Here is a 144,179-nt window from a genome sequence, read left to right as displayed (position 1 = left end):
TTTCACAACTCACTCTAGGGGTCACACTCTGGATCTGGTCATTACTGACTCTGCTCCTCTCAGCACTCTACTTGTGTATGATCACGGTGTGTCTGACCACAAGGCCTTCTCCATGGAAATACCACTTCTGTCCCCCCAAATATGTTTTAGAAATCTGAAAAACATAAACCCAGAAACGATGTTACTAGACCTCCAGCATCTCCTTTCTGCAACCTTTTCATCAGCCAATGACTCTGGATTTTTACAATAAAACCCTGAGCACCATTCTGGATCGCCACGCCCCTCAGAACAGTAACCTTCTCTCGTTCAGCCCCTTGGTACACCAATGAGTTACGGAAAACTACTCCCTCCAGGCTGGCTATATTCCATCAGCTCTAAAAAATGCCATAATCAGACCACTTCTCAAGAAACCCACTCTTGCTCCAGAAACCAATTACAGGCCAATTTCTAATCTCCCATTCCTCTCCAAAGTACTGGAAAGAGTAGTTGCTGCCCACCATCAGGACTACCTTAAATAAAACAACCTCTTTGAAAAATTTCAGTCAGGTTTTAGCTCTGCCCACAGTACAGAAACTGCTCTGGTTAGTCACAAATGACTTACTGATGGTAGCTAATGCTAGCTCACCTTCCCTTCTCATCCTCCTTGATTTATCTGCTGCTTATGACACTGTTGATCATGGTATACTCCTCAACCGGTTACATCACGCCATTGGACTCACTGACACTGCCCTGAAGTGGCTGAAATCTTACCTCAAAGACAGAACTGAATACATTTCCTTTGGAAGTGCAAAGTCCCAGACACATACTGTCACCTGCAGGCTTCCTTTTTACTTTACATACTCCCCCTTGGCCATGTTATCAGTCGCTATGGAATCTCATTTCATTGCTACGCTGATGACACACAACTTTACATGAAAACTGACACACACTCCACTGCATCTTCGACATCAGCATCATCATCAACACTCACCCCCCGTCTGGAGGAGATAAAGGTGTGGATGAAACACAACTTTCTCCAGTTGAACAGCTCCAAAACTGAAGCAATTTTAGTTGGCACCCCATACCAGATCTAATCATCCTCCATAACCAGCATTACTTTCTCTGGTCATGACACTCCCCTCTCCTTATCAGTCACCAACCTTAGTGTAAGATTTGACCCTCAACTTGCCTTTGAAGCCCATATTAAACACCTCTGCAAGATCTCTTTTCACCATCTTAGAAATACTGCCAAACTTCGTCCCACAATAACCTCATCTGATGCTGAAAAGTTTTGTTTTGGAAATGTAAAGTGCTTTATAAATAAAATGTATTGTTATTATTATTATTATTATTATTATTGTTATATAAAATGGTGATAAACGCTCCAAGTCTGAGAGGTATTAGCTTTTTAAAGCGTCTTTTAGAGGTGTGGAAATAGACAAACTTAAAGTGACAGCTAGCACACCTCACCTAAACAAGATACACTTTCTGGTTTGATTGTGCCTCGATTCTGGGCTGAATCCACAACTTCAATCATCATAAAACGTATGTTCTGGCAGCATTTACTCTGTGAAATGTGGACCAACATAAAAAGCAAGGACCCTCAAACGCAGAGCTAATTTCCCCATTCTAATATACTGGTGGAGTCCTGTTTGTGAGATGGGAAAGAGCATATTAGGTTCCTCAGGAGTGCCAACATGCATTGCTAGTTCCTTTTTTCCCCTTAACTGCCATGACAGATAATGTGACTAGAAACAAAATGACAGCAGGAACATGTTATCTGTAAGACCTTCTGTAAATCCTCCAATCCAGCTGTGAGCAAATTGACCAAACAAATCATCTTGGCTAAGAAAAAAATACTGCAAACAAAACACAAATAAAAATAATACTAATCCAACACCTACTATTAGCTAATTAACTGGTTTTCATGGACCGTGGTTATCTGTACCTACACACTGCTCCATCAACTCCAAATTCATGATGAATTTTTATTCTTGCTTTTCTCAAAGCATCCATTTCATATTAGATGAAAAAGTAATATTCCAGCAATAAAGCTTGATTTACATCCCCTTAACTGTTCCCCTTCTTCCTTTTTTATTTGATCATTTAGCCAGGATCATATAACTGTATATCAGACACAAATGAAATCAGGTCCCATGCACATTAAGGCCATGTCTTTCTGCAGCTAACATCCCTTCCAACCCAACCACCCAACTCCACAGCAAGCCAAGGGCAGAGTCCCATTCATTTTCAGGCCCATTTCCTCCTATGATTAGGCGATCAATCAATCCCAGCATTCAATCTCATCAGGCAGACGGGATTATCTGCCCATCTTCCCCTCTCCCTCTTTTAACTCACTCCCTCCCACACACACAGCAGCACATTAACATCAGATCAAGTATCACCCAACACAAGCAGTCTACCACATCCTCTGACCACAAACAGACAGCTTCTCATTTTAGCCATCTCTCAGCCATCCATTTCATGTCCTCCACCTAACGTTCACATATACATAAAAAAACAAAAACACATATAACATCAGTACTTATCCTTTGTATGTGTGCTTATATTTCTGACATCCTGCCCTAAGATCAAAACAGAATCGAGTGAGCATTCAAACCAAGCTTGAGATTTGACATTTGCATTGTACCTTTTGTCTCAGTTTTTGGAGAATAAGTGTTACCATTCACAATCCCATTATGATAATAATAAAGCAGTATTTCCTCATTACACAGTTCAATCAAACAAACAATTACATTTTATGAATATCATAATTTTATACAACTGTTTCAATTTCACTGATTAGAAAGAATGTCCGTCAGACCAATGAGGTTATGGTGAATACAAGACTAAATCTTGAAAAAATGGTACATGGTTCATAGACTGAGAAAGGCTAGGGATCAGCACATACTTATCATCTGTGTTATTCTTTAGTGGAGATGATTGCTGTATGATAAAACATCATATTGTGAAAGAGGAAGAAAATGAATTAGTGATGAAACTTAGAGAGACTAAGTGCAAACACAGAAAAATGAAATTACTTTTTAATGCCATCTCTAATTTTTAATATTTATAGTTCTTCCAGATCACCACTTGGTAAAAGGGACTTTTTCCTTAGGGCTAAAAATATTTAATGAATTCTACTTAATGGCAAAAAGCTTTTTGATGTAGAAATGCAAATTTTTGAAACAACACCGATGAAACTGTCATGCTTTCAAGACACACTACCTTTTAGTAACCATGTTCTAGGTTATTAACGTTTCACATATGAAAGGCAGCATTTCTTTCCATGCTTATACCCCTATGAAGGTAGGAAGCAATCCCCCAGAAGCAAAATCAAAGCTGGCCCAGTGGCTAAGTGACAACTCAAAGACAGTGTCACATTGACTTTGAACAACAAACATTTACTTTACCTATATCTTAAATTACTTACATTACAAGACAGACCTATGAAGACAGTACTCATCTCATGGTTAACCTGTAATTTGCAAACTGCCATGGGATGTCATTAATGCCAAGTTGCCTTAGAATGCATTAAGGTTGGGTGATATTCCCTGAAATCAACATTATAACTGACAGTTAAATTTACTTTGGTAACAATTAATCAAACAATATCCTAATAAATAAAATAAAACAGAAAATAAACAAAAATGAATTAAAAAATAAACAGAAAAGTTATATTTACTCACATATTCAGCAGTTACAAAAACTGTGCTGCTTTTGCTATGCAGCCCGTGTAAAAAAGTGTAGGCAAGTCTACAGTCTATCATCTATCTACTATGAGGGGCCATTAGGGACATAAGTCAGAATTACTATTCGCATACACATATTTTTCCTCTCACATACACATATGAAACCAAAAATACTCACATACTATAGTGAAATTCACACAGAGATACAAGTGAAATGCTTTTACATACACACAAACTGAAAAATTATATGCTTACATACACTAATGAAACACTCTCACACACACTACTGAAACGCTCTCATACACACTAGTGAAACACTCTCACACACAATACTGAAACGCTGTCACACACACTACTGAAATGCACTCATACACACTACTGAAACACTCTCACACACAATACTGAAACGCTGTCACACACACTACTGAAACACTCTCATACACACTATTGAAACGCTCACACACACTACTGAAAAGCACTCATACACACTACTGAAATGCTCTCACACACTACTGAAAACGCACTCACACTACTGAAATGCTTTCACACACACGCTATTGAAAGGCTCTCACACACACTACTGAAATGCTCTCATACACAAAATTGAAAAGCTCTCATTTAGTACTGTGATAGCTCTATAAAAACTGTTGTGATCACAGTTACTATTGAAAAAATAATTTCATATGAGAGGATGTCAGTATGTTGTATGAGAGAATTTCAGTAGAAACGGAAGGCATTTCAGTTAAACCAGAAGGTGGAGAAAAAAAACAGCCTCTGTTGTTTGTTAATATCAAAGATGTCTGATGTCAGCGGCATTACTCAGTACCATTGTCGCCAGCAGAGTTTCAGAACTCTTACAAATGCGACAACAATCGGGCAGCAACTAACCGCTGCTAACAGTTGACATGCTGAACATCGCTCTCCACCTCCCGGCAGCATAGCAGCGGGTCACTGCCACCTGCAGCTCCAGTCAGGATAGGAGGCACACCGTGTTAAGTGCAGCAGTACTTTAGCACATGGACATCATCACGAGAAAAAGAAGGTAATTATACATTTTCGGGAGTTTAAATTTATTTATCATATTGCTGTGCCACTTTAGATAATGTTACACTTCAGTATCTGAATATGTGAAAATTGTTGTGGGCAAATGACAGGAAATATATATTGTTACGCAACGGGAGGGTCAGTTCAATAAGTTGTGATCGTTGAGTAACTGAGCTACTACCTTATCATGGTTGAGGGGTTTGCGTGTCCCAGTGACCCCAGGAGCTCAGTTGTCGGGGGCTTTATGGGTCACCCATGGCAAACAGGTCTGGGGGGGTGGGGGGGTGGGGGTGCAGACAAAGGGTAGCTCACAAGACCCCTATGATGATTAAGATAAATGGTTTTCTGTGTCCCTTGTCCGGACGTGGGTCACCGGGCCCCCCCCCAGGAACCTGGCCTGGGGGTGGTGCTCAGTGGCGAGCGCCTGGTGGCCGGGCCTTCGGCCATGGGGCCCGGCCCGAAGAAGAGACATGGGACCCCCCTCCCACAGACTCACCACCAGTGGGAGGGGCCAAAGGGGTCGGGTGTGCTGTGAGTTGGGAGGCAGGCGAAGGCGGGGACCTTGGCAGTCCGACCCTTGGCTACAGAAGCTAGCTCTAGGGACGTGGAATGTCACCTCTCTGGTGGGGAAGGAGCCTGAGCTGGTGCGCAAGGTTGAGAAGTTCCGGCTCACCTCGACACACGGCAAGGGCTCTGGAACCAGTCTTCTCGAGAGGGGTTGGACTCTCTCCCACTCTGGAGTTGCCACTGGTGAGAGGCGCCGGGCAGGGGTGGCAATACTTATTGCCCCCAGGCTTGGTGTCTGTATGTAGTAGTTTACCCCGGTAGACGAGACGGTAGCCTCCCTCCGCCTTCGGGTGGGGGGACGGATCCTAACTATTGTTTGTGCCTATGGTCCAAACAGCACCTCAGAGTATCCACCCTTTTTGGACTCCTTGGAGGGGGTGCTGGAAAGCACTCCCTCTGGGAATTCCTTTGTTCTGCTGGGGGACTTCAACGTTGGCGGCAACAGTGACACCTGGAGGGGTGTGATTGGGAGGAATCCGAGTGGTGTCCATATGTGCACTTGGCACCAGGCTGCAGTTCGATGACTGACTTTGTAGTCGTGTCGTCGGACTTGCGGCTGCATGTCTTGGACACTCAGGTGAAGAGAGGGGCGGAGCTGTCAACTGATCACCACCTGGTGGTGAGTTGGCTCCGATGGTGGGGGAGGATGCTGGTCAGACCTGGCAGACCCAAACGTATTGTGAGGGTCTGCTGCAGAGTCTCCTGTCAGAGAGAGTTTCAACTCCCACCTCCGGGAGAGCTTCGACCGTGTACCGGGGGAGGCGGGGACATTGAGTCCGAGTGGGCCATGTTCTGTGCCTCCATTGTTAAGGCAGCTATCCAGAGCTGTGACCGCAAGATGGTCGGTGCCTGTTGTGGTGGCAATACCCGAACCTGCTGGTGGACATCGGTGGTGAGGAATGCCGTCAAGCTGAAGAAAGAGTCCTATGGGCCTTTTTGGCCTGTGGGACTCCGGAGGCAGCTGGCAGGTACCGGCAGGCCAAGCAGAGTGCAGCTACGGCGGTCGCTGAGGCAAAAACCCGGACATGGGAGGAGTTCGTCGAGGCCATGTTAAACGTCTTCCGGACAACTTCGAAGAGGTTCTGGACCACCATCCAGCGTCTCAGGAGGGGCAAGCAGTGCATCATCAACACTGTGTATGGTGGAGACGGTGCGCTGCTGACCTCGACTCGGGACGTTGTGGATCGGTGGAAGGAATACTTCAAAGACCTCCTCAATCCCACCGACACGCCTTCCGGTAAAGAAGCAGGGCTTGGGAACTCGGGTGTGGGCTCTCCTATCTCTGGGGCTGAGGTCGCCGAGGTGGTCAAAAAGCTCCTCTGTGGCAGGGCCCCAGGGCTGGATGAGATCCGCCCCGAGTTCCTGAAGGCCCTGGATGTTGTGCGGCTGTCATGGTTGACACGACTCTGCAGCATTACATGGACATCAGGGGCAGTGCTTCTGGATTGGCAGACCGGGGTGGCGGTCCCTCTTTTTAAGAAGGGGGACCGGAGGGTGTGTTCCAACTATAGGGGGATCACACTCCTCAGCCTCCCTGGTAAGGTCTATTCGGGGATGCTGGAGAGGAGGGTCCGTTGGATAGTCGAACCTCAGATTCAGGACGAGCAGTGTGGTTTTCGTCCAGGCTGTGGAACTGTGGACCAGCTCTATACCCTCTGCAGGTTCCTTGAGGGTGCATGGGAGTTTGCCCAACCAGTCCACGTGTTTTGTGGACTTGGAGAAGGCCGCCGACCGTGTCCCTCGGGGAGTCCTGTGGGGGGTTCCCCGGGAGTACGGGGTATCGGACCTCCTGATATGGGCTGTCTGTTCCCTGTATGACCGGTGCCAGAGCTTGGTCCACATTCCCGGTAATAAGTCGGACTTGTTTCCAGTGAAGGTCGTTCCTACCCTCACCTATGGTCTTGAGCTTTGGGTACTGACCGAAAGAACAAGATCGCGGGGAACAAGCGGCCGAAATGAGCTTCCTCCGTAGGGTGGCTGGGCTCTCCCTTAGAGATAGGGCGAGAAGCTTGGTCATCCGGGAGGAGCTCAGAGTGGACCCGCTGCTCCTCTGCGTTGAGAGGAGCCAGATGAGGTGGCTCAAGCATCTAGTTAGGATGCCTCCCGGACCCCTCCCTGGTGTTGGGGAGTGTTCATGGCAATAGACTTTATTAATATTATTTTTTCCATATACATTTTTATTCAGTATTCTGCTTGCTGTTATGCTGTTGTAGACAATTGTCAGCTTCAACCTGCCTGCCCATTCCATTCCGTTCTGCCCCACAGAACTGCAGCTGCTTACTTGTGTTGTGTGTTTTTTCCCCCGCAATGTGTGATAGATGTGTCAAAGGTAAGAGAGCACTAAAATTCTCAAATCATTCACCAGCAATCTGTATACAGTTTGATCAAGTCTATGCAAACCACAGAGCCAGCTCTCCTTACAAGCCTGTCCAACCACAAGCCGCCTCCCGAACATGGCACAGCATACAAGATACACATAGCAGTAACAACCCAGTCACACACCAGTGGCAGTCGGTCCAAAAAACATTGAGGCACATTTCACCTTGTTACAGCACACCTGACAGCTGCTTTCATGTCTACAGTCACAGAGTTATTAAGAAGGAAAATATAGCCTGTAGATTTTAAACAGGGTTTATACCCTGTTTTATTCTGAACTGAGAATGTTTCACATGTCAGCCCACATGAGCTTCCCATGTGGGCCCATGTTGAAGGAACCATATGGGGCCCAAGAAATGATACCCAGTTCCACCCCATGCCCACTCTGCCCATTTATATCCCCTATGGGGCCCTTAGAGTTAGAGTTAGACATGGAAAGCCCATGTGGGGCTCATGTTAGGTAACCCATATGGGGCCCACATAACTCGCCTACTTCCCATGTGGGCCCATGTTGAAGGAACCATATGGGGCCCAAGAAATGATACCCAGTTCCATCCCATGCCCACTTTGCCCACTCATATCCCATATGGGGCCCAGACAATTTGCCCAATTCAAGCCCACTTGGTACCCATGCAGCCCCTTTGTAACCCATATGGGGCCCACATGTACATGTTGGCTGGGCATATGTTCTTTCATGTCTGGCTTTTTCTTAAGCATGTGGCCTAACATCGAAAGACACTTCACTGCTTGCATTCTGTTGTTAATCTGCCACCCAACTGTTTGAGTCATCCAGGAAGACCTCCCTGTCCATTATTTCCAGAAAGGCTGTGTCTTCCACAGACATGGCAGGCTTGTCATCATGTGGTGTTTGCTGGAAGACTTCTTCAACAAGGCTATCTATTTCATCAAACAGGTCTTTTGGTTCGTTAGCCTTTGGAAAGTGATGGCGTTGAACTGGTGCATCAGGCTTCTCTTTGATGTGGAGACTGTTAGTGCAAGGGTCAAACAGAGACGTAAGTCTGTTACTCAGCACATGAGTTCAGTAGACATTGGCACAATCAGATTTGTGGGATCTTCCGAGGCGGACCTCTCCTACAATCACCCAGCCCAAGTTGAGACGCTGGGCGTAGGGAGCGTTGTGGGGTCCATTGCATTGATCTCGAACCTTGTGTGCTATGTCTTGGCCAAGCAAGATGAGGATGCTGCCGAGGGGTCTAGAGCTGGGATTCTGTCCACAACCCGCTGGAGGTGTTTGTAATGTCTGGTGATCTCAGGTGTGGGGATTTCCGACATGTCATCTGGGAGCATGTCACATTCAATTAGAGTGGGGAGTGGAATGTGAGTTTTACCATCCAGTCCAGTTTGATGACTCCCGAGCAGGTCTTCAGGGTGTATGCTGCCATGCCCTCTCTAATTCCAAAGAGTTCAAAGAACTCTGTTCTTGCCAGGGAGTTATTGCTCTGCTGATCAAGAACTACATAAGCTTTGACCACTCTCTCTCTCTGGCCTGCTGGATAAACTCTGACGAGGCAGATTTTGGAGCATGATCTTGACCTGACTGTAGTCCCACAGACGCCAGTGCATTTTGATGTGACAGTTTGTGGTGCTCCTTCCTCTTGCTCCCCGCCTTGATCCCTCGTGGTTGCAGAGGTCTCAGTTATCCAAGGAGCCAGCCCTGGATATAGTGCAGTGTCATGACTGTTGCTCTTGCATTCTCTGCACTGAACATTTTTTCTACAGTCTGGCTAGGTGACTGGTTGATGAGCAGCACCTATAGCAAATATTCTTCTCTCTAAGGTAGGCTTTCCTTTCATCCAAAGATTTGCTCCTTAAGCCACGACACTTCCTGGGGGGGGTGTGATTTGTTGTGGAGTGGACATTGCTTGCCCGGGTTGGCCATCATTTTTTCTGCCAGACTGTTATCGCTGTCATCAGAGATTTCTGTCCTTGACGACGCTCAAACCACCTGTGAGTGGAGCAAAGCTTGGATCGTTGAGTGTTTTGGCTTGATCACAAACAAACTTTGCGTTGAAGGAAAAAGGTGGGTATGATGTGAAATATTTTTCCTTGTAATGAGATGCTAGAGAGTCCCAATTGATTTTCTCGATTTGAGATTTTTGGAAAATCATCCACCTTCTTAAGGAGTGCATTTTCTATAGCTTCAGGTGATCCATAACAGTCTTCCAGCCTTTTCCATACCATACTCACACCTGCTGCTGCATCGTGGATGTGGACTGCTCGTATTCTCTTTGCGTGCGCAGATGATTTCGGCCCAAGCCATTTACACAGCAGATCGAGGTCCTCCCTTGATGTCAGGTTTAAGTCCACTGTAGAACTGTGGAAAGATTCTTTCCAGGCCGGTCATCAAACCTCAACAGCCCAGAGCAGATCATTTCACGGCGTATCAAATACTGATCGGTTGTGGCTGATGGATTGGGGTCATTGGTTCTGGGAGTGGCACCATTATGTGACTGAGTAGGTTGGTAGCTACTGCCGATTTGTTTTGTATTGTGTGACTGTGTTATTACTGTATTGGTGTGTATTTGAACTGTGCAGGCGTTCTGCTTTCAGGGGACAGGTCCTGGATGAGGTGTGAGCATGATTGTGAACATGGAGTAGCATCGTCCTCCTGTTTGAATGTTTGCTGAACAGGTAAGTCGTGGTAGCTGAGTTCATAGTTGCTGATCTCACTTGACTCGTCTTTATCTTCCCCCATACTGTTTTCAGCTATCTCACCATTGTCCATTGTTAGCTGGCGCACTGGTGTTGGTTTGGGTTCAAGTAGCTTTGAGTCCTGGTGAGGCTCAGGCCTTGTATTCTCTGTGTACTTACGTTCAACATATTCATTTTTTAGTCTAGCACTTTCTAGCTCTCCAAACTCATTCTCAGCAGCTGCTTCCAGAACATTAGCTTCGGCTTGGGCAGCTGCAGCCGCGCTCTCCAGCCTCAGTGTGTGCAGACTGGCTTCTAGCTCTGCTTTCTTTCTAGCAGCCTCAGCTGCAGCCTTTTGTTGCTGCTCCGCAATGTATGCTTGAGCTTTAATCATGTCCGCTTCTCTTTGTACAAACGACACTTTTGCACGTGCAGCCTCTGCTTTTGCAAGCGCCCTGGCTGCAATGGCATTGGCTGAAGAACACTGACTGGCATGTGATGAGCTGGAACATATTGACCTCATCTCAAAGGTGTCTTCATCATTATCCATGGTGCAGCTTTAATGGCAGGAGAAGATTTCACGAATATCCACTTTTCTGTAGGTCTTTTCACTATTCTGCCCTTGCTAGGACGTAGCTGATTTCTAGCTTAGCAGATAGCTAAACAGGTTCCTCCAATAAACATCCAGGAGTCAGCAGGTAAGTTATTGTAACTCTCTTAGAGGGGCAGCACACCAACTAAAAAATGTTAAGGTAATTATATGTTAAGTTAATCATCTTAAAGCAGTATAGAACAGAGCACTGTTTATTAAAATGTCTATGTTTCTGCTTTTCTAAACCAAGGCTTATTTTAATTCATATTTGCATGCTTTCAAGAACATTTAAATAATTCATGGATGAAACTATGCAGTATCCCAATGTGACCACCATTGAGATGGTGGAGCATCCATATGGTTTTTGCAAGGGCTGACATGCTACATCTTTCACGCAGAACCACTGTCACTCCTTTATGATGTTGCACTGCAATCCTGAAGATATCAGGACATTATCCAGAGGAGCGGTATGTGTGAATGCAAATGTCCAAATCAGTCAGACCAGAAATTAAATGTACTGCACTCCTGAATCTCCAGACATTGTGAAAATGGCACTGGTCACTGAAGGAAAGTCAGGATGTGTTATCATGTGCTATCAATACAAACACAAGTTTCCATTAACATTCCACACACTTACACATCACGACATAAACAAAGAGCAACCCATTAACAAAACTGAGGAAACATCACATTAATAAATTACTGCGACAGTGACATTTTCATGTGAAAATAAAAAACTTGTATCCTATTCATATTTCAATGGAAGCACCATTGTCAAATTTAAAATAACCAATGAAAAGACTCAACTGCCCCGAATAGCTAAATCCAACACAATAAATAGCTTTAATAACAACCCTGGATCCTCTTCAGCCTTTGTTCTATATATGCCATTGATTTTAATTATGTGCTGAGACATGGCAAGCCTGCTTCCTCAAGATGTAATGCTTGTCATTCCTCCTTTACCTGCAACAATTAATTTGAGGTATAACAGTTTATTTTACAAGACCAAGCCACAAAGGTAGAGTAAGTTAATTTACGTCTACTTATGGCCAATTCTGACTGTCTGTATTAGGCTGTCTACACACGATAAGCAGTCTGATCTACACTCACCGCTGGGTTAGACACAGAGTCAGTGCTGAGAGCTAAGCTCAACACTGATATATCAACATTTAATTCATAAACAAGAACTGGTTCACTTATGCTGAAGCAAAGTGAAAGAATGCTTCTTTCTTATTCTCAAATTATATTCATAATATATCTTCTCAAAGACACGTTAATGCATTTCGGTAAGCTGAACACATTAGCACACATTAAATGGTCAGTTGTAAATTGGGCTAAAGCTCAAATAATTTTAAATTTAAGCAGAAACATTTACCTAGTTTTATATTATATATTTGTGTAATATATCAACATTTCATATTAATAACTGAAGGAAAACAACCAAATCTAAAGAAAACACTGTTGAACATAGTATGTATAATAAATTATGGAAAAAATATATTATTTTAATTATTTGGCTGCCGGGTGAAAATATACAGGGGGGCAGTAAAACTTTGATCTACTGGCCCAGTGGGTCAGTGGTAAAAGAAAAAGTTATGTTGAATCCTGGATATAAAATAATAAAGTGTGCAACTTCAAGTTTCATTATTATTGATCTTACTAGAGGGAAACAATAGCTTAAACCTGCCAAAAAAATTGTGCATGATTTTATGTAGACTATTGGCGTGGGGGGGTTCTTTTGCTTTGGTTGGCTGATGATAACTCAGAGTGAGGGTAAAGGGTAGGCTTTATGGATAAAATCAGTTTGGCAACATCATATCCTCTTGCAGAGTAGCCTTGACATGTGGGATGATCTTGATAGAGCTGCTGTCCATTTAATTCATATGGATACTACCAACATTCCTGATATACCTTATCTCAGTGAGGACCAAGTAATATATTTGGGACTGGATTAGAGTGATCCCACTGAGAGGATAGTATTAGCTGATAGACAGGAAGGTGTGCAGACCAACAGAGTTGATGCTACCAATGGCCAATATCAGCTTTAAAAAACACTATAAGATGCCTATGAGTTTAGCAAAAAGGAAGGAATTTTAAGTAGTAAACTTATGAAGTTATGAACACACCATATAACATAATGTCTTGAGCAAACAAACTTAAAACTGCCAAACATGGCGAAAATAAATTAATCACATTTTGCACTAATAGCATCTATAAAATAATATATTTGATATTACACGGCCACTGTGTACATCGCATATTGTGGGGGGTTACTGCAGTGGCTATCATAAAAGTGTGAGCAGCCTTATATTAAATACATGTACAATACATGTATTTCAAAAACGTATTTCAAATACAAAATACTAATACTAGTAATTTGTATTTTATTGAGATTATGAAAATGCCATCGTATTTTGTATCAAAATACTTAAGTGTTGTGTATTTTTGTATTTTCAAAATACTGTAAAATACTTCCTGTGAAACACCGTGATGACATCTATCTCTGTCTGTCTGAGGCACCCTCGCATGGTCAAGCCCCTGTGATACCGCTCTCAGCCACTGGGAATTTTTGGCGCTGTTTCACACTTGCTATGGGCATGCACATTGCACACGCTACGGGCAGGCGTTTATTTTCCGTTGCTGGACTGATTAACAGGCCCCATAGGTGTCGTCTGAATGCAACACTGTTTGAGAAGTTAGTTATGCTTAAAGGCATCACTAGCTAAGGTGGCTAAGGTTACACATACTCATTTGCTCACACAAGGACAGCACAAGGAGTTGAGTTCACAAGCTTTGATAGCAACACTTGAGTTTGCTATTTTTTTTTTTTCATTTTTCATTTTTACAGTTTTTTTCTAGACTTTAAATGTGTCTTTGTTGTCTGATCTATGAAATATTTCTGTGCTATGGTGACTTGACAAGATAATTTCCTACCTCAAACAAGGACATTTAAAACCTCTTGCACATTTCAAATAAGAAATGATTGATAATGTCATTATTATTGGCTTCTAATTGGCTTAACTGATTGGATGGTATTAATGTGACAACCAGATTTTTTTTAAACTTTTTTTGTATTGACATTGATAGAGGTTGTGCACACACCAGTTTCAGGTGTATACAAAATTATTCAATTGTGATGAAACTCACCATAAGTTTGGTAGTGATGGTGTTCAATAACTGAAAAGGTTAGGGTTAGGGTTAGGGTCTTTGAGTTATTGTCACTGATTCATAGTGGGCAATCTATTACACCAAGAGAGTAAATAAGTATACTTAAGGAAGAGTTCCTTGAGTTACCGAACATTTCTCAGGGTAGAGGTTTATATTGGGATGTCTCTAACATGAGGGGTCAGCATATCTATCTACCAATAACTTTTAAGTTCAGGTGGATGCAAGTTTTTTAACCTATACTTGGGTGTAATATAGTCCATAATGTGAAGCTTAAGTATTTCCCATCATTTAGCAATTCTTAACTAAACATGCTTATTCATATTCACTATGCTATAATACCCACTCACAAATTTCCTCAATCTTTGCTTACTTAAGAAAGGAGCTGGTAGGTTGGGAGACAGGTGAAAATTCGGTTTAAATAGAACAATAGTCTCTGAGGAATCTGAAAATCTTGCTAGAAGTGGTCAGTATTGTCAAAGGTTAACTTTGCATTATCTGTAATTTAAAGCAATTTAAACCATGTATGCTTTTCCCCTCATTACTTCTGAAATATATGGCAAATTTTTGACCAATTCTCACCGTGAAAAATAGCCAATTCTGAGGATTGCAATCTTTTAAGGCTTTAAAATATCAGTTACTAGCATTTACAGAAAAAAAGTTGCAAATTTACAAGATTATTAAATACAGAAACATGAATCTATTGGTGTGTTCCAGTTGTAGTGGAAGTCGGAATTTCCAAGTTCCCAGTAAGATTTCCGACTTGGAAAGTTAAACAAACCCCACCAGCCCTGACCTCAAAGTCCAGGTGGTGGCTCCCTGTGCATCGACAGTGTGAAAGTTGTAGTAATATCCTGTTTATTAGCGTTTTTTCCGTGTTTGTGTTTCATTAAATCAGTTGTACACAGAGGACTGTCCAACTTATATCTGAACATGTTGCTATGCTGTTTGAATGAGCAAAATACAGTGACAATGCGTTTTTATCAACTGGTATTGCTTTCAATGGCTAACCTCATAAGCACTGGTTTTCTGACTTCTAACTGGAACAAATCAAACTCAGGTGTGATGTCATTTATGAAGGTATTATTGGTGCAAAAGGGTTGAGCACCTGTAACAGTGGAATTTGTAGTTGTGTACAGTGATTGTGTATGTGTGTCAGTAAATTTGAGGTCACATACTCTGAGTTGTGTACTTGTAGATTTTTTTTCTCTCCACAAATACAACACAACACTTACACATTTACAAATTCTTAATTACAGGTGCACAAATCCCATTTTACAAGTCACAGATTAAAAAACTGACACGCTCACATTTTTGCTCCTATTGTTATAGTACATTTGGTGCAAAACATATTTGTGTACCTGTAACAAAAAATGTGAAGTTGTGGATAAAATTTGTACATGTGCAATAAATATTCAAAGTATGTAAAATAATTTCTCACGAAAATGTTTGTGTTCTTTTAAAAAACAAACACAAATCGACAAGTACAACTGCTCGAATCTTCCACACGAGTCACAGATTCTGTTTCCTTCAACTACAAATCACAAACCACGCCTCCACTGAGATATGTGGTGCAGAACTATCTGTGCATTCAGTCTATGGAGCAAAAGGCGGGTGCTGATCTGAGATCGACTGATCCCACAGCCAATCAGAGAGGAGAGCGGCTTTTGGCCCACAGCCAATCAGAGGAGAGCGGCTTTTGTTTCTATGCGGAGTGAGAATTATTATTTGACGTTTTTCCTGCCGAACATTTTGGCCGTTGATATTTTAATCTGCCGGCATATAGGCTACCGGCTAACGTAATGACATAAATTAAATTGAAATCAATCGTGTTAAACTGTGTCTTACTGTGAAATTTAGCGTTATGTCACTTTTCCTCTGTTTTGATAACCCTCCTTCCGGCCGCGTGCATTTGTTTTCAATGAATATACATATATCTATATGTGTATTGTTGTAGTCTTTTCTGTCATTCATATAATTTATATGCTGTTTTTCTAGTAAAGTAAATTACTCCTATTCTCCTCTGCCTTCTAGGAAAATGACAGATCCTGGTGCTTCACCTCAGGTGTGAGAGTCATGTCATTTAAGCAATGAAACTCATTTAGCATATTTATGTTGTTGCATTTTGTGTTATGAGACATTGACTTACCATAACAAATAGAAATATAGTAGGCTATTGTATTTTAATTTCCGGTATACATCACTCAGTCAAAACCCAAGCTGCTTTTTAATCATGTTTTTTCGACACCCAATGAATTTCTTTCATTGTCATTTGTTTTTTCTTCCTGCCTAGGCAATGTTGCTTGACCAGATCATGAACAGGCTTTATAACCGGCTGTCGGGCTGGCTTGAAAGGTCCCCTCATGATTACGACTTCCTAGAGTTCACCATTTCTCAGGAGCTGGTCATACTCAGCGCGTGTTCTGGTCAGCTCCAGATACCACAGGATTTTTTCCGTTTGTTAACAGAATTGCATGCCCTTGTGGCTGCAAACAATGAACATCATCAAGTTGTTACAGTTTCCCTGGAGAGAGGGCAGAGTGGTCGCCCTAGAATTCTGTTAAGCGAGGAATATGTGTCTGAGCTTCTTAGCATGGGGTTATCAATAACATGTATAGCCCGTCTTCAAGGGGTTTCCAGGTGGACACTCCAGAGACGGATGACAGAGTGGGGTCTCTGTGTCAGGGGTTTATACAGCACGATGTCTGATCAGGAGCTAGACAGGTTGATCAGAGATATCCACACCACCAACCCAAATGCCGGATACCGGATGGTGATGGGACTGCTACGGGCACAAGGGTATCGCGTGCAGTGGTGCCGGATCCGTGCATCTATGCATAGAGTAGACACTTTGGGGGTTGTGACGAGGATGTCGGAGTTGCGTTGTGTAGTGCGTAGGGCATACTGTGTCCCAGGCCCCAGATCCCTGATGCACATAGACACTAACCACAAGCTTATACGGTTAGTTTTTTGTCTAATACAACCCCATTCAAGGGCTTATTGTAAATGTACAAGATAAATGGTTCGATGATCATACTTTTTTTAACCCCCATCTACAATAAGGTTCTTATATTTTCTCAAAATAACAACATTTACCAGACATAACAATAACACATAAATAAATACAAAAATAAATAAACTTTTCCCTCTTTTCTTTACATACAATCTGGAATCCACCTGTCGGGTGAGTATCTAATTATTGTTAATTATTAATTTAATTTTGTATGAAGTTTTATATTAAGTGCTAAATTTATTTCGGTATGATTAAAATGTCTTTGTTTGGTCTTTTACTAATTAGGCTATAATTAAACTATTTATTCCTATTTTTGATCTATTTTGGTCTCTACCCCACAGTCAATCAATCAATCTTTATTTGTATAGCGCCAATCACAACAGAGTTATCTCAAGGCACTTTACACATAGAGCAGGTTGTAAACTGAACTCTTCAGGTTTTAACTTTAAAGAGACCCAACATTCCCACAGGTGGTTCGTTCAATCCTATTCCCTTTCTAATTCAACAAAATAAAATGCTAACAAAATAATAACAATATGGAAAAAAAAAAAAAACTCTATTGATAAAAGAAACAAAACAAGACAAACGTTTCTACTGGTTCAGGGGTTGGCTCGCCACTTCAGCCCTACTGTAATGTTCACTACTGGAACCAGCCGAGCTGAAGAATCTTTGAGGCAGATGATGAGAATGAAGGGGATGACAAGGATGGAGGGGATGACGAGGATGATGAGGGCGAGGAGGATGATGACGAGGATCAGGACAAGGATGAGGACGAGGAGGACGAGGACCTGACCTTAACCACAAAGCCAAAAAATAATAATAATAATCACTACACAGATCAAATACCTTTTTTAAAAAAAAAAATCACTCTTGTTCTACAAATTATCATTTGATTGAAATGTTAATAAACTAAACTAAATTAAACTTGCATTCTTCCTTATCATGTTTTCCCTTCTCTCTCTTTTCTTCCTTTTTCAAACATTAAGACATTAAAAATCACTAACACAATTACAAACAGGTTATTAGCTTAAGATATATACAATATGATAATTATAGTAAAACTAATACACTTTAACATGACTTACAAATTGATTTCAATATACACACAACTCAAAATAGCCACTAATCAGGTATTAATTCACAATTGCTAATGTTAGCATTGTTAGCACCAACGGCTATAAACGGCTACCAATGCTAGCGGTTGCTAATGGCCGCTAACGCTAGTATCGTTAGCACCCACGGCTATTAACAGCCACCAACGGTTGTCACTATTAGCGGTTGTGCTGTTCTCCCTGTGTGTTGTGTGCTTTGAGTACGTTAACACAGTTCAACAGTCAGCCAAACTCAGGTACACTTGAGCCAGGATCAGAGCGCCTTGCTCCCTTTATTTCCTTAGATATAATAGTAATACCACGAGTGAAACTGCAAATGAAAAACAATACAAAACCTTAGCGACACGCTGTAAAGAAAACTAATAAACACTAATAAACAATAATAATATTTAAAGAATAGCTGAAAAACGACACGGCACAAAAGAGCCGTTTACCCTAACAGATACGTTGTTGCTAAGCAACGCTCACTTTACACTTTCTTTCTATGACTTTACATCAGTTCACAAATTACTTTTGACTTAAGTTAGATAACAAACATCACACATTACAACCTATCATCACATATTATACATCACTTCAAATCAACAAACTTACAGCCATTGCCTTCGTGAGCATGACAAATACGACTCAGATTGACCAGCCGTCCTTAACTGCTGGTTGCTACGTTACTGTTACGTTAAAAACCGTTATGTAGCCTTCAAAATAAAACTCCAGAGTGTGTGTCTTATGCAGAATTTCTTACCATTAAATCATATCTAATACATTCATTCTGAGAGCAGAACAGCGGTGGCTAACCGTTGCTCATGCTAACGTTTCTTTTCCTTTTTTCTTCTTCTGCTTTTCAGTGAATATTGCTATATTTACAACAAATCAGTTTAAACTCACGGGGATTTTACGATGGCAAAAAGAGTAGCAGTATTGTGACTGCTCCAGGTTTAGCTCTTCTTTCAATCAACTTCAATTCAAAACACTCTGGGCTTGGCTCAACTGTCTGGGTGTCTGGATCAGCTGCTTTGACAGCTGGGTGACACAGACTATTATAGTCTGTGTCTCTGGTACAGCGGTTATTCACAATGGTTATTTATCTGAATACATTAAAAAAAAATTTTTTTTATTAATTTCATTATTAAAATCAAACCCACATTAATTCAAATTTCTCTAATCAATTTTCTAAGTTACTCAGTTTTCTAAGCGCTCTTCTCTTTTGGTCTCTTGGTCTTTCGCAGAGGCGGGTAGTCGACAGTTAGTTGAGTTAATGGCTTTACAATCCCAGAGTACCCCTGAATGAACCGTTGGTAATATCCTGAGAACCAGGCGGGGAGTTCCGATCCTCTGAAAAGAAGCCAATGCGGAAGTAACTTAGAGCTGCATTCAATCAAAAGGCCACCAGGGGGCGACCGTTTTGTGTTCAAAAAGACTTCCGGCTCTATACAAGTCAATGGAGAATTCACCAACTTCTCACTTGATTTCTAACCTCAGTAAACGTTTTCAAAAAGTGTTTATGGTCTCAATCGCTAGTTTAAAGTCTTCTTCAATACAGTATGATGTTCATTTGTGAAATTTTGGCCTCCCTGATTTTATATTTGACGATAAAGCAGGGTATGCATTGGGGTCGTGATTGACAGGTCGATTGACCAATGTCCTTGAGATCCAGCCCTCGCAACCAATCGCAGCCTCCCCGCTCTGCCGTTGGTCTCGCCCATACGTCCGTCCATGACTCTGCCTCATGCCCATATAAGTAGAATCCGTGTGCTTTTTTCCCCAGCATGCACCCGAAATTTTCAAGATGGCGCTGCCTAGATTCTATACTATTGGCTTCCGAGCAGCAGTCCACAAACCAATGGGTGACGTCACGGATGTTACGTCCATTTCTTATATACAGTCTATGCTGAGAACCCTAAGAAGGACCTCAGTTCCTTCAGGTTCTTCGGGCTAGGCCAGGTCTTTAGAGCACTGATCTTATCAGGATCTGTTTCAACACCATTCCTGGACATGGTATTTCACAGACGTCTGAAAGAACTTGCACTTGTCTACTGACAGCTTCAATCCGTACTCTCTGAGACGATTGAGGACAGCAATCTTTTCTCATGTTCTTCTAGAGTCTCTGAGAATATGATGATGTCATCTAAGAAGACGATGGCCTCTTTCAGGTTCATGTCACCCCATACACTTTTCCATGAGCCTCTGGAATGTACTTGGTGTGGCCTAACTGTTTAACCATATCAGCTGCGGGGATAGGAGATTCTCAAGTATCTTTCTGACTCTGTGTAGATCAGATATGGCTGGGTCTTTAAGCATGAGCTCAACATTAGTTCACCAAGTGTCATAGTCTACTTCACTGTTTGGGTGTGGGCACTTCCCAGAGAAAGATCGTAGTCTAGTAGACAAGTGGACTTGAGGGGAAATGTCTGCATTTCTTACTATGTGCTCGACCACTACTCTCTGTATTTCGGGTGATTTGATGTCATCGACACTGAAGGTGGAAGGGTTCTTGAATGCAGTTGAGATAGGTAGAGTTGCATGCTCAACTCTTGGAGGAAAGTCAAACATTGCAGAAGGTGCTGCTTGGATCAAGTTAGTGTGAGGTGTAGCGGCTGGATGGGCAAAGGACTGTACTGCTGCATTATAATTGATGGCCTGATGAGTTGTTGCAGGCTGGGGCTCTGAGTGAAAGATGTCATGGCTGGCTGTGGCATGTACTTGCCTGATCGCTTTCTGAGTGTAGTCTGTTGTGGGAGTATCACCAGCTGACTCATTTATGGTAGCAGCAGAGGTGGATGCACTGTGCTGTGACAGTACTCCCTTAGAGACAACAAGCTGTAGTGTATGTGCCATACACGGTAAGCTGGTCAAAGCTGCGTCTCTCATGGCCTTTTCCATGTTTTCTGTTGTCCCTTAAAACAGCACGGACTTTCTCTCTTGGGATGCTCCAGGACTCAAACATACGTCCGAAGGCTCCTACTAAAGTGTCGGCTGTGTGTGACCCCGTGAATTCTTGGCAGTGCAGTACGAGGTTGTGTTGCTGAAAGTTGGGGTCAATGAAATGTGCTGTTAAACTTAACATCAACATGGGACATGCACTCGAAGTCCAAATATCAGTTGTAAAACTGATTGATGTGACATTGTCTTTCAAAACTCTGTCGATGTGTGTGTATACGGTCTCGTAAAGTTGTGGGAGACATACACAGTGTTGCCAACTCCTCAGTAAGGAAAGTAGCTATTGGCTGTCCTAAAAGTCGCTAGAAGTCGCTAAATGACGTCATCGTCTAATTTGCATAATCATCATGTGCATGTTATTGTAATGGACGATGTAGGAGAGAGGAATAACGTCTTGGGAGAGACAAAAAGTGAGTTAAAAAACCCTAAATATGTTAAAAACTACAAATGAGCTTTCTTATGTTGATTCTTGGTTTGTTTGTTTTTTAAAATGTAAATACATTTTGATATTTATTTTTAAATGTTAGAATATCAAATTGAATCAAAAGGCTGTTATGCAGGGTGGATGTGGAGTGGTGTGGGTCTCCTCTCTGCTCTGACTGCAGCTGTGTGAGGCTACTGTGAACCTGACCGCCTGTGAGTGCTTTGGGACAGGGGAGGGGCTCAGGGCAGCACCCACTACTCGTTGAGGACAGTAACGATACGTGCTTTCACTTCAAAGTCTCCAATAACACCAGAAAAAGTCGCTAGATTTGTCGCTAGTCGCTTTTGAGGAAAAAAGTCGCTATGAGGGTTTGGAAAGCCGCCAGATTTAGCGAGAAAGTCGCCAAGTTGGCAACACTGGACATTCATCTGTTAGGTATTTACGTCCAGGGAGGGGGGAATAGCGTGGCTGCGGGAACGATATCAACCGTCAGAGGCTGCTCGTCAAGTCCAATGAATTCCATGAGCTTTGTTGTTATAACCCTCCACCTTTTACTGTCCCTGCTGTAAGGCTCCAGACGTCTAAAAATTTCACTTACGGTGAGCTAAGTGACGGGTGTCTTTGGGATTTGTTTTGCCCGGGCTTGTTTCTCATACTCGCCATATTCTGTTGTGTGGCGCAATCTCAAATGTCGGATGAGGTTAGTTGTATTAAATTGTCGTTGTTGGTTACCACCTTTTGGAATTTCGGCGTTGCATGTCTTGCAAACAGCAAGTTTTACATCTTTTTTTCGGAAACTGAAAAAATTCCAGACCGGAGAACTCTGCGCTACGGTTTAGCTTCATCCTCTGCCCAGTGTCAACTCACCGGGAGCTTTACCAGGGGCGCCGCTAGGGATTTTGGGCCCCATGAAAAGAATCTTTACAGGGCCCCCCAACACAGTGGCAACATTTTTTTATGCTATTTTACATACAATTATGCATTTTAATGGTAGTCAGGGAATGGCTTCCCCTTTGAATCACATGGCATTTCTACTTCTTTCTCTCTCATGGCCAATTTCCTTACTATCTTTTCCCTATCCTGATCAGTTAAATCTGCTGGCCAGAAACCAGGGTCATCAGTCAGATGATCTGCTTCAACATCCTCCTCAACATCAGCTCTTTCTGACTCTTTCTGTGTTCAGTCCATCCTTATCTGAATTCCTTACAACATCTTCGTCCTCACTCTCTGTCGCCTGTGTTTCTGCACTCTCACTTTCATCTGTACCCTCTTCCATCTCTTCCTCCTCATTCCTCTCTGACAAACCAGAAGAGGGTCCTGGACCTGGCTCTGTAGAGTGTACATGACATACATTAATTATATAGTATTTCCTATAATATAACTATTTGTAATAGCATAGTCACCAACATGTAAACTTCTCTGATTGGACTGAGAGCAGTCACCCTAGTCTGCTGCACACCACAGATGTTCTCCTCTGTTCTTAATGCACGTCTTCGATTTAATTTTTTAAAAGGGTGTATGCTTTTTAAACCATTCAAATTGTTCAAAATTACTTTCATTTCTTTCATTTTAATTAATCTTTCCCATAACAGATTCACCTTTGTATTGTTTTGAGACTGTATGGGGGCACTGGAGCTGGTTCAGGGGCAGGGGAAGTTGGGGGCTGACAGACAGCTGCTGCTGCTGCTGCTGTTGGACTCGACTCTGTTCAGAATGAGGCATCATTTTGACAGAGGGGAGATCAACTATTATTGAATAAGAACAGCTTGATAAATATTTGACTGGATTGATTATTTCACTAATATAGCAGTAAAATGTAAAAATCCAGAGTTTTCTTGAGCTAACATGGTGAGAAAAGTGAGCTAGCTTATAGACCACAGACAGGGACAAAGTTAATATTCCATAACTTTCCACCACAACTAACAAACCCACCTTTTTTTTAAATACTGGGTGACATATTGTCGACCCTTCAACTCCTTCTCCTCTCTTACTGGGGATTTCCACTGGGTCCGTCAGCGGCGCGGAACGGCTGTGCTACGGTTTAACTCCGTCTTCTGCCCGGCGTCAACTCACACCGGGAGCGTTACAGCAGCGGACCGGAGCATGCTCTGGTAGAGAAAGCTGCCTTTTAAAATGAAGTTGCACTGTTAATACAGTAATTACGGCCGCCCAATCAAACCTGAACGAGTGCCTTTAGTCTACAGTAATTACTGTAGTAGCAGCACAACTAAACGGCCCGATTTTGTTAACTTGCTCAATTTTGGTTGATTTGGTAATTTTTTGATTTTTGTGCTTATCCCATCTGTCAGTAGGCTACGTAGCTAGATTGAGTCTTTATCTGTCTGTTTTATTCATGTTTGTTGCTGAAATACGATCGGGAGGCTGCACGGGTTGTTTTAATTTTGAAAAACGGAAGTTTTATTATGCCGATTCAGTGTCGGACTTCCTGTCTGGTGCAATCTGCTCTGTTGAGCTTGTCGCGAGTTGGAAACGGCTCCGTCAAAAATAGAAATGCTACCTATTGATAGCGCTGCGGCGCGGGAGCCGCTGCTGAGATACTCATTGATTATAGTGTTACCTATCAGCTCCGGTGACCGCGGCGCAGCTGTAACGCGCCGCTGCCGGACTCAGTGGAAATTGGGCTTTAATGTCTTCTTTTCTTTTTTGGCTGCCTGATTTTTGAGGCATACTGCCTTTCTGGTTGATTTGGTACATTTTTTTTAATTTTTGTGCTTATCTCATGTGCCAGTAGGCGACGTAGCTAGATGGTGTCTTTATCTGTCTGTTTTATTCGTGTTTGTTGCTGAAATATGATCGGGAGGCTGCACGGGGTGTTTTAAAAAAATAGAAATGCTACATATTGATAGCGGCGCGGAGAACCGCTGCTGGGAGGTTGCTGACACGCTGCTGAGACGCTCCCGGTGGAGACACTCTCATTGATTATAGTGGTACCAGGCGTGGAGCCAGTGGCTCGTCACAGAGGGGGCGGCGACTTCTAGTGGGCCCTTATATACTATTGGCTGTATCAAGATGCAAGATGAGCCTCTTTTATAAAAAGAACCTACATCAGAGCCTTATCAGAAGGTCTGCCATTAAGTCACGTTTGCTTTTTACACAGAACCCAATGGAAACGGTTTATGCCGCACCTGTGTGTGATTTTACACAGTGAGTCTGCTTTTCGAATTCATTCAGAGGTGAGACAAGTTTGGAACCTTATAAGGATCCAAAAGCTGCTGTGCAGTTAACAGTTCACCTTGGATCTAATCTGCGGTAGGATATCTGGTTGCTGTCCAAAGAGACTGAATAAACTGATTTATCACCAAAAAGAAAAAGAAAAAACTTACTTTGAACCATAAAATATGCAATAAAATCATAGATTAACGAAAGAGACAACAATCATATACTACGTAAAACAAAGTAAATAGCATCCGACAGAAGACACTGTGTAGCAGAGGTTGCGCTAGACCTTTTTCGTTCCTCATTTTGACTGACAGGTCATAAAAATCTGCTTATAATCTATTTTTACCGGTCATTCATTTTAATTTTCGTTTTTAAATGATAATAAAACCATTATTCAATGGCATTTAATTTAATTTGAATTAATATTCAACCCCAACAAGCGGATTTAATCGTGGATTTTCACAGATTGGGTGGATTTGGGGCATTCAAATTTAATTTTTAATTGTAAACAATCATCTATGTAAAACAAAGTAAATAGCATGCGACATTAGACACTGTGCAGTGATAGCCTGTAGTGAAACGGCTGATCAATCAGTAGCGGTAATAAAGGGAAACTTACAGAGACAGAAGGACGGAACAGAAAGAATGTGGCTATGAGGTGTGTTAAGTAAGCACCATGGACAGTATGCTGCAGTGCTATCTGAAACTAAGACACACTGATCAGCAACAAGACACTGGCTAGATGTGGAGGGTTGAGTTGGTCGGAAGAAGTTTCTGAGAGGAACACAAGAGGCCACAACATTCTTTAAAGTCCAATCCGACTTTGGACTTTACTTTTTTTCTTTTTTGGGTCCGTCATCAGTCTGGCGGTGGGCCCCTTTGCAATCGTGGGCCCAGGGCTGCCATACCCTCTGCCCCCCCCACTGGCTCCGCCATTGAGTGGTACCTATCAGCTCCGGTGACCGCGGTGCAGCTGTAACGCGCCGCTGACGGACCCGATGGAAATTGGGCTTGAGAGTGCAAAAAGCAGTTGCAGATAGTTTATATCACACGTAGAAAAACTCGGGTAAAAAAAAACAAAAAACATATATATTTATATGCAATCGGCTTTTCTGATCTGCACTTTGAGAGCCCACAGATCAACCTGTTTAGGGTCCATATCGGCCGATTACGATCGGCTGCTGATCTATCGGAGCATCCCCACTATATCTGCCAGTGGACATGCTAAAGCATTTATTAAATACATGGAGTTCATTTACATATCACAGAGTTCATCTAAAAGTCTTAGAGGTTAGGTGAATAGACAAAATAAAGTGCATTGTCAATGTACTTTCAGTGGCAGTTCTCCCATTAGATGCTGGGCAAGGTGGTTAATTGTCCCAATAGCATGGCAAATATACTATTTGTAGTTCAAATATGAGGAACTACTGTAATAAGGATGTTAATATTAGGGCTGATTGTTGAACTTCAACGTTTGTTTTGAGTCAATTTGTCAATCATATAATTATTGCACAGATTTTTAGTCTTTTACTTATTCTTTGATATTTTCTTATTTAAATATTGATTGTGTTGTATCTTGTATGACTAATTGTGTTATGACTACCTAACACCATTTAAGTGTTTTTGTTGTTGTTTTGGTTGATTTTATAGAAAGAAGTGAATATTGTGGTCATCTTCAATCACTGTCTGTCACTTATTAAGCAGACTGAATAATAATTGAAGTGAAGTGTGAATAATTATGTAGCTTTTAACATGGCCTCTATTCCAACTGAAACCAAAGCACATGTTCTGAAATAGGCTATAAACGTTGTTCTTGCAGAAAGGGGAAAATTATATAATAATAACAACAATAATGACAGTTGTTTGATTTTAAATTTCTTATGTGTCTTGATGTTAAGTAATACTGATGGGTGAAATGAAATCATCAGGTTAGTCAGTGGATTTTTTGGAAAGGATTGCAGTCCTTGGGGCAGGTGTGAATTATCTGGTCAGTGAAAATGGCCATGCAAGGCTCATAATGTGACTATGACTTGGCAACATCTTTGTTACAAACAAAAGATGTCCCTTGGCAGCTCATTATACCATCAGCTCAGGCCATGTTCCCCTTAAGCCTTTAATTAAATTTGAATGATTACAAAACTACAGAACAGTCAACAGCTACAAGACTGCCAGCTAGAACTGCATTATGCCAGCAGGCAGATGACTTATTTTTTTATTTCTTTTTTTTTTACATTCTCACAGCTCCCTGGCATGCTTGTTGGTCTTCACAATGTTGACATTTACTAGTCTTATTGTTTGTGGTCTCTCATTCTTCTGTATTTTTGAGATGGTTTATAAGTCAGATTGCCCAAAATAAAACTTAATTTCATTGTGACATTTATGAGAGCAGAAGTCTTTTGAAAAGTATAATGGTTTGGCAAACATTTTAGATTAATTAAGATGAGCTGTCATTTGGATACAACAGAACAACGCCTGCTTTCATCTCAACATGTTCATTGTATACAATTATGTTGATTTATTAAAGTAAAACTTAACTATGACTCTAATTAGAAGAGAAATCAGTGTGTCAACTCCACTGCCCCAATAAGGAAAGGAATGTCACAAAGCGCAGACTTTATAGATTGCTCTTTTAACTGATTTGCTCCTAATGGATCCTTGCGCTCAAAAATTCAGTAATTGTGTCGGTAGTTAAGAAGATAGACATGCTAAAAGCAAGTAATGTCAAATTATTGTAAAATAATTGTTAAATAATTGTTGATTAACCTTTTTGTGCCCATGACAGCTAGAAATCAACGGGAAACGGTACAAAATGCACACCAGAACGGTGTACTGTATGTCAGTACCGCACATCATATTTGAAGAGGAATCACTGTAATTACAAATTCAGATACGACACACACAAAACACTCATATTTTGGATGAGGGTTGAGAAGTCAGATTTCAGTAAGTCCTTTGAAAATCATATTGGTTTGAAAGGTATAGTCTAGATTAATACATATGGGTCATTCTTAGGATATAATAGAAGCGGGCCTGCTTTCTTTATGCTTTGTTCATTGTAAATAATTATGTTGATTTATTAACATGTAAAAGCTACCTATGAATCACATTAAATGTGTGTCAGTATGTCAACTCCACTACCCCAGCAAGGACTGAAATGCCACAAAGCACAGAGGTAGACATTGTTCTGCTTTGTTCATACCACTAACTTGCTCTTAATGGATCCCACATTTGATTTCTGAGGAGGTTGGACAACATATTGTATGAACCTTTTTCTTTTCAAGCATAACCCAGCCCTTACACTGAAAAGTTTGGCAGTTGTGGCAGTAGTTAACTGAATCAGTATGCTGAAATCAAGTGGTGTCAATGTAACTTTTTAATGGTTGTTTAATCCTCGTGCTTTTGAAAGCTAGAAATTAAAACAGCAGGGCACACAAGAACACTGTGTAGTACATGACAAAGTATATAACTAAATATAATTAATGGGGACAAAACACTGTTTCACGAAGGAAACCAAAGCAGCCAAGATTTGAGGAAATCTACACAGAAAATACTTTTTAAGCCAATGGTCCCACAAAAGTGTAGACGGGCCTCTAAATCACTAGCTACAGAAACCCTTCCCCTGCACTGTGGATAACTAACAGTCTGGTTCATGATCTGACTGTCCTTAACTGCTGGTTTGAGAAGCCCAGGCACATACCTCCCACCTCCTCTATCTCACTACACAACCAACAACACCAGCAGCAGCCTCCTCATCCTCTTCCTGTACACATATAAGGCCTGTAGTACGACACATCAAATCTTTCAGAGACAAAAGACCAGTAAAGCATGAGGCCAAGATGGTGTTCTGTCTGAAACTCAGTGGTGACCCATTAATTCCTGGCACAGACAGCTCTGCACCCCAACATGGAGCTGTGTGAAGTTCCCTCTTGCTATTATATCTGTCCCCAAAACACTGCAAGATAGATATAAATGAATACAGTCTGTCAGTTTGACACTGACAGGTGGAGATGGGCATGGAAACACAAATGAGAACACAAACGATACATACAACCACAAGGTTGAATACCTTTTATGGTGCAGTCACAAATATTACAATAATAAAACAATAATAATGAACATACTCAAAGCTGTAGAGATTATAGCTGACAAGGTAATGGTGAGGGGTCCCACAACACCAACCCCACTTAGCATACTCAATAGTAGCATTGGTCATGGAAATTTTCAGTGATCTAAAACTCCTCAGATAGTAGATGGGACATCGCCCCAATGACAGAAAATTCCCAGCTCATGTATTTTCATTTTATTTAGTGGTTACAATCTGGTTTAGGTTACCCCACCAAGAGCAGGCTACAACTGCAAATCGGGACTATTGAAAAGATCATCACTGCCACCCTGCCCATACACACTCTAGGCCTTGAACGCCTTCTGACCTAAGAAACGAACAGAAAAAATCATAGGGGGCCTCTCACATCCAGGCCACAACTTCACTGAACTTCTCCATCTGGCAGGCACTACAGACCACCATGCACCAAAGCAAGTAGTAATTTCTCACAGGCCATTACACTCATAAACAGTTACTCAGCAATAAACTCTGAACTTAGGTTGTGTTTAAAATCCCTGCTGTTACTATGCAACAACCACAGTGTTCTGTTTGTGCAATAGCTATACTCATGGTCACTTGTTCAAAATGTAAAATAAATTTACTGCTCAAATGTAAATTCACTTTAACATACAATATCAGCTTCATGTTAATTTATCTCACTGTATGTTTGCTTTTGGAACTGCATTTAAGTAAACTGAATAACTGACCAGCCATTAAAATTGATTCTAAATCTGATTTATCTATAGATATTCTATTTATTAGTGAAAGTGTGAATGTCCAAGCCATCAACAGAGCTTTAGGGATCACTAGGAGATAAAACATCAAGGATTTGTGTCATTGATCATGGTGATGAGGAAGTTGTTCAGCAATGAATGAGATGGAAGAATAAAGCAGGGGATTTTCTGAGTCATGCCCACTTACTACAGTAGATGTATGAAATCTAAACTCTAATTTTGTACCCAATTTGTTGCACACAACTCTTTATAGCCATAGCCTGCAACTTCTCTCTGTTGGTGCCCTCTGTTGAAACACTGTTTTCCCACCACTTGCTTTGTTTACATGGTGATCTATTGGTTTGAAAATTTCTCTTCAGTTCACAATACTTTTAGAATATAGTTGTCTCTCATCCACATCCTTTTTGTTGGTGGAGATGGATAGTTGGTGCCAGCAAATATATATGTGCTGTAATTTTTGTAGTGCACACAGTAGTTCAGGTTTAGTGTGTTTGTGGTGTTGCAACTTTGAACTGATAACAGTCAAATCGGGTGGATGAGCAGCAACTACTATGACTACTACTATGAAGAGCAGTGCCAAATAAAAAAACACAACTGAAAACATGGCTCTCTTTAATCCTTGAACAGGAACTCCCAAATTTGCATCAGAGACATTGTGGAAAAAATGATGGCTTTTCTTCATAAGAGGTTAGATGTTTCCTGCCACACAGTCACTGTTTTTAGAGCCAGCATCTAGCCTCCATCAGAGGAACTGCAGCTGAAAAGATCACTGACTCTGCATATCTGTAATTTGTTGTCACTGTGTGACCACTACGCTACAGTCAATCAATGCTGATCTGCTGCACATGTATGGAACATGCTCTCCAAGCGGACTGAGAAACAGTAGTAAAAACAGAACTACTGCTTGTCCATCGTGTCCGCAGCTGTCCATGTACAGTACATGCCCACTTGGAAGTATGTCATGGCTTAAGGCAAACCCACAGTATTTGCTTAAGCTGCTGTATCCTCTATTAGAACTGCCTGATTGTTGGTTGAATACAATTTCTGTAACTTTCTGAAACTGAGAATCTGGACAGGGTTTGAACCTCTTTTGCAAGCTTTTTTAATTCTTCACACAACTATTTCTGTCACTTTTTGTGTATAACTGAGTGAAACACTATGGCTGCCTTCCAGGAGTGATTGACTGAAAATGTGCAGCATTATCCTAAACGAGATTGCGTCTTCCCCTTCTATATGACATTTGGCTTTTCATTCCACCTTTGAGTGTAGCCACATCATTCTCTGCCCTTACACTTTGTGTAGGCTATCACCCCAGCCTGCTCAGTTACCGGGAATCTATGGTTTGTAGGATTATATCTGTGTGTGTCTGAAAGAAGACTTGGGTTATCAATCTGCTTTATATTTGAAAGTAATTAGAATTCTTCATTTCTTTTTGAAGCCCTGCAGAAAAACGCGGGGTGGTGAGGGTGACAGGTTAATTGAGGAATAATACCCTTCAGAATGATGGATTTTGGTGACTTGAGATGTCAGAATCCATTACAGGAAATTTAAATTTGCAATTAAAGTGGGAGGTTGGGTGCAGAATTCTTTTCATTTTAATTCCCCCTTGCCTCCTCCTCTGTTATTATTAATGTTCTGCATTAAATGTCCAGGTCCTCTGTTCTCTGCTTTGGCACTCATGCACCATCCAACACAGTTTGCCAAAATGAGGCTTAATTAATGATCTCATACATACAGTAAATCAAACAGCTTTTTCAGAATGTGGATGCTGGACTAGAGGGACATCTCATGAGGTAATTGATAATATACACCTCATCATGTTAAAAATAACTGAAATAGCTGTTATTGTATGCTGGATGTAGTGTTTAGTACATGATTAAAAAAATCACGTTGAGCATTTTTAGTAATATGATTTTTAGTCTTAGTCAATTCAGACATTGTAATATTTAACTAATGGATTGCATGAGATCATTTTCAAAAGATATGTTTTACTGTTAAAAAACAGAGACTAATGCAATTCTGATAAGCAGGTGACTTATGATGATAAATCTGCCACACTTCATGTGTTTATATAGCTAACATCCATATTTTCAGCTTTAGGTGGTGTTAAAACTTATGTCAGTAAATTACTACTGTGAATCATTTTATCGTCTGCCACAGACTTAATACTGTTGTTTACATGTTCTGTTGCACAACACCTCCACAAATCGTGTTTTCAATTCAAATAGTTCAATGTACTCTTTAAGTTGTCACTCCTCATGTACAAAATTTATTTTAGAAATGGTTGAGGAATCATAATAATATTTGATAATCATGTTTATTTCTTAAAAACATCTTCAATCTTCTGAATATACAGGTTAGCATAAGAAAGTACAATATGCAATAAAATGCCTCTTTCTTTCATCAAATGTATGTTCTCAAATTTTCTTTCTTATCAGTTAAGCCTTTGAAACTTCAATCCCATTTAAATTAGGTTAGATTTAGGGTCCATTGTGGTCAAAACACCTGATGTCTAATGACATCAACTCCTGGCCAAGGCTACAAACACCAGCAAGTTAATCTGTTTAGGTGAGAGACGTGGAAGTATTTTGTATTTTTATACAAATTCTCTGAGCAACCAGTGACCTCCAGGAAAGTCTGAATGGCAATGGAGGAAGTTCAGGGACTCTGAAAAGATGACCTCCAGCAACTGCAGGCACAGCACTCACAAGAGGGCACCAATCAAGCTACAGAAGAAGTCAATTTTCCAATCCCCTCAGAGTTTTGTGAGAGACTCAACTGGATGGACACAATGGTAACAGTGAGGAATGACATATTGACACATAGATGGCTCATGCGAACAACACTGGAATTAAAGTTCCACTGCGAGAAAACCTGCAAGAATGCAAAAGGGTTGAAAATACAACAAGCCAGAAGCAAATGTGGATGAGAAAAGACACAGGTGCAGTGTACAGTGGTCACCCCTGGTGCAACGCAGGAGAACTCCAGGCAGGAACCACCCCAAAGTACTGGAGATCTCTCAGCACTCTCAGATCACAACTTTGACAAAGTGTTAGAAGCAATGCTAGCTGTGACAGTTGAGCAAAATGTCAGCACACTCACAACAATCATACAATCTGGCAAAAATACTTTGGTACAGAGGAAAATTAGGTGAACACCAGGGCTACAAAGCAACCAACCAGAAGAGAAAGCGTGATCCATCACCTGAAGAAAAGATTCAAGTCTCTGAACAAGTAGTTTAACAGAACCTCTGCTGATGAAAGGGAAGGTATTAAGGACTTGACCACTGGAATACAAGAACTCCTCTGCAGACTTAGTAGGGCAGGGAACACTTGAGAACAGAGAAAGGAGAAGGAGAACAGAAAAGCACAGTTCATCAAAGACCCTTTCAGGTTGACCAAAACACTGCTGGTTGAAGCAAAAATTCAGAAGTTAACCATCCTTAAAGAGAACTTGGAGGATATACTGAGAGACTCACAATGACAGTTCCAGGGATCAAGCCCTGGGTGTCAACCCAAAAGTCAACAGAGCAAAATCACCTGGAAAAGAGTTCAATGCCAGTGAACCATCCTGGAGAGAGGTCTAAGAGGTAGTGAAAAGGCCAGAACATGGTCTGCCTCAGGTCTGAGCAGTACACCCAACATGGTATATAAGAAGTGTCCAGAGCTTCTCTAAAGGCTTTGGAAGCTGTTCTGGAGAATGTAGAAGAAGGCCACCATTGCATCCAGTTGGAAAAAGGCAGAAGGCTGATTTGTGCCAAAGGAAAAATAGCCCTTAACCAGCTCAGAGCAATGTCACTCCTAAGTGTAGAGTGCAAGATCTTCTTTTTGGCAGATGGAGGATGATACATACATGACTAAGAATGGGTACATCTATTCAGAAAGGTGGGTTTCCAGGCTTCTCTGGATGCTTGTAACACAAGTGGATTCTCGCTAGATGATACAGAAGCTACAATTCATATCAAACCAGTTCACAATGCAGTGGCAAGAATTATGATGGACTGTACAATCTCCCCCAGCCTATTTATCACAGGAGTCAGTTGTCAGACAGCTATGTCATGTGTGGAAGGAGTGGAAATTGACAAGCACTTTTGTAGGTGGCCAGAAATACCTATAAACATCGCATCAATAGGCCTGTACATAAGGTCCAGCCAGCTACAACTCCCACTATTATCTGTGATGGAGGTTTTCAAAGTGGAAAAGTGCAGGGTCATGTTGACTTTCAGAGACTCCCAGGACAACCAAGTCAGAGACACAGGCACCATAAGATCAAAGCGCAAATGGGCAGTCAGTGCATCAGTGACCCAAGCTGAGAACATGATCAAACTTCAGAAAAATAGAAACAAAGGAGATGTGAACCATTATCCAGGGTGAAGCGAGAATTGAGTAGCAATGGAGATCAAAGACCGTGAAGCCTGCATCCCAAGGAATCTGGACAAAATGGTGCCTCCCCAAAAGGAAAATCACATGGGTGCTCCACCCCTTCTGCATCTCCTTCCTATTGTGTTCAGTGTACAACACACTCCCAACTCCAACAAACCTGCTTAAGTGGAGTGGGCATAAAGGTGGATCTGTAAAGCAAGCTTTGTGGAGATAGGGGCACCATGGCACATATCCTGGCAGAGTGTAAAATGGCGCTCACCCAAGTGAGATATGCAGGAATGACAACGTCATTGTAGCAGGAGACAGAACAAGTGCCCAACCAATGTGAGACTCATACCATCATTCATATTTGTAAGGGAGGGCGAGAAGCCAACAATGTACTGCAAATAACACAATCATAAGAGATGAGGGTGGAAGAAGGCTACAGTTCCCCCCAGGTTGCCCAAACAACCTTGAGGCCAGATGTGGTCTAGAGAGGCTAAAAAGATCATTCTAATCAAACTGACAATCCTGTGGGAAGATGCCTGTGACCGTGCCTTCAAAAGGAAGAAATCAAAATATCAAGACCTGCAGCAAGATTATAGGGAGAACCGATGGCAGGCATGTCTTTTCGTAGTCAAGGTCGGCTGCAGAGAATTCCCTGCACAGTCAGTGTGGAGAATGCTCATAGCCATTGGAATGACAGGAAATGGGAGGAAAATAGTTGCTTGCAGGTTAGGGAGGCAGCAGAAAGAGCCTCTTGCAGGTTATGGAACAAGTGGGAGAGTTAAGCTGGAGGCAAGGAGGAGATGGGCATGGATTTGGCCATCACTGCCGACCTGCCACAAGAGGGTGTTAAGGTTTAGTGTCGAAACACCCAAAGAACATTGGACACTGTTTGAGGACATCACCGCCTGGCGAAGGCTGCAGTCAGCAGACAGTTAATCTGTTTATGTGAGAGAGTGGAAGCATCTTCATATGTATTTTCATGCAAAGAATTTTCAACACCAAGTAGTAAAAAAAATCATGATTATGTGGAATATTACCAAAGATAAAAAGGGGGTTCTTTGGACATACAATTTGCAATTTACATTTCCAACAATTATGCATATATTAAACAGTAAAGTGTGGATTATATGCATTAGTTGCATTTGAAAAATCAATATTTTAAAATGATATTAAAGAATATTCAGTAGACAGTGATGAAAGTTTTGAATATTGCAAATTACAACAGATTACACATTAACAATAATGCATTAACTGATGCAGAGAAGTGTATCTTTGTCCTTTTAACAAACCAGAAAGAAAAAAGACTGATGTACATTATTTGGTAACCAGTGTCAGAATGGAGGCATTGAGTGAATATATTCAGCATCTCTGTTTCCCTGTGAGGACTATCGGCAGCAGCAGCATATTAATGCCACTATCAGCTACTATATCACCAGTCAAAATGACAAATGGCAGACAAGCGCCTCTCAAAAATTCAGGGAGGGTGGAATAGTGCAGGGGTGATAATCAGTGATGGTGTTTTACCCCGTTTGGCAAGAGGATTTGGTGTAACATTTGGGGAGACAGATGGCTGTAGTTAAGGTGAAAAAAGCAATGTTTTGAGTTTGTGTGCTTGCATGTCTACATGACAGTGTTTTAGAGTGGAGAACAAATTATTGTCTTATTGTCCTTTCTCTGCACTCCTCTCTCCCTCTCCCCCAACACCCCCCCTCATCTCCCCCATCATTCGGACAGCTGGAAACAGAATTCATCCGATTCGTTCTGCTGCTTTTCTCTCTCCCAACTGCCCCATTCCCCCCACCATTCCCCAATCCCCCTCACTGTCGTAATAGGATCTGCAGGAATCATTCAAAGGCTAGATATAATTTACTGCTTGCCGTGCACAATACCCCCTCCCACTCTCACCCCCTTTCTCAATCGCACAAGGTGCCCTGCGGATGAACTAATCATACTTGAAATATTATTTCTGCTTCTTATTCCTCCATTTTATGAACAGCTCTTTTTTATGGTGCAATGGATTTAACCCCTGCCTGGTCATACTCACACCAGTCTGTGCAAGAAGAAAGAGGGTGGGTGGTGTGGGTTGGGAGAGAGAGAGAAACCTTTTGTTTTTATATTTCTTTGTTTACATGTCTGCCTTTTATTTGTTTTGATAAATTCATATTTTACCTAAACCTTGATTTCCCCAGGTGATGACTCCATCTTACAAAGAACATAAAGTAGAACATATAGTTGTAACGTAGCCAGGAACCTCACCAAGAGAACCATAAAAACAAATCAACAGGGCTCTTTTACCCATAATCCCCTTTCTCTCTTTAAGCAATCCTCATATTTGGACAAGTAACCCTTCTTCATTCATAATATATACACCACAGTAAATGTTATCATGCATAACAGCTAGGATTAGCATATGAGCTGTGCTGCTCTTTAAAAAGAAATAAAATAATATGGAAAACATAATTTGAAAACTACCATCAAATGTTCTTTTTCCTCCAAAATATTATGATATACCTTATAGCAAGACATTGCTTCTCTTTGAAAAATGCCACAGGCTCTGTTGAGATTAATTGTCTTCATCTGAGTCACTAGGTGATATGGTGTGGTTGAATGCTACAGACAGAGAGAGACAGATCATAGGCCAGTTTGGTGAACAGTGGAAAACTGATAGAGATTTATATGAAATTATATTGATTTGGCACCTCAACGATTGATCTCCTGTGGGAAAAGAGGTCTAGATTGGGATTAATGTTCTCTAAGCCTGTTTGGGACCTGACATCATGAAATAATTACTAACACCTTTTTCCTTCAAGCTTTTCAAGCGATTATGAGGTTAACAGTAATTAAAATAATTACAAAAAAAAAACATAATCAAAAAAGTTTTTCCTTTTTTCATAATATTTAGTACCCATAACATGATTTCCCTTAAGATGACATATCAGAATGTTATTCAGATCAATTATTGCCCACAGTCTCCTCCATAATTGTTTTCAGGGAATTTTCAGTGACAACATGAAACTAGTAAGAACATTTAGAAATGTACTTTTCTATTTTTGCTTGCATGTATGCTGAGCTACGTCTGAGGAAATTGTTTTTTGTCTGTCAGCATAAAACCAAACACTTGAGTAGTCCAATATACATTTTAGCAGATATATTAGTATTAGCTTATATGTTGTCTAAGAAACATTACTGACCAAAAATCAGTAATTTATTAACATCAGGTTAATAATAAATACATTTCAGTTAATATATTGTTACAAATTCTCAAATGTATTGATGTTGGTATTGGCTTCATGAATCCAGTATCCATAAAGCTATTCTGTCTTTGGTACATTTAAGAGTATTTGTGCCACATCAAAGTCTTTTAACAGGTCTTGGGAAGCACTACTGCATATGAAATAATATATCATAAAATGCTTTTTGTAGCTCCAGAGGGGCTGTGCGAGGCCTGATAAACTACCTCAAGTGATGTCACAATTTTGGTTGGGGCTGAAGGTTAGTTTCAAAATAAAAATGATCTGGGGATGTGGAGTTGGAAAGAATTGAAACCACTAGTAGGGCTTTACCAAAATATGACATTTTCCTTGTATTTTCCTTGAATGTACTGGCACCAAATTCCTAATTGTTGTAGTCTAACGTCTTGTAATCCCCACCTGAACAATCCCCCACCCCACCACCACCCTAATAGTAACTTTAAGGCAGCTGTGGAGTTCAAAATGACTCATAAAATGCAGTACTTTGAGATCATGCAAACATGTTGGATGTACTTTCTAATCCAGAAACATCTACAAAGACTTTAAATATTGGTTAATTCCTGCATTGTTTACATCAGCTCTTTTTTTGGCTGTTTTTCTTTTTTGTGCCTTATTTCTACCTTTCAGCACCACCAACTGCCAGCTGTCTAAAGACCTGAAAATTTGCATAACTTCCACAAAGATACTTTCAGCACTATTTCTTTTGCTTCATACTGTATAGGATCATTGATGATGAAACCATCACTGTGGAGTTATTGTAAAATGGCATCCTTCTATGAGTTAATTAATTTGTCTGTCTATTGTGCATTACTTCTCTGCTCTGCTGATCAAATTTAGTCTAAACTTGGGGAAAATAATTTATATTTCCAACACTGTCTCAGGTACCCACAGCATCAACTTTTCCAAGTGTCCAAAACAAAAATATCTGAAAATATAATCTAATTTGGGTTTTACTAGGGTAAAATAGTAATTGGCTGTGAGGTGAGCTGACTTTTTGTTAATGATGATCTTTTCTTAGTAATTAACCTGTCTGATCAAATAGAGACCGTAAATAATTAATCTAACTGTATGTTTTTAGTTGACGACTTGCACAACCTTTTTTTTGTTGTTGTTCAAAGGCTGTCACATTAAGAAAAGTCTGACACCACTTGAAAGGTTTGCTTCGCATTCAATCTGTGTTTTTTTACACTGACACAGTATCTACTCTAAGAACAGACGAAGATAATACATTGTCTGCATTCCTTCATTTGGACAAACTCACACCACAACACAGTAAATCATATATTATTTTTTGATTATGTAAATGGCTCAGCAAATGAAGAGTTGGAGAGAATACAGCATAATAGTGAGTGAAAGAAGAGCTGTAGAAGGTGAAAGGGAAAAGAAAGAAATGAGAGAGGAAAAGAGAAATAGAAAGGGAAAGAGAGAGAGAGGCAGACAGAAGGCAGCTATCAGCTGTTCACTTGTACTTAGGGAGCACATTTACTTTCCATTGATTTCCAATGCTTTAGTCAATTTCCTGTCACTTTCCATTGCAAGTACATGTGATCTCAGTTTAGCTGCTTACAGGAAAAAGGAGAAAGTCCAAAATGGATATTTTAGAGACTCTATAACAACTGCTAGAGGCTCTGTGTTTCTTGTCTGCAAAATCTAATATTACTCTTGGGTAGGTGTATATCAAGAAAACTAGGTATTACACAATGTCCAAATGTTGTATATGCAACAGTATCAAGATAACCAGTGTATAAATGTTACTGTGTAACAAGCAAAATGTTCACAAAAGGAAATTGAATACAGTAAAAGTAAGAACATATTAAAAACCTCTTATAAAGGATCATACCAGATGAAACTCATATATCTCCATGCAAAAACTGATCAGTCAACAGAAGGCTCACTAACAGATGTGGTGTCCAGCAGTTCTCATGAATCACTGAACCCACTGTAGCCTTAACAAGAAACTATTCTACTATTTTTTTTTTTTTACCTTGGTTACCGTCTGTTTTTTTCTCCAGTTGCAGTTCCTTTTACCACTATTTTCTGTGCACATAGCACACAGGTTTGATCTGTATTCCATTTGTTTTTTCAATCTCCCACATATTTTACTGTTATTTTTTAATGCAAATACTCATTCACCTAGTTTTTATTTTAGTCTTTTTTTCCCTGTCATCTGCCTTCAGAGAGCATAGTCAACTGAATATTCAGTTTGAAATAGCACAACTCCAAACAAAGGGCATTTTTTCCCCTAGCACATCTGCTTGCGAGGGAGACAGGGCCCTAACACCTGGAAGTAATAAAAGACCAACACTGAGAGAGAAAATAAGGTAGGATTATTGTTCTGTGTGAGGAAGAGATTATGTTCAGAGAAAAGACATACAGCTACACTTTCACCTCAAACAACGGGACTAGAAAGCAGCCACTGATTAAAACTGAAATGAGGAAAGAGAGAACATCTGAAAATGAAGCACACTTTCATGCTGAGACAACAAGTAGAAAGCTTTATTTTAAATGGAAATAGACTGTGATATTCCAAAGCTGCTGCACTACTATTACTGTCATTATCTTACCGAAGCTAAAAATGATACTTGCAGAGAGAAAACTGCGTAGCATTTTCACAATTTTGATGAGACTCATATTTTGCATTTTCTTTTTTTCAGACCGAGGATGTTATCTTAATTTCTATCAACACTATTATATTAAATACAAACACCTGCCTAACATTTCTCATTTTCCTCTCTAAAAGACAACCAAATTAATCCAAAGTAGAGAAAATTAATGTACAAAACAAATAACAACAGTAACAGTAGATGTGCCTCTCTCCCAGGTATATGACACAGAGTATGTTGGACGATAACATCCAGTACAATCCAAATACTCCACACAAAAACCAATTCAAACTGAGAAAAATGGAGTAAGGGATCCAACACAGTCTCTCCCTTTCTCATTGCTCTCGCTCATGTTGACTGGAATGACATTAGATGCCAGTGCTTGTTTGTGTTGTAATGACAAGTAAGAGGGGACTGCTGTCTCCATGGCAACAGCCAAGGTTCAATACATCATACCTCGTTACAGTAGTCAAGTGGGGACGTTTGGTCAAAAATTAATATATCACAGGAGAGGGAGAGAGAGCGCTGTGGAGAGATTGCCCAGCGTTTGCTATGGGTTGGATAACTATAGCATTTAAATGGTGGCCTTATTAATTTCAAGCTGCAGCAGTGGGCAACAATTTGAAATGGATATTCAGTGACCTTGGCTTGATACGGTGAGAGTGTCATGTCTACATGAGGAAGACAGTGAGAAGGATAAAGAGGCAGACCAAAAGAGAGGGTGTGTGCGTGTATGAATTAGTGTGAGTGAGTGTGTGTTGGGGGTAGGGACAGTTTTGAGGCAGTATGCTGCAGATTAATTGTGTATGATTCACAACTGTATGAACTACAGCACAACAGACACAAAGTCTCAAGCTCCTCTGTATTGTTTTACCTACTCCTGTTAAGTGGTATAAAGGTGTAGATGTATGCATTTCTCATTAGACTTCATGTTTTTTTTGTTTGTTTTTTTTACTTTTTTGTGGCATTTGTTAGAAGGACATACAAAAGCTGAGGCATGGGCCTGTTACAATAGAGAGCACAGAGGCTTGAGGACTGGATGCATGACTCCAGTCACCTCTAAACAAAACTCTAGCATTTTAATCTGCAGACTTTTTATTTTATATTTTGCTGCTCTGACTGGTCAGATGCAGTGACACCTCTTAAGAAATGAATTTAAATGAAATATCAGCCACTTAACTACCAAATAAAATGGTCAAAGGTTCATCTGAAAACCTTTTCACCAAGTAAAATGGGTCAGTCTCTCAGATCCCATTCAACGGGGTTACACCTGACTGAAAAACCTGCATCTGCAGAAAAGAAAAATATTCTGCTTGTAAGGTATTTACACGCACTTTCAGTTTCAAATCATTTGGAGCAGACCTTTGTGACTCGTCTAAAATGATCAGGTACAGTAAACATAATGACTGATTTATACAATATGAAAAGCTACATTCCAAAATGTGACACCACATTTTAGCTCACAAGATAAGCCACCCTGAGTGACAGCCTTTTTAATAGCCATATAGAATAAATCAAATAGGAATCTGCAATATTATCCTATTCTTATGGGTTGACTACCTTTGCATGCTTGTTCATATGGCAGGCACTGTGATTACTCCTTATTCATGTGGGAATAATGAGTAATTTGCTCACTTGACAAAAAGGCCTCAGTAGGACCCTGTTAGATTTAATTATGGGATAATCTCAGGAAGACAATAGTCAGTAATGATAAGAGAGTCATCCCTATTTGTATGTAATCAATGTTTAATATTTATCATTCAACAAGCTCTTATGGAGAAGGTTTTAATGAGGACTTATCTACACTTGAGTCCCTCTCCAACATTTGTATCTCTCACTGCAATTGACATTTATTGACCTCCTGTAGAAGACAGAAGTGGGGCATACTGTTTCTCCCACAGGATTCAAAATAATCTTTGAAATATGTTCTGAAATAAGTGTTCCTCTCAAGGGTTAAATTGTTGATGTTAAATGGTATGTAGGATTGTGCTAGCTGCCTGCTAATTAGATAGTAATTACAGCAGAGCTATGCAAGCCTGTCTGTTCCAATTAGAAACACTTTTGCAGCCAGTCTGCCTGACCTTTCTTATAAAACTTCCTTACTTTAAATTAACAGCTGATACAGGGGGCAAATGCTCAAAAATAGTTCTGAATGGTCAAATTAGTTTGAGTACCTTAAACACACGAGCACACACACACACACACACACACACACACACACACACACACACACACACACAACTCAAGCAAAATATAGGAGAAAGACAGCACAGCAACAGTTTAAATATAGGTGCATCTCTTGGCAGGTGTCCAACTTCACCAACCTCGGTATATATAGTGAAGTAATGACTAAATCTATACTTAACATAAATATTATACAGTATGTATGTGTGTGCATAATATAGACTGCAGGAATTGGACTGTGGCCCAGTCTTGTTTTGAACAGTGGTAGTGTGCCCTCCCTCTCACTGAGAGGAGCTCTCAGACTGACTGAGGAGTGTCTCAGGCATCCACAGCACACCTGGTCTCCATTATCTCTCCATTTCACAGGCTTGCACCCCCTAACAGGGCAGCCTGGGAATGGGCCTGGCTCTTTCATCTTCCCATCATTATAGCAGCCAGCTCAGGGTCAGGGCCCAGTCTGACAGGCATTCCAGCAGCAATACACTACAACTGACTTTGGTTAAGGCTTAAGAAATACAAAAGCGAAGTCAGAGAAATATTAATAAGAACAAGTCTCAAAACAATTATAGTATTAAGAATCCTTTTCAGAGTTGACATTTTCCCCAAAGCTATGTGAAATATGACACTTCACCTCAAAGCTGTGCCTCTCGCCTCCATAACAGCATCACCTTCCCTCACCCAAGCCTCCTTTATGGCAGATGTAATTTGTCCCTCTGAAGCAGACATAGATACACATAATTAAAAACATGCAACAAGAACTACAATACTACAATACAATGCTAATTTTTAACAAACCCTCCAATATGAAAGTAGCGTTTACAAGTGTGTGGTGATACTGTATCATGCTGAGTGTTAGGTTTATTCTGTTGGTTTATCACTCTTAAATCTTGTCTGCTGAGGGACATTTGAAGACAGATCAAGGAGAAGCCAAATTCTTTCCCTTCAGCTTTTTAACTTCTAAAGGGATTTAACAGACCCCTTCAGACAATCTGTGAAACACATTTATGGAGAAAGGATACACCACCTGATGGTTCAGGTCTGACATGGTCCACCCATTATCATTTTGCATATGAGAACAAAATGAGGTGTGATAATTGATCTCTCATGTACTTCAGCTCACGCTTTCACAACACTATCAGCACAGCTTCGTTTCAAGGCAAAAACACTCTCAGGCAGAGTTAACCTGAAGCCTTTTTAATGCATCATCACTTTGAGGTTACAGAAATGACACCATGCATGAGAAGCACTTTGAAGTGAAGTAAAATTATCCCTTATTTCTGCCCCCACAAATGATTTATTAAGGGTTAAAAAATGGGGGAAAGAGGAAAGGAAAAGGGCAGATGAAGGATAGAGAAGGACAAACACATTCCCAGCACATATTCTCTTCATTATGAGTGGGGGGGGGGGCGATCATTCAATTACTGACTGCCGTCCCAGGCTAATATTCCTGCCTGTCAGGGCGCATTCTGGCTCAGTTTTGGTCAGAGTTCTTCTGATGGACCTCATTTCCTGTTAAACAGAACCAGAAGGTGCTGTGAAAATGGCGACACCTGATCCTATGTTCAGGAGACGGGAAATGCTGCGGCAAGGCCCACGGCCTGCCAAGACACCTCCACACCTTCCCCAGCTTGAATCCCAGATGGGTGGGAAGTGGGCAAGGTGGAGTGTAGGCACAGAGGTTTATCGGCACAGTTTATCAACTCACTTAACCAGCTAACTAATATTAGTATTGTGCAGTTTGTTTTTTTCTTGGGCATATAGTGTGATATGAGGTGATGTGATGTTATGTGAAGATGCATCAGTCTGTTCTGAATCAGCTGTAGACTGTAATTCTAAAGAAGTGAAAGGTCTCTTTTTTAATTTTTTCCCTTTCAATTGGTCTTTGATCCTCATTCACCCATTGTTTTATCTGACAGATTAGATTGAATTAGTTCAATCTGTGCTCAAGGCTGTAGGATAATTTGCTTTTGACATTGATAGGGGAAGAAGACAATGTGGCGGCAAAAAGGTATATGTTGGGGAAGAGCTGCAGGTATGTGATGTGGAAAGAAGGTTTCTGTGGCTTCCAGGCTTGTTTGTGAAATTCATGTTCTTCACGGTCATCTACAGTATGTTATTTCACCAAACTGCCTGTCAGGGGTTAACCCTCGATAGTGGCAATGCAAGCTGTTCATGTGCAAAGCAGCCCAGCTTAGCAAGGTCTTTCATTGGCTTAGTCGCAAATCTATCCAGTATGTCCTCAGTATCTGCTGGTGACACACTCCATTTTGTTACTTCAATGCAGTTCAGAACAGTTTACACACAAATATGCATTAAACACTTTCCCAAAGTCTTCAACAGGTTTAATGTTAGTGACAGCGCTTGGCTCAAAATTTATATAGTTTTGCGACTTTGCATCAAATTTTCCCTCAAATTATGCTGATGGACAGTTCGAATATATCACATTTTTGAATGTTTGAGGAACAGGGCTCTTTGGCAGGGGTGACTACCCTCTGTTGGCTAGGATGGAGTCAGGATGCTTTAACCAAAGCAGCGTGGAATTGGATGCTGGGATGTGTGGTTTTTCTTACAGGTTCTGCTCCCCATTTTCTGCCTTTGTGGTGTCAAGGGGTAACGCCAACCTTAAGCCAAACAACTATTAGATAGCTATGTTTTTTATTAAAGACAAATCCTGAGATGACATAGCACAACCACAGCTTTTGTAGTCATTTTGACGCGAATCACCAACATTTGTACCATTTATTCCCTGCGAAGGGTAAAAGCTGATACTCAAGAGCTTTGGAAGCCCCAACAACCCATTATTCCAACAAAGAGAGGGGTTGGACCTCAACATGGTAACACCACCCAGCTAGGGTCAGAGTGAACAGAGTCTGTGATATTCTATCCAGCATAGCTGTGCTCATCTTCTGTGCTACAAAAGAGAACATTATGTGGTATGTCAGGGGCTATTTGGGATATGTAAAAGGTTGAGTGGTCTGAGGAGACAAAATGACTATAGGAAGCTGTCAGCCCCACCACTGACTGAAATGACTGAGTTAGTGGGGTGCATTGAGAATGATAATTAAATATGGGGCCAAAGATTGACAAGGTGGGCCTTCTACCTTTAGGCCAGGGGAGAATGGGTTTGGGAGCTCACATTGCCCAGGGCCTATGTTAGATTCAGGCGCTAACCCAATTTCACACTGTGTGACTCGGCCTGGCCTGTTTCAATGCAGCCTCTGAGTGTGAGTGCCATCTGGTCCAGGCTTGTGAAGGAAATGGCCTTGCTTTTCACACTGATCGGATTAGGCTGTTTTTAATTCATTCGGGATGTGCCCTTGCGTGTTAATTGGCTCAACATGGCCAATGAATCTCGCCTGTTGCTTAAGACAGGATGGCCTCTTCCTTAAACTTTCTGCTCCTCAGATTTGAATTGTTTTCATATATATTCTTACAAAGCAGTAGAAGTTAAACAAAGGTTGTAAGAATTTTCCTCATGTAAAAAATATGCAATTCAGCTATATTTTATGAGCAAAATAGCAGTTCAAAGATCACAGTGCAATGGTATTAGTTTACATATTTTGAAAAAGATGTAACAAAAATGGATGTCTATGTTCCTATTTCCATATAAAAAGTTTCTGGCCTTAAAAAAAGTTAATATTTACGACATACAGTATAATCATTGTTTCAGGCTTTTGTTTTATAATCGGCAAAATCACACAAAAAATGTATCAGAACCATGGACATCTTCTAGAAGGGACACAGAGGCTATTGCTGTCTTATACCAAATATTACAAAGTGAAATACAGAAATATATCTTACCACTTGATGAGAAATCTGAGCCTGTTTCTTCATAACATCTTCATCTGAAATACTGTGGGAATAAATATAGTGGATGTTTTTTCTTATTGCAGTTTAATAAGATTTTAATTATTATTTAAAGGCTACCATCCATTGCAACATGTAAATGTTGATCAAATGTTATTTATGAGACCTCCCCAAAGTCATACTTAAGTTTTCTCCGCTTCCCCTCTTTCTTCCAAGTTTTAATTGTCAGTGCCTCAGATTATATTAGTTGCACAAAGCCACATCTAATTAAGAAGAAGTTCACAGTTGTTGCTTAATATGTATTAATTATTCTAAGACATTTACAATCCCTACCAGCGATCTAAATCTAACGCATGATGTATCTCAGGGCAGATAGGATTTCAGTGACTAAAGGGATCTGACAAGATCACCCTACATATTAATTAAAACAGTGTTAAGACAGTATAATTCTAATAACACACAAAGACGATTTAAAGGTACAATCAGTAATGTTCACTAGCTCTTGGTACAAATTAACCGTAACATATCAGTGGGAACTCAAAAGTGTTGCTGATCAATGCCAGTCCTTCTGTTACCTCAATGTCTGCTGAGAATTCAGTCTTGCTGAACAGGCAGAGCTGGCTCAGCTCTGTTTTCATTGGGAATAGTCCAAACGCCCAGGCCCCCTGAACTATACACTGTGCACTTTGTTTTACCAGAGTGTATATATTAAGTAATATAGCCTACACACCTATGATATGCAGCTGTGGTCTTCTTGCTTAGGCATAATATCAGTTTAGCTAACAGCTGGTAAGCTTGAAATTTGTTCGTGAATTTACCTAAAAAAAAAAAAAGAGAGAGAAAAGAGAGAGAGAGAGTCTGTGTGGAAGCAACTACGCAATTGCTTCTGTTTTAGTCTTAACAAGCAGGTCATTAGCTGTGTCCAAACATCAGTTTTTGGTTTTACTGATCACTGTTTAAACTATGTAGAAGCAGAATAGAAATCAAATATTCAGCAATTGTAATTGTGTCATCACTGAAAATAGACGCTATCTTAAAAAGAAAAAACAATTTCTGATTCTTGTGTAAACATTGTGTGTTTCCTAACAATTAAGTAACATTTTTAAAAATTAGATTAAAAAATATATATATAATATATAACACTTATGATTAAGTATTATAAAAAAAACCTCATTTAAAAATTGACATACCACTACAGAACCACTAAATGTATTTAATTTTCTTTCTGTATTGCTACTAATGTTAACAAATTAGTAACATGGGAAGTAAACCAAATATTTCGGTCTTACATACATATATTAAATGTGAACATATACTTATACATATACAAAATCTAAAAGAAAATACTGATTGTGCCTTAATGTTTTGCCAAAGTAGTAATCCACTGACAGCAAGTGATCAAATCCCACAACACTCAAAAATTGAGTCCAAACCAGTGCAGTTTATGCTCATACTTTTTTAATGTATCACAATGAGCAAGAAACATACTTGATGAAATATTTTCAAAGGAGTATATTCAATTACCATCTACAATCAACTTAACTAGGACAACAAGGTTTTGTGACAAAAGTTTCTTTAAAAGTTTGAAGTTCCATGTGGTTGTATGTATGTTAGTTTCCATGTAATTTGGTACAGTTTGGAAATCTTCATCATATAATTACAGTAACAAAAAAGCTAACAAGACTACAGTATAGAAAAGACATCAAGAACAACATTTTTGGTTTAACTTGCTCTTTTTTGTACATTGCAAGGCTGTTTTTTTTTTTACCCTCGGATGGGCTGCCTGGAGCCACAGAGCCATGCTTATGAGGCTCGAAGGAGGAGTAATTCAAGGAAACAAAAAGAAAATCTAAAAGCATAAAAAAACATTGTGGCACCAGAAGTCACAAAAGGAACAGAGGGCTCCAAGTAACAGTTCATCTTTGAAGTTGGAGCAAATGGTTGTTTGGTTGTTAGTTTGGTTGTTAATTTTGGTTAATACGCTTTTTTAGTGTATAACTGCCTCTTTAAGAATGACAGCTTCAAGAACCCGTCCCCTCTCTCTGTTCATTCCTCTTTTTAGATTATGTAATCAACAGAGAGAGGGGTGAGCCGCCATTTGACTGGAGAGCTTCACTTGTCAACCAGAGACAAGCACAAGGAAATGAAACAGGTAGCAACATGAACTGGGAGAAAATGAAGCAAGCATCTCTGTCCATCCTGTCCTGAAATTTGGAAAATGTCCATCAAAGAGCAGAAGCAGAGGCAGATCTGGAGAAAGAAAGAGACAGACAGAAAGGAGAAAGAGGCAGCTGGAGCCACTTAAGTTCAGTTCTCTCTGTGTCACACATGTCCATTGGTTCCAGAGTCCATTCCCATTACAGAGTTGTCAGTAATCAAATAAGGAGATGGTTTTAAAGCTGTTTCGAGCCGGCCTTCGGCTCCCATGCCCAGTTTTGGTGTGCCCACAGCCTCTCATGTCCTCCTAACAAGATCTCCAAAGCATCCCAGAGTCATTTTTTTCTTTTCAGTCCTTCTTCATCTTAGAAACAAATAAAAGTTGATGCCTTGTTTTAAATATATCTATATCTGTATACAGGTACACGTTCATTTTCACAGTGGGCAAAAGATGACCTCTACAGCAGAACCTTGTCTTTATCTCTCTCTCTTTGTAAATGTCCATTAAAATCAAGTATCCCAATGTAAGTTGGTGGATGCAGAAATCCACAATAGCGTTTTGTGCCACAATAAAATATACACTTATCTGGGGCACAACTTGTATTTTTTTTTTCCTTTTTGTTTCAACTGCATAAAGCTTTGGCCACATTCATATATTCAATCAAAGTAAAAACTGCTCAGTGCTTCGGTATCATCATTTTAATTTCCGATCATTATCTTTGAAATTTGATTTTGTAAATTTTAGTTATTGATAAACCAGCTTTGTGGTTCAGTTCGTTTTGGTGTGTAACACAAAAACAAACAAACAAACAAAAAACAAAAGGCAAACAAGGGAAAAGAAAATGAAATGATGCTGGCTCTAATGACACACACACACACACACACACACACACACACGCACGCACACACACGCACCCACCCACACACACACATACAGCTCACACATAGTCCATGCTGGCTGGCTGAATCTGATGTGGAGACCTAAAATTTGTCTTCCACAAGAGAGCCCAAAAGATTACACTTTGAAAATTAGAGAGAACAGTATCATTTAGACAATGAACAGAAAGAACATTATCACACCATAAAGTGGCCAGGACATATTTTTTGTTTTGTTTCTTAATTTCAGCAATTCAAATTAAAGCTAGTGTTAATTTATGATAAAAGTAATATACAGAAACTAAAATAAAACACAAATACTCATAAGAAAATAACAATAAATGTCTGACATTATCAGAAAATTAAAATAAAGCAAACATATCTGAGAAAAACTGTACAACTTAAGAATTTTCCAACATAAGAAAGTACATTATGGACAGTATTTCAGGGAACTGAACTTTAGAGAAGTAGTAAGCTTGCAGACCAAATCTACTGACTTTCAACAGCATGCTGTAGTATTAACACCAAATCACATTGCTCTGCAAGACGTAGCACTTTAAACACACTTCTAATATTGTGCCTTGTATTCATTAGGGTGAATATACTGGCTATACAATAGTGGCCAAAACATAGTTCTTCACAAATTTAAATATGTCTTGGTTTTGGTTTTAAAAAATAAGAATTTTAGTTAATCAGTGAGGGGGGGTAGGGGTACCTATGCACAACCATTTCCATTGCAATAAGATGAAGTGGGTGACTTCTTTGGACATGAAAGCATCCTAACTATTTGAAACAAAGGGACATCTTCAAAAAACCTCCTACTTTTTCCAGAAATAATGCTTTGGAATGAAGATGTCCCTCTGAACCTGTGATCTATGTGTAGAAGTGACACCCTGCATATGCGTGGGACAAATCACTGGTGGATTTCCCAGGAAGGGGGCAATCGCACCTCAGCTAAACAGCCATCATATCCTTCTGAGACTAGTTGTTTGTTAACTGGCATAAATGTTACTAAACCTATGAGACTCATCAGTACCAGATGTATTATATACATTTTTTGGTAACCACTATTACTTGCTTAACAAGTGAGCAACAACCTTGACTGGATGGAGGGATTTTCAGCAATGTTCCATGCCAGCCCAAAATGACATGTGGAGGTCACTTTGTTCAGTAACCAACGATGCAAAAATGTACACAACAGTTTACAGTCACTTTAAAAATGAGGAAAAAAATTGATTGTGACAATTAAAAGCAATTAAATGAAATAGGATCAGTCCTTGCTTAAGAAAAATCCATTGTGATATTTGGAATGCACTGTTCTTTACAAACGTCATAGATCATTGGCTTTAAACATTGGTCTGTTCAAAAAAAAAAATCGGCAAAATGTCCTTTGGAACATATATTCACAGTCTTCAAAGTTCCGTTTTTGCAACAAGAAAAAAAAAAGGTGTTGCAGAGGCAAGAAATTGGTTTATTGTTTGTTTTAGTTAAAGCTTAGCCAAAAGCAAAATGAGCATGCATCTAGGTACTCTTTTTTTTTCTTTCAAAATTCTACATTAGCAGCAAAACGTATGTCCTCGAAGACCAGACCTTATACATTTTCTTAAAAAAATGGACATTTGAATGTGACAAAAGAGTCAAACAAAGATTAATAACCTCTATCTTACAAACTGCAATGGCTCTGTAACGGTGCTACTCCACAATGCAAGGACAAGGGCCCTTTTTGGTTTTTGGTATTTACGTAAAAAAGCCACCTGTTTGCTTGCAAAGAAGCAAAAACGGCAACTCTGATGCGTACTCCTTTATCTTTTAAAACTTTGTTTTCTTTCCTCTAAAAACAGCAACAAATTCTCAAGTATAAAGAAGCCTCTTTTCTCATTTTTATGCACCAATGGTGAAAGTGTTTAGTCTTTGGATTTTCTTTTTGTCTTAAAGCGTGAGAATTATTATTAGTATTCTTTTTTTCATTTTCACTTATGACAACAAAAATGTCCAAATGAAAATAAAGACTGTAGCCACACTACATGAAGAACAAAAGACCTGCTTTGTAGTGTACATATCTACAAACACAGGAGAGCTGAGAAAAATAAGTGCGAAGAGAGGAACAAGTAGAGCGAGAAATAGGAGTCAGACAGTGATAAGTGCACAAAGGTAACACAAATATTAAATAAAATTAAAATTTCAATATTTCACCCAGGAATTTTTTTCGTTTTGGTTGGTGCGTTACCAACCAAATCACAAAATTTAAATAATTCTAAAAGAGGATCCTGCCTTGTCAGGAGGGGCATCTGGGTGAATGTTTCCCAAGTAGTTGAGAAAAAGAAATAAAGTTTAGATAAATTACCTGTCCATAATCTAGTCTATCGGAATGACCAAGACAACATCAAATGAAGCGTCTTAAAGTTGGACAATACAAAAGCTAAATGTACACAAAGTTTTTTTCAACCTACCATACTGTTTAAATTCATTTCCAATGCAACAATCTACTTAACACCAAAAATGTTCATATCTATTATAAATACAGAAGGTTGTTTTTTTTTAATCAAAACTTTTTTTATCGCCCGTTCTTATGTCTGCAATGCTCTCCTTGTCTGGGTATCATGGAATTGTGATTTCCCCACCTTTAAACAGATTTCTATAATGATAAAATCAGCAAATCATTTGCCCTTTTTGAATGCCCAGAAACAATGCCTTATTAAAATTTCACTCAACTCAAAACTTTCTATATTAAATCAAGTTCTGAAAGAAGAAAAAAAATGCGTATCTCCTGTTGGAAACAAAAGGTGTAAAACATGGATTTCTGTAACAGAAAAACATCAGTGAGCTGTTGACCTGAGAATAAAATAGACATTACATTATTCTTTTACTTTTGCAAGCCATTGGTATCTGAATGCTTAAATAGCAAGAAAATTGATAGACTATTCTCCCATACAGTACATACTGGCTTTTTGTGACTGTGCTATTAAGTAAAAATTATTACAAAACAAAAGGACAGCTTGTTGACTCGTATTTCTTCAAAAGGGTTTTTGGGCCATTTGTCAACTTTGAGGCAGTCCATTGCCATACAGTACAGCGTTCCTCTACCATAACCCAAAACATAACTGCAGCAATCCTTTCTATTCTCATATATAGTATGCATGTATTTCAGTTGAGTAAAACAAAACAAAAACAAAGAAAACACAAACAAAAAGAAAACCAGCATGTTGATATGGGAAAACAATCCACTAACATTTAAATTTTTGGTTACAAGCTTTGGAATTGCAGTTAGTCTTTACACATCTTTTTCTGAAATTGGTTTGTATACTTTTAATGTATTTTTAACATTGCTGCTTTTTATGTTTTTTCCATTTGTGATTTTTTTTTGTCTTTTTTGTGTTTTTTAAATATTGTCCATCACTGAAAGCTCTTTTACAATCTGATGGAGTCTGTTCCTACACTAGCAAGATTACTACAACTACTACTGTCTTTGACAAAGCCAGGCTGCTGCGGCTCCTCTGCCGTCCTGCCCAGCCTGTCTGCTGACTTCTGACTGCTGTCAGAATCAGACTCGTCGGTAAAGACGTCTGTTGGTATCGAGGTCTGAACTCCTGAGGTGCTCAATGAACTTGAGGTAACCGTTGAAGGTGAGGACACTGGTGGAAAAGAGGAGGAAGAAGAGGGGGGACTGGCATTGGGCTTCCCAGCTAAAGCTCTGGAGAAAGGGGCCTGGGGCCAGGGTTTGCCTGCAGCTGTGGTGTTGAGTGGGGTAGTCGAGGAGGAGCACAGGGAAGAGGAGACAGCAGAGGATGGCATGGTGGCTGATGTTGTTGGCGGGGTAGGGGGGCTGCTGATGGGATGAGTGGCAGACTGCGAGGTAGATGCGGTGTTAGGATTGGGGAAGCAGGCTGAAGAGTGAGGTAATAAACTAGTAGCGTGCTCTTTGGCATTTCTGGCTGATCGCTTGATTGTTCTGTGTTTGTGCAATGCCGATTCCAGGTGTTGACTGAGTGCTTTCTCCCCATCCAACGTAGTGTCACAAGCCAGGCAGTCATAGAGACTTCCAGCTCCTGCACCTACGCCACTGGGGACACGCAGCAACATCTCTTGCAGGTTTGCCACAGACTGACCGAAAAAACAGTTAGATTTAAGGTGGGTAATAGCCGCTTCTTCCTTGGTGAAAACTGCTTGACACTTGCGGCATGCCAGTTTATACTGCACCTTGGGGACGATGAATTGGTCTAGATGGTGATCCACAGCTTTGCCATCCATCTCATTCTGCTCAGAGGGTACTTTATTATGAGAGGAGGAGGATGAGGAAGAGGAGGATGTGGGGGGTTCACTATGGGAGTTGCCCTTTTGCTCCTCTTTTTTCACTAGATCTTTGGCAGATTCTTTGCGATCCCCCAAGGATTGAGGGGGAACTGGAGTTTGGCTCGCCTTGGGTTGCTGGATCTGCTGAAGCTGCCGCTGCTGCTGCTGTAGTGCTTCCTGCAAGCTCTGCTGATATTGCTGGTAATGCTGCAGCAGGGACCCTGGAGACAGGCCCATCAGTGCTTGTGACAATGCTGGGTTGTAAGGGAAGAGACTTTCCATACCATACATTGGTTGCAGGTAGCCCCCTTGAAGAGCCCCAGGGATCTGAGGGGTGTAATAAGGGGAAAAGCCAGGCATGAAATAGGGCAGGAACTGGTTAGTGAGGAGAGCTGTGGGGTCTGATGCCAGAGCAGCCTGCAGGGCCTGAAGCTGGGCAGGGTCTACCACATACTCCATTCCAGGTGTGGGCATAGAAGTGGCAGGTACAGCGGTGTCTGGTTTTTCCTTCTTGGCACTGGTAGCAGAAGTGGACGGGGCAGGGGTGCTTCCAGTTGATGATGGGGTTGAGGGCTTCTCTGCCTTTTCCCTGGACTTCTCCTTTTCTCTTAATCTCTCAGCATCACGATCTTTGGGGAGTTCAGGCCGGGAGCCAGACAGGGTGGTTGAGGAAGTGGAGGTGGATGTAGAGGTGGGGCTTGAGTGGGAAACAGATGTGTTGGTCTGGGCTGGGCTGGATGCGGCCAGAGACGATGAGGAGGGAGGTTTGTTGGGTAATCCAGATGTAGGGAGGCTAGGTGAGGGAACACTGGCACCAGGCATGTTCAGGAGGTTTGAAGGTTTCGGAGGAGTTAAAGCTAAAAGAATTTCAAATAGAAACAAACATTAACAAGAGTTAATAGATGGATGTACACGTATTAGTTAAAAAGGTTATTTAACTACAACAACAATCAGCTGTTTCATTATATAGTACACAAACAGAGGTGGTCAATTAAAATTGTTATGTAAAGTCAAAGTGAGCCATTTGTTCACTCTATTGTGGCATTTCTGGGTCTAACAATCAAGTGGTGGAAGTTAAAGTAGGTAATGTGCATAGTGGCATATGTCAGCAATGACCTTTGGCAGACCTGCCAATGTTTTTTCCTGGATTTCTCCTGTATTTTCACCGCCTCTCCTGCCATGCCGGGTTTCATAATTTCCCCCTATAAATCTCCTGTATTTCTCTTTAAGCAGGGCTGTAGTGGAGACTAAACACGCATAAAGACTGTTAACCCACCTCGCAAATTGTGAAATAGAGTTTATGCACATTTTCATCACTTTACAGCTCAGACTAGCTTCCTACTGCAGTTTCTGTTGTAGCTTTGAGGAGCACTAATTTTCTTTTCCATTTCAACATCGTATCCTCATATGAGATACAGAGACAGCTGTTACTGTTAACAAGGAATGACAAACAACAATATGGGACAGTTGGATGACACACATTTTAAAGGATCATATGATGTCAAATAATAATCTGACAAAAAATAACTAAATCAAGCTATCAAAAACTCTTCAGTGAAGCAGAAGTTTTTTTTAAATTGACAGTGAAAATGCTATTTTGAAGTTTAAGGATTAAGGAGAAACAACGAAGCAGCCCAGAGATGTGAACAAATTACACCTGTATCTAGATGAATAGATTAATTGCTGTTCTGGTAAATATTTTTAAAGGTACAATCTGTTTGCAAAATGTCAAAATGCAATTCTTAATAACCCTAACCCTAACCTGCTATAAAAGGACTTTCAATACAGTTATGAACACTACACAGCAACTCTATTAACACAATGTTTTCTTAAGCTGCTAAAAGGTTGCTGACCTCAGTAACTGTACCAAAATGAAATAGGTGAGATGAAAAGTTTAAATATTTAATACTTGGACAACTATTTTCCCATTCATGACAAGAGGCATAATAGAAAACCGTGCATTTTGCAATGAGTGTAGGGTGGACATTAGTGCAACAAAGAACACAACAACCGTCTGTGTGATTATAGCAGGCAGTCAGTAAAGGCACCTGGTGATTCAATCTCTGGGGCTGAGAGAGGAAACCCTTTTCACAATGTAAAACTTATGGTCAGTTGGGGTCCTGGAAAATCTCCTTTATTTTCAAAGTCCACTGTTGACAGGTATGCCATTGGCAACATGACATGTTACACATTCTACAGTATGATTGCCAGTGTAAATTACTACACATGACAGATTGATGAAAGGAGATTATTTTAAGAAGAGTAGAAATATTGTAATCTTGTGCTGTACTGTTATTACTAGGTTTCACAGTTAAAGGGTTAGTTTGGATGTTTTAAGTGGAGTTGTATGAGGTCAGTGTATTGACCTCAAACAACTCCACTTAAAAAATCCAAACTAACCCTTTAACTGTGCACGGTATGCATAGGAATATCGAAACTCTATGGTTAAGAAGATAGGAAAGAGGTGTCTGATAGCAAGGTAAAGTGCTAAACATATTCTAAATACAGCGTACACTTAATCTGATATAGATTTTTTTAGGTGGGGCTTCTTTTAGGTGGTTGAAATACGTTTTGCTGCTGCCCTCATCCACAGCAGTACATTGCTTAGCTTCTGTGCTGGTACTCCTGCCTGCTTCTCCAAACTAGGGATGTGCCGACTGCCATCTACTGAAAGTAATACACTGAGTATGGGTATGTACCTCCTACAACTCAACTTCAAAATATGCAAACTATCCTTTTAAGTAAAATATATTATTACAGTATATTTATTGTAATAAAAGCTGACAATTGCGTGAATTAGTTTAGTCGAAAAGCCATCTGCCACTGCAATTTTAGCTGTATATCAGTGAATAAATACCAAATTATGACATACCTGAATTAGATGAATTAAAGCTGGAAAGAGAGGGGCTGCCAACCCCTGGCAAAAGGACAGGTGGGATGCCTTGCAGATTTGGATAGGCTGACTGGAGATTCAGCGCCTGCATTGCAGGGTTATCAAACATCCCCTGTTGTTGCATGGCCTGCTGCTGTGCCAGTCCTAAAACTTCATTGGCCTTCTTAATGCGGTCCATCTCCTGCTGGGCCATAAGTTGGCGGACAGTGGCTGGGTCAAAGTATTCTTTTTCTTTATCGATCTGGCTGCCAATGGTTTCCTTCACCTTAGAGATGTGTTGCTGGGAGAAAATGTGATCACGAACAGAGAGGCGAGCACTGTACTTGACACCACACAAAGTGCATTCAGTCTTCGGCCCCTCGTAGGACGTCTGATTTATTCCGAAGTGCTTGGCCATGTTGAGCTTTGCCTTTTTCTCCTTGGCACGGGCATTTTGAAACCACACCTGAACCACTCTCTTTGGAAGTCCAATGTCATTGCCAAGTACCTCACATTCCAGCATAGTGGGAGTCCTGTAGTCGTTAAAACAGGATTTCAACACTTTGAGCTGGAGGTTAGTCATCTGGGTTCGGAAGCGTTTTTGGCCAGGTCGATCTCCGCTGTCAATGCTCCTGGTACCTGAAGCTCCAGGACTTGGTGAGCAGGGGTCAGCCAGACTGGATGTCTCACTGTGGTCAATTATATGTTCATTTTCATAGTCCTTCGCATAATAGCTTGTTGCAGGGCTTACTAGCCCTGAGGACATCTGGTCATCATTTTCAAGGAGAGGGGCAGTACCCCCAGACTTAGATAGGTAATCACCACTACTTTGGCTGTGCTTTGCATCAGCACTGTCATTATCAGCATTGGCCTCATCACCTGTGGTTGTGTCTGTGATGGCTGTATTCACAGAAGAGCAGTCGTCATTATCAAGTTTGCTTGGATCAAAGCTGAGGTTCACAGAGGATATAGCTGCACTCTCAAAATCTTCCATTCCCTCAACTTTAATGGATGAAGGGCTCAGTAGAGCCCTGGGAGACAAATCCATGTTTCTATTCACTGGTGACATGGAAGAACTTTGTCCATCACTGTTTATAGGGGCCATCTGGGAGTAGCTTGATGTATCTAGAGCATCAATTTTTATTTGCATGCCCTCGGGTTCAGGTAACATACCATGGAGAGCTAAATTATAGCCAGCACGTTTGGCTTCATGCCAGTGACGAGAGCGAATATGTGCTTCAAGGGCAGTTTTTGCTTTAAAAAGAGCTCTACAAAAAGGGCACCTACGATGAGCTTGAGCTGGCCCTACTGCTCTAAACTGGCCTTTTCTCTCCCTGGCTCTTGTATTTTGGAACCAGACTTGCACTACTCTCTTTTTCAATCCCACCTCATGAGCAATGTGGTCCAGCATTTTACGTGTAGGATTTGAATCCAATAAATACTTTTGATAAAGAATCTCTAACTGCTCAGGTGTGATGGTGGTTCTGAGCCTCTTGTCTCTCTGTGGCTCCTCTCCGCTGTTTGTGCTGTCATTCTCTCCTGGACTAGTGCCAGCTTTCTCCTCTAACTTCCTCTTCAGGGAGTTCATAGTGGAAGTGGGAGTGGACGGAGAAGTGGCAGAACTGCTGGGAATCTGTGGCATTGCCCCAGAGAGTAACTGACTTGCCAAGAGAGGATTGCTGGGATCAAATAGCATGAAAGGCATGTCAATTGGACGGTCAAGAAATTGAGGGTGGATGAATTGATTTTGCACAGAGAGGAAGTGTAATTGCTGGTGTTCCTGCCAGTGCTCAAAAGAGGGGAAGCCAATCTTGCACTGTTCACACTGGTATGGGATCATCTGCTGGGCCTGTTGTGTAGCAGAGCTCAGGTGTGCATTGAGGCTCATGTGAGAGCTTTGAGATGGGGCCTGGCTTGTCTGAGAGGCTGAGGGACCACACTGCTGTTGTTGCTGAGAGAAGGAAGGAGATGAATGTTTGATGGGCTTGGAAATTGTTTGAATCTTTTCTTCTCTCTGAGGTTTATGGTGTTGTGCCTCAGATTGGGGTTGATGCACAATTTCCTGCTTAATAGAGGTTTGGTTTTCTCGTGGATCAGCAGAAATTTCTGGTAGCTGCTTGGGCTTCTCATCATAGAGGTTTGAGGTGGTTGCTGGTGATGCCTCCTCTTTTTCGGTGGATGGGAGGTGTGAGAATGCTGAAGTTGAGGGTGGAAGTGGGCAGAGACTTGAAGAGGATGGCATTGGGGTGTGACAGGAAGACCCAGAGGGAGTATAACATTCATGGGAAAGATCCATTGAATCCTCATTTTGGCTGTCATACTGTCCATCCTCATCTTCATCTTTGTAACACAGCTTCTTTTGGTGTTTTATTAGATCAAATATACGCTGGAAAACCAGACTGCATTTCTTGCACTGGTAGTTCAGATTTGAGGTACGGATATAGCGGTCATTTGACAATTCTCGCCTTTCACCCTCTTTTCCCCCTTCACCCTGGTTTTCATAATTCTTCCTTGCCTTCTGACGGGCATTTTGGAACCACACAACAATAACACGAGTGGGAAGGCTGAGTAGGTTGGAGAGCTGTTCAAATTCATCATCTTTAGGATAAGCATTGGCATCAAAGAAGTCTTGTAGCACTCGTAGCTGGTAGTCAGTGAATCTAGTTCTGGATGATCTCTTGCTCCCATAATAATCATGTTTCTGAGGTTCAGGGGAAGGAGGTTTAGAGTCAATTTTGGTATCTTCTAGGGTTGTTGTTGGTGGATTATTGAAATTGTATGGTGAGTCTTTGTTGCGCTGTCGCTCCTTGAAAAGGGTGTTCCTGAACCAGTGCTTTATGACTTTTTGCTGCAGCCCTGACTTGTCTGCCATCTCTTTAATCTGTTCCTCATTTGGTGAATTGTTGATGTCAAAGTACTGTCGCAGGACCCTTAGCTGGTCATCAGTAATGCGTGTCCGTGGCCTCTTGTTCTGCTGCTGTAGCATGGCTGGTGTGAGCTGTTGTTGATAGAGCTGGGCCAGGTCTGAGGCCAGGTTAGGCTCAACAGATGATAACTGGGGTGTCAGCTGAGTGGGCAAGGACTGAAGAGACATGGGCTGCATCATGAGTGGTGAAAAGAGGGGCAAATCCATTGGCATGGAAATTTGTGCCATTGTAACTGGTGGCTGTGGAGTAGATACACTTGGAGGTGTAAGTGAGGCAGCAGACACAGGAATATTTGGTGTGGGAGCTCTTTGGGGTGGAGGTGGAGGAGGAGGTGGGGGTGGAGGAGGAGGAGGTGGAGGAGCCGCAGCAGCCTCTGGTGTAGGGGGCCTTAGTGGATAGAGTTTATCATAATGCTCTCTGTATTCCTTGGCAAATCTCTCAAGGGATCGAAATGGAAAAAAAGCCTGGTGGATATGCTCCTGGTGACTCTTTAGAATCAGTATGTTTGAAAACAGCTTGCCACAGGCTTCACATTCCAGTTTCTCTAATCCCTCAATGGGGTCCACCACTCTTGTTATCCCACCTGGACCACTTGATCCTGTAGGTCCAGCTGTCTTTTTCTGAGCTTTCTGTTTATTTTCATTGTACTGAATCACTAACTCAAACCCAAAATTTTCCAGCAGGGCTTTGGTTGCATTTCCACGAGCATCTGAAGCAATCCTTGGTGGAGGTAAGCCAGTATCATGGTTTATATTTATTGAAATATGCTGGATGTCCTTCTTTTCTTTTGGCTTGATGTCTGTAGAATCTTTGTTAACATATTCCTCATTTTTTTCAGTTGTGTCCTTGTCTCTTTGTACTTCTCTGTCTTTCTCATTCGGAGAGGAATGATGCTTCTTTTTTTCAACCTGCTGCAGGAGAGATGCACTCTGCTGCAGCAATGCCATCTGCCCTTGAGCCTGTGAGTGAGCATGTTGCTGTTGCTGCTGCTGTTGTTGCTGCTGTTGTTGTTGATGTTGCTGTTGGAGGTGATGGTGCATCAGTTGCTGCTGCAAGCAGCTCTGTTGGGCCTGCTGGGCTGAGTTTTTTAGATCTTCCAGCAGTGAGGAGGTGGATCCTGCTAGGCCTAGTGCTGAGTTACTGATGCTTATCTCTGGGTTCAGCTGAAATTCTGCTCCAGGGATGTAGAAAGGAAATAATAACTGCTGCTGTTGCAGGGGGAGAAGTGCATCTGTTGTCATTGGGAAGTGCTGCAGAAGTGCCGGGTTGAATAGCTGTGATTGTAACAGAGCAGCTTGCTGTTGAAGCTCTTGCTGAAGTTGGGCTTGAGCTTGGGCTTGAGCCTGTGCCAATTGCTGTTGTTGCTGAATCTGCTGTTGTTGTTGTTGTTGTTGTTGTTGTCCCCTAGCAGACAGCATGTCTGTATATTTAGACTTTTTTATATCATGGTTCTCAGATGGTGAGGAATGGCAGCTCACTGAAGAATTCCCCAGGCTTTCAATACTATGAGTCTGGCTCATGTGGTTTCCTCCAAGAATGTTCTGAGCTGTTTGAGACCCAGAAGAACTGTGGTTGGTAGAGCTAGTAGTTGAGTTGCTGGCTGGGCTTGGACTAGGTGTTGAAGTGCTAATGCTGGATCCTCCACAACTTGCACCAGTAGCACTTGCAGAGCTAGTGATCCCTCCTGCGGCTTCAAGTTTGGCTGCCCTAGCTTTGGTCTGATGTAGAACAGAGCGCATGTGGATCTCCAAAGTAGAACTCTGGCTATATGCCACATTACAAGTGCTGCACTTGAATGGCTTGTTATCAGGGCTGCTGGTAGGCTCAGGCTGACCAGTAGTTGACTCCTGAAGAGCCCTCTTCACCTTGTGCAGGTGGGAGACAGAGTTATAGTGAACCAGAAGAATGTTCTTCTGTGTAAAAGACTCTTTGCATACAGTGCACTTGAAAGGACGAGATGGATCCAAGAACTTCTCCATAGTAAAGTTGGGGCCCTTTCTGAATGGCAAAGCACGTTTAGGTTCAGATCCAGAATCTTCCTGCAGTGAGCCAGAGTCACTACCTGTAGGGCTTTGCTTTTCCTCTGGGTCACTCTCATCTCCCTCTTTGTCATCTTCTCCCAGACTTCCATGCTCCTCACCAAGGGATGGATCACCCATGACCATAATGTCACCATTCATCAATAAGCCTCCATACAGCTGCTGGATATCAGCTTCACTCAGTTCCAGGTGGCTGGTTTCCAAATGTTTCTTCAAGGCTTGTAGTGTTCTGAAGCTACGCTGGCAGAGACAGCACATGGTGGCTGCTCTTATCACATGGTACTGTGAATGGAGCTGAAGCTTCTCCACAGTCTTGAAGGCCAAGCTGCATTGGTTACAACGATACTTGTAGACATGGCGATCCGAAACAGGCAACTGAGGCCTTTTGTTGTGAACTTCATTGAAGTGCATCTGGAGGGAATTGGAGGACTTGAACACTTGGTTGCAACCTTTCTTCCAGCACAAGAATCCTGTGGAATCATCCCTCTCTGTTTGTTGATCTTCAAGAGGTGACTTGCGAGCTTCAGCTATTTCTGTAGGGAGTGACACCCCCTTCTCTGGATCAGCATCTGATGCATCTGTGAAAAAATAAACCAAAAGAAGAGAGCAATTTATTAAGTGCCTACATTGTTTCCCCAGTGTTCTCAATGAAGATATTAAATCATTTGTTACAATGAAAAAGCAATGACTAACTATAACTAACTACCATCCTACTGTCTTGAATGAATGCCTTAGTTCTGAAAAAGTACATCTGGCCTCATGCAAGAAGCACTTCTTAAAATGCACATGAGTAATTTAAGAACACTATTGGCATTCATCAATTTTCTTGTACTCCAGAATTTTCTCTTAGGTATCAATGAAATTTACAAGTGGCCCAGGCCTGATGTACATGTCATGAATAGATCATCTCTGCCTTTCTTCTCTGAGGAGAAACAATTTTTAAACTTATATTATAATGCCTTAATCTGAATTAATTTTGAGTTCAAATATGATACAGAAATTAACAATTTGCTGTGAGAGTACTGTGCTTTATATTGATGTTTTTAGCACCTAACTTCATGTCAAAGTATTCACTCTTCATTCAGAGCTGCTCCGATTACATGTCAGCTGGATTCATATTTTATAATTGTTTCAAGTCTCCTATTGATACTCCTAAATGTAGGTTTGTCTTCTGATTTCTGAAAGCAGGACTTGAAGTTGTGCTGTACTTTTACTCTTTGAGAACTTTTTGTGGATGAAACTCACCCACAAATTATTATTGTTTTGTGCAAGAACAAGTAAAAAGAAAAATAAGAAAACTTTTATACATGAGACCGACAGTCTATGTAAAAAATGTAACAAAACCATTACCAGACAATTGTACGATTACTAGACAATGCTTTCTTAAACTAAAATGACCAAAAATACCTGAAGAATGATTATTTACTTTCAGTCTATGGAAAACCTGGTGACTTCATGTTGCACCAGTGTGTGCTTACACGACTATAATGTAATAAACGTGACCATGATGACCCAATGATAATATGCTCATATTTGTTAATATACTTTCTAAATTCCAAAAACATTTTAGGATTTAGGAATTTTATTTGAGAAAAAGTGACCTATTCTAAAGTATGCCACAGATTTCTAACACAGTCAGATACTGACCAACTTGCTTCTTTGTATCTTCAGAGTTGGAGTTGGCTGCGGCATTAGGGGTGTTCTGAGACTCTCTGTCTGGACCAGGTACAGGTATGAACATGCTTGCTGGCAGTACATCAGTTGCTGTCACCTAGAAAAACAAAACACAATGGAATTATTGTATTAATTATCTCACTGAGTGACAATTTCATTTTGTATTTTCATTTAAATGATTTGAAAATAAATTCAGACAGAATCAAGCTGTTACCAGCAAGTGGTAAGACAGGTCATTACTGACAGTTACATCTTTACAATGCAATGAGAATAACTGAACTGAAGGCTATTTTCTGATGAATCACTGAACAGGTCTATAGGTACATATACACATAAATACACACAATCACAGTCATACTATTTCCTTTGTCATTTAAAAAACGTAAAGTTTCTCAAGCCTGTGCTTCTTAAACTTTTATAGCTTGCCTCTGAATTCACAGTAGTACAGTTGCCAATTTCATTTAAACAAATGATTGATTTAAGAAGAACTGTAAAATTATGCAGTTTAGACAGTAGAATAAAAAACAGTAGAATAAAAAACACTTAATTTGTTGATTTAAAAAAAGTATCCTTTCATACATAAGAAAACACCTTTTGAATAGCTGTCTGCATGAAAGATGTTTTCTCATGTATGAAAGGATTTTGATGGCATAGTTACACTTCAGCCACCACAGTGGACACTAGTGTGTCATCCCATACATCACCACTAAACCTGCAGTAATGTTTTTGGTTGTAGATCAGTTGATTTATGTTATTATAATGTAATAGTAAATCATTTGGTGAATGAAAAAATGAAGTTTTTTTTTCATGCCTAAAGAGAAATGAAAAAAATAGGAGAAAAATACATCATAATTCATGCATGAAAGGGTTAAATTAGAAAAAAAAGTTTTCCCCCTACTTTTTAAATTGGAACATTTCAAAGACGAGTAAGTATTGATTGCGAAAGTACAGAGAGGAACCCCGGTTCTCCCCGTTTTCAAAAGGTTAAAGTCAATCATGTGTGAAAGACAGCAACCTTTGTTTATTCCTGCTGCTTTCTCCCAACTGTCTTCCTATTTCTCCCTCTGATACCCTCATTTCACTCCCAAAACCTAATAACTCATAACTCAAAATCATTCATTAACAGATACCTATTTAACAATAATCACTGGAAGAGGGTGGAAGATGAGGTCCTGTCTTTTTCACCTTCCTTCAATTAACTTCACAAACAGAGTAATCAGGTTCGCTCTACATGCTGCATTTCAATTCACACTTCCCATATCTCTCCTTTTTTCCCTTCTACTCTGCTGCTGAACCTCAATTTTAAGACACTTGTCACACTTCACTCTTAACCTAAAGACTTATTGTAGTTATCCTGGTAGTTCTTTTAAGTAATATCAAATAAAGATGTCTCAAATGAGAGAAACAAAAGGGAAATACAATCTTAAAGAATGTTTCCTGGCAGGCCTGCAGCCTAAGTCACTTCCATTGTTAGTATGACGTCTCTGGTTCGATTCTGAATGAGGACCTTTGTCATGTCTTTATTCTGTTTCTCCCCAGGCATTCTTCCCATTCCTCCTGTCACTCTGTAAATTGTGTAATGAAGGGAAATAATGCCAGAGAAACAGTCTTAAAAAGCTTCTGAAAATCCTAAGGAATTCAAATCATGGACAGCAAGTGCATGATAGGTATTTTGCTTGCAGTACATAAACATAATCAATATGTAATTATATTAAATTAGCAGATTTGATCGTTACTTGTTGATCAGTAGATCTTTCAATTACTGAAAAAAACCTCTGACAAAACATGTATTGAAAAGCAAGAGTGAGAATCACCTGGTCATCAGGTTTCAAGGTTTATTAGAATAGTTGACACTTCCCATCACTAAGTCCGACACTGTATGATTAGTTTGGCCACAAATTCGTCAAAATGCATCAAGCATTGTTCTTCTATGTTTTGTGTTACATCTCTCTTATCTATCTTTTTAAAATTAAAAGTAAAGAATAAATGTAACCAACATGAAAAGTCATAAGACACAAAAAAATTGATGATTTACATTACAAAGTGGACTGTTTCTAGACAACTGCTTCATTAGGTGATTAGAAGAAAGAGCAGAGTATCCCAAGGTCACTTTTAATTTGGACCGCCTAATTGGCAAACATAGTTCAAAATGGCTATCATCCAGCCAGACCCAGAATTAATGAAGCACAATTATTTTCATTACCCCTATCTTATGCAGACAGAAAATGAAAATGAAACACTGGGAGAGAGGGAAGACTATGGGATATATACAGTATTTCTATATATATATATATTTATATATATACATACATATACACACAGTAATGTTTATTGGTACTGTGTATGAGACAAAGAGGCATAAGAGACATGGGGTGGGAATAAAAGGAGGGAGGAGGGAGTGCAAACACGATAGGTGGATGAAGGGTGGGAGAGTGAACGCATCATTATGCATGCTTGGCAAGAAATAAAAGTCACCTATTTCAGAATTAATTATGCTCTTCTCCTTAGACATGTAGAAAGGAGAAGGACCTTTCCATCTGCATTCACCAGTTATAAAAAGGTGCTGGCTTTAATGTGTATTATATTACCACTGTTCTATCATGGCCTTCTTGTAGTGGTTCACTATATTACTACCTCTATAAAAGAAATAAATATTGCCATCTACCATACTAATGTGCTTGCCATTTACTTTTTAGATGGGGGATGAAGATGGCTAGGCAGCAGACAGAGCAATGTTTTACTCTGTGATTGTCCAGCAAGCTATTTAGCTTCACAGGGTAGAACAGAACAAAGATTTGTTCAGTGATTTACAAGAAAACAGGGCAAATAAAATTTTATTTCCTCTTGATGAGCATTAAAGGAAGCATCCCATCTCAGTAGAAAAGGGTCCACCAGTGCATTGCAACTGATATAAATCTGACTTCAGGACTTGAGAGTCAAAGACCACATGAATATGCTACGAATATGGCACAAACACTACAAATTCTATATCTTATTTTTTGTGGTGCAGCTGAGAATTGATGCAGTATTTTAAAACACAGTGTTTTATACATGCAATATTTATATGTGACTTCATCTTGGCTAAATCATTCGTCAGTAGTGAATAATAATATTTTTATTGCCTCTACTTGAATTTCTTAAAGAGGGGAGACTGTTGATTAAATTTTGATTAATCTCTGTCATAATGATTTTAACATATTCATAATAAAGGCTCTGTTTTGACTAGCACACAGGTGATCAGAGACATTGTAAGAATGTCAACTGAATGTGAACTGGAAGCTAAGAGACCTCCTTATCTTGAAATCATCAAAAAAAAACAGATTATGAGTTCCCCTCCCCCAAATTACTGTGATTAGACAAGAGCTCTGATGAAAGGCGCATAAAGACAATGAAAAAGAACAGAAAAATATGCATCTTAACAAGGCCCAATCATTTCCAATGAGCCAATGGGGTTGCCTCCGGACATTTCACAATTAACAGCATTCTTGGTGTTTGATAAAGGACTGAATGATGGCAATTTAGAGGAAGGAAGACAGGAATATACAATAGTTCACACAGCTAAGCAGCTACTCCAGGGTGAGGGATTGAATAAGAGCGAGTGACTCATCTTCTTGGCATTGCTGAATCCTTACACGGGTCCTTGACCTGACCCACTGCCTGCAATTTGGCTGGTCGTAATGTGTATTAGTAGCAATATGTTTGGCCTATAATACTCAGCACAGCACAAGACTGGTTGTGGTTTCCTTGACTCTAACACAAAATATAAATGACTGTGAAGATGATGATGGACACAAAATGGGACAGAGTGGACAGATAAATTGGAATAAAAACTTAGATTGATGCTACGTATATGATAAAGGTTACCCAGGCGTCAAGGCCATATATTTGTTGTTCATTCTCTGATTTATTGACACTTTAGATTATGTATTACCATAAGTACTTATGCATTCTATTTGTTGTGGCACTGGATGACCAGAATAAACAATATGTACTTGCAATGCCAAGCTAATACATGCCAATTGAAAAGAGAGAGAGAGAGAGACAACTTCAGCAACTTCAGCATTGTTGATTGAGAAATTTAAAAAAATTCCAACAATAATACACAAAGAACAGAACTTACTGTGGCGATGAGCTTATCAACGCAGTCAGGCGCCACACTGTGTAAGTGTGTGAGGTGGAACTGCAGATGGATCTTGTTGTTGAGCATGTCCTGGCATAATGGGCAGCGTAACATAGGCTGGACAGAGTGCTGCGTCATCACGTGCATTCTGAGACGATTCAGGTCAGTGTTGGTGAACTTGCAGTAGGGGCACTGGTACATCTGGGTGAAAGTACAGGAATAGAGGAACAGAGAAAGAAGGGGTAAAACAGATCCACAGAGGGTTAATAGGGTGAAATGGCTTTGTGAGACAAGAGGAGCTGTAGATCAGGGAGAAGAGTGGAGCACCCTTCCCTCAAGCAGGCAGATTCCTCTGATCACAGACAAGTGTGTAATACTGAGCACCACTGAGTCTTGGCACCCACTTCAAAGTGCTCTCATCTGTCAAATACTATATTGATTTTCCACCTTATACACAATTAGCAGTGCAACTGCAGCAGAAAGACTAAAGTAATTCTGAGTAGATTTGAAAAAAATATAGTAGGATAACTAACTAAAAAATTATTAATAGTACATTTTTACATTTCTTCTTTTAATTGATGTGTAAGTTTAGGCTTATAATGAGGGCTTGGTAATTGGAGGATAAGTTAACCATCCGAATCCCTAATTCAAAGAGTTTGAGAAACAGAGTTTTATGATCTAAGTGCATCAATAGTAACACAATTCTGTGGTTTGTAACACTCACCTGCTCTGCAGCCCTCTTTTCAGCTGTCCTGGGACGCTTTGAGGAGAGCGGGCTCTCAGAGACCTCTGAGCGTGAAGAGGGCCTTTTGGAAGGGATCGGGGAATCTGACTGGTGCCGTTCCAATTGGGCGGACACCTCTGAACATACACACATTTACACAGACACATATGCACACAAACAGGGAGGGATAAAGAGAGAAGAGCAGACATGTCAAGACAAGGTGAGGACTTGGCAGCCTGGGAACAGGTCAATCAATAACTGTGGATAAAAGGCTCTGGACCGTCTTTCTTAAATGTGATATAACTGCTTTTAATGGGAATTGGGGAGAGAAGGTGTTGTTATCCAACTCTTCATATAAAAATACCACACACTTTTACTTTTCTTCTCACGCTGCTGCAGAGGGACCCACAGCCAATATGCTCTGATAGGACGTCCCTTTCTCTTTTGTTGTGTGCTCAGGATATCATACAACACCATAAATAGCTAATATCTATATATTGGTTTGCCAAAGGGTGTACATTTAGGTTTCAAACCACCACCTATTTTCAGTCCACATGAGTTTTTTAACTTGAGCAAAGGTACACAAACATCTTGTGACCTCATCATGTAGTGCAGTATGGATGGTGAGAGATCCACATTCGTCTAATCTGTGCTTTAAATGACTTGTTTCTGTAATTACTTTTCCTCAGATAGTCTTTACCTGTCTGTTACCAGTGAACATTCAAATGGTTTCAGTCAGCTAATGCACAGTATTTTCTTGTCTACAGTCTATAGTGAATGTTTTTTTGAAAGTGGTACTGGTGTGGTGATGCAAGAATATTACAAAATAAATGTATTACACCAAATTTAACACAAAGGTCTTCAACCAGGTCTTGTGCAATTCTTAGCATTTTACTGTACAAGCTATGTACAAGGGTAACTGTCTTTGTTGTCACAGAAACGTCTACAAGGATTCCTGAGGAAGCTGGATACCAGCTGAGGAAAAAGGTAATATAGTTGAGTTTCTCGTCAAAATTGTATTCATTAAAAAAAAGAAAAAAAGAGTAATCTGGTCACTTTAAAAGGATCAAGAAAATAATCTTTTTTTTATCAAGCAGTGACTGCAGTTCGACACAATTTGAGAAATCCCTCTACTGTTTGTTTCCACAAGCGGGTGAATGTCAGTGAAATTCTCTGTTTCACTGGTATTCTGTAACCAGTTAAGCCTTCTCCTAAACCTCTTTTTAAACCGTTGAACGAAACTCAATGCTTCCTTGAATGTAGGTAATGTACAAATACAAGCTTTCATTTCACTCAAAGATTTTTAAGACATTAAAACATGCTATTGGGACTTAAGTGTTTTGCTGGCTCACAGACCCAACCATATGGCTAACCTTTTGAATGCATACAAAGCCAATTTCAACAAAATAGCAAGTCTTTTCCTTTCTGTGTCTGCAGAGCAAGGCCTCACACAAGAGCCTCTGCAAACCACTTTAAAACTACTCTGCTTTATAAAGAAAGAGAGACAGAGAAACTAGAGATGGCACACAGAGGCATCACAGTTGAGCACTCAACTAAGCTCAGGCTCACAGTGGAGCTAAATCCACATGGAGCCTGCATGGGGGAGCTGCAGTAGCACAACGCTTTGTCACCTGTGGAAAGAATTCACTGAGTAACTTAAGGAGGTATCTTGCTAACCCCTAACAAGCCCATAAAGAGTTACATTTGCCTGATTTGTACAGTCCTGGAAGGGCAAATTGGGAACAGAGGGCATTGGTCGGGGAGGGGTGGTTTGGCAGGGGGTCAGGTTAAGCGGGGCTGACCACGCTCCTGCTCCAGACATTAAAATGTCAGCTCCAATCAGGACGAGGGCAGTTGAGCTGATTACCCAGTGGGGGACCTGGCTTTGGACAGAGCAGCCTGCGAGATCTCCCAGAGACACCGGGATCAGTCAGGGAGGCCCTATTAGGGTCCAGTCACAGTCAATCCTATTAAACACATCCGCCAATAAACAAAGAGAATGTTAAACAAAAGGAACCTCCCATTCCCTGACATTAACCTCTCAGTCATGGCACTGTCCTCACCAATTTCTCCTCCTCCTAAACTACAGTCCACTCCTACTTCCCTTGAACTCATCTCTCAAGGAAAACAAGGGCAGTCTTCTGTAGATACATTTCTTTCTTAAAAAAAAAAGATAAATACACATTCAACAAAAAAATCAACAAAACTATCGAATGAAATAAATATCTACCAGAATGTATATTTAAAACAGTTCAAATAATAGATAAAACAAATTAAATGAATAAAACAGAAATGAGTAAATGAATACCAAAATAGAAAACAATAAACAATAAGTAAAAATATTAATACACAAAAGTGCAGTTTCCTCACATTTCTACCCACACATCCACAGTCCCTCACCTACAAACAAAAACTGTAATAGTAACGGATCAAGAACCTGTTGTTCTCTTCCACCCCAAACCCCGACCCCAGCTGCCAGTCAAACAAAATGCACTAAGAGGTTATTTTTCAAATTCTTTCATTGCATTGTACACCATAGTTACGTCTCTGCACCTATGCCTTGTCTTACTCCACCAGCTGCTTGATAACACTACAATATACAAAGCACACTACATTCCTCAAAGATTCAACAAAAAACAGACCTTGGGACAAGAAAGAGAGCAGAGGAGGCAAATAGAGGTCTGTGAAACAGAGGTTTGTGAAAAATGAGGCTGCTAAAATAGTGCAGCAGCTAATACAAATTACATATTTGACAATTGACAATGATTTTTGTAACTGAGGAATAGAGATACAGTTTGAAAAAAAAAATGTTAAGACTATTTTAAAGTGAGCATAAGAGCAGGTAACAGGGAATATGCCACAGCTGTGAAGTGCATACAGTACAGGAAGTAAGCATGAATTAAGTAGACACAAGTATCCTCTCAGCCTCATGATTGAGAGGATAAACATAATTGATTACAAGTATATGCCACTTCCACAATTACTCAATTAGCACCAGAGAGGTGAAACAAGTGGCTGTTTATGCTAAGGGACTGGAAAACTGCAGAGCAGGGCCCAAACACACAGTCTGTCTCAGGGTGCATTTGTGTGTGTGTGTGAGAGAGAGAGAGAGAGAGAGGGCAATATATGAAGGACCTGTGAGTCTTACTCAGATGCAGTCTCTTGTCACGCCCAATTAAGACTCTATAAATCTGATCAATCGCTTTCTCTTAAGAATCCTACACCCCAACACCATCACCAGCACCATGACTAACATCCAACTACAGTATCTTGTTTTTCTTGTCAAGGATGATGGAAAAACATGACCGAAACATTGTAAAACTGGGAATGAAATAGAGATACAAACAGCTGCACAATGGTATCCCAGCATAGTTGCAAACATGTGAAACAAACAGATCTACAATACTAACAGGCGATCAGAACCAGTGACCACAACATTGGGTCCTGATGGAGATGGGCATAGGACTTCCAAGAACACATGTGCTTCCAAGAAAAAATAAAAAAGGACAGTTACGAGTGAAATACACTGCAAATGTGAAAAATAGGTTGCAGAAGTAGCAACAGTTAGAAAAAAGCTAAGAAAATGGAAAAGGGAGTAATTCCTGATATTTTCTTATAAAGAAAACATTGCAGTCTCTTGACTAAGTTACATATTCATAATTGTTGCCTGAATTACTACAGTAGAACCTGAAGAGCTTCCTGAGGGATTTATTTAAATTAAAATGTTATAAGATTATTACAATTTGTGACCTATTCAGAAGTCTGTCTGTTGCCCTGACCTCTTCTGCCTGGTCATTAGACACAGAGCCCCGATCCACACTAAACCTCTTCTGACAGATACACAGGGTGGGCTTTTGTTTGAAAGCACAAGGCAGAGAAGGAGGAGAAAAAAAAACCTAAGAGTCAATTTGGTGATTATTAATTCATGCCCCTTTTCCGTAAACCAGAGGCTTTTGTGCTGTTGAGTCCCGTAAGTGAATTGGACTTTGGCACCTTGTCTCACCTCCCATAGCTGGACTGTATTATTCAGGCAGCAAAGGGGCTGTCAGCACACTGCACTGGTCTCAGGAGCAATCACAGCCTTGTTGTGCTTTCAAGGGGGGAAAAGATGCCTGCTGGACAGAGTGACTGACACAGCACAGACTGAATTAACCACAACAGGTCATCTGACATTGAAATCTCAAGTGCAATTACAGCTGCCATCAATCTGCTTTGTCCTTGAGAGGAGATATATTTATATTTTAAAAATACACAGCTAACTAGTTATAGTGAACAATGTCTATGGAAGTGGAAGATGGTAAAAAGATTGCAGTGTTTTTGGAGGGGAATTCCCCTCCAACTGACTGAATGATATGGGGTCCTCATCATCTCCGGAGCTTCTGCCCCCTCATTACCACAGTTCCTGTCTCAACTGTGGCAGTTTTAGGCCTCCAGTTGTAAATAATATAACCTATCACCCAGTCTGTCCACGCCATCTAGGTGGCATAACTTCCCTGTCACTTTGCCCAGAACAGCCACATTCTGCCAATCACATAAAACTTAAGCTAACGCCCACAATTCCTGTTCAAAGTGAAACTCAAGGATTGCCACTGGTACACTTTCTCAATAGTGTGTCTTCTGATACCCCAACTCCCTTAAACCTTTCACCTCCACACTGCAGAGGGCTCCTGACACACATCTCGTCCTTGTAGTGTTCAATATCCTCACCTCTGTTCCCTCAGGAAGATGTCCATTAATATGGAGATGATTTAACTCCCCAAGTGCTACAAGTCATTCTCTTTTAATGCTATGCTAACAATACCTGATTTTTTTTCTTTTTCCCATTTCTATCCAGGTTTTTAATCTATAGCCTGTGTCACTGCCCAGAGCAAAAAAGGGCATTGTTCTATTTCATTTTATATTTCATAGGTAATTATTCTGCATTAATTAAAAAAATAAAACAATCATTGAATCTATATATGAAATAATTTCGTATTATTTAGAACATCAAGTTCTTCTATTATTGAACAAAACACTTATATAGTATACATAGTATGGTAAAAGAGGGTGTGAAATACTGACAGCAAGTTTTATGCATGGTTGCAAGAAAGGCACATTCAAGATGAAGAAATTGAGAGGAGACATTAATTAGTGGAAGCGTTATTAATCTTCAGGCCACTGAACAACAAGATGATATGGCATTCACCTTTACAGGACACTCAAGAGACACAGCAGTGGTGCTTAGCCATTAGACACCCCGTGGTAAAACTCATAAACACTAAGCTTTCAGGGAGTAGGCTCACAAACAAGGACAATTTATGGGCTATTATCTTCAAAGACAAAAGGAATTATAATTTGAGGGATGACAAGCACTCAAAGGACGTGATATGAATTTGCAAACATTTTTTGCTACTCTGTCTCCTGATTTCTCACGCTACTTGGGGTTTAAAAGCAATAACAAATCACCACTGCACTGAATGTCTCTAAGTTCAGACAAACAATTACCTAAACTTGAATAATTTGATTGTAACTAACCATAAGCAAGCTCCAATTTAAACTACAGCTTATATTAAATCTACATATATACTCTATCATACAGAGAACAGGCCATGACATTTCATATGCTTGTTCTTGAATGAGCAACAGCACAACACAGAGCATAACTGAAAAAAATTAGAACAGGCTGCAATGCTGCTGTGCTGCATCTAGGGGATGCTAATCATCATGTTCATTATACAGACTAAATGCAATATCTACAGCTCACAACATATCTACTTCTCTCACACACTGCACGCCTGGATGTGCACATGTGCATGCTGAGACACATAAACAGGTGAATGTACAGTCAAAAGCACTCACAGGCACACACATACTGTGGAACTGAGAACTGTTTCCACAGTTTTAACATGTAACTGTAACATGTAACAGTAAAAATGTACTAATCACAAATTAGCCTGGTAAATATAGATGTGTTAAATGACAAATACTGTGCATCAGGTTAAACCCACTTTAGTTAAACATAAGAAAAAAATCATTAAAAAGTATGTATTAATATATTTTGTAAGAATATTTAAATTGTTTAAGATAAAAAATCACCATGTTCTTACTTAGTAGTGTTATTTGTTTTTGTCTACTTATCAAATTGTGTGATCTTCATACTACAGACATTACTGGTCTCAGAATGTGGATGAAACAAGCACAACACTTTTTTTTCCTCCTTCGCTCCAGCTCCCATAAATTGAATGTAAGGGACAAAGTATGAAAAGAATGATTTACTCAATTTCTGAGGACTACCATTTCCATACATGCAGCAGGCCCCCAACTTTCAATACAACCCTTCCTATACATTTATGTTAAATATGTCAAATCACATTGTGTCCAAGTCTGCAGATGTATTAACAATTCCCCTCCTTCTATCTGCTCCCTTCACCTTCCTATCTCCCTTACATTTGCCACCCTCCATCCTTTCTCCTTGCTGCATCCCCATACATTCAGCAGCTGCATAGATACACCACCTGCTTTAATGAAGGTAAGGATCCTGTGCAGAAGCTTTTCCCTTTTGCCAGTGCTGTCCCAGCCATGTGAAGAAGGTGTGAGGAGAGAGGCTCATGGCTATCCATTTATACCTTTTTCATAGCTAGCATTAAAAATGACCCTTTGAATTACTAATGAAGCAAGATGATTAAATTGCATCTCCTGCCAAGATGAACATAATTACTGAAATAAATTAAGATTTTAGTATTTAACTTATAATCAGTATTTTACTGTCAAATGTGTATTTTCATTTCTTAATGTTTATATATGTAAGACAATATTGTATAATCACAAAAAGTTCCACCACATATTTCATGCAGTGTTGGAAGCATGTGACATTTACATATGTCTGAATGCCTGTACATGTGCATATATGTGTTATCTTTGAGATAAATACATAGATAATAAAAAACACCAGAATAATGAAGGCATCTTTCAAAAAATGACACGCAGAATACATATGCATTTTACAAAGGCTTCTGATGTACCTCTAAATGATTTTAATGAATACTGAGGAGCTGTGGAACAAGAAAGAGAAAATAAGATTGACAGTGGCTTTAAAAAGGAGGAAGCCTTTTCTCTGTGTTCGCTAATGCTGTCTGTCTGACAGTGACTGTCATTTGTAAAGGAACAATTGTGCTCTGTTCCAACAGCTACATGACAACGATGAGAAGAAATACTTCAGTAGTCCTAATGATGGACCTTAGAAACAGCTCAGCCTCAGACAGTGGGAGACTGAACACCTTTCAGATAACAGGTTGGCCAAGATGCTCATACACCATATTGTAACATACACATCATCTGTGTGCCCACTGTGCAAACATCTTCAGACAATCATCAGCCCAAACAAGTGCTCCTCTGTTTACCAAATGTATTGTGAGATCTTCCTCGCTTTTTTCCTTCAAGATAGATTTTCTGCACTTGCTTTGAATGGGCATTGTATTCATCAATCACAAAAAAAGTTTGAAGTACAAACAGAGACCCTTCTATTAAACTACAGCTGTCTGCCTTTCGCTGACAACACAGCCTTGAACCACAACCTACACACCCACCTTTTCACTGACATCAAACAGAACCTCAGACCTGGTTCCCTAATGCACATGCTATTTTTAACTAAGCGTTTCTAATAAGCTGCTGGGAAGCTGTAAATTTTTCATATGCAAGCACATATTTCCTTTGTGAAAACACAGAAACACACTTATTTGGTGATTAGCGACTGACAGAGGGGAGGAAAGGAACTGAATATGCTTGTATCAAATTGCATGGCTTTCAAAAAGGAGGAATCCTAATGCGAGGAGTCGTCTTCCTGTGCACCACAGGTATGAGTGAATTATTAATCGGCCAGCTCATTTTAATGCTTTTTAAAGTGCTTTATTTTGATGTGCTAAAACATACTTTTAGCCATATTCAGTCAGGCATGCATATCATTATTTCTTCCATCAAAGAAGAGTGTCGCCCTTTCAAAGAGCACAAACAACTCAGCCTCATTTAAAATAGAAGTTCGAATATCAAAGACATTTTACAAAGGCTGGGCTTCAAACACTGTGATGAAGTTTTTTTTCCTGCACTTTATAAAAAACTTAGGTATGCAAAAGGTCTGAATTGTTTTCCAGCTTTTAACCTGACTAGTGTAAATCAAAACATCCTGAAGTAACACAAGAAGTTAGACAAGTGAGAAACATCTATCCAGGCATGTTACTGTTCAATGTCATCATTATCAGAAATCTCTTCTATTGGATAAGAGATGTCTTAACTGCCAGCATTGTTTTTCTTACACAGGCATACAACGTAAATTGTGCATAAAAAAGGGAGATGAAACTATATTTCATTTTCACTGACATTTTATGAGTGAGCAGCGATATATGTAATTAGATCCCAGTGATGCACATACACTGCAAACGTGGGACAAAATCCAAAGTTTTAGGCTCAAAGTTGTGTCTCATTGTTTCTGAAACCATGTGTTAATCACGTGGAGCACATCAAGCTGGCCAGAACAGGTTGAAAGGTGACAACCATACAGTGTTTGTGTTAAAAGAAAGATATTAACATCACCAAAGCTGTTCTTGATCAAGTACTTATTCCAGCTAAGGCACCACCAACAATAATACCACAACTGATACCAGAATTCAGTTCTCTCATCTCTTATTGTAACTGGTAGCTCTGTTCAAACAATGTAAGACAGACAGATGTCAGTTACACCAAACATTGCTCAAAGTTTAGGTTTTGATATTTAAAATGCTTAATTTTTACCATTGTAATTGTAATTATTGGCCCCACAACAGAAAATGAAAAACCACAGATTAACGTTTGTCAGTGTATCCATACTGAACCATTCAAACTAGAGAAGTTCTCCCCTCATTTGAAAACTAATTCTAGAGGGCTTTCTAAAATGTTCACAGAGGTTTTTAGGAGATGCAGTTTCCTGCTGACCACAGATTCTTAAAGCCAAAAGCTCCTCCCCCTTATCCTATGCCCAACCCCTTCACTGGAGTCACCACCTCCAACTGTCAATAAAGAGCACCGCAGATAAAACCATCCTGATCTGATAACATTAAACACAGGTAAGTGCTGTCTGTGCTGCTGCAGCTGCTGTGTGTGTGTGTGTGTGTGTGTGTGTGTGTGTGTGTATATGTGTTGCAAAAGTTGAGGAGGGGGCAGTGCTACTCTATCACACGTGTGTTCACACATGGCTCAGCTGGAATTACACATGTAGGCCCCTCTCTTCACATCACCTATTGAGTAAAGACAAAACATGGGTCACATGTCACCTGAACATATAACCTAAATTGGCAGTTTAGCTTAACTGTATCTGATGGGATTTAATGCCTTGAAATCTGCAGCATGAAAAAGCGGCCTCTGAAAACTAGATTTGGATTAAGGGAGTTCTGTGAAAGAATGAAAGTTTAAAAAAAATCTTAATATTTTATTTAAATATGTTTAATTAAATTAGAAAAAAGGCCTAATGCCTAATGTGCAGCACTAGTCAGGTGCAGGTCCAGATGTTTCCTGTGAACAGTGCTCCCTAAATGTGTGTGGTGTAAATATTGGCCTTACCTGTCCCTTTGGTGAGCTCCTTCTCCCCCCCACTTTCTCTGTCTTTGGTTTGGTCCTCCTGGTCTGTGGTGGTCTCACTAGCAGCCTCCACATCCTCACTCAGCTCTCCTGAAGGGGGAGGGAGGACGGGATATGTAAATCACCACGCCATCAGAATTGGTGGAAGCACTTAAAGGGACGGCAGCGTTTTTTTCTATAGGAGCTTGCAACAATTACATTTGCTGACACACAGTTGCAAGGCTCACAGACAAAGAGGGCAGAATCTGCTTTCTGCTTTCTGTCCTATGCTGTCTGATCATCAATTTGAAATGTATTTTGACAAAGATTATAATTCAGAGTCAAATTATATAGGAGGTATTATTAGTATTATTATTATTATTATTATTATTATTATCATTATTATATAAAAATAGGGGCGAGATTCATTGTATTATTATATTTGCCATGTACTGAAAACCATGACAAAAAATATGCTTTTCTCTGTTTAATGTGTGCACATGTGGTCTGAAGTGGCAGATGGAAAAATAATTGTGTGAGCAGTATCCTTCAAGAGAGAGACCTTATACTAGACAAGACCCCATTCTGTTTTTCAAACACACACACACACACACACACACACACACACACACACAAAAACCCCACAAATGCACACTACTGTCCCCTGCTGCAATCTGCTAGGTTACTTACCAATACAAGGCTCATTTCACTTCTTCTATCCTACTATTGCAAAAAAGAAAAAAAAGAAAAAAAAATCATAAATATTTAAAACTTCCAGAGCCACAATTCATTTTATTTTTATGCCAAGTCAAAGGCAGAAATCCCCTGTAACCACCTTAAAAGCCTCAGCTCGATATATCAGGCCATTTAGGAGCATTGAAGTCCAAACAATGGATATCCGATAATGCCATTTGTAAGTAACACACAGAGGAAAAGATAGCAAAAACAGATAATAAAAAGGGCATCAATCTTGTTTATTTCCCTCCAGTGCCCCCTGAACATCCCCTTTGCCTGTTACTTTTGTTTAAAAGTAGTGGGACTTGCATGCAATAGCATTGATTTGACAACAGTAAACTAGGCCACAGTCAATAGACCCGATCAGTTATTACACAAGTCAGCTAATTCTCATCAAAAGTACTTAAATGCTCTTTTGAAAATGCTTTCATGCTCAGGTCTCTACTCTATGAGCTATTGATATATTGACAATGCTACAACAGCTACTGAAATATCCTGTTCAAGTATTCAGCCCTGCAGTCATCACACATCCAATCTTAGCTCACCACATGACTACCCACAGCCAAAACCACTTTTATGATGTTACATTATCCCCAACACTCACTGTTTATCCTGTCAGTTATGAAACATTGCATACACTCCATACAGAGTTGACATCGTGTTCTTGAACTGTAGTACGTGTCATTACCATGGGTAAACTGAACACTCATACATTACTGAACTGCATGGCTATTCTCACAATCCCTTCCTATTCTTACTCAGAAATAGAATATTCACAAACATCCCAATTTTTCTGCTGAGAGGGTAAATTTAGACATAATGCAAATAAGTCACGCTCATAAATGAAAAAATACGTTAAAGGAAATTACAGTTTTTGATTTGACATTTCATTCTTTCATCTGCTGTGTAAGAGACAGAAAATTGACTGTTTTTTGCAGTAGCTTAAAAAAATAGGTTAAAGATATGTTGCTGCTTTTAAGACACCAATTTTGTTGTTTGTGTGTACACTATAGTAACAAAATCATAAAAGGTGTTTATGACCATAACAGTAATTGTATTATTATAGACACAACTGCATGCTTATACATAAGGTTTTAAAAATCTAAGTAAATGGAAACACTGATTTATTACTAGCAAGACAAGAGCAATAGCTTCCATTTCCTGCTTGCTGATATAAATGCTGTAGGAAACAGCTTTCTGAGCAGAGTGACTGGTGTATGGATTGTGTTGTTACACATTACAGCTAAAAGCCAATACTGTGATCCAATGATCCTGTGTTTAAATAAAAGTATTTAAAAGGGCTGACTTGCTCCTAGTAAAAAGGAGATTTAAGTGTTCCTTGGATCCCACACACATGAATACAGTTTATTCTTTTATTTTTAACTATGTTTCTATTATGTTTCCAAGGCAACCAATAAAACCCATCCAGTGCTGCCCATCCGTGCTGGTGAGGCAGATCTTAAATATTCTCACAAAACCAGAGATATGCTGCAGAGTCCCAAAATCCCATCTAACTCCTGCCTTCATAAATCTTCACAACTCTGCATGAATTAGGATACTGTACAGCTGCATAAATGCTCAGATTACGAAATAATCCCCAGGTAAATTTCTTCACCTTTAAAAAATGGGGCAAGGTGTCATTTCTTAGCTATGTGACAGTTGTAGTGAGACTAATTCCCACCTACACATTAATACACACTTTGTGCTCAATACATGACACATTTTAGACTTAAACATTATTGTGATAGGCAGCCAACATTCCAATGCTATTCAGCTTCCCTGAACCCACCCCCAACTTCCTGTACACATACTGTACATGCTCACATGTACAATGATATTTTTTTTCTTCCACAAATTCAATACTTCTTTATTTAGATGTTTAATCTGCATGTGTGACACTTTCAGCACACACACAACGTTGTCCATAATTTATGCAGAAATGCAGACATTCAATTCCAGGAGCAGTGTTACATCTTTAAGTGGCAAATGGCTTTGCCTATTCCTCGTCTCATCTCCAATGGTATTACAGAATGATTAAAGCTGGGCCGACCATAATTAATGAAAGGTCATGAGTGGCCTAAGAGTAGGATGCAAATGGTAGAGACACTAAAATTGTAACCATAGATTAACTCTGAAAATGGATGAGGAGAAACACTCAAAGCTATGGCAGCAGGCCATTTCTAACCCAAATCTCAGAGATGTAAAGGACAATAGCCTGAAGGTTGTCTTCTAATTAATTGTCTTCATTAACCATCCTAATACAATGATATGAAACAGTTCCATTAATCTAATCATGCAAGCTGAATAAGCCCATAGCCGACACAGAGATTACACTCATCTATTCTGAGCATATAAATATCAGCTTTGCTCTGCCAGTCACTCAGTGGGGACAGTCCATGGGCTCTCTGTTCTAGCATCTCCCAGACATACACACACATATGTGCACAGATGTACACACACACACACACACACACACACACACACAGCATATCGGAGCATAGTGTTTTGCCAGTGAGTGCAGAGGCTTAATCAGGCCCATAGGTGTCACTCTATACAAGCTGGGAGAGAGCAACTTGCTCACACACATTAATGAGGTGCTAGGGGAAGGGGCCAAGCAGCAACAGAGAGAAACACATGGGGTTGGGGGAAAAAGGGAAGAAATATGTGGAGATGACAAAAGCAGATGCTATGCAAGAGGCGTCCGGTGAAGATGAGACACTGAAAACAGCAAGATTACCTTCAGATGAGAGATAGCAGCCTTCCTTTCCCCTGAAGAGCAGTGATTACACTAATGCTAATCAGACTGACAAGCACAAACGGCCTAATAAATAATTGATGGTAACCACTGCACTTTCCAGTATTCCTTCCCAGACTGTAGAGAAGAGCAGCAGCAAGTAATAATAGTCACTCTAGATATCTTTCACTAGGTCAGGCTCCTCCTCCATCCTCGGCCTCGGCAGAATACACTGCTATGATGATAACTGCCTCCCTTAAAGTATAGAATTCCAGTCCTACCTGAGAAAGGCTCCAGTGTTCCTCAAACAGAAGTGACAGTCTGTACTTTTTGTTGTATATACAGTCTCTCAGTCAACAGCACTGTCTTGTCTATCTCTCTTGGCTTTTGTAAGTCTTGGGGAATGAGTGCAGGGGCTGAGCTGAACTTCTCCCTCTCCCCGGCTCTCGAGTAGTGGGAGCGAGGTTTGAGCTCCACTTCTCTCTGCGCTCTTGTGCGGAGCTGTGTGTCTAAGCTCTCATTACTCTCATTATGATTATTGAGGCTGTTGTTATCATTTTAACCAGGTGTCACAGGACCGCACTGTAAATCAGAGGTGTGCTTCCCCCGCTTTATCCAGGACCGGACAGCTTCCTTTTCTTTAGCGCTGCACTGTCGGATAAAAAGCAATCTTATTTCACACTTCACAGACTCTATCTTTCTCCCCTACTTCTTCTTTTAAAAATCCCCCTCTTGCTCCCCCCATCATCCCTTGCACCCCTTCCTTATATCAAAGTTGGCCTGACTCTGGACTAGAGGGTGCAAAATGAAAGTGACAGGAGGGTACCATGGGACAATGAGACACAGACCCATGCTGAGGGCTTTCATGCATTGTCCGCTCCTCATATCAGCACCTCTGCGCCCCATACGCAAGACCCCCCTTCTAAAGCACAACACACGGGAAAACACTCCCACCCCCAACGATCCCCCCCCACCCCCACCCCCCTCCGACACACACACTCTCGAGCTCCCTCTTTGCATCCTCATAAGCTACCTCTCATAAAACCACAACAGAGCAAGACTTGCATGCAATCTAGTTGAAGACAAGAGGGGCTTTTGCTTATGAACAACCAATAAACCACAACATGGTATCATCAGTAACCATACTGACCACTGCACTGCAAAGGGTAAAGCTGAGTTCAAATATGGATACATGTGTTCTGTAAAAAAAAAGCATTTAAAGTGACCTGATAAAAATACATACTGATGTGTATGTTGATTGTCCTGATATATTCCAACTGCAATAAATTATATAAACATCAATTTTGAACAAGAAATACATTCAAAAATCCAAACAGTAATATTTCAAATGAAATGCAGTAACAAAACAAGTAATTGTACATCAGACACACACACACACACACACACACACACACACGCACACACACACACATACACACACACACACACGCGCACACACACACACACACACACACACACACAAACACACAAACACAAAAAAATAAAAGTGTATCTGACTCTGCACTCTCTTTCTCTCAATCTTACTGTCACTCCCTCTCTCCCACACACTTTCACATTTTGAAAGGAAAGAAAAGTAAGCTACCTCAGCGCTGCTGGTCGGAGTTACGTGTTAGATTCCTGACCTGTCTATGGGGGGACACGCTGGCCTCTCCCTGCTGGCCCTGCTGTGACCTCAGGATCTAAATGTGAATGAATACTTTGTGTCTCCATGGGGCTGAGGGCAGGAGGGGAGAGGAGGGGGGTGTAGCAGAGGAGGAGGAGTAGGTGCAGAAGATGGAGGAGGGGTACGGGGTTAGGGCAGCTAATAACTAAAAAACTTTGAACGGCAAGTTAATCACAAACAGCAGTGATAGCTCACACTGCCTTAAAACAATATCGCGGCAACCCCCTCCTCCAGCGTTCCACTCTCCTGGTAGTGGCTGCTCATCAAACTAGCCCCATAGGTCTCCCACACAACACTTAAGTCGATCCCTTTTGCCTTTCAAAGTAATTTACCATTTTATAGGACACTCAGTGTGTTCAGGTCATAAAGAGTCATACATAAGTCAAGTTTTGTTTTTGTCTTTTTTTTGTATATGACAATATTACACTTTAACAGAGGAGGAAAAACATTTACACAAGCTACATTCTACTACTTATTTTCTTGTTTTATGGCTTTTTGATAAACAGCAAATTAGAACTGTTATTGAGTACCATGTGATGTATTACATTTTCCCCCTAAAGAGTTATCTCATGGGAAATGGAACTAATTAGAAATACTTCTTGTGATAATGGCATGTTTAGATACATTACAAATAGGAAGGATAAAGCGAGTGCCGCTCTACTTCTTTCCTCTTTGTGTTTTACTTGAGTGATGAAGGAGAGGAGGATCTAGGTTAATGTGGCTGCATAGGGAGTGAGCATTCAGGGACTGCTCACTCTTCTGCCCCAGCTGACACATGCACATGCACGCACACACACACACACACACACACACACACACACGCACACACACATACACCACACTGTGACTTCCTTGAATGTCCAGGATGATGGGCGCTCACTAACACATATTATGTCCACAATGGAAGATGCAGGCTGTACTTTTCCCTGCTAGGATGGTGGGCTAAAAGCCTGGATAGGGGGCAAAAACATCACTGGGCAGTGTTCTTCCATCTACTCTGCCTCAGGGATATTGTCCTGCACAAAGAGTCACTCTGCCTCTCTGCCACCCCCCGCCATGCATTTATGCTTATCGTCCTCCACTGCTACCTCCTCTTAAATCAACCTCCTTTTATTAATGCATTTTTTTCTTTTACCTCCAGCTCACACTACAATGCCTTCACCTATTTGTAGCTATTCAAAGGGACCAAACAGAATTGGGGTGGGTTGACAGAGTGTGGGGGTGGCTGAAGGGGTGTGTGGAAAAAAAAAGCATCACCGCTGTCACGAAGGGCAATCACATCAACTCTGAAATATTCACCAGTGGGTTGGAAAATGCGATGGTACAGTTATGACAGGCGAACAGGCGACTCCCCCCACTCTAGCCCACAGTCCCCCGCCCCTCTCTCCATCAGGGCGGAAGCATGGTGGACACTCTGAATATGTATAACCCGGAAAATGTATTGATTTTTCATTTGGCAAAAAAGGGACACAAAAATCACATAACCTGAAACTGTCACAGCTCTTTTGTTCATAGCTCATCTCTCCTGATGTTTGGCTTTTGCCACAAACTCTCTTTAATTACCAGGTACAGCGAGCTTCAGAGCCTTTCTCCACAGAGACACAGCCACATACAGCCTGCTGGGCTTAACAAGACAGCCCACATCTATTATATATGACATACACCCAGCAGCTTTTGTTTCATATCTGACTAATAAGCACACTGAATATGACTATACCCACAGTTTGTTTTGGTATTATACAGAAGATATACTGCAAAAAGCCTTCTTGAAGAAAACCTTGAAAATTAAAAATATAGCATGCCGCATTGAAAATAACACATTCATATTGAAAGGTAATGCTAGATAGTCCCAGCATTTATTTGATGTGCTTTTCTGAAGCGGTTCTGCTTAACATGAAATTCTATTATCGATCTAAGTTTTCCCAGGTAACAGGCAGGTGCATGTATGTTTGTGTGAGTGTGCATACACGTGTATGTGTGTATCCATTAACAGGTACTTATCTGTTTATCTCTCCTTTTAGGCAATGCAGACCAGTACAGTGGACTGTCTGAAAAAGATCTCTGCCTGTCGATTTATCGAATGCACCATTTGCATATCTTTGTAGTGCATCCATCTGCCTGTGGACTGTTCTGTGGAGGTATTAGCTCAGAAAATCAATGTTGCCATGGCTGGATGTATGTTGCGCCTACCTCAGCGCGTGTTAGGAGTCTGGCTCACAGCTCCCACATGGGTCCTATTTACATGAGTCCTGCCGGCAGAGGCTTTCCTGTCAGTCCTTCAATCTTTGTAAACTTAAAGTACACAAACACATTTCTCAGCATGACCCTCCAGAGTGGGCTGGTTTGCCATCCTTTGCGATGGTCATCCTGCCTCCCAGTACTCCATCCACAGCCCTGGGCCTGGCCGGCTGTTTGTTTATGAAAGCGTACACCGAGATAAAACAGAATCCGACAAGGTTATGAATACCAATTTTGCTAATCAATTTTATCTAAAATATAAAATATAGGGTATCATTGATGTGTGTTTGCTCTGAAAAGTTTAACAACCTGCTAAGTTCAGATGTTTTAAGATAAGTTAAGAGGAGAGGTGGAGGATGGTCGACTATTTTATCTTTATTTATTACACTTATTTTTACTTATTACATTATAAACATGTCCAGATATACAGGCAGTGTGTGGGGGGACCATACTACAGATATATATTTTTCTAGAAGAGGCCGGAGTGGATACACTGGGCAGCTTTTCTTCTAACAACCACCCTGGCTGGATGCTCATAGCTAATTGCTAAAGAAATCCAATGATTACACTGCACAGGCACTTTAAAACATCCATGAGAGTGCTACCACTTATTGAAAAAACTCTCCCTACCTCTATCCATTCAGTTTCTAATACAAATCAAACACAAGGAGCTTTCTTTTACCATTTGTCTTTCTTTCTGTTACTCTTTGCATAGCCCATCCATTACTTTCACATGAAATATGAAAAGGCAATATCCTCTCTGTGTTTGTACTGAAGCGTAATGCGATTGTGTTGTCATTTATAGGAAATAATCGCAAACCTCTCTTTCATTTTCCAGTTCAAATAACCATGAAAAATTAGCCTTCAATGTCAGGGAGGACAACAAAGGGATGCACATAGACTATTGCTTCACCACCGCGGTTGACATTTCTCTTTAATAGGAAAACGGGTGGTTGTTTCTATCTTTCTTTTTCAATCTTTCTCTGTTTCTAACCGTGTTTTTTCCCTAATTAAAAAGTAAAAAGTTCTGTACTCAGATCTTTGTAAATCCTTCCGAGGTATTTATTCAGCGTGGAGGGTCTATATGTTGGGAAGGGTTACAAATCTCTGGTCACATGCACACTGCACCATGCTCATTAGCACCCCTACCCCTGTCTGCTAATGGCTACTGTTGGAGGGAGATGTCGCCAGACAACCACTATGGGGCCTAGGTCGCCGTGACTACCGTCCAGCAGCCTGATAGATAAATAATTCAAGAGCTATCAGACTCCCTGGCAGCAGAGCAGTCCCAAAAACACACACTAAAGACACAGCTTGTAAAGGCCTTCCTAACTGAAGCATTTAGCCCTTACAAATGATGTACAACCAGATGTCTGTACAAGACCCCACACAATTAGCCTTAGCAGTAGTCAGAGGATCCTTTTCATTTAAAGAAATCTTTATTTTCAGTGTGAGCAGCAAAGTAATGGTAATTGCTTTCTATATTACTGCCATTAAAGGCTTAATAGACAGGTTGTTTTTCACTGTAATTATGTACAAAATAATCAACCAACTTTGCAGTGCAATTATTGGAGATGCGTTTAACCAAGTTTTTTTTTTTGCTCACAACACTATAGAAAGAGAGAACAAAACTATAAAATATAAAAATATTTATAAAATATCTATACACATATATATATATATATATATATATATATATATACATGTATACTTCAGCAAGATCATGTGTCAGTCTATACTGCAATATAAAATAACTAATATAGTTAATAATAATAATAATAATGATAATACATAAGTATTTACTCAGAGGTACATTTTTATACCTCCCAGAAAGGCTTCTGCTAAATGCCACAGAAAAGATACAAACCCTCACAGACATGGAGTCTACAGACACAGGTCAGCACCTTTTCTGGGTTATGAGGCATTTCTCTTTTAAAGACGCAGTGTAGTCCTCTCTTTCCGGTTCAACTTGTCTGCTAGTCTCTCTTTGGACTGAAGCGTGGTTAAGGGTGGGGGGGGGGGGGGGGGGGTGTATCAAAACTAGATGTCTATTCAAATATTATTCGTATGGTTTTCCTAACATAATACTTTATCCTTATTTGCATATTTCTAAAGCTGGATTTCATCTGGTAGTATGGCTTGTGATGCATATAATGAAATTTCCTCTCAAAAGGCTAATGAAAAAGACTCATCTCATGCAATTAGCTGCTCCTTTATTCACTTCTTGTAATGTATTAATTCATTATCACATAATTCTGCCAGCATTATTTATTTATTTGATTATGTGCACACCTTACTGCCTTAATTACAAAATAGACTCACAGCCAGATGATGGGATGCAATGCATCAACTCAACCATCATTGAAACTAGTTATCCTTCTGCTCTCTGTGGTATATCCAGCCTGCATTAATCTGAGCCTAATCAGTATTCCAAATTGCTTTAGGCTTTCAATTTTACCTGAGATTCAAAAATACCTCAGAATGACACTTGACAAAGCAGGCCTACACTGTTCACCCAGCATGAGGGCTTCTTTTTTGCTGTAAAGTTTTATTAAATGACTAGTTCTTCCACTTGTTCAGATAAGCATACTCTTACAGAGTGGGTCAAATTTTCTCTATAGAATAGATTGTAGCTTATTCTAAGATTGATCCATTCAAATAACATACAGCTAAACAGTTTAATGTTCTTGTGCATTATATGATATGGTGTGTAAGCAAACGTGTCTTTGTCTGATTCTTCATGAACATGTCATAATACTGTGAAAGTGGGCTGAAAGCTCCTAGAGGGGTGGAACCGTGCTGCCCGCTGTGCTGCTCTCCAGAGAAAGAGACTTGGAGTGATTACAGTCAAACACTGCTTCTCAGTTATCTTTGGCTCAGCCACAGGAGAGGGAGAGGAATAGACAGGAAAGGAAAAAAATGGAACTGATGATGTGGCTAAAACATGAGCCAGCTGTTCTAAAATGACCAAAATGACAAGCGTGTCTCATACTGTTCTTGTAACATGCACAAAAAAACCCAAAAAGAATAAAATGCATCCCCAACACCCCAATTGCTTTCAATGATGCAAACACATCTTTAGAATGAACACCAAGACCATCTGATGTCCGCTGGCTACAAAACATCCATGCGACACACAAGTACAGTGCCTTCTTCACCAACACTGTCAAGAACAGCTCTGTGGGGGGAGATTTTATTAAAGAGACATTTCAAATGCCCTTGGATTCTGAAGTGGAGGCCAATTAAATGGCTTTGCAGCATCCATTTTGTGCCGAGTGAACAGGTATGAGCAGGAGGGGGGAGGGGAGAGATTTGATGGAAGCAGAGAGGAAAAGGGGAGAGCGCGCTGGCAGGTGAAGCACCTGATCGGCCCATCAGCAGACTGCACTAAACTGATTTTGAATTTATGCACATTCGTGGAACATTATGACACAACGTAACAAGATTTAAGGTAACTTTACCTTTTACAGGATGCTATTAAGTTAATGGCCTAAGAATCACATCTACTGCATTTGTAAAAGGAAGGCTTTTCTACCCTCCTCGGATGATTGCTGACTGGGCATATAGACATGGAAATCAGCAGGTCAGTCAGAGTTGTGTAGTCCCTAGCCTCTAAGGCATGGTCAGGGATTAACAACCCCTGCCCTATGGAGACCATGCCTGCTGCTAAATTGGTGCTATGCTATATCACATCTCCTGTTTTTTTTTGTCGTATGCATGGCTGTGGTTGTTAGTGTTGCTGTTGTTTTTATAATGGTTACCGTTATTGTCCTTGCTGCAGAAGAGTCTTCTCACTCATTAGCTAGAGTTTCGAGAGTTAGGGGTGAGAGCCCAATAAGGTACAAAATTAATTATTCATCTCAGTGGTTGGTGTTTGGGTGCTGCTCTGGGGCCTGAAGCAGGGACTCTAACTAGCAAAGGTCTGCCTCTGGAGGACTGCTGGAATAAACAATTGAAAAACTGTTATGCCGTGGGTGTCAGTTACCAGGAGAAAGCAAACACTAATCACCAAACTAATCATTAAAACAAGCTGGCTACAATAATATGGCTCTCTGAGGATTCATGGTTCCTCCCCTGTGAGCTGATCCAACATCCTAAAGCTCTATCATGTCCACAGTCTAGATCCAGCTTCTGGCTCATGAATGGGCCCAGATACCGCCCCCTCCTCTCCATTCAGCCATGGCTTTTCTTGGCTTCAGCTAGGACCAGTGGCCTCCTGAGAAGGTTGTGATAAGAATTCATTTCTTCCTATTATGTGCTCTTGTCCACTGCCTCAGTTCATCAGTTCAGTGAAACCAAGTCAATGAAAGGGCCTGTAATGAAGCAATCAGATGCAGCCTGGTTCTCTGGGCCCGGCACTCCATTCTCAGTTTCCAGACCCCAGCTCCCAGTGCAGGGTGTGGATGGAGGTGGGGGGCAGTGGCAAGGGGAGAATGGACACAGACTGCACAGAGGCATTAATACAAGACCTTGCCTTTCATAGACTGGAGGATAAACTGCTCTCACATGTGCTTCACACCAGGTCGGCTGTCTCCTGTGGGTTCAGAGAATCACCCAGTTTTAGAGAGCTCCATTAGATTAACCAGGTTTCAATGTCACCACTAAACCAGTCAGTCAGGTTTCTGTGGGATTCTACGCTGAGGTTACCAGTGGAGGTGGTTTGATGGAGCTCTCTTGCTTCATCTCCATCTATCTGCATCTAACCTTTTCACTCCATTGTCTCTGCTGCCATCCTTTCTCTCCTGCCTCCACCTCTTACATCTCTTCAACATGTGGAAACTATTATAAGGGGGGTTTGGGAGAGGAATGTATGTGTTGAATCTTAATCTGTACCCCAAAGTAGAGGATTCTGCCTCTCCTTTGTCTTGTAATGCTGTGAAAGTTTCATTTCAAATTAAAAAGGGCCTTTTTGATCTACCTAGTATTGTTTTCTTTCCCTTCAGGGGCTGGAAATGGTTGCTGTTATCTTTGATCAGCCTTCTTTCCTTATCCTCCCTTATACACACACATATACCAGAGGGGAACTGTCAGGGCCCTCTTGGTCTTAGAGACAGCCTATGATATTCTAAAAAATAATATTTAAAAAGTCATCAGTTCTAATTACAATTCTAAAGTTTATCAATTCATAATTAAATAATCAGCATCGAAACAAAATGTTTGTGAGAAAATAAACCCTTCAAACCTGCCTATTCTGTTTTTGTTGGAGTGTGAAGGGATAAATGAAAGAAGCCCATTTTGCAGAATTTTGCTGACACTGCAGTTGCTGGGAAGAAAACGCTATGCTTTCAGCTCTATGATTGGTGGTCCAGCTATAAATTTACAGAGGGCAAAGTGATAGTAATTCAATGAGACTAATTTCAAATGACAGTAAAATTGACCAATCATATCTTCCCTCTAAATGGGTGGGCTTTGTAACGGCAATCACAAGCTAGCGGGAATAAACCCCACAGAGAAAAACTAGTTAACTAATCTGTTGGTTATGATGGAAGACATGAGTAAAGTTGCCACTAGTGAGTAGGACATCATTGCGACTTTATTATCCACGCTGTTTTTAAGATAAACTTTGAATGAAAGTTCAAATAGATGTATTATTTTGGTTGCCACTGCCACTGTTTTGTATGTGTTAAGGATTATTTTGGAAAAAGATCATTATGCAGAATTACCTGTCAATCTGTAAATTTAGCAGAGTTAGTAAATTTACAGATTGACCATTAATTCTGCATTATGACCGTTTCATCAAATAAACTGTAACATATATATTTAATAGGTGGCTGTGCCAATCTAATAAAACATTTGCTTCATAGCTGGAATTGTAAACTTTTAAAGCACTATAGGAGAGGACACAATAAGCAAGGCTAGTAGTTTGTTTTTTTCCCACCGATGTGGTAAGGAGGGTCAGAGGACCATGGTTTAAGAGTCACAGTTCACTACTGACATATACAACATAAATACACATGGTTGGAGAATTTTATGGTCTGTGTTATAGAGTTATCAGAGTTTAACATTAGGGTGCCAAAAAGAGGATATAAACTCATATTGATTCATAGCAACAATGATGCTAACAACTCTCTAAAATAGGTATTGAAGAGATACACTTAGACTCTCAGTCATTTAAAACATAAGGGGTTGCCCGAATCTCATATTTCCCCTTCATCAGCACCATCAGTACCCCGTCTTCTACCCTCCGCAGTTCACCTGCTGCCAGCTTTGGCAGAAAGACCCTGCGGCTGGATTCTACCTGACAAGAGCTCCTTAACAAGCAGCAGTCATTAACCTCAGGAGCAAGCAGCTGCCATGTGATGTAGTGCACTCGGCCTGCTGCAGAAGGGCCCTATTGATCCCAGACATACTCGGTGCCTTCCTGGATGTTTATAATCAATATGCAAATGGCCCGCGGCATTGATTCAATATTAATTTTCAATTAGGGAATTCTCAGGGGGTCCTAAGGGGTCAATACAGAACCATTCAGAGCAAAGGCTTGAGCAAGTTGCAGGCATTGACGTTCCTCTACCCAAGACAACTTACTTACTGTTTATTTAGCCTGCCCTGCTGTAAGTCCTGATTAAGGCTTCAGATAATAGACAGAGAGACAGATGGGCCTTTCTGCACTATCCCAACTAATAAGTCATCATCTCACACTTAGTTCTATTTCTTATCTTGTTTAGTCTGTTTAAGCAGGAATAATTAAAGGATAAGCATGGATTTTTCCCCCCGTATTTTAATAGATTTATGTGTTCATAAGAGCTTTCCCTTCCAACTTGAGAAGTAAGTTAGGGTTAGGGTTAAATGTATGAATGTTTGCATTACAAATGTCTACATACATGAACAGTATTGTTTCCGCATTTAGGTGTTACTTATTAAATATAAAACAAATCACAATACTTGTGTGTGCCAGACTAAACAAACACAAGTTTCAGACAAGCTTCCATAATTAATTGAAACCAACTGCAGCCGGCATGTAATGCTCAATGAGTGAAATGCATTTACAGTAAATGGCTAGAGGAAGAGGGTAGGGCTGACAAGCTGCGTGACTGTCATTTACTTAACACTCAATTGTTTTCAAAGTCAGACTCACAGAAAAGCATCAGCGGTCACACTATACTTTTCTTTTCTTCCTTAACAATAACCTTGCAATAAAATGTAGAAAACCCTGCCTCATTTCATGTGAAAACAAGACAATTGAAAATGTTGAGCAATGAGTGAGGTCATGAATAGGAACGACAATTCTTACTTTAAAACATTAAAACAATAGTACTGATTTATAAGCCTGCTATGATTCATGTACAGACATTGCGTCTATTAAAGAGACTTGTTTGTTGTCTTGACTATAAACTTCTGGCTTGGTATGTGTTGCAACTGTGAAAACAATCAGGCTTTTGTGGCAATGGACACTTGGTACAGAAGCATGCATCACCATATAAGCAACACTATATGTAATGTAATTAGAGACATAATAATTACATAGTGAGTTCATTGTCCAACAAACTTGTCTGGTATATCAATGTCATCTGTGATATCTGTAAGAGTAGGGAACATTTGACATCTAACTACCTCTGTGTAGTAGCTCTACAAGCTTGAACCCTTGCAAAAGTAACAAGATGAATTGGATTAGGTTAGAATATGAAGCTTGCTGGTTCTCCAAGGAAGGAATAGTGGAATAAATAGTGGTATCATGTAAATACAATATTCCATAAAACATTTTTCAAAATGTATTTTCAATTTGTTTGTTAATCTTTGCAATCAACCCACAATAACATTTTTTGTATACAGACTGGACTATAGTGCAACTGTACAGCCATGTTGACTCACAGAGCAATAAAGAGGCTATATGAGAAAATAAGGGAGACAAGTATAACAGAGATAACCTGGTTGGACTACTTGCTGCGTTTTCCTGTAGATGCACTGCCTGAGGTAATTGGTTTAGGGATAACATTAATTACCACATTGCTCATTAATGGATGAGGCCTTTATTGGTTCCATTGATCAGCAGGACCTGTTAGCCATCACCCTAAGCAATGGTGGATGTAACAAGCTTACATATTGGCATATCAATTAATGCAATCAATTCCTGTCTAGCAGTTGCCATTCCCCCTGTCTACCCCGCTCCTTTACAATCACCCCCTCTACCTCCTCTGTCATGTATCTGGATGGCTGGGACAGAACCCCGATGTCAAACCAAACTTTATTTATTTAGAAATTTCCTAATTGTTCCTTCATTTGAGGTTGTTGCACAGTTGACTGACTCAAGTGATGTTAGAGTATGGGGGAAAACATTCTTTTGATTTGCCACCGGTAACGGTAGTCTGATGGATTTAAGGACCTAAAATTAAAGACAGGAGGTACAACATATGAGCTATAGACTACTGAGAGCTTAACTGATCTGACACACATGCTGTACCAGCTGCGTCGTGATATTCTAACTGCACACACAATTTTCTTTCAGATATTAGTGTAAATACTTACTAATTAAATAGTTTTTAAAAAGACACGTGAAGTATACCAATCTACATAACTTTAATAACTGAAGTTTGAGTTAAGGATGAAAGATTTAAATTTAATTGTTTTCTAATGCAAGTCTACCTTTTTATTTACATTTTAGTCACAGACTGTACCTTTAACTTTACTGCTCAGATTCAAACTTCCTTTTAAAAATAAGATCAATGCACCTTTTAAGAAGTCACTGATTACAACTTGTCTGTGTCGCGCATGTTCCAAAAGGGCGACTGACTTCAAATACAATTCTTGTGTGCCATGGTATAACGTGGCGAAATGGGTAGAACATCAGGAATGAATGAGGGAGCAGGGTTTGATAACTGAGAGCACACCATGACAAATAGGAGGGATTTACCGTTGGGCCCGCAGCACTTCATTTGCTTAATAACAGATCATTCTATAAGAAAGTGGCTGCTTTGAGGGGGATATCACCCAACGAGGATGTCTCACTTGCAGAAATCCTATTTGAAGACAACACCTTTTGAGCGCTCATCCTCCTCCACGCCTAAGACGATCAACGCGCATGACAGGCCCCATTAATATGACGCCCCATGTAACCTTGCTCTTTCTCCTTCTCTTCCAACAGGAACAAAACTGATAGCCAAGGAGGAGGGGCATTATATTCTGACTGAGCATGTAACGGGTGGGGTGGTGTTCATTTTGAAAAGATGTCTTACATATCCTGCTCTGAGCCACCTGGAACCAGTTCTTAGAAGGTAAGAGAAGTGCATTGGAACAGGGGTGAGAGGTGCATTTGTTTGTGTGTGCATGAAATAATGTTGGAGGCAATTTTTTTTTCAAAGGGTTTGTGTTCACTTACTTTTGGTTCCTATGTCAAAAAGTATTACATCACATCCGGGTTCCCTCACTAAAAGGTAACAAACACCTTACATAGGCCTGCATACAAAGACAGCACACCTGAATCCCTTGGAAAAATATTCCATTGAACAATATAGCTATATAATGAAATAATATTTGTGTTTTTACATTGTGTTTATATACAGTATAATCTAAGACTTCACACACAGAACCATTGATGCACATATTAAAGCCTACATTAGTCTTACCTCATCCTTACATCCTAATCTCAGCTAATTCTATTTCCAGTCCATCGTGAACATACATTTGTTAAAAAAGGACATTCTTTGGTAGCTAAAATTAATTTTTAAATACGCTATGTGGAATATGCCCCTCGTGATTGCCACTGCAAATTCTGTGAAGGTCAGTGAGAGTGAGATGAACATGTTTGTTGGACAGTATTATGTGCCGTGTGAAACAGCAGACATGCAGGCAGTTAGTCGAGCACCCCTTACTCACTGGATGCGGGACCTCCTGAAGGCCCTGTCCCCTGAGCAATGCACAAGTGGGCTGAGCAATTAACAATTTCATGCTGATTGCCTGAAGCATGTTTTGCTATGCCATAAAGATAATAGCATGAAGGGTGCAGTGCAGCAGCCCCCCCCCCTCCTCTATTGCTTCCATCTCTCAATTCTCTCCTGTGCAATTCACATGTTGGAATGGCGCTCTGCCTGCTTGCTTTATTAAAGACACTCTCCCTGCTTAGAGGGCGCATTTAAGAAAAAAAATAGATGACTCCCTGAAGAGTAAACAGGGATGATTATTAAAGGGAAGGAGAAAACTAGAGTCTTGGTCTCCCACTGGCTTCTTGATTTGAAAGTCTAATTTGGCAACTGCACACAACAGGCGTGCAGGTAGACAAAACAAACAGGTTCCATTTCCCAAGACAAACAGAGCATGCCCAGAGTGGCTGCTGGTGACAGCCCTCATCTTCCTCATTCTCTTCCCCACCATGGCATGACAGCAATCCACTCTGACCATGGAGCTCACCGCTGTGCAACAGGGAAATCTGTGCACCACTAAACCTGCTATTCATCTACAGAGCTGAGTGTACAAAAGACTGCAAGAACACAGAGCAGAACATGAGACTTTTCCCATCAGTGATGTTAGTAGTTGTCTGTGTGAAGCTACAGATAGTGAATAGAAAACACAATCTAACATATCTTTATTTCACAAGTGTGAATCTCCACTTTGTCAACCAGAATGTCTTCAAAATAGCATTTAGTCCTTTTGGTGAATGTCATGCTTTCTATTGGCAATCAAGTGTGCTGTGCATGAAAGACCCATAGACATACACCAAAGAAAATACCAGCCACCATTACTGATGTGTGGACAACACAGACTATAGCACACTGTCCTCTGCCTGGTGAGTTCATATATTACAAAGAAGCCATGAATTGCCTCATTTTTGAGCTGAAGTGCTGCCTTGATACCACTAATGATGTTCCTATGTTAATGAATGCAGATTTTATTAATGTAGTGCAGATCATATTGGCAATGTGAAAATCTATTATTTTTGACTCTCTAATGGTATCCACATTCTCCATGGGAAGTAAAATTTAGGGAGGTGTCTTGAAGTCATAAACCACCCCAGGTGTGTATTAGAAGGGAAGAAGCTTGTTAATACTTACAGTTTCCTTCTGTTTACTTTCTGACTGTTATATTGGTAAATGTGCATTTCTGAATATGCTATTGTAAGTTAACAGGAGAAATATATTTTTGATTCAATAATACACTAGTAAATTACTGACTGCATTATTAAGTATGACCATCTCAGTATTCAGACAGCCTTGTCATTTAAAATCAACCCCCAGGGTAATTGTTTTTACTATGTGAAAACAAACCCTAAAGACATAAGGAGGAGCTGTGGACAAAGGGTTGCGGCACCAGCCCCTTCTGCCCCTATGGCCCGCCCTCTTTGACCCCCCACCCCCCCACCTCCCAGGCTTCTGGTTGCCCTTCCACCCCCCGGCTGTGTGTGAAAGTCCAGCTGGCGCACTGACAGACTTTAGCCAAACATGGCTACATTACAGGCCTCATATTGTTTATGATATGGAGCCTGTCATTAATTTGCATTCTTTAGTGGCAAACACATGCACATACACACATACCATCCGATAAGGAGAAACATGTTTTTGCGTTAATTTATACAATACAATGTCACCCTCCCCAACCCCAGACACACCAACAACACGCACGCACTCACACTTATAAATTGCAGTCACATCCCCCTGCTAGAAGGGGATGATAATTGCGGACGGCCAATAAATTACTGCTGCCTCCACATCAATTATAAGCATCACGTCTGGCAATGAGGAAAATGAGATCTTGTGACAAATTTCATGAGGCTTGGCTGCCCAGCAGCCTTTCTTAACATGCTACAGATAGCAATCCCTTATCTAGCCTCTGTAATGGGGAGCTACGGATAGAGAGATGGAGCTGCAGCCATTTAATTAAAAAGCTGGGGGTAGGGGGTGGAGAGGTGTAATTCACTGAAAAGGCACAGGAAGGAGACAAAGGCTTTGTCTCCAATACATATTTTGCTCAATATTGTCACTCATCAGAGGCCAAACTTGTATCTCCTTTGACAGCAATTCTGGAGATTTTTTACCGTCTTTGTGGTCTTCACTCCACTATTTTCTTCTCTGTTTCTCTTCTTCTTGTTCTTTCCTTGTTTTGTTATATTTCCCAGGAGTCCACTGTTTTCTCTGCTGGGACAGCTCCAGTGTTTTTTACGAATGACTGTAGTGGACAGACAGTGGCACTGAATGAAATGGCCCCTGCACCTAATTGTATTCCCACCTGGGGAAGGCAGGCAAGGGCAGAGGTTTCAAGAGCACAGCAATGAGGATTTATGGCAGATGAGGAGACGGCCAAATAAAACACCAAAAGGGATGGCTCTTAAATCTCATTCCCAGTGCAATATTCATTGTAGTTGCAATCGGGTGTGCTGATAGAGCAAAGAAAAAACGACTGCTGTGTTCAAATTATGGCTGTACTCTCTACTAATATTTAACATCATTAGAAAATCATTAGAAAACCATCATAAAACCTGGGATTATGACCAGAGCATTAAACACAATGATTATTCAGTGTGTTCCTTCTCCGCTTTGCCTTGGAAATGAGATTTGCTCTACTGCGGCTATGTAGGGGGAAAGTAAGAATATTTTTCATAATTACTGTAACATTTGAAAAACATTGGCTTGCATGAATTACTATACTATTATGTGCTTGTGTTTGTCTGCCCAAAAGCAAAGTTTTCAATGAGGCTTTGCATGGAATATCATTAATGCATTTTCATGGGGGCATCAGCAGGAATAATGGCAATATTTTAATAAACCTTTACCTTACAAATATTTACCAGTTACATATGTAGGAGAGACAGACTTCATACATAAAAAAGAAATGGTTACGAAAAAAATATTAATTTTGTGTAGCGTACAACCATTTCATACATAGTTTGTACAATATACTATAATGTAGGTGGTAGCAGATAAATTATTTATTAATTATTTGTCAAAAACTATAACTCCTCCTGTGGGCACCCATAAGTGGAGGCTGATGTATAAATAGATAATGAATGACAATTTAGTAAAACACAGTCTCAATAATATAAAATATGTCTTTATGGGATAAATTATAATTGATGACAAATACTGTATATAATAAACTTTTAAATTGTCCTTACCATATATCTGCTTATAACTACATTATAGTGTGTATGACTACATTATGGTGTGTCATAAACCATTTATTAAATATTTGTATACTGTTTATGAATGCTGCATCAAATACGTGTGCATATGTTCTACTGTAATCTGATGTACTACTGTACTGAAAAAGGAGGGCCAGTAGTGTCAGAGTTGAGTCTTTACTTTTTGGGATTTCTCGGCAGCCCCATTATCAAGAGCAGCCATCAGCACAAAGATAAAAGATCCTAATGGAGCTAGCCCTGGTGGAGATGAAAGGTGCAGAGATGGCACACTGTTATGAATCTCTAATGCAGCCCATGTTTCTGAGGTAATGACTGACTCTCAGGCCCCTTTCACAGGCTTCCCTGCTTAGGGCTCAGGCGATAAAGGTCTCCTATTCCTTGTCACTAAGTAGTAAGGCAGTTACCCCGTGACCCTTTCTCTCATTGGTTCTGAAAACCATACTGAGAAGGTACATAATCTGAAATAAAAAAGCATGTGTGTCTAACTCTGGCTTAGTTCATGGCTTGAAAAAATCAGTGGCAAGGATGAAAATAATACTCCTCGTCATCAATGGATTTGACTGATGGTCCATTTCTACTTCTCAAATACTGTAAACAGCAGTCACTATGATAGTAACAAGCAGTGGTAGATAACATAATTCTAGTGAAGCTACTGTATGTTAAACATTTTATTTTCCTAAAATTATAGGGACAATACAGTAAATCTTTTTCATACTTTCAGATATGGAAGTATGCTTGTTCTACAGTAGGTGAAGATTGTGAACAACATAGTCTCTGTGGGTCAGGGTGAGCAGAAGGCTAATGCAAGAGGAACTCCTTGTCAAGCTTTTCAGTGTAATTGAACTGACACTTATGAGAACCGATGTTCTTTTGAATGCATTACTTGGCAGATATTCTGTTTTTAGTCCCTTAAACTTTGCCAGCAAAAATTATGCCCTTTGAACAATGGGCAGAGGTGAAAATACATAGTAAGAGAAAGAGCAAGTCTTCTCTCCAGTCCCTTTCACAGAAACTAATGGATTGTGAGCACTTAATGCATTAATCAATCAATATCTCTCACTGTACATCAACAACATGACCAAGTTATGAATGACCTTTGTAACAAAAAAAGGACACTTTAATGCACACAAGATTGCTCCTAGGTTAGTAACTTGGGCCCGGTTTTTATCACGCATGATTACACCTTCACAAGGCAGAGGGCCATTAACAGTGCAATAAATATAGTGAGGTTAGTTGTCATGCAATTTGCACATGGATTTGCTGGATGTAGTGTGAGACTGTAACCTACAGTAGGTCATATTGTAGAGAGGCCTCATTTAATCACCTACTCTCAAACTGTTTATTGTAGCACATTCTTCAAGAAACATGAATTTAGAAATATTTAATAAGCATTTACATCCACTTTCTACATATAACATATATAGAGACCACCTAATGTATTTTACCTCTTCTGCATTATAATCCACTATAAGTAGCAGGCTTGGTCACCAAGCAACATGAGAATTGCTCTGGCTTCCTCTGAGAAGACATCATGAAAGGTAAGTGCTCTTCTTTGTAGTATGGCTCAAGCACTAATTTAAAGATGGTCCCTATCTCTAGATAAAAGAACATAGGAAAAAACCTCTTATTTGAGAGGAATCATTAGAAGTACTGGGGTATACTCCAATGGTTGCACATTCAAAGTCATTTTTAGTGTTACCCGACTGTTAAGGTCTATTCAATAATCAAGAGTCACTCAGATTTGCAGCCATTTTGTTTTGCTGATGGTGACACACAGCAAGAGAAATTACTTTAAAACACGCACTGTAATATTGTTTTTATGATGCTAAAAATACAATGTTTCCATGACTACAAATCATTCATTGCATTTTCAAAACCTTGAGGCAAGACTAATCCATCCTAATAATGTATCATTGAATGATTAGCTTCTATAAAACTGATAACAAGAAAATATGACAATTCTCTTATCAGGGCAGAAGTGGACTGCAAACAAAACAGAATTTATTTAATTATCTTTATCTTTTTAATAGTATGGATAAGGAAGCATCCCAGGCATGATTGAGGATGATGATGATGATGATGATGATGGTGACGTTTAGGTGAGAAAGGATAAGAAGAGGTGAGGTTAAGGTGGTCATGATGGGGAGCATGTTTCTGAGTCCCTTCCTCAGCACTGGTGGAGCGTGGAAGTGAAGAGTGGAGACAGAGTGGAACGGACAGGAGCTGACTGCAGGAAGCCAGAGAATAGAGAAGCCCAGAACAAGAGCACAAACTAATACTATTGTGGTCGATTCACAATGGCTCTTGCAAAGTGACTGCAGAGGGCCCTTAAACAAAGAAGGCATTGCCATTTGCCCGTCCCCAACCAATTAGATTATTTTGCTCAGTTTAACATGACAAAAACACAGCCCATTTTTCCTAATTTTGGCTGCCATACTGGCTCCTGTGCCACCTTAAATCTAGTCAACCTCAGAGTTCTAGGCTGTCTCTTAGACTGACAACGACTTGTGACATGGATTCAAACACATCCACTGTGTTCTCCATTATACACCTCACACACCAATATGTGCCCCATCTGAGTTTTCCCAAGTGCTTGAAATATTCAACGTATAAATGAGAGAAACTTATTTCCAAAGCACCCCCAGTCATCAGGCACAGTTAAGGTTCACGTTTGTCAGTTTTTACAGATTTTCACAGAAACATACCAGGATTTTTTGAAAGGAACAGATCAATCCAGATTTTATGTCCTTGTGCAACCAAAAGTTGATATGTTTCCTGCTCAGACACTGTTCATTGTAGATTACAGTAAACGAGGTCCTCTTGAGACAAGCACAGTTCAAAATGTGCTTCTTGTAATAGAAAATGGAGATAAAAATGAGGGAGAAATGCAAATGAAATTGTTATTTTTGTGATCTGTTTTACCTGAGTATTTATGATTTCTTAAAACGTTTTATTCTAAATAAACACCACTACATTTTGAAATAAAGGCTAAAAATAATGAACCTTTTGTGGCACACACCTTTGTTTTAATAATTATCAACAACATGCAACTAACAGCTAATACACTTGAATCTTTCTGAACAAACAAATCCATGCATATTACATTACAACTTAAAAAACACAAGCCCGTTTGCCTCCTGAGTGAAAACTGGCAAATATTTTTATAGCAGCACTTGGTCTTACATAGCAGACTAACTCAAAAGGGGACAGAAATTGCATATCCTCCCCTCTTGACTATGCAGTGCACCGCAGCTGAATTGACTTGATATGCTCTCCTGTATGCTTGCTGAGCAAGTAGCATGAAAATTGACCTTTGCTGGCTTTCTAAACAGTGGATTATTCATCTTAATGCTTCAAATTGGTCAGGGTGCGTTTTTCTGCTGTTTCCAACATATTTGCTTCTCTCTCATATCAGTTTTTAAATGAAAAGAATATAACGAATATATATAATTAAAAATAAATAAATATGCAGTCATTATTTTGAATGTAATGAGTAAAGCAACTGGAAATTCAGTACACTAGTGTGCACAGGCCATACTTTTTTCTTATACTTTATACAGAGGACTACTTATTCAGTACTTTGCTCTTTCAGTTCTAGTTAAATGAGCACTGTTAACCAGGAATACACACATGCTAACTCTTTGTATCTATGCTTGTTTCACAGGATGCATTTCTTGCCAGACAGTTCTACTGTGTCTACTGTGAGCAAGTAATTAAACAATATTGCTAGTCCATAAAAAAAGTCTGCTGTTGGTATTTGAGGGATTGATTATGGTTCCAAACCTTAGAGTCTGGTCCAAATCATATTGTTGCACTAAAATTCAGTTTTTCCTTCATGGTGGAAAGGTTAACTTTATCTCTACAGTGTACATGTACAAGTAAAAACCTGGTATCTAATTTGTTTTAACTCACTTAAATATAATTCATAGCTATGCTCATCCAACATCCAAATGCACAGTGGGAAAAACATATCCACAGCCCACTAATAAAACTGTAGTTTCAGAGCAGCGTTTCCAGCCAGACAATGAGAGACTGTGAGAGTTAGGCCATTCATTGGACCAGGAGGAACACCATAAATCTGACTCAGTCAAACAGTAAGAATGTCAAAGATTGTCACATAACAAATACTATTTTGTCTCAGATTGTCTCTAGACAGCCAATTGCATCTGGTTAAACAGGGTAGGGCTGTGGGCACAACTCCCTCAATATCTTGACTTCACAGGGCTCATTGCTTGCCAGTTAGCAGCCACCACATAACAAGACATATACTCATTGACTACAGTGTTATTCACAACACTTCCCAGATCACCACTGTCTTGCCATAAATTAGGTTTACAGGATGATTCTCCTGAACTAGGCAGACACAAGCCCCAGAGTGGTACTTGGGGACTCAGGTGGTGTGAGAATCTCTGTCTATGTCTCTTATCTACATAGGGTCCAATAAGGGAGGGGGGTGGCAGTATTTCTGAAAACTAGTACAAAATAATTTCCAATATCTGTGGAAAGTTCCCTTTTATGTCATACACTAACCATCACCAGCATACAGTTGTGCTTCCCACCCACTCATATTATCCTTTTGTGTATTTTACTAAACTCATCCATTTCTCTTCATCCACCCTCCTCTCACCATCCTCAGGTGGTGTGTAGTGTACTGTGAGGCACAGTGTGAATCAATGACTGGTGCTCACGCCCACAGGTAAAGGTTAGAAAGGTTCACTATTGAATTATTTCTGCACTTCTCTCATTGCTGCCATCTGCCTGGCTGCTTTTAGTTGATGTGGTTGAGGTACTGTAGGGGACTCTTTTTACTAATGCACTTAAAACATGGACACATGTGTGTGCATGAGCATGTTGTGCAGTATGATGTTTTTTGTCTGGAAGGATGTTTTCTTCAAATATAACTAACATCACATAAATTTGAAGATAAAGCCACATACACACGTGTACTGGCACACACACAAACCTACACTTACACACACTATTTCGTACTCATGCCTATCTACCAGAGAGTGGATAATGAACCACAACATCTGTGCTTTCAGCCAGTCTTTGTTTCATCTGCCTTTATTCTAATGGAGCCTTCGAAGTGTGAGGGCAACATGCTGCTGGATAGGGCATCCTTCACTCTCTGGTTTTGTTTTGCTGTCAGCAAGGCCGACCATCTCTGCTGGGCCCGGGGTGAACTCATCCATAGCACAGATCATGCTCTTTGATTCACCAGCTCTCTCGGGGTTAGGGGGCACAAACAGTCTTATTAAAAATGACTAAATAAAACTTTCCTAGCCTCCACTCAATAGTTCCCAAACTTTACCCCTGCTTCTTCTCTGATGTTGCCTATGGTCAAATTGAGCTGCCTAATTCTGACAGCGAGCAGCACTGTTCGCCCAATACCAAAACATAGTAACAAATGAAGCAATCTAAGTGTTTAACAATTTATTGGTTCTAGTTCTTAGACTACCTGGCATACACTTGCACTATAATCAATATCATAGATGAGAACGTGCTGGATGTAAGATGATAATGTGTGCCTTAGGGGGAAGTCCAACTAAGTACTGTGGAGAAAACTTATGAGGAAATAAAATATTACAACTACTATGTATTAACAGTAAAAAAAAATAGCGAGCCAAGAGAAACAATGTATCTGTATGGTATTGCAACCACATACAAGTTAATTTACCAACATGTTCAGTATGTGTATAATATGTGCTGTGCTATGCATTCTTTGAAAAGGATAATCAACCAAAGTGGGTGTGATGGTTGTATGACACTCACAACTGGCTCTTTGTGATTATAAACGTATTAGAAGAGTCAGCAGTCATGTAAGTTACACTCATGGAACAGTATTTGTCTTGATTGACAAAACCTGCATCATATTCTCTAAAAAGAAAAGTCAGCCACTTGCATTGGACACTCACATATGACTGCACTAAAAATAAAAAGTTAAATATGAAAACAAAACATTATGTATTAATGCATTAGCCCGATGCTCTACCAAACGCATTTTCTTTTTAGAGAATATGATGCAGGTTTTATATAGATCAGTCACCATCTCTTGCCCCTCTGTCTTAAATGGACTTGTTTCTCCTTCACCTCATGTACCTGTATGACAGTGACGTGCAGGCTGCTATAATTAAACCCATCACAACCATTATGTCTATGTCACCTAATCTATTCTCTCTTCAACTGTCTGTTACTGTCTGACCACAGACCTCCCGCCCTCAGTCCTGACTGGCAGCCCCTGTGGAGGCTGTGGTCACTCCATATGAGTGACATGAGGGGCAGCAGGGCTACTGCATTACCTCCTTCCCCTCCCTCTGAGCTCCTCCTGATCCTGCAATCCGGCACCTCACACCACCGATCGCCACCTCTGCTCCAATATCCAGCAGCAAAGCCTCCAGGCCTGAAAATAGAACTCATTAACACGTTTAGTAAGTACAAATGAGATGACTGTCTCCTGATGGACTGTCTATCTTTTGGATCAGCTTTCAAGGAGAGTGTCTGGTAATGACAAGAGAGAGGGAAACCAATATTATAATGTGCTGCCAGTCTCCTCTGAAAATGGGCTTGATGACAGAGAGAGCCTCTCGCACCCACACACGGCCTGATTCTCAGTGCAGACACCTATGTGTGTGCTCATTTATGGCTATGCGAGTTTGCAAAATAAAATCTGGCACATATTTACACCCACATGGCATAAATGACAGTGAAATCACACACACACTGGGCATGAAACATACGGAGCACACACAAGGTGAAAACAACATGAGGAAATCTACCCAAGTACATGTACAACTACTGCATTCAAAGTTTCATGTCCTCTTTTTAAAGAGGCAATTGCTTTCACTTTTTTAGCCTTACTCAAGTTTTCCTCATTTAATTGATCACTCTTCTGATCAGCTCTGTCTTTCAATCTATAGACCTTCTATGTTTTTGTTCTCCTTTAAGCCAGACATATTAGATAGGCTGGCAGATGAGAACCCAGACCTTACCAACCTTCCAGTCCAAGGGGCAAAGCTTGCCAGTATTTACAGAATGAGAGTTCAGTTAGGAGAGGTAATAAAAATCTGGACACAAGACATTTTCATTCACAGCCTATCCCAGAATACAGTGGTGGCTTTCTGGTCAATTTGCCATCACAGGATGAGCCAGCAGAATAATTCAAACCAAGCCTGTCCATAAAGCAGTGGGTACAGTGAAGAAAAGACTTGCTTATGTTAGTTAGAGCAGCAGGTCATATGAATGCTGATACGCAACTGGAAAATATATAAAGCCATCATTTTGGCTTTTTAATAAACGTCTGGTCTTTTGTAATATTTTCAAAATGAAAAGTAATGTATTTATGAATTTCCTGGCACGTTCTGCGGACAGCAAACAATTTCCTATGCTGTCTAGATGCCCTTCGGACAGGGATTAGAAGGCAGGCGACTGACGGAGGCCTGACTGAGCTGCAGGCCCTCTGGGGCCCTACTCATCCAGGCCCGCACAGTCCTCATCCTCATATCCACTCTGCATCACCAGGGCAATAACAGCCTTTATTAAAAGCGCATTGCAGCAGTGTCTGTCTATACAACTTACTTTCAGATTGGCCATAATGTGGCATGTAGAAGGGGTCTGGTGGTTAGGGGCTACAATATCCTGTTTCTGGAAAGGTTTACTTTGCATTTTAACAGACATGAATAAAGGAGGACATTCCAGAAATGGCTGCCGTCTGTTTTGCTCTTGTCCGTGGGGAGAAAAAGTTCAGACTATGGCCCTTGTATGCCATGGGAGCGTGGCCTGGCACACCTCTGGTTTTACCTGGCTTTTGCAGCTTTAGACTAGCCATTGGACATGCAGATAGCTAAAGTATGATAGCAGGGGAGGGTAAAACCCTGTAAATATGCCACATGAAAGTGGTTAAAAGAAGAGACAAAAGGATGAAGGATACAATATAATGCATTGTACATTTGGTATAACCATTCTGACAACCTGAATGTTGACATATCCTGTCAGCCACCATTGGAAACATGTGAAATGCAAGGTGTTGTGGAAACCCTAAACTATGAGTGACTTTTCTGCATTTCTTTAATTAGTGCATTTTTCCATGTCACAACCCATTTTGCATGAGTATCTCAAGAATTATGTATGAGGCACAAAGGGAGGGGGACTCATGCGGGGAGGGAAGAGAAATGCTTCTGTTGTCAGGACAGGACTTGCTATTAGGTGTGTGACCCTGAAAGCGCACCCCTTTTAGCAAAACAAGCGATGGATCTCATTTTGGATACCACTATTATGCAGTAATTTGTATGCATCCTTTCATCTCATTTCCATTTAATAATGCACACAGCTCCCCTGCCCAGTTTCTCAAACTGGTCATTAAAAGTAACGCTGATCTAAACTGGAGGCTTAAGTTCCACTTACAAGCTCTCGGCGGTGTGGTGGATGAAACAACTGCAGAGTCAAAGTATGATAACCCCCCCGCCCCCACACACACACACACACACACCTCAGCCCAAACCAGTCTTTGCCCTTCAATACCCAGGCCTCTATGTCTACACAGACGATAGACAATGACTGGTGGCTGTCCAGGCGGCCCCAGCCCCAGCCTTCTTCTTCCCAGCCTCCAAGGCTCACAGACAGGGATTTCCTCCTGCGTTGAGAGCCAAGCCGTCACAGCCCAGCGATCAAGGGCCTGCCATCTGTGACTGAGGCAGATTTACAGCAGGAGCTAATCCACACTGTCAGCTTCCATCTTTGCTTCCTTCATACACATACATATAAGTACACACATGTACTCTGCCACCGAAAAATACTAATATTTTACAAAACCTTATAAAATGTTCCCTCCTTTCTCTCTTTTCTCCCTACAGTATTTATCATATGCACACACACACACACACACACACACACACACACACACACACACACACACACACAATAGCAAAGCAAATATCTCTTGCAAGAGGGCATCCACCCCTCAGTGCAATTTAGCTTTGCCCTTTTTAACAGCATGATCTCATTTTGTTCTATGCTCAGAAAAAAACTTTAGTCGATTAAATGTTAAGAAATTAAAAACCTCAATGTGTCATTGAGCTATATGCCCTGATGAACATCATTCATACGAAATAAGGTCATCGTATGCTCAAGTGTCACACTATCTCTCACACACAAGTTCCCTAAACTCGTTTCCCCCACTTCCTTTGCATCCCTTCCTCATTGTTTTCTCATATTGTCCTCCTCTTTGACTATCTGACACACATAGCTACACAACCATGCACCATGATCCTTTCTGTTGAAAGTTGTCAGCACTCACTATTAACCTCTACACCTGACATCAACATGACACTAGGTTTTACCTTTTTTCTATAACCTCTAAACATAAAATTAATCTTGTCCTCATACCATCAAATCAACTGCCCTCACAAATAAACACTTTAGGGGAATTTAAACATTTCCCTTTTGCCTTGTCTGTCACATATTTGTCTCTTATGTATTTTTTTAAAATATATATCCGGTAATGAGCGGACATTCTAAACAAGGCAGAGAGAGTGCATTGGTTCAAGTCAGTGCTGGGTTTTAGTCAGTGATCTCTGCACACGGGGCAGCTGTGTGGGGCTGGGCTCCCTCTGAGGCCTCCTTTGTTTCCCCTCCATAGATAAAGGGTTAAAGAAGACAAATGGAGGTGGAGCCACAGAGCAACATGCCTAAGCAGCACATTTTCAGTATGAGCAAGTGTTAAAACAATGCAAGCCTTTTATTCCTGTGTTAGTGTAATTGGAAAGAAACCTAATTTCTCCTGGCCTTGCTCTCCTCCTCAGACAGCCAGTCCAGAGGAGATATGTAGCACCAAAGTCCGCAGTCTGTGTTTGCTGCATCCTCATAAGGTAAAACACATTAAAACACACCAGATCACATGTAAACTAGTCTCATTTCATTTCATGGCTGTCATAGAAAGGTACCAGTTGAGGAGTTCAGAAGATTTTTTAAAAGTTACTTGACAGTACAAATTATGTCATGCTACCATTTTATACTATCTCTCTGTATAATGTTGTCTTAATGATAGTTGTGAGCTTTTTGGGGCGGAAAGGAGGCAGCATTTGTTTTGGTAAAAAAAAATCCCAGGCAAGCTACAAGCCCAGCACCTAACACAAGCAGAGAACCACTCACAGGATCACAGCACAGCAGCAGGCGAGGGAATTACTGTCTAGGTGACCCAGAAATCCAGGGGCAACTTTGTTTTAACAAGCCAGGGAACGTTCCACCACTTTAGCAACTATGCCTCAACCACAAAAAAGAACCATGTGCCACAGAAGAGCTAGCGGAGAGGAAATTAAATATTACACTAGGAGGGAATGGTTCAGCCCTAGTGCAGGGGTGGGGCTATGAAGTGGACTGATGCTGAAACAAGGCATTTGGGGTGTGAAATGGCAGTGTAGAAGTAGGGGGTGTGGAGTCAGCAATTTTAGTTGAGTTAATGATTACAGACGAAGAGGTATGATTGTTATGGGATAATTTGATCAAGATGCTTAGTCTTGACTTTTTTTTTACACTTTCTTTCTAATAAATAATTATGGTCCTGTTTAATGTATTTGTTTTTATTTGTCTGAAGCTTGGTGTAAAAGAATGGAATGGATTTTCTTTACCTATGGTATGAGAAATATAATTAATAGTAAAAAAAAAAAAAACAGTATATGAGATGCAGCAGTTCTTAAAGGGAAAGGCATTAACTGCAATCCCAATAGGCACATGCCATCATTAAAGCACACAATCACACTGTTCAGGCATGAACTCTAACTTAAAATTCAGTTCCTTTTACATTTTGTTGCTGTTGCAGTAAGTGACGTCTATTGTAATTTGATGAAGGTCTGTAGGGGAGTTATGTCTGTCTACATGTGTGTGAACATGCATTGACACATTGGCCGCATATAGCCTCACTGCACTGGCCCATTACCTAACCTAAGACTTGCATCCCCCCCTGCCTGGTACAAAAATGGGCATCTCACACATCAAAGTTTAAACTAGAAAAAAAGATTGATAAACACATCTGCTGAGAAAAAGATAAAAAACAACAACATGTATTTGCAAACAGCACAATTGCACTCCTGTCTGAACACAAAAAAAGTAAATTCCCAACCCCCCAACCCTTTTAACCTAAATGGCCCTTCTTCTTGCCTTTGCATGTTCACTTGTCCACTGTACTGTAGTCATTAACATATTTGGAGTGCAGCGAGCAGAAAGCTTAATTGTCCCTAATTGCTCTGCTAAATATGTTCTCTAATGATTTGCTTCAGATCTGTGACTGCCTTTTGCGCAATTTCCCGGCCGCTGGCTTCATTATCCCTGCCTCCTTGGAACAAAGCGTCTTCACAGGCTGGCCTTTTTTTTCTCCCTTCATAACACAGACAGCAAGTATGTGTGCGAGGGCAGTAATGGTTCCCTCTTGGAGGGATACACAATAGAACCCCTTTGTCAGGGCACAGAAGTTAAAGTGATTAGAAAACCAAATCTCTACTAAGAAAGAGTGTTAATTGACCACAGCTCAGTCTTCCTAATCAGTCCATAATAAATGAGCAGTCTGGGCACTTTGTTTTTGTCATGCCACTGTTGTTGTAGCTGTGTCTGTTTTTTGGTGTTGTTGTTGTTGTTGCAGCTGCTGCTGTTGTTCGACTCCTCCTTCTCTGGCCTTAATGCTCTGTCTCAATATGTCTTTAGTGACTAAAGAGGACAGCTCTGTAGTTCTCATTGACAAGGGCCTCTGCTTTGAATGGTGAAGGCAGGGTTTGTAGCTGTTTTTGTGTAAACTATATGAGCCTAAAACAAAGAACATTTCTATGGAAATTATGAAAAATAAAGTTAAATATGTTTTTCTCTGAAATGTTGTCTTCCCTCCTATGCTTTTTAGAATTTCATTTTGCTATGTCTAAAAAATACATTTGGTTAGGTTTTGTGTATTTCAGTTATAGCTGTACCACCTCTATGATCCTTTTTATAAACCAAACCAACCAAGAAAAAGTAATGAGAAATACATAGAATAAATACATAGTTTTTTGTATTTTCTAAATAGATGTTATCCATTCAAATAAATGTTGAATATATTGGGATGTAAATGTAAAAAATTACCAGTTTGGAAAACTGAAGCATAATATGTGTGTCAATGGAACACATAGATGTATGTTTATGTGTGCAAAGCAGACGAGAGAGAGGCAAAAGTAGAGATCATCAGCAAAAAGCAAAGACATACACATACACATACACACACACACACACACACACACACACACACACACACACACACACACACACACACACACACATATATAAAGATATGCTAAAACAGGGCCACAGGAAAAAATTCTGACCTGTATCTGAAGAGGGGCATTTGCGAATGGTGAAGATGGAACTGAGGTCCTCCTCCTCCTCTGGCAGGCCTTTCTGCAAACGCTGAAGCTTCCTTAGGCTCTCACTGCGCTGGTGCTTCATTGAGCGCACATGCTGGATCAGGTTGAGCTTGGCCTTGGTCGAGTAGTTACACAGCACACAATGGTAGAAGCAGGCATCACCCTCTACCGCGTTTTCGTGCTGTTGCAGGTGCTGTGGGAGGGGATGGAGAGACAGAAAGAGAGAGGGAAAAAGAGAGAAAGAGGTTATTGTAGATGGCAGATAGCTGGCTAGGCACCACCGACTCACTTTCACTCACACAGTTGGCAAATGAACAAATCAATTCCCAATCACAGCCCTGTTGTTTAACATCCACACCTCTTCCACTTCAGGACAACTGTTTGGACTGCGCACTTTGTCTGCGTGAGTGTCTGTATCAGTGGGCTAACAGGACAGGAGAGGCCTGGGAGGCAAGCAAATCTCAGGAGCCCTAGGGCAGGCAGGAATCACATCAGCCACCCTTCAGAAGCCGTGGGTCTGCAGCCTCACAGACAGAAGGGAGCATTGATCCCCTTCACTCAACAGAAGCCTTGCGTCTCTGAAAAGGAAACTCCAAACATCTGCCTGTTTCACGCATGGGATACTAAATATTGATCATGGTGAGTTAAATCCTCGCTCTCTCACAGAGAAAGCAAGGCAAACTCAGGTGGCGAAGAGGCAGGAGGGGGACTGAGTGCATTTTGAAAGAAAGTGGAACATTCCGCAACAGGAGGACAACCTTCAGAGGACAGGAAATCAGCAACCGTATTGACCTGTCAACCCCAGCACTTCCTCCACGACTCAACAGCAGACCTAGTCCAGCCTTAAGCCCACTCTCTGCAATGTCACAACATGCTTAATACCCTGTAGTGACACCATACCACCACAACCTCTTGTCACACCACAGAGCCCCAGTCTAATTACCTCCTGCATGGCTCAATCAATGATGCAAGGCCAAGACAATATGGCTAGGCCTGGTGTGAGCAACAGCGTTATTGACCATTATCCTAAAGCATCACACTGATTGTTTCTACATGTTTACAATAAAAGCCCCAGACTCAGTATGGGCACTTGTGTCATTCCTGTCATGTGCTGCTCCTACATCAAACTCTGGAGTCTTGCTGTGGATTTCTGTGGCTGCAATCAGTCGGTCACCAAAAGTGACTTTTTGGCCTTCATGTCCTCTGTGAGACACATTTCTTTAGAAGTGAACAGCATATTGTAATTTGTTGCTCACAATTGTCTTATTAAGGCCTAAAAGACAATGAAACATAATTGGAATTGAACATGAATGAATGCTCAATTTAATGAGAGACCCTGGACCAGGATTGTCTTACCAATTCTGCATTAAAAGAGTATAAACCTCCCTGTGATCATTTACCTTATATATCACCCAGTTAAAAGGTTGAAAAGCAACGCGTTATCAAGAAGAAACTGAACTGTCTTGTCTTGCACTGGATGGCTGGCTGGCATTGGAAACATTAGACATGTAACCACATTACATCTAAATCAGGTGTTGACAGGCTGGGGAAAAACAATCATAACAATATTATACCTCCCTAAAATGCTCTTGTCCCTTTCTCCTAATGTTTAATTTTCTGGCAATATTGTAATATTGCTATGGGGTTTTCAGAGCTATTGTATTTCATTCTGTTTCATATTTCTCTCTTCTACACCTAAAATGTGCATTAAGACACCACTTCCAGGAAAAGGAATAGGAGTTTTTTCCCACCTCCTTTTTGTGAGCCCCACAGCTCAGTGTAATAGAGTTATTAGGTGATTGTAAAAGGCTCTGTGTCTCTGTGTGTCCTCCTTTTTCTCCTCATTTTAAGCCATCCATGATGTCATGAATAGGTGTTGCTGGATATTGTGGGAGCCCTCCTCCTTTTCCTCTGTGCACAAATATTGCATCAGAAGTAAGGTAGAGAAACCTGAGAGACAGATTCAGTTATAGATAACACCAAATCCATCATGCTAACTACTTTTAGTCATAGCAGATGTCTTGAATTAAAAAAAGAGAGTTCTTGCCGCAAATGACTCAAGGCTCCAAAAATCTACAAGAAGACAAGTTTAAAAAATGACAGCACCTGACTGAAACTTCAAAGCTAGTCTCAAGAGGTAGAAAAAAAATCCTGGGAGTTTTATAGTTTCCCATAAAAAGCCCAGGGTTTATATAGGAGTAAACCTGAGACCGCCTGCCCCAGAATTGGCCATAATTCACTATAAACCTGACTGGCCAGGAAGATGGCCTCAACAGGGCCAAAACTGGCTTGCCCCACTGCTTGTAGATTTGTCTACAGTGTCAAATGGTTACACCTGTAAACCACTACTTTCACCATCTCTGCACTGGCCATGACCCAAGGCAGTCGGGGGCATTTCAGAGTCAGTGAACAAGGCAAGAGATCAAACCAGGGAAGAGTGATCGGTGAGGAGTCCCTTGCTCATTCAGTATTCCAGTTAGAACTGCGCCAAAATGACAACACAGTGCCAGAGAAAGCAGACTATGCCCATGAGAACAACAAACCTCTGCTCTGATCATCACACGCACAAACTTTCTCAAACATGGACTCTCAGTGGATTTCCCAGTAAGACTGGGATCAGAGCGCAAATAGAGTATGGACACAGTACAGTCTTAATAATGTATGAGACAGGGCCTATGTCTGTTTCCTATGAACCTGCAGTGAAGCCCCTAGTTGATAAATCACCTCCAACTGGAGTGCAGGAATTTGGCGGCTTAATGAAAAAGTCATGTTGGGCTGGAAGGAGTTGGTCTGCCTGGCTCTGGGGTTTCCAAGCGCCCATATCGAGGCCCCAACAGAGGGGGAGCTGTGGAGCATAATGGGGGGAGGGGGGGCTAGCTGGGTGAGTGGCATGGATTCAACACCACTGAACTGTCTGGGAATTTACAGCAGCCATATAGGGGATTCAGTTGAGCCAAGTGTGACAACAATTGGGCATGGGAGACATGCTTGTATGCCTATGAATGTACTGTATGTGTGGTCTGATCTTACAGATATGATTACAAAGACAAATGAATGATGGAGAAATTCCTTCCAAAATATACTTACTTTGCTTAATATATAAGGAAGTTACAAACTGGTAATTTAGACATCAACTGATTTTATTTTCTTTCATTTGTGAGTTGTCAGTGTCCTTGCTAGCAGTTGGTTAGATGTCCCTTAATGATACTACACCTATCCATTGTTTTATAGATGTTAAGCAATGTTGTAAATTACATTACAATGTGTTAAAACATATTCAATTTGATTTTTCCCCGAGGTCCTGTTCAAAGCTTTGTTTTAAACTGTAGTGGTTTTTAAAGTTGAAAAATTCTATGGTGGTTTGTCAAGCCTCTCTTCCAATAGAGCACCTTGTATCTTTCTGTGGAGGCTGAAGCAGTGCTCTGTGCTTTTTCAGGTAAAGAGGGACAGGGGCGGTGTGGGCACCACCCCATCCTCTCTCACACAACTCTACAGTGCACCTTGCCCTCTGAGTGGGCAATACATGCCTGTATCAGTTTCACCACCCACCCAGAGCACAGCATACATCTACATTTCCATCCACTTAAATGCAAAGTAAAAGTGCACCTTTAACACAAAACAGTGTGGTTGCTGAGAGAGTCTAACTAACACAAGATGGAGGTGGGTATTACTGGAAGGGTGGAAGGGAGACAGAGAGTCAGTAATTCCAAAGAATGGCTCCCAATGGAGCTGTATAAAACAGCATGTACATGCAACAAACACATACAAAAGTATAGACAAAAAGAACGTCAGAAATGTACAAACACAAACATGCACACATGCACATACACTATCACACACACAGCCACATACCATTATGATCATACCCTAATTTCCACCATTAAATTTGGCAGTGCTGTTAATACAAAATTAATGCATTAACACAGATGACTATCTGTGAGCTAAATAGCTATCAATTCTAAGAGAGCTGCTAAATTCCCTCTGTGAGAGAGCCAGTGAGTATCTGCCTGGATATTGCTTTGTAGTTGTCTCCCTGATTCTCTGCACTAAAAGCTGATGTCTCGCTGTGTGTGTGTATGTGTGTGCACACATATGAAATGGGAAGCTTACACAGGTTATAAAACCACAATTCACACCTGAAGTCATGCAATGCACTGCAATAGAGCAGACCAGTTTTTCAGAGAAGATTATATCCTCTAAAATCACAGAGGTAGAAGTCAGGTGTTCTCTATCAGCTGAGAAAAAATGTACAAACAAGTTCCAGGCTTAAGACTTGTTAGAATAAGTCAAGCAGCACCTTTGTTATTCAAACACAGTGATGTCATGGCAGCAATTACAACCAATGAGGTAACTGTATTTCGATCTTAGGGGGACAATATAATGTGCGTTTTGAGCTGAAAAACACAGTTTTACCTCTCACTATGTGACAACTGGCCATAGTTTATACTGACATTGTATCCTAATTAAATCCAAAAGAATAGAACATCTGAAAAGGTAGCTGCCCAATTGCCGCCAAATTGTAAGGTATATAAATCAGGATACGGTTAAATTTAGAGACAGATTATTTTAATGATGACGATTAAGTTTGGGTTTAGGGTCCAGAGAATGAAAACATTTCAATCGAATGACCCCTTTCTTCCCAGCAGCAGTGTATTTGTACATGTGCAGAGATTTGTTGGGGACTTGATTCTCATAAATCTGCACTCTGGGATTCCCCTGGAACGTAAGCTGGTTATTTAGCAAAGCAAAGCAGAGTGACTGGAGTCAGTGAGTGTCTGCAGTTTGGCCTGTGATACCAGGTCTGCTAGCAGCACGAACAACAGCTCCAACCACAGAGGCCCCACTGGGTGCCAAGTGTGGTGGCTGCTTTGAATTAGCCACTGCAAGCTGCAACATGCCTGAAAGTTAGGTTGTGGCTGAGAGGACTGCGTATTCTAGGCTCAATCTGCCTACCTACTGCTTCCTGTACCTCATCCCCACCCTTGTCCTTTCTTCTCCTTTACTCCTAAATTCCTGCCCCCTCTTCACCGCATCCTGTCCCTCTATCTCCAAGTATGCTAAGTTGCTTCCTCTACTGCCTTGCTGTAGAAATGATCCATCACTAGCGGTGAATAAAAACAGACTGCATATTTGTCTCTGGGAGGGAAGAGAGAAACAAAACGGACCTCTGCGTCGTAGGGGGGGGGGGGGGGCAGCGAGGTAGAGATGGATCACTTTAGGTGTCCTTGGAGAGGATGACTTAACACAGGCCTATGAAACAGAGTAGCTTGGGAGGGGTCATAGAGACACTTAAAGACAATACAGCTACTGGTGCTCCACACCCACCACTCTTACTTACTTTAACATTAAATAAAGCAATAATTATTGAATTCCATTTGAATGAGTAAGATGCTGGAAAGTAAACAATGGGAACATAATTGCAGAGGGAAGGCAATCAATGCAGGCAGTCATTTGGTCCATGTTGATTGTGTAGGCTGTTGTATGTGCTCTGTATGTGTGGATTTAAGTGTGTGCACATTTGTGTAGCAGTTGCAAATCTAAGGTGAGCCAAGGGGAGTATGTACTGTGACAAGGAACTGAGTAATACACTCTCTCATACGCATGCACAAAACAAGAGTTGGGTAATCCCTCCTTCAATAATGACCCAGGGCTCTAAACAATAGCTCTCAATCAGCTGATCAATGTGTCCACATAATTCATGTGCGAGTCACTGTCTTTGAAAGGGTAGGAGAAGGAGGATAAGCAAGCGGGCGGTAGAGAGATCAATGCCCTGTGTGGTGATAACGAGCCTGGGCCTATGCCCACAGGAGCCCCACACTGGCGTCCAGGGTCTCTCTCATTAAGAACATTTGGATAAGCATGGCTATACATACATAATGTGCACTTCTAATCATAGCCAGATAAACACATTTCCCCCTTTGTAATGAGTTAGGCCCTGCTTTTGTGACACACAGCATTGACTCCAAAACAGGCAGGAAATGATGTCAATCCCCAAATAAGAAAAGAAAAAAAGAGTAAAGCAAATTAACAGCAAGCTGTTGCCCTCCTCTTTCAGTAGCTAATTAACAGCTTAACCTCCTGGTGCTTTTATGAAAGCCATGCTGGGAGGAGCTTGCCAAAATTGCAGTACAATAAGTCTGCCTGCAGGAGGCGAGAGCAGGGTGGAGCCATGGGGGTACCCAAACAACTGTTACAGCCACTTGATGACATGTGTACTGGCAAGGTACCATCTGGAAGCTGAGTGGGGCAAATCAGGACTTGCCCTGGCCCTTCTCTCCATTACCCACAGTACTGCGTCAACATCACAACCCTCCATTTTGGACAGTGGTGACAACAATTACTTGTACAGGGCTGAAGAAGAAGATTTTTTGATTTTCTTTTCAGTAAAACAGGAGGCACAGAACAGGCTAAGGCGATCATATTTTGACTTTGAATACTTGTGCATTGCATCAGTTATTACAAATAATATCTGATGTCATCCAGTAGGAAAGGAACAGGTTTTTGTGCTGTAACAACGTTTGGCTGGACGGGACTAAAACATAAAGGCTACAGAAACAACTGAACTTCTCAATACTACACCCCAGTATATGTGTAGTCATCACAAGCAGACAAAGATGACTGCATCCAGAGGCTACTAATATTACACTAAAAAACACTCCCTGTCCTCTGGCAATGAAATTGGGCCAACAAAATAGATTGAAATATGAAGTACTACTAGTACAAGCTATCTACTGTAATGTGAAACAAGTTTTGTACTCCTATGCGTTGCACTATGGATTGCATGTTTAAGTAGACAGCTTTTTCAAATATGCTTCCTGCTACAGATAATTTTTATAATGGGAAGCGAAACAACACCTGATCAAATGCTAGCTTGTGAACATGTACAGCAATGAATCAAACAGAGCCATCTTGCACATCTATGACTTCCATGTGATTTACAAGAAAATCTCAGGAATGTATGAAAGGCACCTTGTTGTATGTCTGAACAGACCTACTGTATATAAGGTGCGTTAATAGAAGTGTGTATGCATGCTAGATAAGAACAAGATGACTGACTACCTTGATCTGAACTTTGCTGTACTGTAGGTCACTGCTGTGTTAGTAGGGTAAAGGCAGAGGCAGCCCTGCACCCACACAGTTGACAAGAGTCTCCAACACCTCACTGACTCCCATTTGTCACTTGCCAGCTAGACAATGGCAGCATGGCCTTGTGGAGCAGCTCTGAATGTTTGAAGTAAAAAGCTTGTTAGGCAGAGACGAAGGATGAAAAATAGTTTGGAGAGGCCACTGGGGAGCAAGCTCTATAAAAGTTAGGGAGATGGTGACTCAGGGGATGGGAGGGTGTTGGATTAAGATACAGGCAAAGACCACTTGTAATGATTAATGCAGTCAGTGAGAATTAAATTCAGAGCAGGAACATTACCCAAACACAATTAGTCCTCGAGAACAAACATCACACTCTGCCGTGAATGCAGATTCATTGCTATATCATTGTGAGGAAGTAGCCATCAGAAGTCAAAAGGACTGGCATACACTGGAGGTAAAACTTAATATGTCTGACGTGGAGTCAATGTTACGGTTATGTGTCCTCTTCCCACTTTGTTGGTTGCTGTGACCTAGAAAAAAAAGCCCTTAAATGTGCTGTTAGCGGTATGGATGACCAGAAGCTATGCTCGCTGATCTGCAGGTCTGCCCACGCTCTTTCTTCTAAGCCTATTGTCAGTAGCTGATCTCCCGTTCCACCTTTTTGCTGACGTAACGGCAGAGAGGAGACACAGAATACAGTCTCCTCAGGCTTGTATTATCTAGCTTTCACCCCTGGCATTCTCAGTTTGGTAGTGTAAATATTTCATTACCACATAATTGGTTGCTGCTTCAGGCTATGCAATAAGGCTGTGATAGCTGTAACACTGTATGTTTTATGACTTATCTTGTATCCTTTTTTATGTAAAATTCATAGAAATGTGTTTTGGGGAGAGGGTGTTTGAGATCTTGTGATGGGAAATGTTTAGTTGTTCATGCTCTTCCCTCGCATGAGCTCGCTAGAGACAGCAGCTAATTAAGAACAGTGATGATGTGCTTAGCCAGTGTCAATATTTAACCCAGTCTTACACAGATATCTTTATTAGCAGCATTGCAATGACAAAAGGAGCGACATGGCTTTTGAGAGGTCCTCTTCTTAAAATGAAAATTAATGAGTGGGGTTGAGTGGAGGTGAAAATATAGAGTGGGTCTATATGTGGGCTTATTTGCATGGAACATGAAGTACCTTGTTGTAGTGAAACTGCTATTGAGGGTTCTTGAAGCAATTCATACACCAAACACCCACCAGCTTCAACTGTCAACTCTTCTGTACTCAGCAACTAAAGAGCTGCAACTTTAAAGGGTGAAAACCTGACATTGCACTGTTGGTGCAGTCCACATGACTATAAACTAGAGATAAAAAGCTAAATGTTTTTAAGTGGCATGAAAAATACCATTGCTTTCACAGTTTGCATTATGTTGTGTTAGTATCTTTGTTCAATAACCTTCATTACACACATCCTCTGAACCTTCTTGTTCATTCTTCAGAAAGAGAAACATTAAGCGTTTGCCTTTTTGAGTTACAAATCTATAATTAAAATGCAGAAAAGACACAGATGTCTGCCCCCCCAATCAGGGCCCAATTTTGTCTTCATACGACCCACGGTAGCCTTTCGACCTATGCCCACAGGGAGGTAGCGCACTTGTTTTGAAAAATGGTGCACTCAGCAGTGCCCCCCCTTTTCCCATGAGCATAACCATTTCTATCACTAATACATATGGGCCCTAGTGACACAGATTTCTTTACAGGGGCATTCTTTTGGGTCTGCTCATTAGCCAGAGGAAAAAAAAACATAACACTTTTCATAAAAAAAGAAACAAAAGTGCTCATTGATCAGGCTGATCAATTGAGGATCAATAACCTAAACCCTCATCATTCCCAGTGCAACATAATTGCAGCTGAGATATAGTTGTCATCACTAAAATCAGACACAGACCAGACTAATTGGAAGAGGCCCATTGCTTTGGTCATGCTGGCAAAAGCTTTACAAAGCCCCAGAAAGACTTGTGATGGCCGGTCACTGGAGCTTCCTAAAATAACTGCTCATGCCATTAGCAAGTGTCATCATGGAGGTCATTGTGTTGGCTGCCTCATCTGGGGACATCCAATACAGGGCATAGCTAGCTACTACACAAGAGTGCTTTGTATCCCTTCTCATGTAACTTGTGCCCATAAGTTATAAGATCACATTAAGCCCCAATTTTATAGGACAACTTGTGATTTTAATCTAATGTTTTGAAGGAATGTCCTTATTAGACAATTTGTTGCTGACCTCTGTGTTAAGCACTGGTCAGAAAAAAAAGATGTCATTTTCCACTCCAGCAGTTGAGCACTGTAAAGAGGCTTAGAGAGCTGGTAAAGCAAAGAGGCGTGCCTGATATAATAGATATTTCACAGGCTGGCATCACAACCAAGCTGCCCTTACTGGCTACACCATATACACTGCTCAATCGTGCAAAAAATCTCAAACTATACTTCAAAGCCTACCACTTTTCCCCTTCCTGTTTATTGATTAGATAGAGCTCTTGTTCAGTAATTGTGCAGTAAATCAAGCATGGTGAGCACTAATCTCAACCCCGGGAGGAAAGTGTTAAAGGTAAAACCTGCTGAAAAGTGCATAATTACAGTGCTGTGTTCAGCCAGGAGAGAGAATATACTCCTCCCTCTCACATTTCTCACTCACTGCCTGCCTGCGCAACCAGAGGCAAAGGGGAGAGGGGTTGGCAGAAGAGCAACGGGAAGTGTATACAGTTTCTAACCACCTCTCACTCCCTGCCTTACTCTTTCAATCCTTCTCCCTCTCAGTGCATTCCCGACCAAAGCGCCGGGGGCGCCATGCTTGTAAAGAAACCACAGCCTTTTGAGTGCCTCTTGTATTTACAAACGGAGGCATGTTGGAATCAAAGGCATTACCACATGACATAACACATTAAACAGTTGGCAGATTGAGAATTTATAGACTGAATAGATAGTGAGTGGGGTAAACAAGAATAGTGCTATTGTTGGACCAGTTCAGCTAGCTATACTCAGTATGAGAGCCAAACTTACCTAAACCAGAGACCAAGGTAGGAGTCAACAGCAGCAGCTCCCTCCTTTCCCTTGCTTTGTCTTCCCTCTTAACACACAGCTCAGGCTATACTCCAGGTGGAGACAGCTATCACTTTCCCATCAACTTCCTGTTCCTCTTGTCTCCCCGCCCCCCCTTTTTTCTCTGCTCTCTCACTCCCAGCTGCACAACTTGATTTTCTGTGCCATGTTTGAAGAAATACAAAGCTATATGTTTCACCTATCTTCTGAAACAGTAAAATCTGCTGTTAAGAAACTTTTTCTCTCCTCGTTCCTCTTTCTCTTATCCACCTGTGCCAACACTTCCCCCATGTTGCTGTTCTGCCTAATCTCACCTCAGTTTTTATTTCACCTTCATCAGCAGGGACCTAAAAATAAATGATAAATGGAATATGATATTTTAAAGTCTTATCTCTTATCTGTTCTTACAGGGTAATAATAGGGTAGTTAATCCTGCAGATCCTACTCAAATTGATTAATCAGCACATGCAGACAATCAAATAAATGATTAATATTCCCCAGTCCTGTGGTCGGACAGTTACCCTGAAACCATCAGTAATAATTCAGTAACCCTTCCCAGACCACAGGCTGCAGCTAGTCAGCCTCACTCAGCATCAGCCCTCTGATGTTCAGCAAGACTTTGAACTCCCTGCACACAAACTCAGACACAACAGGGGTAAAATAATCTGGTCTACTCTCTCTTGACTCCTCCTACAATGTCTGCCTACCTGATCACACTCACACAACGTATGCAATATATACAACATATTTTAGGGGAAAATACAGCTGCATACAGGACAAGGGACACACTACCTGACTCCTATTCATTATAGCAGCATACCTTTATTTTACTGGAGAGGGCTATAGGAATATATATGGATAGTCTAGTTTTTCAATGACTACAATACATCCTGTGAACACAGTTAGGCTTTGTCAAATCATATCATTACAATACATACAATACAATACAATTAAAATAACCACATAGTTGTACAAAAAAAGCACATCGCAAAAACACCTCCTTTAAGAGCAAATGCATACCTGAACTGCTATGTTACGTAAGTGCTAGGTGAAGTGCCTAGAAAAATAATGCCACCGTGTTCCCACAGCTAGAGAACCAGATGTCTCTTGGCATTCACGCAGACTGACAGAGAGACAGGCTTTTTAAGCAGCAACTGTCCCAGGCCTCACCACACTGAGCACACCCTGTCCTGCTGGTGGACAAAGGGGGGAATCACCATTGAAAAAAGGCCTTCTTTTCTCTCCCATTACCCATGCTATTCTTCCTCCCACAGAGGTCAGTGAACAGCCATCTTCATGGCGCTCCTCTGCATCTGCCAGCTATAACTGTTATTAATCAGGCAGAGGGCCAGAGGCAGAAGAGAGCACCTCTTGCTCCCCCACATTTGCAGGGAATGAAGGGTAGTGGTGGGGGCTGGGGGCTGGGATAGGAAAGGAGATATATATGTGTATGTATGTTTTGGGGGGGCACTTGGTAAACACTGCTTGTAGGTGGAGAATGTCTCTGCTCTTAGTGGGCCTGAAGTGCTATAACGGTGGATGTGTGTGTGTATGCCTGCCAGTATTTGGACACATGAAGTTATGCAAAGCCAGTACTCTACTCCAACAAACACACACATACACAGTATACACACTGCCTCACCCCACCCTAATCCCTCCTCACTGCTGTACAGGAGACTTGGCCTTTGTGTTGCGTCTGACCAGCTGGTTGCCAGAATCAGCATGTGCAGCTGTCTACTGTGACGAACACTACTCTACCGCCATGAGGACACAGTGACTCTTCAATGCGCTGCTATGTTTTAATATGACTGCCTGGCATTACTACAGCCATTCAAAATCCATCTAAGAAGCCACTGACCTCGGGGGAGTTTACACAGGCTGAGAGCAGGTTGAGTTTTATCTATAACACATACTGATGGCCTTTAACTAGTGTCTGAGAACCTTGGAGGGTAGCGCTATAAGAACTAGACTCACAACTGGGTGAAGACCAAGCTTTCAGAGTTTGAGTGGCCATTCAGTACTCTTGCCAATATGTCTCATGATATATAGCTTTGTCTTTAATAGGTATGAGCATGGTGTGTCGGGCAGTGTCATGAAAAAGCCCCAGTTTTATATAAGCGTTACAGTTCACTTTGATCTCCTCTCTTGCTCCACTGTTTATAAATCAGCCACACAAATATTTATGAGCGGAACGAGGAAAATGGCTGGTCTGGTTTGTATCTCTGCCCTCCTTCCCTCCCTCCCTACTGTGTTCCCTCCCTCTCCCTGTGGCTGATGTGTGTATGAGGCCACCGCAGACACAGAGCGAGAGTATAGGCCCCAGGCCACATCCATCATATCTGCTCTGTCTCTGGCTATTGTGTGGCCCCAGAAAAGGCTGACCTATCCAGACCGAGTAATAAGAGCGACAGCCCATTTAGTATGAATAAAAGAGAAAACTACAAAAATATGGCGTCATTACAGACAAGTAGCATACATTCTCGGTTAAACCTATGAAATGATGCATAATAGTTATACAAGTATAATGTGAGTGCACTATATGCACATAATTAAGAGAAAAGGCATGCACGTCAATGTAACTGTTCGCTTTATGTGGTTTGTGCTCACAAGCATGCATCCGTGCCCCTGACTAATGCATCACTAGTTCATCTGTAACAAAGCTCAATAAATTAATACTTCCATGTTCAATACATATTCCCTCTGCCTCCCTTTAAGCTCACCTATCTGTTTCTGCCTACAACACACACAATAGGACAGACCCAGAGCTTCTGGATCCATACGCTTTAATTGCTCCCCCCAGCCCTGACCTCTGATCCAGATCATTCTGATATACAACATCTCTATTAAATTGGGAAGTAGGTAAATATTCTTCTAATGACACTCAGTTCTAGCGACACCACTGAAAATGGAGGCGAAAAAAAGAAATCAATCTTCTTTTTTTCTTTTTGCCCTTCGCTGACTCTATTAGTTCCCTTTTTATCTGAGGGTTGACTCCAAAAATGTGGCACAATGTGACTACTCTCATTTTGACACGCTGATGGACTTTACTGAGATGCATTTTGGTAATGAGGAGATTACAAACCTATGCTCAGAAGGAAATATCTTTTGAACAGCATCTTGACTGTCCTTCACGTAACACATTGGGGTTGCTGAGCCAATATAAAAAAGTCAGACAACCTTTATCTAAACTGGACAGAATGTTGATCCTGCAGTCTATACTTTAGATAATTTAAAAGATAATGCGGTTAAAACGGGAAAGAGACAAATTCTACCAAATGTGGTTGAGTTTTATGCAAGTCTGTATGTGTGTGAGTATGTGTGTGTTTGCAGTGTACAGTAAGAGCTGATAAATTGCATGTGTGTGTCCGTGGGCAGGGGATGGGGGGGGGGGGGGGGGGGGGTAGAGAGGGGCTGGTAGTGGTGGACTGGCTTGTCGATCGATGCAGTGATTGGCAGTTAATGGCTTTTCCTGTTCTGCCTTGGTAACCCTGGCCTGATGGCTGTTGCTTCTGATCAGAGATGGCAGATGGTGTTTGATTTTTGTATATAAACCCCTGACTTTGTGGAGATGGCTTCATCATGTTTAATGATTTAAAAGTTAAGTTGAATACTGGGAATACTCCAATGCTGGATCTCTCATTTAAAAAGCCCTAAACTCCCTTCCAGATGTGAGAACTGATTTCTCTTAACTACATGCACAACTCGTGGTTAGTATTCTACAATAAGCCACTCAATACTTAACTAATAAATTATTAGAATGAAATTGACAACACATACAGTACACTCTCCCCCATTTATGATATCTAAACATTTCAATCAGACCTCATCTTAGGCTGCTCAGTCACAAACTACCTCCTGATTTAAATAGACCACTCAAAGAATCAATAATCCCCTATGATCAAATATAATCCTAAATACCAAAAGACCTATCACTAAATTGTTCCATCATTTTTACCCAACCAGTCAGTGATGACAGTGCAGACTAGGAACTGAGCTTTCGAAAAAAAGGAGAAAAAGATGTAAATGGAGGAACACTGAATGATAAGCTTTATTTGATGTGTAAGAGAAGATGGTAGAAAACCAGAGTACACAGACCAGGTTCTGGGATCTCTGATTTTTTAGAGTAGTTTCATGTTCTGAAAGGTTTTCCTTTATATGGCTCATCACCTCAACAGTTTCGACTGCTTAAGGCTTAACTGTATGTTTTAAGTTGATTTAATATCCCATAACTCGCCAAAAGTTCAAAAATAACTAGAAACATGAAGGTGAAAATATCTAAATTGTGTGGAAAGACTACTCTTGATAAGTACAGTAAGGAGTAAATATATTAGAAAAGAGAGGGAATGCATGTGTGTGAAATGATGATAGTGTGTCATGCATGTGACAGATATGTGTATGTGAGCGAGAGAATGAGAGAGAGAGAGAGAGAGAACGAGAGAGAGAGAGAGAGAGAGAGAGAGAGGGAGATTTAGGTCACACTGGGACTGACAACTGCAAAATTAATACACCCTTACTCCTGCAACATCAACACATAAATACTTTGCATTACTGAACTTATTAAGATGCTCTCTCTCTCTCTCTCTCTCTCTCTGTCTCTCTCTCCCCACCAGCCTTGCGCCTTTCAGCATGCAAATTAATACATTGATCATTTGAATAATAATTTGCATTCCAGATCTCACAATTTCATGTTCAAACTTTAACGGCTCCCAGAGTTCTCATTTAAACAGTAGCTGCACAGACAGTCCTTATGGTTCAAATTATTTCAACATGACTACTCCAACCTAACAAGCATAAATTAAGGAAATTCCTATCTGGTGACAGAGATAGGCCATCTGAAGGGAGGATTCAAGTTTGAATTATTCAGCAGTCCTTAATTTCAGTGTTGATTGAATGTGTTGACATTATAAAAAAGAGTTTGTGGGGCGGGCTGGGAAGGCAGTGAGGGATAGTATATAATCTAGGAGTGAGCCTCGGAGTTCAGTGGCTATGGAGACTTCCTCTGCTGTCTGTTTCTCTGAAGAGATCTCAGAGGAAAGAGGCCTCTGTAAATCAGCATGAGATTGAAGAGGACTTTATAAAACACAAATGTGTGAAACTGCTTATACTGAACAAAAACCTGCACTTCAGTCCTTTGCTTTCACCAGCTTTGGCTAGTAAAGAAAAACTTCAGACAGTGTGACCCTGAGGTTTGCCACATAAACGAAGCAGGGTGAAGTGAAGGTGAGCAAGGAACAGAGATGATATGTGGAGGGTGGAGCTTAAAGGCATGATAGTTAAAGTTTTTTTTTCTTCCAACACCACTCTGTCTATTCTGGGCATCAGTTTGTCATGAAGGAATGTGAAGGCCATAAAGTATCGGCGCCCTTGAGAAGCTGAAGAGCATTCTTGTCCCCAACTCTTAAAGCTGTCTCCCTCTCTTTCAGTCACTATCACTTTCCCCAACTCGCTCCCCTTCTCTCTTATTCCCGCAGTAAGTTTAAAGTAGAACACAGGTGTAGAAGACGACACCCGTGGGAAAGATAACATTTGGGAACATTCCTGGTGTTAAAAAAGGACTTTTTTTCCTGATATTCTTCAACTGAAGGACTATGTAATTGCCTCGGTTCCAAGACTATGCCTTTGTCCCCTTTGAGCTTCCACCCCACACTCCCCATACCTCTTACATCACCACCTAGTCATTTCCATATAATAATTTAAACAAGAGATTCTATTCTCTGCTGCTTTTTTTCATTTTCATCTTTTCATTTTTTTCCATCTTTTGTATTGAAGAATAAAAGGCATGATGAGAAAACAAGGTGCAAAATTATATTTTCCAGAGGCCCCAATAAAAACCGCATGACACCCTGGGCTGCACCGCTTAATTACAAAAGGATGAAATCTTTTCTTCTACATCTGGAGAAAACGTTGTCTGCATAACACTGATAGATTTACAGCTCCCAGTTCTAACCCTGGACTCCAGCACACAGCAATTAGCCAAATCATGGATGGACAACCAGTGTCATTAAGTTCAGGAAGAGATGGATATTCTCTGTTGGCACAACAGAAAATGCATCTAAGGCCTCACTGTTTCAAATAAACATTCTACCCAGAGAATTGACCACATGGTGGATGGTTCATTTTCACTCAAGCCTTAACAGTGGTCATAAAGAGGTGAGGCTAACTTTTCACTGCACAGGCTATTTCATGTCAGATTTTGTGCTAGATAACCCATCCAAAATAGACTACTTTGAGGAAAGCATGCTTGCAGGCATCAGCATCTCAAAGACCCATCAACAGCAACAAACAGCCAATGAAATCCAGGCGAGAAATTACTGAAGTTCTGCAATTCAACAGTAATTGATGCAGTACAAAATGGAAAGACCTTAAGGGCAGATTTGCTAAAACAAAGAAAATGCTAGGTAAAATAAGAACAGCACATGTTTTGTGCCTTTAGGAGCAATTAAAATGGCTGCAGAACTGTAAATCAAGCTTGGATTAGAATCTGGCTGCCTTCAAACAACAAACCCAACAGACTGGACAGTTAGGCAAAGAGTTTTGTATGTTGTCAGATGTTTAATGTGCTCAATTACCATAATTTTAAATACAAGCCCTGTATATAAAATTGCTTAACACTCCTTACATTATTGTGATGTTTTGTTACTTAAACATCCTTTTGGCCATACAAGTGGAACATTACAAGCAACAGAAATGAAACAACAACCAGGGCCACATATCCATCATTCAGTAAAATTTATCTGTCCCACAACTCTACTCTGTAGGCCAAACCCAAACAGAAGACAAGTCCCTGTGTACTCATCCTGGTACATAAGACCTCCTCCCTTCTCCTCATCTGTCTCACCCTACCTTGCTTTCATGTACAGCTCCAATGAACACAGACCTCAGAGCTGAGTAGTTTTGTGGCCCTGACCACTCGGAGACCATTAATCTGGTGGCTAAGCCACTGATGCATTGATGGCACAGAGCTGGTAAGCCTGCCTGCCTCACTTTCTCCATCCCTTTAGCTTAGGCGCTATATAGATTCACAGGAGTCTCCACCTGGCCTCATCAAAGCAGAGTTTACCTGCCAATTGCCACTATTACTCTTTCAGGTGCTGTGGCCACAAGTTGCCGGATGCATTGATCAGTTCAACACTTCATTCAAGTCACAATGACCGCACAGTTCCTTTGCAAGCAACTAAAAATACATATTTCCAGACAAAAGCAATCCTCTCTCTTATTACGGCTCTATCTTTCACATTACTATACATTAGGGGTGTGACGATACACTAAGCTCACGAGACGAGACACGATATTGGGTTCACGAGATCGAGACGAGACAAGATTTTAACTGTATTTTTAAGAAAACTTCAATGAGGAAATAAATGACTGTTCTTTTATTTGAAATTCACAAAATGGAAACTGAATTGAAATGTTTTAATCATCTTGTAATGAATCACTTTAGTTCTACTTTCTAAATATATAATTATCATATGCAGTATGCAGCACTGTAAAAGGTTTCTCCATATAGATATTTTATAGATTTTGGTATTTATGGAAATAACAACCATAAATACAAAAGTTAGATACAATCACAAATACTAAAAAGTAAATTATAAAGCTTAGAAACAATTCTAATATATAAATATAAATTAAATAAAGAATCCAATTATCACAAATTATAACATATTGCTAATAAAAAAAACACAGAAATAAAAGTAAATTGCACAAATTCTGTATCACATAAATACACAAGTAGAACAACATAAATTATGTTATAATTTGGTAGTGTGACTCATTTTACTTTTTGCATCATTAGGCTTCCATAGCTCCAAAGAAGACATGAGAAATATCGCCGCGTTTTCGTCTCGCGATATCTCGTCACACATCTACTTTACATTACTACATTAAGTACATGAGCAACTAAGTGTTTCGAAACACATGCAGAAGCTTTCATTTTACAACTAAGAATACAAGGAATGAGGGTCGTATTGAGGTGCTTTATAGACTAGTAAATGCCCCAAATTAGTAATTGAAGGAATATCAGTATTAATACTACAACAGTATATCTTTTTTTCTGAGCCTGTAGACTACCACTCATAATTCTAGAAATTAGCTTGACCATGAAACAACACAGGCAAAACAGTTAATAGGGATGTTTGGTTATTGCAAACCATGAAAAGGTCTTTATCAATAACTTCAATCTGGGTATTCATCACAATTTAATTATTTAGGGTGACTACTTAATACATTATGAGTTCATAGGAAATTGTAGAGGCTGTGGAAAGAAGAAAGGACCATGACTGATGTGTCTGTAATGACATCTTTACAAAACAGATTGAAGAGAAATTTAATCTGGGAAAACTCCAAGTGTCTTCTTTTTTATGGAAGCTGGATCAGTTCATTCAATAAGAGAATCAGTGTGTTGACAATAACATTAGCAGTACTTTGCTCCTTAGCGAGGAGCAAGAAACAAGCTAAGACTAAAGGTAAAAGTAGAGAGTGGAATGGGGGTGCAGATGAAGATTTAGTTGAGGAGAATGTTTAGTTTTCCAGTAGGGTTGGATTAAAGATATTTAACCTTAAGCAGATCACCACACTAGACCACCCATTGGTTCACTATCTATACTGGTTTGTATTGTGGGTAATGTGTATTTGTTGTGTTTATGAAGTTTTCTAGAGAAACAAAAAAGGATACAAAGTGAGAGAAGGGTGGAAAAAACTCAAAGAATGCAGAATGGAGGGATATAGAGTCTAGCATGTATGACAGGAATGTCTAAGAAACTGTTTCTTGTCTTGTCTAACTATAACTATATAGTTATAACTATATATATGTATATATATATATATATATATATATATATATATATATATATATATAAACTATATATCAACATATATAATCGCCTATTGCCAACACTAAGTGGAACTTCACCTTAAACTATGGTCAACCCTGTCACAAGAACTAACATATCCTTGCCTCGTTTTCCTTCCCTTCCTCAAACACCAATCTGCCTTTTCAGTTTATTGGGCTGGGGATAACGAGGTCAACAGCTTCCTTGCAATATTGGCTCTGTTGCTTCTGCCAAAAAAAAAAGAGAAGGCAAATCAAATAATCATTAACACAATGACCAAGGGTCTGTAACTCTCCTTTCTCTAGTCCTACTATGGCTCAGTGTGATGGAACTCAGAAAATGCATCTCCATCTCCATCACAGACCCAGTACGGACAATCTTGTCTGTAATGCACTGGGCTCTTTTAGGTACAACGGTCATGGTAAACAGCTGTTGAAAATTACCTAGAATGAGCAAGCTTCCTTGTCTAAGCAACCTTCCTCTACCCTCTTTTGCCTTCTTTCACTGTCACTTTTAAAGTCCCAGCAACACACACAGTAGGGCAACTGCACATCCAATCACCAGTAGCAGAGGCAGCAGCAGCAGCAGCATCAGCAGCTGTGCAACGGGTCAGAGCCTGACCCTTTCCCTGGCCTTCTCAAGAGGTGGGAGCTAGAATAGTTGTGAAATTCTTGCACACTGCCAAACACTAAGCCCTACTAGCCCCCCTTACTTGCCAGACAGCCCCTTTCTGCAATCCACCCTGTGTTTTTGCTGTATGCCACTCTTTCCTTGTTCCACCCACCACTCAAAGTAACTGAGATCTGTTTGACGCAGGAATCTATAGTTTAATTCCCCACTGGCAACCACTGACACAAATATGGGGAACTGGGGTTTAGGATCATGGCTGTGTTGACTGAAGAGGTGTTACAGGGGCCCAAACAGTATTTAAATAGTTCCTTAATGTGATGTTATGCCTTTGCTCACATGTACATCACTTGTATATAATCATATTATAAGAACATCTCTATGAGTGTTTAAAATGGCAAAATTCATAAGCTCTATGTTGTCATGTTCTAGCACTTTAGATTATAAGATTGTTTGGTGTGTGTGTGTGGGTTGGGGGGATTGTGTCTATTTGTGTGCATTCACACGCTTGGGCATGTGAAAGGAGAGAATGGGCTGTCTCCCAGGATGTGCAGCGAGCGCTTTATTAGAGCGGTAGTACCAGTAAATCAGAGCTCAGCTCTTCCTGGAACTGCTGCAACCTTTCCCACTGAGCACTATTACTGAACAATCATAGGCTAGCCATGATAATTAGCAGAGTATCTATCCTTCCCTCCTGTCACCCCCCCCCCCCCTCTCCTGTCTGTCTCTCCATCCTCCTCTTACCTCTCCTCTTCTTAGAAATGTCTGGTGGGTGAGTGGGTAAGGCCAGGCGCCCACTAGATGTAATTTCACCAGAGACATCTCACATTACCTGCCGTAATTTTTGTCTTGATGTTGGCCAGCGTGACAATTGGGCTCATTCACCAAAAAACATACAGACATCTCAGAACAATTGAGTAGCTTGGGAGACGATTTAAACATGGATGTGCTGAACCATAGCAAGAGGCCAGAAGATTCGATATCAGGTCGATGTGTGAAACTTATCTGGTAAACCAAAATCAGCTATCATCTAGCAGGCACTTGGCCTAAGTCTTTGTCTCTGGACGCAAAGAAGAACCCAAGGGGGGAAAGGCCACAACTGATCCAAACACGACTTTGTCTCTTTCCTGAGGCAAAATTACGCACTAGCTTTATTTGATAGCAAAACTGCAATATTTATCTAGAGCTGGAACCTATTTGTGGTTGTACCCCAACTACAGATTATAGTATAGTGCAAGAGGATTGGAATCAATCCTGGTAGTTATACTCATTAATGTGGAGAGGTCATCACGGCTTGAATTCCTGAGTCTGAGAAGGCAGTGCTTCTGCTGAGTAGGATCATCAGTGAAACACCTTAATGCCTTTTCAAGTAACCACTAATCCCTTCATTTACATTACAGCCTTTTTTCGTCTATTTGCTCTCTGCAGAGTGTAGACATTTTCTTTCCTCAGTGTTCACTAATTCTTTTGGATTGCACTGAAGGGTAAAATAAGAGCAGTAACTCCATCCAAGATACAGATGTATTGTGTTCTTTAATGGTCCAGCCGCTGGGCTCCACTTAACACTATGATGGTGCAGTTAAAAGTGTAGAACACATGATTGAAAGCCCTGTTCTCATATGCAAGGAGCAGAGAGTGTATTTGACTGTGTGTAAGCCAGGGAAAGAGATAGGTGAAAAGTTTGTATAGTTATGTGTGTGCTTAATAAAGCTGGACCAGGATGTTGGGGGGGGTGGGGGTGTCAGGACTTTCTTAGTTAAAGATTCCCCATCTGATAGTGACAGCACTTTCTCCCTTTCTTTCCATGGCCAAGCGGCATCTGGAGTGGATTTTGTGTGAGCAGACACCGAGGAACATGATTACATTCGGCTAACTGCGCTCTAAACTGATTATGCATGTGCCAAGCTAATGGACTACATTTGCAAGAGGAAAAATAACATCTAATCAATCTCAATTACCGCCGATTGCACCGGCCCCCGAGACAAGGAAGGTAGCCAGCTAACCCCCCCCTCAATGCTCCTCCCCTTTCGCCCTACCCTTGACTGGAAGCTGAGGCCTGTGGCTGAGTCTGTTTAGGCCCCACCCATTCTGTCTGGCCAGAGCAGCCAGGGCCAGAGAGCTGGATTAATTCCATTCATCTCACCTCCACACTGAGGCCTGCTGCTGGTGGTATAAGGGCTATCATCTTCACATATTACAAACATAGATAACTATAAAATGAGAGCAGAAGCTGAGTTTATTCAAGATGAAGAGAGTGTTCTAACAGCAAAGTACACAAACTAACGCTTAGGTTGGAATCTGGACACCATAACAGAGCCCATCTGTTTGTGTTTAAGAGAAACCATTCTTGGGGCAGATGGGTGACCATCATGCTATCATCAGAGCCACTTAAAACCGTTTGGTCCATGGGAAAAAGAGAAGGTGAAAGTTGTGTTCGGCGCACGGGGGTGTATTGGCAGAACACAGAGAGCTGAGAATGGGTATCTCTCAGCTGAGAACACAGTACACAGAGGAAGACAGCATCACCCCCCACTGTGTGGTGGTCTGAGCGGTCAGGATGAGTTGCTGGATGTTTCTGTGGTCTTTTGGAACATTCCAATACATGGGGTGGTGGGGGTGATATTTTTAGAAAGCCCTAATATGGGCCACATACCACAGACTCTCAAATTATCCCATCCAGTTTAGCCCTCAGTTTAAACCTTCCTTTTTAATTCCAGTAATTACAGGCTCCAATTTATATGGAGCTGTGCACACAAAGGGCCTGTTTAATGCAAACCAGTTTGATTTGGGTGAAGTGTCCCAAGCATCTCCCACATCATACATCTGTTTATGCTGACTTGATGATTTATTTTCTCCCCAAAAAGGTTAAAAATTGTGCTATTTGCATCAGATTTATTTGGGGAGGAATAAATGAATGGTGATTTTCCTTTTTCCGTCCTTGCATAATATACCAAGTTGGGTTTATAGGCTTGTGGCCCACTGTGGGTTTCTGCCTGTCAGTATCTCTACCAGGATAGTAAATTAAATGCAGTGCGAAGACTGTGACATTGTCAAGTGGGGAGCCAGTGCTCCCAAAAAGCCTCACAACCATGTACTTGTTGTCCACTAATCACATTTGTGAATCATAAAATTCTGTAATAATTATTGTCAACTAGTGTACATCTTTGTTTTTGAGTTGTGTCTGGGATGAGGCGAGCTTATGAGGACTGGGGTGTCTCGAGGTGAGAGAGCAGGTAATTTCTGGACAAATGCACACACTCTTACTCAGAAGATCAATTGGTTTTAAGAAATATGGAGCCAACTTAAGAGGCTTAAGTCATAAAAAATGATCATGCCTGGATGTGTTGTACATATTTAATCCCCCACAGCCTGAGCAGCAGTATGACATATGTCTCTTCTCTCTTAAAAACTTGAGCGGAAAAAGAGACAGAGGAGGAAAAAAAGCTGTTTCTCTTTTGCCTTTTGGGCTCACAGCGAAGTGGAAACCATGCATATAATGTAATATAAACTGCATCATATCCTGTGAGACAAAACAAGTCTCTCCCTCCAAAGGTGTGAGGAGGAGAGAGAGGATGTCAGGGCCTGTCTATTTTGGTCTAATGTGAGGCTGTCATTGGAATGTGGGCCAGGGTATGTCCAGGAGAGGATGACCATGGGCTTGGAAAACACAAGGACATATGCTTTTCTGCTGTCTCACAAATTACTCAACACATTCGCATATATGCTGAATATTTGTATGTGTCCATAATTGCCCTGTGCATATGGAAATGCTCCTGCTGCCCTCTCTTGTGCAAACCATAGACCAACAAGCCAAACTATACATTCTACCTTCAACACCTTCTGTGTCCCCTGGCCCTCTTCAACAACTTTACTAGGAGCCCTGCATCTCACCTTCCCCTTTAACAAAACACTGAAAATCTCTCTTTCACTGTTATTTTAGTACAAAGGTCTTGTGAAAAAGGAAACCTCTCTGCCACGTCAGTGGTTCTGAGGAACCATTCATAATGCTGACTGATTTTCAAATAGACAGCCTTTTTGAGTGGGTTTACAATAAATGGACCTATTTTTTCATGTGATTAAAATCACCATGCTTAAAGAAACACATTTGTCATTGACCTTTTAATAACTCCTCTCTAAAATAGGTCAAACCATAAAATAATACAAAAATGGCAAGCAATAGAATAGCTTAAATAGTTTTCCGTGTTTACTTTTTAAGAGTTAAACACTTGATAATGGAGTAGGCTTACTGTAAATAAAAAGCCACACCTACTAGAGGGAGACAGTGCACATCACAGTGGATTATATTTTAGATTCTGTTGGTGTGTATGTAGTGTAAGCTTACCGGGAGTATGTGTTTTCAGTGTTTGTATGTGTTTTGTTGTGTGTGTTTGTGTCTCTGTGTGTGTGTGAGCAGCTATGCCAGTTTGGGTTAAGCGCAGAGTGGCCGAAGCCGCAGACACACAGGATAGGTACCTAAGTGGAATCAGGCCTGTTAGATTTATGGCCATTTGTTCTGAGAGTGTTCATCCATTGGCTATTATGGAATGATTAGAGGAGAAGGTGAAGCTCCAAGTCCAGCAAAAATCAATACGGCTGTCGAGAACGATTCAGTCTTTCCTGCTCCGAGGAGTATTAGCACCAAACCTCTGTCTCCTCACACTTCTTCATTCGTCTCCAAGTGATTCACCCCTAAGCCTCCAAATCAGCTTCACCTGCCATGTTCTTCTCATGCCAGCAGTGTGGCGCTACTTCTGTATCACTACTGGGAAAGTAAGGGTTACTCAACAAAGCTATCATCCATGCCTTGGTAGAGCAGCGAGGTTAGTGCAGTGGGCACGCACTAGAACATTTAATGTCTTGTGGAGGAGTATCAAGTTAGCAGGGAGAGGATTAAAGACACATTTGGCCATTTATGTAGTTCAATTGAATGATGAATACTCCCAAATGTGACACAAAAACTACTTATCTCAGTCATATTATAGCACCTCAAATGATGTGATAATACAGACAGCATTAACATACCACAGGTTCGCTATTTTGCTGCCTGTAAAAGTCAGATTTGTGGTTATAAATGTCCATGCTACTGACATCCCATCTCTTTTGCATGCTCTTATCCCCATGGTATGGATATATTTGTGATTATATGAAAATTGTGATACACTGTAAAGACATGTTGAGTAGTACTTGTGATGAAGGAGCTTGAAAACCACTAACCTTGTAGAGTTTGAGACTAGCCTCATGCCGGGAATTGACGGTGTGCATCCTCAATTTCTCCAGGCTGTTAGTGTAGTAGTCGCAGGCATTGCACTTCAGGTGCACTGGATTGCCTATGGCCACACATTTCAGACGCCATTCGTTGCCTTTGCCCCCTTCTTTGATGTGGGCCACCAGCTGGTACTTTTGAACATGCTTGTCTGTCTTGCAGTGCAGCTGGAAGTTGGCCTTAAGCTGAGTGGTGTAGTGGCACAACTTGCACTGGTGAGAGTCGCCCACCACAGCACGCCACTCCTCCTCTGGTAGGCTGCGTTCAGCTCCCATGTGCATACCAAGCACATCCAGGTTGTCAGTGGTGAAGCGGTTGCACACAGCGCATTGAAAGAGCTTGAGGGAGGGGTCGCTTGTTTGTGATAGACTTTCTCCCAGGGTCATCAGTTCTTCAGATACTAACTGCCCACCACCCAGCCGCACGTCCATAGGGATCTCTCCACCTACTAGAATGTGTGGGGAACACAAAGAGAGCCAGAAAGAAAGAGGAAAAGGACAAAGAAAGCAATTTAGATGCTTGCATACATACACTTATCATGATGCTCGACATATTCAAGCTTCCGGTCTCAATAATTTTACAGATCACTTTATCTCTCAGTTATTAACCTCAGGATGTGGACAAATATTATTTTATTAGTCTGAGATTGTTCCAGGTGGAAGTACAGTGTTTCCCAAAGAAAGTATTAGTTTGAACCACTCCCATGCTTAACATCTCAGGGAAAATAAGAATCTTCAACTTTGAAAAAACATGCTCTCCTGTCTGTCAGTCTGATATTGCATGGGGAATAATGTGCATTTATTTATTTATGGATCTATTCCTATCCTTGTTGTAGCTAGGAAAATAAGAAAAAGCATCCTGGACTTTCCCATAGGGACCAAAACCTCACACATCCAGAGAGCAAATGTCACCATGTTTGGGCTGGTGCATTTTAATGACCTGCCTGTAAATCAACTCCAGAGGCCAAAAGCTTCACAGTAAAAGTTATTTTATCATTACTGAAGATCTAAGGAGCTCCAAAGCACACATTACTGTAAATCGCCCTTATTCACTACATAATAACAAAATCCACTTCTCTGCTTGTATTCTTCTGCTGCTTTCTCTCCAGTTTGCCTTTAAATCAATATGGACACCTAACAGATTAATTCTGCTTGGTACTGAGTCTAAACAGGGGGTAGCATGCTCATATCCTATGACACCAACCACAGAACTGATGTGTATATGGTCCAGGAAGCTGACTTTAAAAATGAATGCTAAAAAAATGAGGTAGGAGCAGCCAGAGTTTTTGCCTTTGCTTGCTGATCTTTAATCTTTCACTGCCCAGACTGAGCATGCAGGTTTGACCCCGCCTGGCTTTACACTAAATTAATTCCAGCAGCTCTTTTTTATTTATTGCTGCAGTATGCAGCCTGCTCTCGGACTTTTCTCCATTACCTGAGTTTTTATAGCCAGGAGAGGGAGACCTTTGAGAAGCCCTCTGAAATCACTCACAGACCCAGCTCCCCAGTCATGGATCCTTACACACTTTCTCTTACAAACACACAGGCGCACACACACACACACACACACACACACACACACCCAACTGGTATCCTAGTCGTGTCTTTTCCTGCACCTGACATATCTTATTTCTATCTGGTTCTCATGATCTGTTACTATGGTCTCAATGATTTATGACAAGTCTGGATCCTGTTCTTCACTAGACCAAGACTGATTTGTAGCTTTACATCAATTTCCAAATACGTTATTTTATATTGAATATTGTAAAAGTAAATATGTCAATCCATGCAAACATTTACACAAATATATTTACAGGTAATCATTTTTGTTTATTTGTTTTCCAAAATTAACCCTTTAGTGAACAGTTCTATAATTTGTCTGCTGATTTACAGTAAATGACAGACAACATATTTCAGAAACTACTATTTCACAAATGGCTTAATGTCACATCCCATTCCTTCTCTTTATCTCTATTGCACTCCATCTCACATCTTCCTCTCACTACTGTAGCTGAGTCATGGGAACAAGGATTACCAGGAGGCTGAGATCATCTGAGGTCAACAGATGTCATCTATTTCTTTAGCAAGACATACAAAAGTCAAAATCCATAGTGAGAGTATGAAAGAGCACCTCTCACTTTAACCGTCTGGTTTGAGATCTTCTTGTGATGGCAGATTCTCTCAAAGATTTATTGAACCTTATGTTTCATACTGTAGAGTTAATATCAGAGTGTTTGTGTAAGATGGTTCAAAGAGTTCCTTAAGTGTGACCAAGGATGACACTACTGTAGTTTATGGGCCTAGACTGTGTCATTATTGCCTCCCTTGTAACATGCTTATTAGAACTCACCTCACAGGAAAATGAACCAGATGGCAGCAGAGGGAAAAAGGAATTAGTCACAGCAATCAATTCTTGTTTGTGTCTTTGAACTGGCGACAGTTGAAGACAAGTCTGTACAAACTGTGGGGTTGTAACTGGCAAGCCAAACACTCTGCTATGCTGCTGAATTACCCATGCCGGGCCCTCTAACCTCCCTTCTTTGACCAAGATAAAATTTATAGCTGCAATTACAAAGTTAGAAAAAAACAGAGAACTCCAGTGGTGAAGTTCAGCAGCAGTTTGGGAATAATGACATAAAAAGGATGAAGCTGGCTGCCTGAGGGGAGAGGCAGGGAGAAGAGAACGCTGAATGTTGGCCCTGTAACTCACTCTTTGTGAGCAAAAAAACTGGATGTCACAAAGTGAACTTCAGTCAAAATTGCTTAGATATAATGTCACTAAGATGTCTTGTTAAGGACTGTGTGAGAGAGAGGACAAACAGTCTTGATTTAATTGTTCTGGGCTTGTGCCTGCTACTTGGCAAACTGGTCTTGCGCACTAGAAGGTTTTACTGTGGATGTGAGATTAAAGCGATGAGTATAGGCCTACTATCATGTACATTACTATTGTATACATCATCTGTAAGGAAATATTTTGGGTAAGCCCCCCTGTAAACTCAGATGGATCCGATTTCTTTCCCTCTCCCTTTTTATGTTTCACTGGCACTCTGCTTGTAAAATGGGAAAATTATGTCAAGTTCACTAGGCCAGGCATACCTTCAAGCAAAGGAAGAAATCCAGCTGCCAAACTTAAAAATTGTGATATACCTAGTATACATAGTAGTGTAGAGAGATAAAATCTGGGTACTGTCTGTTGACTCAATAAAAACTCATTGACATTACTTTAGTGTTCTGTTGCCTTGTAATTTGATTAATTAACATTCAAGATCAAGTTGAAGTGAAACTGATTAACATTAAAGAAATTGCTCTGAACTGTACTAGGTGATTTTGTGGTCAACAAGGGGCATTTCTGAAAGCAAGAGAGGCAAAAGGAGAGTCCCAGCTCACCAAGTGCAGGAGCCAAGGCAGCCATGTTGGGATCCAGGTGAAAGCTCCCCATGAGGAACTGGGCCTCAGCTCCAGCTGGGTCCATCTTGAGGCCAGGTGGAAGGCTCATGTTCTGGGTCAGGTAATATTGATAGAGCTCAGCCTCAGAGGGTGAGGGCATGGCTCCCAATCCCAGCCGGCCATGCTGCATCTGAGTCACATTCTGCTGGAGTAGCATCATGTTGTGCATGTGCTTCTCGCTGGTCATGTGGATACGCAGGTTCCGTGCCACATTGGTCTCGTAGTCACATACCTCACACCGCCAAGTAGGTTTGCTCTTCGGCTTGGTTGGCGAGGGGGCCCCACATGGTCCGGCCACATGGGTGGAGGACTGTGTAGGGTGGTGATGGGGAGGGTGATGACTGCTAGCCTGGGTCACTGAGGGGACAGCCACCACTCCTCCCGGGGCATGTCCAAACACCTGCTCCTGCGCAGAACCAATGGAGCCTCCATTTTGTAGTGTCTGCATATTGTTCAGGTGCTTGTCTGACTGCATGTGGATGCTTAGGTTTCCCTTTGTGGTGGTGGAGTAGTTACACACCTGGAAATATCAGACAGTATGTGTTGAGCTGCATGAAAATCAAGTGTTAAATACATTACTTTAAAATACCAGTTACATCTTACATTAATCTAAATGGTTCAATCAATCAACATAACAAAAAAGAGCATCACCACATATCTTTGCTACATACCTCACACCGGAAGGGCTTGTATCCACAGGTATAACTTTCTCCACGAGCTAGACGAGGATGGCTCTGACCACTGCTGCAGTACACACAGGAGCCTCCAGAGTCTGGGTGCTTCTCTTTCATGTGGGCCTCCAACGTCTGCTGGTACTTGTAATGCCAGTTGCATTTGGGACATTTTAATGTCTTGCATGAGTTGCGTGAATGCATCATGGTCATGTGACCACCCAAAGAGCGTGAGGAACCCAGAATGGTGTCACATTTGGGGCATTCTACCCCACTTCCTCCACTGCCACCAGGCCCATGATTCTGTGAACACTCGCCCATCCCTGTTATGTCACAGGAGGCCCCCTGGAGGGGGTGAGTGTGGCCATGAGATGAAAGGTGCAGGTGATGATGATGGTGGTGCATGTGGTGATGGTGCAGAAGGGCTCCATTTTCCTCCTCTCCTTCTGCCGGGCAATCATTTGGTTCTGGAGCTGTGGCACTATCTCGATTGGCACTTTCATCAGCAGCAGCATTGGAGGACAGAGGTGAGGAGGAAGTGCCAGCAGTGTCATCCTCGCTCCTTCTGACAGCGGCTGCTGCCATTGCCATGGGAACAGTGGGCCCCTGGCAGTTAAAGCTCAGAGGGAGCTCTGAGGTCCTCCCCCCACCATCTGCAGCTGAACCCTCTTCCTTGACAGAGCAGGAAGTGGAAGCGGGGGCTTTGCTGTTGAGTGTGGAACTGACCGCAGAGGTGCAGGCAGAAGGCTGGAGAGCGCTACTAGGCATTAATAAAGGAGATTTGGAAATGCTTTGGTTTGAGACAGCTGGTTCCCCCGCTTCACCCCCATCACTGCTACTGTTACCACCACAGGCCACTGCCGTGCTTTCTGCCTCCAACTCATCTTCCTCCTCCCCTAGTAACAGTTCCTCTTCTTCTTCTGAGCCCCCCATTTGACTTGATAGGTGCTTGCTTTCATGTCCCACAGTTCCCCCATCCTCTCCCTTGCATGTCAACTCTTTCCTACCAGGCTCCTCTGTTCTCCCTCCCTGTTTGGGCAGGGCAATGGAGTCTTTGGCAGAGCCAGGTGATGAGGTAAGAGCGGATGCTTTGGGAATGTTGAACCCTCCAAGAGAGAAGACAGAGCTAAGTGGGGTTTGTTGCTGCTGCTGTTGCTGGGGGCCAGAGTCAGAGTCTTTGTTCAGGAGAGTCTCGCTGCCCCCACTGTTGCTTCCAGGCTCCAGATGGACACCACTAAATGTGCCATAGAAGCTCTGGCCAGAGTTAATGGGGTGCAGGGTAGATGGCAGAGGAGTGCTCTTATTGTTTGGTTCCAGGAAACTGATGAGGGGCTCTTTGTCCTTCCCAATGCCCTGGATGATGGCAGATGCATGCTTGTCCCCTAGCAGCCGCCGCTCGTCCTCACACAGTGTCATGCGGTGGTCATGGACGGCATGAGTGGCAAAGGAACGCGCATAGCCAAAGGACAGCTTGCAGAGAAAACACATGAGAATGGGCTTACCCTTGCCATAAAGGGCCAGCCCATCAAATTTGGAGAAATCCACGTTGTTGGGAACATCTTTGGATACACAGGACTTCTTGGCAGACCCATCGCTGTTCAGGTAATCCTTGTTGCTTTTGTGCCGCACATCGAAGACACGGAAACTGTGCAGGACAGGGCTTAGGCCTGCCATGGTTGAGGTATTGGGGAAACCTTGGTCTGAATTGCCAAACCACTTCCCGAAGGACGAGGCTATGTGGAACGTGTTGATGATCTGAGGGTAGACTGAGGATGAAGTCCCAGCAGATTCTCCCGGTTTTCCCCCACTGGTGAGAGAGTTTGTGGGAAGCATGCCGGGTACCATACCCCCACCACTTTGGATCAACTGACTGAGGCTCTCTACGATGTAGGCTGAGCCATCTGGCTGGTAGACTATCTCTCCAGCCAGGTTCTCCACATCACTGCTTTCCTCTTCCTCTTCCTCTTCTCCTTCCTCACTCCCACTCTCTGGCACTCCCTGCTGTCGTGTGGGCTGATGATGCAAAAGAGTGGGCATTCCCCCACCCCCTGGAGCCATCGGCACCCCAGGAAAGGGTTGAAGACTTGGGAAACAGCTGTCAATCTCCATTTCATCTAAGTCTTCAGATTCGTCTTCCTCTCCACAGCTCACTCCTTCTTGCTCTTCTTCCTCAAGACCCTCTCTTCTGGAATGCAGCTGGCCTGTGGCAGATATATCACGGTGGGCCTGGGGTGATGTCTGTTTTAGCTGTTGCTGCTGGGACTGTAGTTCTCTCACCCCGTCATGAGGTGCACTAGGGCTTTGGGGTTGAGAAGGGTAGGGAGCAGACAGAGACAGGGGATCCAGGGAAGGGACCTGGTTGGTGCAAGGAACCTGCAAGCTAGAGTGTTCGTTCCAGGGCTGTGGTTGTTGCTGCTGCTGCTGGGAGGAGCTGAGCCCATCGTCTGTCCCAGAAACCACGGGAGACTCACAGCTGTCCATGCTGATGCCTACATGAGGCGTTCATCGCATCCAGGCCTGCAGAGAGACAAGTGGGTTGAGATAAGAGGTTATTGTTGTAATTGGGATGTTCAATGTAAACATACACACACAGACATGAACATATACAATTAATTTACCATGTGAAAGTTGGAAAAAGTAATGTCTAAATTCTCATAAGTATGACTATACATATTAAGAAAAGATCAGACACAGAAACAAACACTATGTATAGGAACCTTAAAAGCAGAAAATAAAATGTATGGCACATTGGGTGAGAGCAAAAGTTCCAGGATATAATTGGAAAAATGACACTGTGCTCATTACGCTAGATTAGGTACTTAAACACAATACCTGAGACAAGCACTAATAAGCCGTCGATGATTCATCTTCCTGCCATATCAGGAAGGTACCATCTTTTATCTTCACCTTCCAAACAACACCCCTAATCTTATATTCTGCAAATCCTACATCCGTTTTTAATTAACTTGCAGTCAGAAAAAAGGAGAAACAGGCTAACTTAATGGATCAAATAGATTCATTGTGAGATAATTAGACACTGAGAAGCCACCCATCAGCACATCGAACATTTACATAACTTGAAGAAAAAGAAAAAAATGCATCTAAAAACACAATTCTTGGCAGTATTACCATTATCACTCAGTCTTCAAGCTGCATACATGCAAGTAGCGTATACTACATGTGCATTATTGAAATAGATCTGTTTGAATAAAGTCAGTATTTTCTATGAGCCCAAAATACATAAGCTGGGTTGGGACTTCACCACAGCTGTGTTTAGATCTTGCATCCAATAACCTCTATGCTCAGCCTGGTTTCAAACAGTCCAGCCATCCTCCGCCTCTGAAATAATAAATGGGAGCTGAGCTTTCGGGAGCTGGCTATGCCCCGAGCATCTGAGAGGCCCAACACAGGCTGCAATTTAGAGTGCAGAAGAGATAAAATGATAACGCAAGATACTGCTGAGCTAATAATTTTATTAAAGGGATGCAGCCAACATTGATTAAAGGGGGCAATCGGGCTGAAACCAATAACTCTGGGCTGCCCTTTAACCTGCCAGTGCTAAATATTACATGAGCAAAGTTTCCCAGCACCAAGCTCACTTCAATGTCCCGGGTTGATTAGCACATTCACTGCTTGCACTTGATTTATTTACTTATTTACTTAGGGATGCAAATTTCAGCTCTGATCACAATGGAGTCTACCCCCACACCCTAACATATTAACCACTGGGGGAGAGGAGAGATTGATAATGTCTGCCTCACTCTTCATGAATGTCTGATGAAGCTCCCCTCACACAGAACTTATACCTGAGACCTCTCCAGCTTATATGCACCCTTTATACAAAAATAATGGACTCACATTTTAAAGATGTGTATATTTAGACTTCAGTATAAAAAATAGTAGGTATTAAGTTAGTAAGTAATAATACAGTAAGAAGTACTACAATGAAAGCAACACCTTTGATTAAGGAAATGTAGAGGAAATCTTAGAGATTTAGCATATTGCAAAGATGATGTAGTCAGTATTGTCGTAAATACCAGGAGACAGATATTTTCTGTTGAATGGTTCACCTGATTATTTTGTTTTCACTCTACAGAACTAACCCTGATGACCCCTGTCTTGTTTTGCATATAAAATGAAAGATATTAGACTGACTGGCTTATTAACAAGATTGCTTTATGCAGCCAGACATGATTTAGAGATGGCTGCCATATTGAGTAAGGGGATACTAGTCCTACTGGTCTGTATTTATTATCTGCTCCATTAATAAGAGGCTATGAGCTCAACAGCCATTTCACACAAATGGACTGAGGGAAGTGAGAGTAGTGCTAGAAAAAAAATGCTGCATGTCAAACAGACAGTGGCTCTCCAAACTGAAAGCACGTGGATAAACTACACAAAATTTTAATTTAAAAAATGAGAAAATGTCTCTAAAAGGACTGTCTCTGTCCTGTCAGAAAATTTAAAAAATGAAATGAAAAAGAGAGTTTGCACCTTGTTCCTGTAACCTACTTTAACAGCCCTTCCCCAAAATTCCAATGCCTGTCCCAACCAGGCCTGGGAACACTGAACGTATATGCACAACTAGTAGTTAAGACTGCTAGTTCACAATGACCTCTAAAGTTCTCTACTCTCATCTTTGCCTTGATGAGTCTAAACAGAGTGGCTACAGTTTACTGTACTGAGGGTATGTACCCATCCATTCCTATTACTGCTGCAAGATACCTGAAGCAATTAGCAGTAGACAGGATAACACGATGACTCTTGATCAGTGCTGGAGCTCTGCGCCAGCTTGGTGTGTCCACTGCTTACAGAAAACAGGATTGCCCTTTAAAATCAAGATGGTGTAATTCAATAACCTGCAGTGGTAACTGATGAGCAATGGGATTGTCTGGAGTCGGCAAGTCGCAGATGGGCCAACTGATATAACGCTGTTTGTCTTTCTGAGGTCTGCCTGGCTCAGTGACACCTGTTTAAGGCAGGAAAAGCTTTAATCTCTGGGAGGCACTAAACAAGACAGGGAGTCAGACAAAGAGACGCGGTCGAAGAAGAGGGGAAGTGGAGGAGGCCGGTGTCTCTGTGTGCTGACTGTGTTAATAAGCACATATCAAAATGATGGAACAGCCCACTAAAGGTGACTACTGCTGAGTGGTATTATGTCAGGTTATATACTATAATGTGTGTAAGAATTCTCATTTTCTCATTTTTGTACGCTAGTATTTCCGTTAACCACACTAAACAAGAGACCTTGCCATGGCCTCTACTCTTGACTTGTACCGTAATTTTGAATGTGGGCCCACTGAGTTGAC

General features: G+C 41.0%; 1 protein-coding gene across 1 annotated transcript; it reads right to left on the bottom strand.

The window, feature by feature from the left end:
• Positions 1-51,592: 51,592 nt before the first annotated feature.
• zfhx3b (zinc finger homeobox 3b) lies at positions 51,593-141,351 on the bottom strand. Its single transcript, XM_053316033.1, has 10 exons — positions 138,871-141,351; positions 138,140-138,719; positions 134,705-135,201; positions 109,823-110,054; positions 77,031-77,138; positions 67,464-67,600; positions 66,740-66,940; positions 62,593-62,716; positions 55,980-61,523; positions 51,593-53,964 (listed from the first exon to the last, which is right to left on the bottom strand). Exons 1-10 carry the CDS (start codon positions 141,349-141,351, stop codon positions 52,226-52,228), a joined length of 11,643 nt encoding a protein of 3,880 aa, XP_053172008.1. The 3' UTR covers positions 51,593-52,225.
• Between the last annotated feature and the right edge of the window lie 2,828 nt (positions 141,352-144,179).

Source organism: Scomber japonicus, chromosome 1, assembly GCF_027409825.1.
Source record: "Scomber japonicus isolate fScoJap1 chromosome 1, fScoJap1.pri, whole genome shotgun sequence".
NCBI classification, from domain to species: domain Eukaryota; kingdom Metazoa; phylum Chordata; class Actinopteri; order Scombriformes; family Scombridae; genus Scomber; species Scomber japonicus.
Note: the sequence above shows the minus strand (reverse complement) of the source record. Positions and strands in the feature narration are given on the sequence as shown.

What these genes read in the sequence shown, in the direction of transcription:
- zfhx3b (XM_053316033.1), bottom strand. Translation starts at nt 141,351, where the DNA reads ATGGACAGCTGTGAGTCTCCCGTGGTTTCTGGGACAGACGATGGGCTC. An exon ending in AAAAGAGGGCTGCAGAGCAG is followed by an intron (nt 66,941 to 67,463) that starts GTGAGTGTTACA and finishes ACTTTCACCCAG; the next exon opens with ATGTACCAGTGCCCCTACTG. An exon ending in AGATACAAAGAAGCAAGTTG is followed by an intron (nt 61,524 to 62,592) that starts GTCAGTATCTGA and finishes ATTTTTTCACAG; the next exon opens with ATGCATCAGATGCTGATCCA.